This window comes from Nothobranchius furzeri, chromosome 6 (assembly GCF_043380555.1).
Source record: "Nothobranchius furzeri strain GRZ-AD chromosome 6, NfurGRZ-RIMD1, whole genome shotgun sequence".
NCBI classification, from domain to species: domain Eukaryota; kingdom Metazoa; phylum Chordata; class Actinopteri; order Cyprinodontiformes; family Nothobranchiidae; genus Nothobranchius; species Nothobranchius furzeri.
In genome coordinates, this window is record NC_091746.1 from 64,414,075 (window position 1) to 64,558,253 (window position 144,179).

The window sequence follows — 144,179 nt, forward strand, 5'->3', positions numbered from 1 at the left end:
TTATAAACTCAAAATTACAATTTTTTTTTATTGAAATCCTTTTTTTCTGCAATAATTTCATAATTTACTGTGATAATCTCCTTTAAGTGTACCCAAACCAGCAACAAGCCCTTCAATCGTGCTCTTCACACGTACTCATCGCAGCGTGTTCTCTAATTTTTGGCAATAGTTAATCCCACGAAAAGAAAAATAAACAAACGTACCACCAGTTAGCTACCGTGGATGCATCTCTGTGCCAAAGGCAACATCAGCTAAAGTTTGTATCTGTACAGAAAAAAAACAGCATTTGGCAAAAGAAACAAAACGGTTCTCTGCACATCCGACCACTTCGCTCAGGAAAATTGCCATTTTCCAAAACTTAAAACGCGTACCGCACGATAAGAAAAAAAATCAAGTCAAAACACGTAAATCAAGATATTTTGCTTTTGAACAACTTTTTTTTCATAACTTCTGTAATAAATAAACAAAAAGAATTAAAGGAGTCACACTTCAAAACATCTGACTCACACACACTAATGAGTGCACTAGGAAGTTTTTTCTCCTAAAAAAACAAGAGTTTGCTGAGTTAAATCCCGCCTCGGCGGTTTGATCCACTTAGCGGGAGCTCTTCGATACCTGAGAGCGAGACTGGAAAGTGTTTAGAAACCATCCTTGTATTGCTCATTGATTGTAAAAGATCAAATATGCTGGCGTCCTCGTGTGGCAGCTCCTCTTTTACCTCAAAACACACACACACCTACCTGTCTCATAGGGGAGGGGTTAGTTTGGCTGATTACGGTGGTTTTAATGAACCGTGTAAAAAAAGAAACGGGTTAAAGTGTAACGATCGTCTTTAGTGTTTTCACGATGAAAAGAAAAAGAGAAGAGACGGTTTTCCAGACTGGAGCGGGGAGGAGGAAGGCTTCACTTGGCTGTTTGTAAACAATCCGAGTGTTGACGAAGCAAAGTTCGTGTTCCGCTGATGCTTGAAGTCGAGTGTAAACTCAAGTGGTGATGATGTGAGTGCCGTCGTCTCTCGAGCAGCCCTGTGAGTGCCGGCTGCTGATGCAGGAGGTGGTGATGGGGAGGCGAGGGTGCCTTTGGTCCCTCTAGCTTCCCTCGATCAGCTTGGCCAGCGTGTCACGCAGCTCGGTCAGCTCAAAGATCTTGCTGTCCAGCAGCTCCAGGAGAGAGCGCAGGCTCTTCTGATAGGCCTCCCTCTCCAGCTGGGTGCTCTTCAGACGCTGCTGCAGGTCGCTCAGCTGCGCCTCCAGAGTCTGGTTCTTTGATTCTGTGTCCTGAAGGAAACAGAAACACATTAAAGGTCTAGGTTTCCCTTAAAGGAATGAGTTTTAGGATCATCTAACGTTGGGAAACGGGAGTTAAAGCAGGTTTTTTCCCCCCACAGTGTACATGTGTCCAAAACCAGGGGCTGCATCCCTCCAGGTCTGCATTTTAAGGTCGATTACGTCACAGGGAAGCAACAAGGCAGTCAAAAATTGAAGGATCCTCAAAATGCATCCTGATTGCCTCAAATTTCAGGGACATGTCTGGTCATCACTGGCTAGCTCTATCCCAGGATTCACTGTAGGGAGGAATACAGTTTTGAAAGGTAGGAGATGCTTTTCTGGAACATTTTTCACCGTATTGCTTGAAATGCTCTTCACACACCGATGGAAACCAATAAGATGTTTGGTCAAAAACGTACAATTGTTAATGACTGGATCCTGATCCATCCATCAAACTGCCCTCTGACCGTCCCTCCCCCCATCGGCACACATCCCTTTGTGTGCACCAACCACAGGAAGCAAAGCCAGAGCTGGGCTGCCTTAGACTAAAAATCCAGAAGGAGCCTAGCAAAAGCAAAATGATTTTACTTTACAGGTCAGTCTAGTCACACTTTATTGGAGCTTCAGCAGGTCTACCACTGGCCTCAGCACTTTTGTTTCTTGCCAATCACATGACTATGTCATGTTGTCCATTGTCCAAAAGCATGTGGAGGCAGTTTGTTGCATTGGCGCGCACGTGTGTGTGTGTGTGTGTGTGCGTGCGTGCGTGTGTGAGTGAGTGGATCCAGCAGATGGGAGACAGTTTGGGTCGGATTCTGGAAGTTAAGCTAATTATCTGTGAAATGGATTTTTGCTTGCTAATGCTAGTTAGCTGTGATAGCGTCTTGAATCGGGTTGAATCAGTGGCCGACGTACATCCAGTGATGACATCTCAGTAAATGTTAAATCCTTCTACATAAACTTTGTTGGAGGTGGCATCAAAATTACACAGGCCACGCCTTCTTATGAACAATGGATCTGATTGGCTCTCACTAGTTGGAGCCCCTCTATGTTTTTCCAGCATTTCAGATTTCAGATTTATTGGCAAGTAAAAGTACATTTACAAGGAATTTAGCTTCGGTAGATGTTTGCTCTCTAAAACATACAACTACAATAAATGAGAATAAAAATACATAAAAAACACATAAGAACATGTACACACACATATACACATGTATACACACATATTCATACACACACACTCATATCCATAAGCATACTGAATAAGTATAAAAACTATAATAAAAATATGGTAAAAGAATCTACAGATTCAGGAGAGAAATGGCTGAAGGAAGGAAACTGTTCTTGTGTCTGGTAGTTTTTGTGTACAGTGATCTATAGCGCCTGCCAGATGGGAGGAGATGGAAGAGAGTAGATGCAGGATGTGTGGCATCTTGGACAATATTCACTGCCTTTTTCCTGGTCCTGCTGATGTACAGTTCCTGGACAGAGGGCAGCTGGGCACCAATGATTTTTCCTGCCATTTTTGTGGCTGACCCAAACCAGACAGTGATGGATGAGCAAAGTATGGATTCGACTGCAGCAGTGTAGAAGATGATCAGCAGCTCTTGTGATAGGCCGTACTTCCTTAGTTGCCGTAAGAAATACATCCTCTGCTGAGCCTTTTTGAGGATGGAGTTGATGTTTGTTTCCCACTTCAGATCCCTGGAAATGATAGTTCCCAAGAACTTGAATGAGTCCACCATTGACACTGGGCTGTTGGATATTGTGAGGGGGGGCAGCACCGTGGGAAGCTTCCTAAAATCCACAACCATCTCCACAGTCTTAAGGGTGTTAAGCTCAAGATTGTGCTGACTACACCAGACCACCAGCCTCTCAACTTCTCATTAAGCAGACTCATCACCATTCCGGGTGAGCCCAATGACAGTGGTGTCATCTGCAAATTTCAGGATTTTAACAGCCGTGTCTTTAGAGGTGCAGTCATTGGTTTACAAAGAAAAGAGCAGTGGAGAAAGGACGCGCCCCTGTGGTGCACCGGTGCTGGTCAACCTTGTGCCAGACGTAACATTGTTCAACCGCACATGCTGGCTCCTATTTGTCAGGAAGCTGGAAATCCACTGACACATGGCAGGGGAAACAGTGAGCTGAGAAAGCTTTGAGGTGAGGATTTCTGGTATAACGGTGTTAAAAACAGAGCTAAAATCCACAAACAATATCCTTGCGTAGGTCCTTGGTTGATCAAGATGTTCCAGGATGGAAGTGCAGCCCCATGTTAAATGCATCATCCACTGACCTGTTTGCCCTATAGGCAAACTGCAGGGGATCCAGCTGGTGGCCTGTGGTGCTTTCAAGATGGGACAGCACCAAGCGCTCAAAGGACTTCATGACTACTGATGTCAAAGCCACGGGTCTGTGGTCATTCAATTCGGTAGGGGAGGATTTCTTAGGTACTGGAATGATAGTGGAACTTTTGAAGCATGATGGAACCTCACACAGCTCCAGCGATCTGTTGAAAGACAAGTGCTAGTTGGACAGCACAGGTCCTGAGGCAGGAAGGAGTTACTCCATCTGGGCCTGGTACCTTCCATAGGTTCTGTCTCCTAAAGATGTTGCAGACATCCTCTTCATTCACAAGGAACGCAGCTTGTGATTTAGAGGGAAGAGGAGTAAGAGTTTCCAGGTGAGCGGTGGCGGCTGCAGCTATGCTGGAGTGGAGGAGGGGTGTGACTTTCCTTTCCTCAAAGCGACAGTAAAAGCCATTTAGCTCCTCAGCAAGGCCAAGATTAGCATCAGAAATGAAAGATGGTCTCGTGTAATTGGTAATGTGCTGAATGTTTCTCCACAATAATGTGGGGTTGTTGGCTGAAAACTGGTTTTTCAGCTTTGCTGCATACTTAATCTTAGCAGCTCTGGTCTTCTTAAGCCGGGCGGACACTGTGCAACTTTTTCACTCGTAGCACTCAGCTTCAGCTCAAACTGTACGACTTCCTCGCCGGGCAGATCTCACGAGCCATGTGGTCACACTGTACGTCTGGTAGCAACACGTCGGACCTAAAAATATGCTAAAAATAGCAGTTTTTACACAACACGTCAGACTTTTTTGTCTTGTTTTGCCTGTTGTCCTTCGGGAGTGCTGCAGGAGGACACACAGGGATTTATGGGGGTTGGACGAGGAAAACGAAATAAAGAAAGTAAATCTGTGTTTTGTGATCAGTTTAATTTGACATGAACACGACAAACACGCTTTCTTGACAATCTTTGTGAGTAAAAAAACGTGTAGAAACAAAAACGAACAACGTGTGTTATTAGGGAAATAGCGGGCGAGCGGTGTTGATGCATGCGCCGTGAGCGGTTCTGATACATTTTGGGTCGCAGCTGCTCGCAGGGCCGCTTCAACAGTGCGATACCCTCACGAGGGACGAGCAAAATATTAAACACGCCAGAAGTCCGTGCGAGCTCACGATTGCTGATCGGTAGCTGGTCACGTGGTGTTAACCGCCTCTCGTAACCCCCCGTACACTACACGACGCTCGGCGCAAAACTCGCCTCGACATTGTGGATTCTCGCACGAGTGGAAAATCTGCTCAAAAAAGTGAAAAAGTCACACAGTGTACGCCCGGCTTTAGTCAAAGTGTTCCTGAGTGATTTGTACAGAGGCCTGTCTCCTGCCCTATAAGCTGCTCCTTTGCCCGTCTCAACTGGCTCAGTGTCGCTGTAAGCCATGGCTTGTTGTTATTAAAGATGCAAAAAGTCTTTGTTTGCACACACGCTTCCTCACAGAAGATGATGTAGGATGTCACAGTGCCCGTTAGCTCGTTCAGTTCGTCTCCGCAAATACTCTCCAGTCTGTACAATCAAAACAGTCCTGCAACTCCTCTTTTGCTCCATTTGTCCATTTCCTCAGTCCCGATGGCTGGCTTTACAGATTTTAGTTTTTGTTTATAAGTGGGGATAAGATGAATCAAATTATGGTCAGAGAGGCCGAGCGCTGCACGAGGGACAGAGTGGTATGCCCCTTTAAGAACTGTATAGCAATGATCCAATATGTTTTTGCCTCTAGTCGGACATCTGATGTGCTGTCTGTATTTCGGTAGTTCGATTTTAAGTTTAGCCTGATTGAAATCACCCAAAATAATGAGCACTGAGTCTGGGTATTTGTTCTCTGTGGACGTAACTTGATCGGCGAGAGTCTGCAATGCAACACTCACATCTGCTTGAGGATGTATGTATACTCCAATTAAAATGAATGAAGATATTTCCCGCGGGGAGAAAATATTGTCTCCAAGTTTGAGCTACAATGTTTACTGAGAGCTGTAGCGTCTGTACACCAACATTCATTAATGTAGAAGCAGATTCCACCTCCTTTCGTCTTCCCTGATAGCTCTTTTTCCCGGTCTGCGCGATGTAGACAAAACCCGGGCAGATATAATCCATTATCAGGAGTCAAGTCACTGAGCCACGTTTCCGTAGGGCAGCAGAGTGTGCAACGTCTCTATTAGTCCTGTTCAGAAGGAGCAGTTCGTCTGTTTTACTAGGTCGGGATCGAACGTTCGCTAGGCGTATTGCTGGGAGAGGCACACGAAATCCCCGCTGGCGGAGTCCCACCAGCGCCCCTGCTCGTTTACCCCTCCTGCGCTTCCTTCTCCAACAAACAGTAGCAGTTCCTCCGATCAAAACTTCCAATAAACTTCCTGGGTCCTCAAATTTTTGAAAATCCATCTCTGTGATTTGTTGCTTGATACACAGTAGTTCTTCCCTACTGAAAGTAATCGTTTTGTGTCGCTGATTTCCAAAAAAACAGACAAAAACAACACAAACAAATCTCCGGAAAGACCTACGCGGTTTCTCGTTACAGCTCGTTACTCGCCTTTAGTCTGTGTGTGAGGGTGTCTTTCTGAAACCTGAGCTCATCGGCGTTCTCCACCTCCAGTTTAAGACTCTCCAGCTCCTGGAAGCAATTCATGAATTCTATTCATAAATTTCTCTTTATATTTGAAGGTCTATCTTACTGTTTTAGTTGAGCTGCTCTGTCTTACCACTTCTTTGGCCTTTAAAGCCATCTCCAGCTCTTCTATTGTTCTGTTGAGTTCTGTTTTCTGAGATTTGATCACCGTCGCCTGGCCGCTCACACACTCCAGCTCCGTCACCTGCAGAACAAAGAACATCCGTCTGTCCAGAGCTGGTGGAGCTACAGGAGCTGATCCTGGACTGTGAGGCGTACCCGTTTGTGTAGCCTCTCTGCCTCTTCCTGGTAGGCTGCCAGCTGCTGCTTCCACTGTTTAACGTTGGCCGTGGACTCGAGCAGAGCTGCCGTCAGTTTGGCGTTGTTCCCCTTCAGCGCCGCCAGCTCAGCCTCCCAGTGCTTGCTGATGCTGGAAGAACTGGAGACACGAAGAGTCCAAACAACTCAAAAAGTCAGATGGTTTTGTACACGCTAGGGTTCCTGAACTAACGGGATTATCGCGGTCATCAACAGGTCATCTGCTTACTGGGGGACAGTGGCTGGGGAATTCAGATGCTGATAAAATAAGTTGCCTAAAAATAACAACCACCAGAAATAAGTATGTTAATTCAGCAGAAAACAGTTACCATGGAAACTTGATTGAACCATCGACAAAAAGGTGAGGTTACAAATACAAGAGACTGCTGAATAAATATAAACCTGCCTTATGTGAAACATTCAGTGTTATTGTGGCCTAAATTTGGACCAAATTTTAATTTGCAATGAATCTAACCAAAAGCTGTTCAGATTTTCAAAATAAAATAAAACCATGATTCCGGGCACTTGCTGAGGTCTGGTTCATTTACATTCAGGGGAGGGGCTTAATAGGAGTACTGCAGCCAGCCACCAGGAGGAGTTTTGGTTCTTTTTGATTTACCTTCTACACGCTGGCTGTGACTTACCTGTGAGAGAGGGGCAAAGCATTCTGGGAAGGCTCTGCTCTGGCCTCGGTGTGCTGAGGCGTTCCTGGGGGGACTCTGTTCTCGTCTGTACCATTGATGCTCTCAGAGGTCAAAGGTGACTGCAGATCACCTGGAGCAGACTCCTGTTGTGACAAATTAGTGAAAAAGGATCGGAATCAAAAAAACATTTTTTATGACGTTTTCAAAATTTCAGCAAATCCAGAGAAGCAGTTACATCACTGGAGGTTTAATGTGGAAGCGGGTCATCAGGCTTGTGGTTATGCTAAGCTAACATCTAAACAGATTGTTCTAAATCAGCTGAAAAACAAAACCAAGAGCATCCTTTATGTTCTATGGTTTGATGATTAAATACAAGATTAAATAAATTATGTTATCGGGTCATTTGAGGGCACGACAAAGGAACTGGGGGGTCGGATTGATCAGCTTCTCTTGGTGGGTAATCTCATTACCAACAAGGAAGATAGAACTTAAACACAGACAGGAAGTGATCAAACCCAGTAGGGTTAAAGGATGGAGGAGAAGTGTTGGATTATGGGTAATTGCATCTGCTTTTACCTTTCTTTTCACAGGCTTGTTGACTGACAACACATTCCTTCTTACAGCGCCACCCTGAAGAGGAAATGTTAGGAAGAGCAAAGGAACCAAACACGGGCCACAAATGGTTACAGTCTGTGTGACAACGTAACGTAGGCGTGAAGCAACTAAAAACAAAACTCACTTCCATTCTGATAAGGGATGTTCCGATATAAGTTTCTCACTTCCGATATGATACCGATATTGCAGCCTTCAGTATCGACCGATATCAATCTGATACGATATCAGCACAAAAACATACTAGCTTTGCTCCTGTTTCTTTGCCTGAGTTAACCAAACTAGTTAACTCTATGAAGACCTCTGCATGCCCCCTCCACATCTTAACCTCATCTTTGTTTAAAAGTGCTTTTCAGTCCATCAGTTCCAGCGTGCTCTCTATAATTAATGCTTCTCTGGTTTCTGGTCAGGTCCCTGCTTACTTTAAGAACGCTGTAATCCACCCGCTTCTTAAAAACCGAGTCTCGACCCCTCTCTCCATAGCAGCTTCAGACCCATCTCTAAACTTCCGTTCATCTCCAAGATCTTGGAAAAGGTTGTGGCTAAACAACTCACAGCTGCTCTTGATGAACATAACATCTATGATAGCTTACAGGCAGGTTTTCGTCAAGCTCATTCTACTGAAACAGCTCTTCTTAGGGTCTCTAATGACCTTCTGACTCACAGTGATGCAGGGGACTGTTCTGTTCTGGTCCTGCTGGACCTGACTGCAGCCTTTGACACTGTTGGCCATCACCTGCTACTGGAGAGGCTGAGAGACTGGGTAGGCCTATCAGGAACTGCTCTGGAGTGGTTCTCCTCTTATCTCTCTGAGCGCTCCTTTTCTGTGGCCATCTCCAAGTTTAGGTCCTCCACCACCTCTCTTACCCATGGTGTCCCACAAGGTTCTGTGCTGGCGCCTCTACTCTTCCTCCTCTATCTGCTTCCTCTTCAGCACATCCTGAGCTCCTTCAAAGGAATCTCCTACCATCTTTATGCAGATGACATCAAACTGTACATCTCCTTTAAGCCCCATGAGATGTCTAAGCTGCAGCTGTTACACACCTGCTTAGACTCTATCAAAACCTGGATGGCTGGGAGCTTTCTTCAGCTGAATGAAGATAAGACTGAGATCCTCATCTGTGCCCCAGACAAGCTGGTTCCCAAAGTCAGAGACTCTCTTGGTCAGCTTGCTTCTCACACCAAACCTTCCGTCAGGAATCTTGGTGTGACCTTTGACCCAGCTCTCACCCTGGATTCTCATGTCAGTTCTCTTGTTCGCTCTTCCTTCTTCCATCTCAGGAACATTGCTAAGCTGAGTCCCATTCTGTCCCGCTCTGAACTTGAGACAGTTCTCCACACCTTCATCTCCTCACACTTAGACTACTGAAACTCTCTTTTCACGTGTCTGAGCAGAACCTCCCTGAATCGTCTACAGGTGGTTCAGAATGCCTGTGCTCGGCTTCTGACCAAGTCCTCCAAACACACCCACATCACCCCGCTTCTCCTCCAGCTTCACTGGCTGCCAGTCAACTTCAGGGTTCATTTCAAGATCCTGGTTCTGGTCTTTAGAGCCTTACATGGACAAGCACCATCTTACATTGGTGATCTTCTTAGTCCCTACACCCCCAGCAGGCCCCTGAGGTCCAGTGATCAAAGCCTACTGGTTGTGCAGCACCAGGCTAAAGACCAAAGGTGACAGATCATTTGCTGCTGTGGCCCCCAGACTCTGGAACTCTCTCCCCCTGAGCCTGAGATCAGTGGACTCAGTGGTCTCCTTTAAAAAGCAGCTGAAGACTCAGTTGTTCAAGCTGGCTTTTGTATGACCTTCTTCACCACTCTCTCTTTATTCTGCTCTCCCCACCTATTCCACCTTCCTCAGGATCCACTGATTTCCCTCTTTCCTATTCACTCTCTCTCATTCTTAACATTTTGTTTTTAATCACAATTGTCTATTTTTTGCTCATTTTGAATATATTTTTAACAATTTTCTAAATTCTTTTTTATATTTTTACATTTTTTGTTTTTGTGAAGCGCCTCATTATTTTTATCTTGAGAGACGCTATAGAAATGAAACTTTCTTCTTCTACTTTCACCTGCTTTCTCGTGTGGAATGTATGAAAGGCTTGATCAAGCAATATTACTCCATTGGGGAACAAGAGCCAATAACAGTAGATATGAAAAAAATAAAAAAGACAATTTTTTTAACCACTGGTTGCAAAAAATGTGAACCTACACTTATATTGGAGATTTTCGACGCAGTCCGATATTATTCCGATACAGTTTTTGGGCCGATATAGAATTACTTCGGATATCGCTATCCGAACGGGACGTCCCTAATTTTGACCCTATATCTCAGATTGTGTTAGCACTTAAGCTACAATGGCCCTGAAGGGTTAATGAAATACTAAAGCAACAAAGCAATGACCAAAGCTTCAACACGACAAAAAGCCTCAACAGGAAAAACGTTCAAAACACAACACCAAAAGACCACCATGCAACAAAAGGTTGCAACCAGATTATTACACGTCTATGGTTGCAGCACAACCTGAAAAATGACAAAAGGTCAGAACACAACCACAAAAAAGCCAAAACAAGGTGGCAAAAAAGTCGCAACCAAATGACAAAAGCAGAAACGCAACAAGAAATCCACAACAGAACAACAAAAAGTTGCACCACAACAACAAAACTACAACAGAAGTTTACAGTACTACAATGAAATAGCAGCCCCACGGTAGTGGGCCCTGTGGTCCGAACACTGTCATTTTCGTTTTTGGCCTAGCTAAATAATTACCTTATGAACAACGCTCCTGGAAACACAACGACCCTAACAGGGCTAGACCGAGCTGCCCCGCGTGTAAATGCGGCTTCTGTGAAACTTGGACATTTTGGTGTTTGCCTAAATTGTTTAGCTGCCATCTTGAATCAGGTCAACTTGAAAATTGAAAGATTTATTTTTGCCCAGCGAATATTTGGTGGACAAAATATACTCAACAAAAAGGTATAATCGAGTCTGAAGTATATCCGGCACTGCTGTTGAATAAAGCTAATGCAACTAGTCATTTTGGCGGGTTGAATACATTTTTGTAACCATTTCTGGCATCACACAAAAAGCCAGAGCCTTTGAATCTGAACATCTGGATTCTGTTACCTGAGAGGGGGTGCTGGTGAGCTCCATCTTCTCCTGAGACTTCTCTTTTGCTAACCGTGCAGCTTCCTTGAACTCGGCGAATTTCTCTGCAAACTGAAACCACAGAAGGTGACTCAGAGGCTTATGCTTCATTTAAGTCGTTGGCGTGTTCTCACCTTGGCCAGGTGGCTCTCGGACGAGAAGCCGAGCCCGTAGACGGTGTTGGCTCGGCTGTCGGCCCACTGGCCAAACTTCTGTGACGTCTTGGTGAACGTCATGTTGGGGGTGATGGTGCTGTTTATAATGGCCTGTGGAGGACAGAGTACCGTGTGAACTCTGGTCCTCTAAACAGATTAGATCGGTATAATTAACACACTTTAAATGGCTGAAATATTCCTTTAAAGTGAATTCAGTTCACCGCCATGGACGTCCATCAGACTGCTTTGGTTACCTCTGTCTTTAAAGTGACAAAAATTAATTACAAAAAAAACCCTACAAGAATAACTTCTTTACTACATTTCTTTAATATAAAGCATCAAAACTAGTTTTTTGATTTGTTCCTAAGAACAGAAACTTCAGCAGCTAGGTTTTTGGACCACTAGAGGGCAGCAGAAACTCTAAATATGAAGTATGACATGAATGATTCTGCAAACTTCAGTATTTTTTACACACGTTGTGAGCACCACATGTGAGCACCTGCCTCCTGTTTGCTGGACGTGGAGCTGTGAGAAAAAGCCAGCTCTGAAAAGCTGAACCAACGTCCAAATGCCATCTCACCATCACCGTTTCTATCAGACCATCAACTGGGAAACGCGCTTCCTCGACGGCATTCACATCAAAGTTCACAGAGCAGCCTGCTGACTCATCGTGTGTGACATTTGTCTTTGGGTTTCTCTCCAGACGTCGTCTGGATGATGATGTCCTCCAGCTTCGGCCCACGCGCTCGCTGCGCTTTCCAGCAGAACACAGCTAACCCGCTGGTTCAACAGCAGCGCCAGTCAGCCACAGAAGCTCTTACATAACTCCAGCACCTCTCATGAGACTAAAATAATCTCTGCCACGTCCATATGAGAGGCCCGACTGAGCTAAAGATAAAAAGTCCATCATGAATACTGAGTGAGGAAGTATTGCAGAAGACCTCCGGACCCATCAGGTCACCCAACAAACTTTCGTCCGTTCTACTGATTTGTTTTTACTGCTGATGCAATGTTTAGGATTGAGACACTTCTCTCATTCTTTGATAATCCGTATTTCTTTGGGGGGGGGGGGGGGGGGGGGTGCACACGAAAACTGTTTATTATTTCGTATGAGCTGCATGGTAGCACAGCTGCCTCTCAGGTTGCAGGTTTGAATCCCAACTGCAGCCTTCCTGTGAGGAGTTCTCCCCATGCCTGTGTGGGTTTCCTTCACAGACTAAAAACATGCCTGTCAGGTTAATTAGAGAGGGATGGCTCGCTCGTCTCTGCTTGACTCATTTTTAATACGTTGGCACCGTCTATTTTCTACCAGACGCTTAGGCAGGAGAGAGGTGTAGGAGACGATGTTCATGTTCAGCCTGCATGAAAAGCTCAGATTATGAACTCAGTGAAGTTGACCTTCAGGGAATTTACTAAGATGTCAGCACATCACGACTGTTTCAGTGGTGAGTGATATCACTGATCACCATCAAAAGGAGATCAAAGCAACAAAGTTTTTAGTATTTTCTTTTCCTTCAGTTCTGTTTCACTGACAACTCTTCTAAATGTCCAAAAGCTGGTTGTTTCACGACGTCGGCCAATAAATCTTCCTACTGAGGCCTAGTCCACACGTAGCCGGGGTTTTTTAAAAACGAATATTCGCCCCTCCAAAAACTTGCATCCGTTTAAAAAAAAACTGTCCACACGTACCCGGATAAATATGTTGTTAAGGACATGCCAGACCTGTAGGCGGCAGTACTTCCCCCGTGCTTAACCTCGTCCTTCGTCTGTGGTCTTCCGCAAGGAGCAGTAATTCCGCTTGCAAACACAAACAAGCAGAAAGCGCTTGGACAATTGATAAAGCGAGCGCAGCTCTGAGGGCATCCATGCTGTCGGCTAGTGTAAACACAGGTCGCACACGTGATGTCAGCATTTTTTGTCGCGGAAAGTGACGTTGCGGACCTTAAAACTCCGGTTCTGTCTGTCCACACGCAGACACCCAAAACGGAGAAAATGCAGATCTTCACTTTGGCCGGAGTTTTTAAAAAGATCCGTTTTCATGTGAAAAAACTCCGTTTTCGTGTGGATGACAGGCCAAAACGTAGAAAAATATCTACGTTTTGGCAGATCCCCGGCTACGTGTGAACAGGGCCTGAGTTACAACCAATCAGCATGAGTTAAACACTAGTCCTGCCTACTGGGAAATTTCAGAGGACACATCGAGAGGCAGGTGGTTGTAGGGCATAAATCACTGGTTTGATCCTGACACCATATTATACCGATGCGGTGGAAATCTCAAATTCAGTCACAACAGCATTTTAATTTGACGTCACCAACATGTTTGATGTCCAGGAACAGGTGGAAAACAACATGTCAGCAGAACTTCTAAATGAAGCTATTTTAAAAGTAAAAGTGCATTTGATAAATAGTTTTTCTATCAACTCTTGCATTTTGGATCGATGTCCATATAATCGACGTAGATGGATGTATTGTTACACTCCTACTTGGCCGGGTCCTAAAATGGCCCAGTGAAACGGAGACATGCACGTACAGCGAAGGACCGGAAAAGTTACCAAGAAGTTCCGACAGTGGAAATGGGCCTATTCACTGCTGGAGTTAGGCACCAGCCCCCACAACTCCACTGACGAATAAACGGTTAAGATAGACTATCGCATTATATCTGCTGCTGTGACAACACAATTTCCACCTGGGGGTAATCACAAACATCCTCAAACGTTTCCCATAAGTCTCCGTCACACTGAACCCCTGTGATTTTAAAAAATCAGCCACAATCCAGCAGGTATTTGCAGGGTCTTGATGGGGTCCTGAGAAGGCGATAGGCTTTTTATTACATACCTTAGACCCATCCAGACTGATGATCCGATACACATTCCTGGTGCTGTCGAAGAAGTAGGAGACGGTGACGGCGTGCTTACTCGTGGGAACCCAGTTCTTCTTGGTGCTTGGGTCGATCTGGAAGACGTGGGCACGCGTGCTAAAGATGGGCTGCTCACTGCACACACACACACGCACACACGCACGCACACACGCACGCACAGAGAGAGAGGAACAAACTGAGAAGGAGGGAGAAAAGATCCAGGATCTTAATAAAAGACATTAGCTCTGACATTCCTGACCTTCACCAAGGATGGAAAACATGCTTTGATTACTCAAACATATAAATCAACATTTCAAAATACTGCTGGACAATAACTGTTAATCTCTTCAACCTCTCCTTCGCTGTTCTTGAACATAAATGATCAGAATAAATATTCTCACACGTCTGGCTCACGAGACAAGCCAGACGTGTGATAAAAAATGTATCTAAAAACAACTAGTTAGTTACATCTTAGCACATTAATCCTTTAAGCCTCCACACACACACACACACACACACACACACGCACGCGCGCACACACACACACACGCACACGCACACGCACACGCACACACACACACACACACACACACACACAGTTCAGCTACAGGCTGTGTTAAAGGCACAATACTGCTTGAGAGTTTGCAGCCATGCTAGCAGCTAGCAGTGCCTTGAGTCAAAGTAATGCAGTGAAATAGACCATGTATGAACACACACACACACACTAGACTTATTTTTATTTTTTTAAACACTTGCGAAAGGCGAGGGCCATAACTGTCACTGTGGTCATCAAAGGATTGTCGTCTAGCCGTGCCTACACCTCGCTCGAGACGATCCAGACTTTCCTGTATTTCCATGATGGAATGGCCCACCCAGCGGCAAACCCTAACTGAACAGGGGCATTCCATCTATCTCCAATAAAAAGACCCAGCTCGTTGGAAAGCATCTCCTACTCTAGAGCCTGCAGTCCCCGAACCCTACTGTACTCTCTTTGTGCACTTCCCCAAGCTTGCCCTTTATTTCGCCAAGACAAGTCAAGTAATGGTATGGGAATTTTGTCGGTCAGCCTCTAGTCACATCTACTAGTGCACAATAAAATAATAATAAAACCTTAGAAGTGGTGTTTTAACGCAAACACTTCATCAATGGCAGGGTATTCAATTTATAGATCACATGATTAAAGGTAGAACAGCAAATTTTTAAAAAAAAGCTAGCTTATACATTATTTTTATGCCTCTTAACAACATTCTTACACAGTATAGCTATAAATGGATTGTGGAGATTAAAAAAAATGATAAACTAAAAAAAATATGATGTGGTTCGCTCACATTTGCCTAAAAATAACACAGCTTGAACCAAAAGCTACAACTGGATCATCTGGTTGTCGGTCTCATCGAACCATTACCATTACACTCATTACTCGCTTACGTATTCAGCAGCAGAACACCACTGGTCTGATGTTTACCACTCAATCATATCAGAGCTGGAGAAATAGCTAGCTGCTACCACAAAACACCAGAAATTATATTTCTCGGTACCAAATGTGAGAGCAAGTGCTCACCAGGCCTGACCACCAATGTGTGTGCTCACGTGAAGGGAAGCAGTGATGCCTAAGATGACCCGGAGGCAACCTTTGCCAACATACAGAGATCAGCAGCCACTGGATGGCTTCCAAGCACTGCTATGGATGAAGAGCTCACAAGGCCTTGGATTAAAAGCAAATCGCTATATAAGCGTTGGCACTGTAACTGGTCATAACCAACAACAATGCAAAAGAGATGATTTCTGTTAGAGATTCTGAAAGGGGAAGTAGCATATAGTCTGGACTTCTCCGTTTGGCCTGCTTTCCCTGCAACCCCGACCCGGATAACCAGACTAGATTAGGACTTTTCAAATTAATCCATAGATTCACACTGGTCTGACGATGTTAATGAAAAAAATAAAGCAGGCAAATGAGGTGGAAAGTTACTGTCCTTGATTAGGCCGTTTAAATTGTGTCAGTTTAAAACAGAGTCCAGATGTGGGGACAGAAAACAGAAACTTCAATGAAAAGAAGTGATGAGCCACTTTGGTCTCACCTTAAACTCAATCCTTTCATGGTATTAATGAACAACGGTGGCCCACCTTCTTCAGATCAACCAGAAGAAATGACACATTAGCTACAGCAACAGCACAATGGTATAAAGTTATTAAAGCCAGAACATGTTTTCACATTTATGTGCTAAATATGCTATTTACCATCACGTTTCCACCATAAACAAGCTAAAAAAAAAAAAAAAAAAAGAGCAGACAAACATGTAGCTGGATGACTTTTCTGAATGATTATGTTTGACAGCAAACATCTGCACATGAAGATCCTGACCGGGCTGACTATACATAAATTAATGCAAAGTGCACTTGCAGGACATGTTCTATAAATACTCAATGAAGTCTGAACTGGAAGGTTGTCCACACACAGGCTGGGTTTCAAAATTTGATGCTATAACATCCATGTCACCCAAAGCCTTTCATAAGGTTACAAACAAACAAAAGCATTGGTACAGTCGTGTTTATATTTCCAATAGACTGTTTTAAACATTTCTATGATGGCTGTAAAATGGAAGGGTTACCAGGAGAGGCATCTTTATACGTTTTGGTTACTGTAGATATCTGTATCCTATGTAGATCATATTAGACAGATGTCACAGCAACATGCAAATAAGTCTCCACCTTCCAGCTTGTGTTAGATGTAGAGATGGATACCGCTGAGATCCTTTGACTCAGAAATACTAAATGCTAAACACTATTTGACTCAGGAGGGAAAAAGGCCTTAATGGTTTTGATTTTTAAAAGTCCATGCCAATCGACTAACCAATCGTGATGGTGGTACAGGTCGCTTCAGTGAATAGTGGCTGTAGTTGCACTAATAAAAGAGAAAAAAGGGAAAAACGGCAAAACGCTTATAGTATTTATGCGGCCTTGGCCCCAAATCGGGATAGATAGTGGGTGGCAAAATTGAAAAAATAAATAGTCCAAATGCTAAAAGTAAATGGTCTGTATTGATATATTGCCTTCTAGAGTCCTACAACCCCGCAAAGAGCTTTACAACAAACAGTCATTCACACTAACACATCGGTGGTGATGAGCTACATTGTAGCCATAGTCGCTCAGGGGCACGCTGACAGAAGGAAGGCTGCTGTACACTGGCGTCACCGATCCCTCTGATCACCATCAGCAAGCTAGGCTGGTTAAGTTTCATGCCCAAGGACATAACAGCAGACCGGACACAAACCTACAACTCTTCAGTTACAGGGCGGGCACTTATATCCTCTGCCACTGTTCCACATAAAAGTAAAGACATTCATGCATGAGATGTGTTTTCATAGACTTTAACAAAGTCTAAATTGTAGTCTAAAAAGCATCAAAACACACCATTTAACATATAACACCTCACTGCTAGAGTTGGGCGATAAAACCTTAGCGATATGTATTTCAAACCTTGATAGATACATGAGAATGGGTCAGAGAAAACATTTGATATAACAACCAGATGAATAGCCAGTCACATTATGTGTTTCTTTGTGCTGGACCAATTGTGACTGGGATAGATCAACATGGCACAGTAGCAGCAGGAAGAGCTAACAGCTAAAGTTTGTGTGGCTTTAGCCTACTTTAGGTATCACTTAGGAAAGACATTGCTAGAAAAAACAGAAAAATAAGAACCGGGAAAGGAAAAGACGTAGGACACAGCAAAATGAATTTGTTGACAATAAGGTAGGGGTGGGCGATTTGGTGAAAAATCCTATTACAATAGTATTTTTCATTTCTATCCATCCATCCATCCATTTTCATCCGCTTATCCGGAGTCAGGTCATGGGGGCAGTAGCCTAAGGCGAGAGGCCCAGACTTCCCACTCCCCAGCCACTTGGGCCAGCTCTTCCAGGGGAATCCCAAGGCATTCCCTGGCCAGGTGAGAGACGTAGTCCCTCCAACGTGTCCTGGGTCTTCCTTTAGGTCTCCTCCCAGTTGGACGTGCCCGCAAAACCTCACCAGGGAGGCGTCCAGGAGGCATCCTGACCAGATGCCCGAGCCACCTCAACTGGCTCCTTTCGATGTGTTGGAGCAGCGGGTCTACTCCGAGCCCCTCCTGGATGACCGAGCTTCTCACCCTATCTCTAAGGGAGAGCCCAGCCACTCTTGGGAGAAAACTAATTTCGGCTGCTTGTATCCACGATCTCGTTCTTTCGGTCACTACCCAAAGCTCATGACCATAGGTGAGGGTAGGAACATAGATCGACCGGTAAATCGAGAACTTCACCTTCTGACTCAGCTTTCTCTTCACCACGACAGACCGGTACAACGCCCGCACCACTGCAGATGCAGCACCAATCCGCCTATCGATCTCATGCTCCCAGTTTTCCCTCACTCGTGAACAAGACCCTGAGATACTTTAAACTCCTCCACTTGGGGCAGGACCTCATCCCTGACCCGGAGAAGGCATTCTACCCTTTTCCGAATCAAGACCATGGTCTCAGATTTAGAGGAGCTGATTCTCATCCCAGCTGCTTCACACTCGGCTGCGAACCGCTCCAGCGAAAGCTGAAGGTAACGTTCTGATGAAGCCAACAGGACCACATCATCTGCAAAAAGCAGAGACCTGATCCTCCGGCCACCAAAACGGATGCCCTCCACACCTTGGCTGTGCCTAGAAATCCTGTCCATAAAGGTTATGAACAGAATCGGTGACAAAGTGCAGCCTTGGTGGAGTCCAACTCTCACTGGGAACGAGCCCGACTTACTGCCGGCAATGCGGACCAAGCTCTGACACCGGTCATACAGGGACCTAACAGCCCGTATCAGAGGGCCTGGTACCCCATACTCCTGGAGTCAAACGCCTTCTCCAAATCCACAAAACACATGTAGACTGGTTGGGCAAATTCCCACGCACCCTCCAGGATCTCCCTAAGGGTATAGAGCTGGTCCAGTGTTCCACGGCCAGGACGAAAACCACATTGCTCCTTCTGAATCTGAGATTCAACAATCAAAATCCCAGCTAGGCACCAGAACATCACTGTGTCGATGCTCAGACGTAAGTAACACTGAGCAGCTCTAACGTATACATTTTCTTTCTTTACATCCAACAGCAAACTATTACGTGAACCTATAGAAGAAAACACATGCAAAAATAAGTGCTCTTGTTTGGAAACATTTGGTATTGTTAAATGGCTTAAAGTGATTATCATCAAAAAACATTGTGAAAAGAAAAAAACATGTAAACATATATTTTGTGTGTACCTAAATATCTAAATGAGGCAAACACTTGTGCATACAGAGTTTTATTCAAACCACTCAAAGATAAAGTTACCAAGCTGCAGATTGTACTTGCTGTGTACAGGATAAACAACCCAGCATCAAAAACTGCTGCTACGTTGTCATGGCAACGGCCCACGTGACAGAGGGCTGGTCATGAACCGTGAACATTCTCCAGCTCCACGGCCTCTCCGTCCCACGTGCTCTCTCGTCCAATCTGATCCCAGTGTTCCCGTCAGTTAACCCACTCAGAGAAGGAGGAGGCTGAGCCCATAATGCTGTTCAGCAGGCTTGGCTCCGTCAGGAAACACACACAGCATGCTCAGTACTAACTGGGTCCAGCTTGGGTCAATGCAGACACCACAGAAAAGTCTAGTTTGACCTTAAAAGGGATGGACCAACTTCAGATATTATTGGTGTAGCATCATGAAGGTCCTCTAATTTGTGGCAAAGGTCACATTTTCCCAGCTGGGTCAAGCTGGGTCAGACTGTAACTTTCAGTTCCACAGATTAACCCAGGAGCCCTGATGTCTAAAGAATCATCCTTTATCTGCTGCTGTTCCATCCCAGAAGAAAGACACTTCCAAGTTCACAATAATAATTAAATAATAATATTAATAAACTCTGTGACTTTATTACTGTTTATGATAATCATCATAAATAATCACTTGGTTCAGTATAAATGTATTTTAATCACTGAAATGAATTATTATGCTTTGGGTATAATTATGATTATGGTTGATGACAGTAATGTGTGTTCAGAAAATCAGAAGGTCAACTTCCACTTATCCATCTAACACAAAGTTTATCCAGAGTAAAGGGTAACTGCCATCACATGTTTTTTTGACTCATGACCAAAGTTTTCTTGCTCTGAGAGGGCGTGTTCTGAGGACTTTGTAAAACTAACTTCCAGCAGCTTTCACACCAGTTCGTGAATCAGAGGATCAGGAACGGCCGTCCCTGATGCCTCCACCTGCTGTTCTGTCACGCCGATGAGAATAGCTACGAATAAACTTAAGCTGTAGCCAGCTGACGCAAAACTTCTCAGAGTTATTGATTTTTGAGTTAAGTTAAGACGAGAAACTCCTTCAGAGTTAAGCCAAACGCTTGACACTGTGCACCCGGCGACATCTCTGGACCAGAGGATCGGTTCACTAGCGTCTTCTCTACCGGACCGAGTACCCTGAGGTGAACAACATCCTCCTTGATCTCCGGATCCACACAGAGGGTCGTCTGTTGGGCGAGGTAGCACACAGAATGTGTTTGATGCTGTTTTCTCTAAGTAAACAACAGTTAGCTGCAAACCATCATTTCCAACCCAGAATGCGTTCCTCTCTCTGAAAGAAACCTTCTGAGAAATCCATTCACGCATCCAAACTCGTATTTTCAATTTAGCTTTCATTCAGTCACAGGTTTGCTTTTAAAACAAGTTTAATATCAAAACTGTTAAAATTGTCATTAAATTGTCATCCATGAATTGTCATTTCTAATTGTCATTCAAATCGTCAAGTTTTAAATTGTTAGTAATAAATTCTTCATTTATAAACTTGCCTCATTCTTTGAAATGAAACACAGAAAGGTATAAATATTTCTGGTTATTGCAAAAGCAACGATTCCTAACTTCTGATTCAAAAATAAACTTTTGCTATTAAATTTAATTATCTTAAATTAAACATTAATCTTTGGATTAAAAATAGACCAAACAGGTTGGTGTATGAACTTTATAAGTATCCTGGATATTTATAAATGATATAAGCTTCATAGATTAATCTGCTTGGTCATTCTCAGAATTAACAAGTGATAACAAACGGTGTTGATTCTAGTATGTAGTATAACCCTACATTGGTTTCTGGAAAAGGTTACAAACTCTCAGCTCTTATATATCAAGAGTTCATACCAGGAAGTTCCCACTGAGATTTTAAAAAACCTCTTTTTTATAGACCTGACCAAGATGCACAGCAGCAAGCATCAAAATACAGATACAAAGATTCAACAGGCCAAACAAAGGAATAAAAAAACCTACACATATCTCCTGCATTAGCTTCTGATAAAAAATAGATGGTGAAATGCTAGGATTTGAAAACCCTCACACTGTGATGTCACACTAAATTTGTATACATGGCCTCACCCATCTTAGCTCGTGCCCGCCCACAGGAAGGTTTTTTTTCCTGCAGCAGGGAGAGAAACAGAGGCGAATGGGTGTTTCCTAATTTCAAGGAAACTCGCCTTGATGCCTTGGTCCTGCCCCGGTTCCCCAAGACATCCGTTCTCTTCTCTAAGTTGTTAGGTTTGCACCATCTACAGATATTTGTTGTTCATAACCGTTCCACAGAAACCCCACTTGAAAATTTAAAGGTGTTGTTCACTTGTCTAATCAAACATTTGCAGTGGTCTCAAGTAGGAGTGAATGCCTTGTAAGTCGTACTCTGGGTACAAAATCTAGATTTAGAAGATTGCCAGATCAGAGGACAGCTTCAGACGGCAGGATTTGAAGTCTGACTTCCTGATATTTGGACATCTTACCTCTGATTGGATAACAGAATCTCAACTCTACCACTGAATCAGTTCACTCTGGAAAATTGATGTTTTATCTCCACAAATAACACAAGCCTGAAGGAGCTTCTGCCATGCTGTGGAGTAGGGCTGTCGCGGTTGAGGAATTCCTCCTGCGGTGATTCAGGGTGGCTTAATATTGCGGTGTGCGATATTATTGCAGCCCTTTTTTATTGCAGTACTATCTAAACATAATGTTTACACATTTAAAAAAGGTTAAAAATTGCCGTGCCTTCTTCAATAACGCTTTACTGAATGCAGATCAAAGGGCAGTAACAACACAAATCGCAGTAACGTTTGTTTCTCCGACAGTCGGAGTCCGACTGAACTTAAAAACAACAAAATTCAGGAGGTTAAACGTTTAAATGCAAATTTGGCTGCAGCATCTAACAAATAAGAAACAAGTCCCCATTTTGTTTAGTTGTTTAAAATCAAGCATAAAAAATTACATGTAACGGGCGCGCGCGCGCCAGGGGGCGGGCGCACTATCATTTCACTTTCACACACACGAATGACGGTGCTTTATAGCTCGGTCACGTCCTTGTTACCCACAAGGAAAACCAGCATGTTAACCAGATACGGTTTGAGAGAGGATCTGAGAGGGGTGGCAACATTTCCAGCAACACTGAAAACCCTCTCGGATGGTGCGTTCGTTGCACTAACGCACACGTACTTGCGTGCGACTCTGCCGAGCAAAGGGAATCTCTCCCGGTTGTTGCTCCACCATGTCAGGGGGGTTTCTTTAGGGTGGGTGCATTCCTCCTGCAGGTAGCGAGTGAGCTCCAGCTCGGCTCAAACTCTCTTCGGGACGGTGGCAGAAGCAGTGCTTGTCCGGGACTTCAGCAGGTCTCCGAGCGTTTATTATTATTATTTTGCCGCTGGTGGCAGCTCTGTCTCGGCCAAGGACTCTGGCTGCGCAGCAGCTGACGTACTGAAAACCAAAGTGCTCCCACAGGAGCGAAGTAACGTTTCGTTTTGATACCAGTGCAGCCATCCTTCTCAACATGCATCATTGAGTTGAACCAAGTTCAGTAATCGCGGTGGCCCATGATGCAGCGCGGTGGGCTTCTTCATATTGCGAAATTTCATTTTTGCGGTTCCCGCGACAGCCCTACTGTGGAGTTGCTAATGCTAACAGTTAACTTCCACCAACCGAGATGGTCTCTGCTGTTTCCTGGACGCTAAACCAACAACAGCCTTTCCTGTCATGAGTCAAGATGGGTGAGTCCATAAATGTTAAGTGACAGTGTGACATAGATCTGTCAGGCTTTTCAAACCCTAAAGTTTCACCATCTATTTTCTATCAGAAGCTAATGCAGGAGATAGGTGTAGGAGACTATTTTCATGTTTAGGCTGCATGAAAAACTTGGTGATCGATTATAATCAGAAATAATCATAAACATTTTTTTGGGTGTTCCAAACCTTTAAGAATTATCTCTCTTATGGTGAATGACATAACTTCTACAAAAAAACATAAGCCTGAACTTGTTCCGCCATGTCGTGGAGTTTTTCTTTAAACATCTTTGGTGTGTTCTTGCTGTGTTGAAATTCTAATTCCATCTGCGGCTGCAAACGGAACTCTGCAGGTAAATAAAACCTTTCTGTGTTTTAAAAAGAACTAAAAGATGGAATGTCGTGGAGTTGCTAATGCTAACTATCAGCTTCTACAAGCTGACGGTCTCTGCTCTCTCCTGGCTGCTAAATCAAAAATAGCCTTTTCCGATGAGAAACAAAGGTGGGCGGGGCCACGAATACAAAGCTTCAGAGAATTAGAAGAGACTGGATTTTTCTGAGCTGAACATTTTACCATTTATGTCCTTTTTCTGACTCGTTCACATTAGAAAAAGATAAAGTATTACGTTTTTTCAATGAACGAGATATTCTTTTAAAATTGCATTACAACTAAATTCCCTTCAGGCACTTTGTTTTAATTATTTCATTCATGTTTGGAATAAAATTTTTAAAAAATCACTGAGATCTGACAAAACCAACAAACAGGACATGACATTTAGCGATATGAACAAATAAAGTCAGATATTAGATAGAAAACTATAAATAAATTAATTATGTGTTTTATGTAAACAGTTTCTCTTTAGTTTATCCTTGATATAATATAAACACTAGTCCATCTTGAAACCTGCTTTTACTCACGTAACCTGGACTCAGACACAGGTGAAAACATTAATGAAGAAGAACAACAAGAACAAAAACAACAACAAGAAGAACAAGAACAAGAGAGTGTACACTTGGAATTTATTGCAGACTGGATTATGAGCCTTGAGAATTACTGAGGATGAGGAGGTTAGCGATTCACTCGGCTCCTCCTCCAACAACAATATGAGAACAAATCACAGGCTGCATCATCTGCTTTCATCTGGAGTTAAGAACTGGGTCGCTCTCCATACATCTGCAGCTACAGCTGCAAAGCAACAGCCACTTTAAAATGATCCATCTATCTTTGGTGGGAGCAAATTGAATAAAACAGATATTTTTGTCCCTGAAGCACCGGAGCTAAATGTGTGCTGCTCTGCCGTCAGAAGCCCACTTAATTACAGACTAATCTTTTAGTTGCTGTGGTTTAAAACGCTCCTATATGGGCTCCATGATGGGGATTTATGATGAGCAGCTAATGCCACCAGCAGCAACAGGCTGTGGCTAATGAGGATTAGCTCATGAAATAAGAAAATTTAGATGTATAAATATTTTACTTTAAACCAGTGACCATGAAGGTAAGGTTGAATTGTCATATAGAAAATTAAATCTGGACTTTCTCAGCAGTTGCACTTCACACACGCAAACGCACGCATGTACGTACACACCCACGCACACACCTGATCTGTGTGTTTTCCATAGAGGTGTGAGAGGACAAAAGTGAAAAGCCAAACATTTCCATCATAAATTACGGTTTACAAAACATCAGGAACAACAAATGAGGATATCAGATGGCACTTTTTGTGATCTGTTTGCCTTCTGTGGGAAAGCAGTAGCTCAGGAAGGTTGCAGGTTTGATTCCCACTCAGAACAGAGAATGCTGCTGTTGTGTCCTTGGGCACACTTAACCCACCTTGCTATTGGTGGTGGTCGGAGTGATCGGTGGTGCCAGTGGTCGGCAGGCCTCACCTCTATCAGTGAGCAAGTGTGTGTGAATGGGCTGCTGACTGATTGTGCTGTGAAGCGCCTTGGGGGTTGTAGAACCTTAAGAAGGTGCAATTTTTATTTTATTTTACAGTAAACAAAAGCATAATTTATGATTATTTAAACTGGGGGCGTCCAATCCTAGTCCTGGAGGGCCGGTATACATCATGTTTTAGTGGTTTCTCAACTCCAACACGCTTGATTCAGTGTCTGAATCACCTGTGCAGCAGCTCATCCGGCTCTGCAGAAGTCTGTTCATCACCTGCTGATTGAAAGCAGGTGTGTTGAAACAGGGTTAAAACTAAAATATGCTGGATAGCAGCCCTCCAGGACCAGCATTGGGTGCCCCTTATGTAAACAATAAAGGTTTAACCAACGCTCATGACCTCAGAAAGTACATTTATACTTCTGTTGTTCGTATGATTGGTGTCAAAGTCATAATTATTAAACAAAAAACGATCCCAAGTTCACATTTTAAAGACAAGGTGTACCCCAGAGCAGCTGTGGCTACATTGAAGCTCATCCCTATCAGCATGTGAATGTGAGTGTTTGTGAGAATTGATTCACTGTAGTGTAAATTGCGTTGGAGTCCTTTGACTCTGAAAGGCACTATATTTCCAGACTATAAGTCGCACTTTTTTTTTCATAGTCTGGCCGGTCCTGCGATTTATATACCAAATTATGTAGGCTATACCGCGCTGCTGTGGGCCGGCTCCAGACCAGGAATGAGCTCCCCTGCCCCGCTGGGAATAAATAACACACAGCCATCACCTGCTGGAGCCTGCTGTGCGCCGTTGCGTACTGGATCCGGCCTTCAGCTCCTCTGTCCCGCCATCACCTGCTGCAGCCTGTGGCGCGCTGCTGCAGGCCGGCTCCGGCCAGGAATGAGCTCTCCCCACCCGCCGGGAGGGTTTGAAACACCGCCATCCTCTGCTGGAGACCGTGGTGCGCTGCTGCGCCCGCGTTGTTTATTCAGTTATTGTTACCGGTACTTGTCTTGCAATGTGAAATGCTTGGTCTCAGATTTAGTAAGAAAAATAAAATTTCCCCCCAAAATGCGACTTATAGTCCAGTGCGACTTATATATGTTTTTTTCTTCTTCATTATACATTTTATGGCTGGTGCGACTTATACTCCGGAGCAACTTATACTCCGGAAAATACAGTACAAATGCGGGTCATTTATCATTATCACATTTAAAAAATAACAAGAACTGTTTCTCAGTTAACTTGGCCTTTAAAATAAATCCTATTTATTCCCATTTTAAATGTGTGCAATAAGTAAACGCTACAATTAATAAATACAATAATTATGTGTCCCAGAAATTCCACAAATGTAATGTGTCTATTTTTAGTCAGATGAGCTTTAATGTAGAGTTGATTGATTTAAAGTGGATTACATAAAGTAGTTAAAGTACTTAAAATAAAACTTGGATTGGTGCTGCGTCTGCAGTGATGCGGGCGTTGTACCGGTCTGTCAGGGCGAAGTGAGAGCTGAGCCGGAAGTCGAAGCTCTTGATTTACCGGTCAATCAAAGTTCCTACCCTCACCTATGGTCACGAGTTTTGGGTAGTGACCGAAAGAACGAAATCGCAGATACAAGCGACCAAAATGAGTTTTCTCCGCAGGGGGACTGGAGAAGCTTGGTCATCCGGGAGGAGCTCTGAGTAGATCCGCTGCTCCTCCACATCGAGACGCCTGGACGCCTCCTTGGTGAGGTTTTCCGGGCACGACCAACCAGGAGGAGACCCAAAGGAAGACCACTGAAGAGACTATGTTTCTCAACTGGCGAGAGAACGCCTTGGGATTTCCCCAGAGGAGCTCACCCAAGTGGCTGGGGAGAGGGAAGTCTGGGCCTTTGTATTCAGATCATTTGTAGATGAATCCCCAAGAACAAAAACACTCACAATACACCAGGGAGAGATGAAAATGAAGGACCTCCAGCCTCTGCCCATAGTGGAGGATTTTCAGCTCTTGGCCTAAAATATAAACGTCTAGGAAGAATGAAACTGACAAAGACTCAGAAGAAGAAAAAAAATCGGTATCTCCAATACTGACCCTAATTTAACTTGGTATCAGATCAGAAAGTACATCAGTGGTATCGCACGTCACTAATTTGCATCATGTGCCTCTGGTTTGTCTTTGTTGTGCCATCTTCACTTGAGCAGACTTTTTAAAACTTTAGAATTATTTTCTGTTTTTTAAAATATCCCAACAGTTTCAGCTAGAAGGGGCGGAGCTAGTCACTTGTAAACTTAAAAAAAATGTTTGTTCTTGTGAAGCACCTAGTGATTCTTATCTTGAGGTGCTATACAAAATATCATTATTTCTTCTTCAACTGCTTACCATTCAGACATAAATGTGACACGTGATAAATAGATTTTAATCATTTCTGTCAGATTTGTTACTGGATTGTATTGTAGCAGCTGCTTGGAGATGAACTACGCGGTCTCCGTTTTATGGCAACAAATTACTTCTCACAACTTAATTGTTATAGAAGCCTTCCATTAAAAAAGCTCATGAGACAGAGACAGACAGACAGAAAGGCTGGCACAGACATCAGCTCTTCATTAGTTAGCTGAGCAGCTAGCCAGCCCAGCTGTGTTTGCTGGATTGGCAGCTGATCGCAGCTCTACTCGGTCTCCTTCACATACCTAAACACACAGTCACCCCAAACGCTCACATGCCGAGTTAATGCTTCACACTTCGTCCAGTGTAGTTCTAGTCAATGACTTACCCCATTTCTGCTGAGTTCCGATGCCAAGTTGACTCGAAAACGATCCCGTTGGTGGTGCCTTGTATGCGGTTAGCTGCTGTCGATCCGCTCTCTCTCTAAATAAAGCCGCTCTGATCGCTGTTGATTCACAACAGTGGAGCCACTCAGCTGTTTTCAGTCCGACATGACTCGGTGTGTTGTTATGCCCTTGGGTACATCCCGCTGACTGGATTCGTGGGAGCACAACCTGTCGGTGCAAGCATGATGACCGACAACAGCACAGCACCCCCGGTGCTAGTCGCGGCTACCGTTAGCTCTATGAAAACCAATCACCTCGCTCACCCAGGATTACCGCGTTAGACTGACAGCAGAGGGAGCCTGATTTATAACACAATTAGGTTCGAGTCGAACCTATTAAACCAACAAAAACAAATATCAAAAGGCAGAATGCGTTTTCCCGCTGCTGGCTGTTTAATAATAAACAGGGTTTAGCCATTTAGCGTTAGCTTACAAACTAGTGATAGCTGGTGTCTTTTTTAACTAAACATCCGCTTCTCGAATTCAACAAACTATCGTTAATGAATCCCACTTTTTCATGTCTGGTAATTGACTGAAGACGTCCAGCGAGCCATTAAACGACAACTATTACAAAGATTTATCGCCGAGAGTGGGACAATTTCTGCTCCGTGGTGACAGGCATCTTCAGACGGAGCTTCATCATCACCACCGTTGCTTCAGGAGACATAAGAAAACAGAGCAAAACATCTGACTTGGTACACTCTCCGGGTTTTACCATCACGTCCCTGTCCTCTCCTGAGATTACGGCTGCTAAGCTTCAACGGTGGTAATTCATAGGCTTATCGCCGACGTGAGCTCCGACGCCTGAAATGAGGAATTTCTCGTTTTACTTCCAACGTTACTTCTCATAAACATGGACTGAGACGTTGTGAAACTACGGTGCGGATGTTTCTTTGGCTGGCTCATCCTCCTTCATCACTCGCGCTCGCGCTACCTTGTTTCGGTCCCTCATCTCTTTCAATGCATCTTCATTCGATGGGGCGGGGGTGGGGGCGTAAAGGGTAGTTTAGACTGTGACGTAATGACGTTGATTCACTGTTCCGCCCAATCAGCGAGGTAGTGAGTAGCGCGCGCTTTTACCGCTGCTACTTTGGGCTTGTTCGAGTTGAGCAGTGTGGAGTCAATTTTATGTCAATAAGGTCTTGCGAGTGCACGCACAATCACGAGAGGATAATTAAACGTCCGTGAGAGGATAAGTTCCCATCCACTAGCGCTCAAAAGTGTGTGTGTGTGTGTGTGTGCGCGCGCGCGTGCGTGCGTGCGTGGGTGTTTGTCTTATGTGTCTTTCTGTTGCCCTGCCAAGATCTGGCAACCTGTCCAGGGTGTACCCCGCCTGTATGCCCCTACTGCTTTAGATAAGCACCATCCCCTTGCAACCCTGCATGAACAAGCGGGTACAGATGATGGATGGATGGATGGGTGAGGGCAAAAATAAATGGGGAGAACGCTAACTCCACACAGGAATTCTGTAGCCAAGATTTGTACCTGCAACCTCCTTGCTGCAAGACATTAGTGCTACCAGCTGTTAGCGAACTAGACCAAATTCTTGCTTTGCAAAGACATCCCATATGGCTTGTCAGGCAATCCAACTGTGCCACCGTGCAGCTAAATCAGTTTTGTTGAATGAAATAAACAAATTTGAGTGTTTGACTTTCATCTGGGATAATAGATTCAAAGTAAGCAATTCTGAAGGGATGTTGTAAATACCAATTTCACTTTTCCCCTTTTTTCTCTGAGGGAGGAAGTAAAAACTCCAGTCACAGAAAAAACTATGAAAAAAATTATAATAATAGTCTGTTACTCTGGACTTTATGATCTCCTCTTTATAAAAAAAATAATGCAAATCCATAAAAGCTGAACTAGAAAAAAACAGAATAACAATATTCTTTTGCAGACTATTCAAATTCAATTCAAATTCAAAGATACTTTATTAATCACAGAGGGAAATTAGAGTTTCTGTACACACAATTCTGAGATCAGACATGCATACAGGCAAAGACACATGACAAGAATTGGTGACTGTGGTCATTTGCAACCAGAGTTGTGCTACCTTAAGATCAGAGGGGTTACATGAGGATTGGTTCAGGTGGAGGGAAAAAAAAGGCACTTCAGAGTTACCCTCCACAGGGAGGGCAGCTTTGCTGTGCAAAAAAAACACCTCAGAAAGAAATGCAACAGACTTCAGACATCACACAACTTAAGTGTCCACTAGGTGGGGTGGTGGGTTTGGGACTCTCCACACGTCAGTGCCTGCAGCCACGATAAGCAGCGCCCGTCACCTCAGTTTGGACAGGGGAGGGAGGTCATTGGGGTTTGGAGAGCACAGTGACTCCTGGAACGATTCGGCGGCCTTCACAGCCCGCAGTCCTGCCCAGGCTGGGATAGGGAGACAGAGTTAACATAGCGACGGCAGCATTCCACATTTCTTCTGAGGGGGGAGTATTCGTTGCAGCCTCATAGGCTCAAGGGCACCAGATTCAGATTAGAAATTGTTTTGGGGCCAGACAGAGATATATGTCCTTTGCTTTTCAGAGGCTGTGCACAGCGGTGGATTGTTGTACTGTAGACTCAAGTCTAAACCAGCTCGTGTGATTCCTTCGTCTTACTCAATATTTTCATTTTCAGTCAAAACTATTTTTGAGGTCAAGAAAAATTTGGACCATGATTGAGTTATTTTCATGACTTTTTCAGAATGTTACACAGACTCAAATTACACACATGCTTTCAGGGTGGTGCCACGACAATTCCATGGGCGTAGGGGGGGCAACGTCCATCTGATCGCCTCCATTAAAACTCTATGGGTGGTGGTGGCGGTTACTGGCCTGGCTCCCCCAGTTGTGACAGTTGAGGGCTTCCAGGGGAGCTCATCATACTTTCAAGGGAGTTGGGCTCCCCCTAGCTCCCCCATATTTGGAACCCTGGGCGTTACCAGTCGCTTACATTATTAACGCTGAGCAAAGGCAAATGGAAATAAGGAGAATGCCTGAGCTGGTTACAAAAGTCCCATAGTCATCATCACACCCTGGTAAAATTACATCTTTGCATTTGTGGCTGCACCTGGCAACTATTTGGTGGTTAAACCCCCAAATCCAACCCCTTAAAGCTGAGCATCTAGCAGGGAGGCACTGGTCCCATTTTTTAGGGCTTGGTGTGACCCGACCGGGTTTGAACCCTGATTTCCCAGTCCCAGGGCAGATGCTCTACCACTAGGCCTTTTCTCCCCACTTAACAGACAAAATTTCATTCATGGGTGGAATGTCCCTTTAAAGGAAAAGATTTAGACAGGATGAACAGTTACACACTTTAGCCCCCCCCCCCCCCCCCCCCCCATGATGAGTCATGTCGGTTTACATGACTGATATGAACAGGTGTGAGGCCGGTGTTTTCATGTCAGAAACAAACCATTTCTATATTTTATCTTGTGAGGAGTTCTACAGCAATTAACAGATTTAAGGCAGAACAGTGACAAGATTGTGACATGATGTTTTAATTTATTGTTTATTTATTTGTTCACTGAATTTATCATTATTAAAGGGCTAAAAATCAAACAGAACCCATTCAACTTCCATGTTTGTGACAGACTTACAGGCCAACTCATGACATCGGATACGGGCCAGCAGCACTAAAGTAAATATAGACCTGGCAAAACAATAATGAAACAGACATTTATTTAACATTTTTAAATGATTCAAAATCTAATTATGACAGGATAACCAAAATCTCATAAACCCTTATCAACCTGTCCGCTGTATAAATGTAGAGCCCCATTCTGTTTGAACAGGTGACAAATTACCTTCCCCACATGTTAGAAATGCTTCAGATGAAACACAGGAAGACTCGTTTTCTATTTCAAGATTACGCTGAGCACGACAGCCCAACTCGAGCATGCTTGCTCTCAATGTCGTCAACAGAGCAGCGATAAGCTGTGCTGAGAGGCTGAAGCAAATTCATCACGAAAGGACAAAACAATGGAAACGTCAATGGAGGACTTTGCACGCTCGGATGTCGACGCTGAAATGACAATATTGACATCGGATGATGTTACAGGACAAAACACTGATCATGCAGACGAGGTGGAGAACCTCCGGAAAAGGTATTCAGGATTTAGCGCTGCCCTTCTAAAGTTTCGTGACTGATTTATTATGCTATTGGAGCTGATTAGTACCTACACTGTGTATTTAGTAGCCGCTTCTCTAATTATTGCCACGTTATAATAATAATTTAAACATGAGTTTATTATTACTTCATATATTTGCTTATCTCTTATTTTTATCTTCTTTTGCACCTAGGACTGCAGCAATTTCCTAATGTTGTAATTTCTCGCACATTTGGCAATCAAACCTTCTGATTCTGAAACTACAAAGAGTTTTAGTAGAAACTGTTTAAAGGCATCAAATTAAACATATTCCATATAAAACTGGTATTAATGGAGATCGCATCAGCTTTTGTGAGTAAGATAGCAGCTCTGCAGTGAGATAAGTCCTTATTTTTCCTGTTTGGCATCAAAACAACTCATTTAAAGATCAAAAGTTTTTTAATAATTTGTGCTTCTTCAGTTTACGAGAGGCCGTCCACGATGACAGCATCCAGCCTAAGATGCAGTGCCTCATGATGGACTCCTCCTTCTCCATGGTAACAATGCAAAGCGAGAACAGCGGTATAGCCTGGGAGACGACCCCAAGTCCCTGTGCAACACCTTGGACACCTGAGGCCGGATCTATAGATGCTGGCTCTCCAGCTCTAGTACAGGCAGCAACAGCTGGATCTCGTCCAGCTGGAAAGATTATATTTGTCATGGATGAGGAGATGATTTCCAGGCAAAGAAAAACAAAAGAAAACATTAATAGTCAGAAGAGCAAAACTGAAAAAACAGAAGTCCTGGACGATGGCTTCGAGATGATTTTAGGACGGCCAGAACTGGTTGAAGTCTCTCAACCGAATGTAAAAGTTGAAGGAGAAACTGACCAAGAAGAAGCCACTGATCCTCTTGTCGATAAAGAGCAGTGCTTGTTCAGCATTGTGTCTGAAGGCTCTGAAATCCTTAACATCGTTGTTCCTCCTAAACTGGCCACAGTGGATGAAGAGGAGAGCAACGAATTGGTGGACAATCTGTCTTATCTAGAGGAGAGCCCTGTTCCAAAAGGCAGCGAGGAGACCCAAGACAGTGAGCCACTGAACTCTGAAGTGGAAACAGGCATGCCTCCATCTCCTAGAGGTGTGATGGATCCACCAGGGGCTCCAGTAGCCAGACCTGCTAGCAGAATACCTGCTAGAAATTTGGACTATTTTGATGCCTTCTCCTTGATAGATGCCCAAGCGCCAGGGAGTCCTGCAGTGGTCGCACATCAGCAAGAGGAACCGCAGGCAGAGCCTACCACTGAGAGCCAGGTGATTGAGAAACCGGTACGTTTGGAAGACCACGCCATCTCCAAACGGGTGGATATGGATCAATCAGACACAATCAGTTTAGAGGAACTCACCAGTGAGCTTTTAGATGAGGTCTTCTACGGCAGCTCAGACAGCTACCCTGTAAAAAGTCTGGACTCTGCAGATGAAGGTGAAGCTGAACGGGGAGCATTCAGACTCCCTTCCAAACCCAGTGGTTCAACTTTGTTCGGTAGCCAAGAGGACATCCTCACTCCAGTCTTTCTACCCGAAGGACCGCCAAAAATCATCGACCTCATTTTGCTGGAGGAGCCGAAGGCCATGGCCTTTCTTTACACAGACCTGTACGAGGAAGCACTGGGCAGCAGAAAGAAAGAAGAAGACACAGAAAGCATGACCTCTGAGAAATCCTTCCACAGCAGGAACTCAGACCGAGAGGCCAGAGGATATCTGGAGAAATTTGTCCTCATCGACGAGACTCCTGCTGTAGAGGTGGAACAACAAGATATGGAGGCATGCCCCGAGGAAGAAGAACAACGAACGTTGCCCCAAGAGTTGCTCGACTTTGAAGATTTAATGGCCTTGTCTGAAAAAGAGATGCAACACTCAGAGGAGGTCACAGACTTCTTTAGGTCCAGTGGCAATTCTTCTCCTTGTGATATAGAACCGTTCCCTCGATCATTAGAAGGCGAAGAAACAGCAACAACAAAGAGAGAAGTCAAGACACAAAAAAGTGTCTCTATAGCTGTAGAGCAGGTTCCAGAAACCACAGGAGATCAGTTTGACTCCTCCGGATTTGAGTTCACCTCAGACGAACTAGACTGGGAAATAACAGATGATGATCCTACGGCCATGCATGCTGGAGGTCAAAAAGATGAGGACGTGTGCAAACAAGATTTAGAGACAAATAAACCCGTTGCACCCCCCAGAAAGAAGATAGCCTCCTCTACTAAAGCATCCTTGGATCTGACTCCTCTGACTCCTGTTTATGTGACTGCACAAGAGAAAGAGGAGGCTGTAGGAAAGGAGCAAAGAGTGGAGGAGAAAGAGACAGCTTCACCAGTAGAGACTGCAGATGAGGGTGATGGAGACGGGGAAGAAGTCGTGCAGGCTGCCTCAGGCGTATCGGAGGCCACGCTGGTCGAAGTGAACACCGAGTCTGTAGAAAGTGAGATTGTAAAAGACAACGATGCAACACCTGCTCAGGAGAACGAAGCTAAAACAGATGGAGGACAGAGTGACACCATAACTGCTACAGAACAAATTGGACTGAAGGAGACAGATGTTAAGTCAGATGTTAAAACAGATATTATTCCAGAGTCTCAGGACAGTTCTTCTGCTGAGCCAGCTAAAACCAAAGGGCAGTGTATCATACTTTAGTTTGGCCACAGTTTTTAAAGGGGGCATATAGTAACTTTTAAAACTTGCAACAGGTCTACGGTTGATACAAAACATGTTCACGAAGTTCGTTGCCCCAAATCCCTCCCACATAAACCAATCTCACCAGCTTTATTCTTGGTAGTTTCATTACCTTCCAGAATGAGCAGTTTCAGGACGTTGTCACTTTTATGCACATAAGCGGTTGCTGGCCACGCCTACCCACTCCCTGACTGGCTGCTATGAGGTGAGGAGATCAGATATGTGGAGGGGCCTGGAGTAGACCTGCTGCTCCTCCAGCCTGGAGAGGTGAGAGGTTGAATATCTGTGAAGCACTTTGTGATTTCTATCAGTGAAAAAGTGCTATATAAATAAACACTTTCTCTTATGCTAATGTTCCTTTGTTGTGATGTCACAATAAGGGATATTTTTAAACTGTTTAAATTTAAAATAGAATGATGGGTTTAATTGGTGTTTGAGGTGTTCATGGAGGCAGTAGAGACTCACATGACTGCACAAGAAGATACAAAATGTGAGTTTTGCACAATATGTCCTCTTTAAAGCAAGTTCAAATTTTCAAATGAGGCATCAACTTGCTAGCTGACAAACCGTAGCAGTAGCAAAAAGATTTAGCTCTGAAGGTTGATCTAGCCGTGCTCCACTGTAGCATCAGCAGGTCTACCATTGGCTTGACTAAGTGTAATGGGCTCGACACACGGGAGGCGACTAACGACCGGGATCAGCGAAATGTGTCGCTGTCGCTTTTATTACCTGACACACGGGAGGCGATCCGCGGCAGCGACCAGTGGCAAAGCCGTCTACGCGTTCTGTTCCATGGCGAAATCGAATCTTCCGTTGTTTTGCTTGGCTGTGTCAGGTTGGAGGGAATTAAGGTTATTTAAGCGGTTCAGAGTTAATAAAGCGGTAGATATGATGTTTCACAAGGTGCTGCTAGAGTTATGTGAAATCTTACTTCTGATTTTACTACATAAAACATAATAATAATCAACTTCTCCTTCATGTTTGCTCGGAGATGTACGGAGCATCCTGCCCGCTCATTGGTCAGTGAATGAAACCTCCGTTGATTGGTCCTCGTCCGAGCGACAGCGATGAAAAGTTGAAAATATTTCAACTTTCTGGGATCGCGTCGCTGGGTCGCCTGTGCACGACACGTGCACAAGCGCAAAATTTCACACACACGTTTTTCGCGTTTTGCTTGGTAGGAGGGAGACCCGCGATTATCGCTTTGTCGCACATGTCTCATTGAAAATGAATGGAGGAGAGGCGATGTCGCCTCCCGTGTGTCGAGCCCATAAGCCCGGACAATCACAGAGCTCAGTGTTTGTAGAGCGACTTTGGGTGGACTTAGTACCATTACAGCTGATTTGTTTTTTTTTTTACAACGCTGGCAGAGCAAAACTACAAATACGGTGGTGCTCAGGAATGGATTTGAAATGGCTTTAGCATCAGTTTTGTACCACTTAGACTTGGGCTTTTGTTTGAGACATGAGCAGATAGAGGCACTTAAGTAATTTAATAAAAAATTTTGTAATTTCTGCTTCTGCATCTTCTTCTCGGACAGTGGCGGACTGCCTAATTGACTGGTTTCCACAGTGATGACATGTCATTGCTCTGATTGGTCAATTGCTCTGTGCAGAGACAGTTGGAAAGACAACCATAGATTACTCTCCTTAGATTGAGCTCTCTATGGGTCATGGCCAGATTAAATATTTATAGGATCGCTAGCCAGGCTATCAAACTGCTGTTCTCCACAACATTGCATACGAACACGGGATAGGCCTAATGTTTAGTCAAAAACAACAGTTGTCGTTTCGGCGATCAAGTTGTTCCAGGTGAACCCTTCACACCAACAGCAGCAGTTTGGGTCATGGGTGCAGATGGAAAGGGCGAGAGCACATATGTGACGTCAAGGTGAATCTTCAGCTATAAATAAGCCCTTCTGGCTGTTAACCTGACCCGTCGCTTCCATTAGGGGTCTGTACTGAATAGTCGCTTGTAAACAGTCAAAAAAATTAAATAAAACAAATTAAACTTGTGCATACAAGTCTTTTTGTCCAGGAATACTGTAATATCACTATAATATTACTACTAATAATATACTAGTGTAATTTTAATAAATCAACTATGTGTGTCTGCTGAATAAACCCATTCTCAGTCAGATTTAACAGTGGTCCGTTTTTTGCCACATATAAATGTTTCAGATCAGCAAACCTTCTTCAACTAAGGGGGAAAAACACCATACAAGCTGCCCCATGTTTAGCATCTTGTGGTTGTTTCCTAATGTATCATCTGGAGCCTAGGAGTGATCCCTTGCAAAGGGATCGAGCTAAAGCACACACGCATGAAGAAACAAGGTGTAAATCTGCAGGACAAAGAGAAAACACAGTAGTGAAATTAAACCTGGAGTAAAGGTTTTAGGGATGTGAAATCTACTGTAAAGGCTGGTGTTTGGAAACCATTTATTCCTCTTCTCCAAACCAGCAGGTGATCTGTGCTGGATTTTGATCTTTTGACCCACAAGCTTAAATCAGAAAAAAAAGGTCTCCAATAATTGTACATTAAAAACGTTTTTTTAAACCAAGGAAGTAGACATTTGAGAACAAACTAGCCAAGGTAAATAGTGAAGATTTAAATTCAAGGAATAGAGAGCCTAAGTCACTTCCGGGGACCCATGATGCGGAAGTGCGGAGTCTGGCCAAGATGGCGGTCCGAGCAGGCAACTCTTTCTCTCTCACGCTGTCCCAAAATACAAGCCAAGACCTCAACTTTTCAAAATCATAGAGATTTACGTTGTATTTACTATATCTCGAAACGCCGATACAAACAAATATTGGGACAAGCTCAGAATTTACCTAAAAGCAGAAAAATGTCACGAGAAAGGCCTGATCCTTCTGCTAAGCTAGCTTTAGCAACCAAGGTCTCTGCTACTGGTGCTCATGGATACTCGATGGATTTTTCAACCACATCAACCAAAAGAAAAACCCCACCTACTCCAACTAAATCTCAAACACATCCCAGCGAGGTAACTGTGCCCCTGAATGCTGAAGAAAAAAAATCCTATAGTAGAAGCTATTAACAAGCTCTCAAACAAGACTGATGACTTTGGAGCAAAGCTAACTGATATAATGGTGGCTAACATTTCTAAGCTGGCAGAAATGAATGCAGCCGACATTAAGGACTGTAAATCTAAACTGATAACCTTGGAAAAGAATATTCCGGTTCTTGTCAAGGAGAACATCGAGCTGAAAGAAAGAGTCCTGGAAAAAGAACGATATAAGCGCCGCTGGAATCTAAAACTCCATGGCTTGAAGAAAAAAATGGTGAAGATGCTCGCAAAGAAGTTATTGACATCTTAGCTAAGATTGCTCCTCACTTGGCTTCTTCGCTGGACAGCTCCGTGGACATCGTACATCGCCAGGGGAAAAAGGTTGGGGACAAGCCTCGCCAAATGATAATCCAATTCACCCTGAGACATCTCCGAGACGTCTTCTGGAAGCTGACCAAAGATTCCAGAATCTGCAAAGAGCTCGGAATCTACTTCAAGCAAGACTTCTGCAAGCTAGACAGGGAAGCAAGAGCTGCAGCCTGGCCCAAGATGGAGCAAGCCAAGGCGGAGGGGAAAAACGTCTACTACTGAGGGAACATCGGATACATCAATGGAGTTTAGGTATTACCTGGTTAACTGTAGCTGTCTGAGAGTTCTATTTGTGAACATCGTTCCACCAATGCAACCTATTTGTAACATAACGTTACATGTTGTACTTCTATGCTGACCTTGTTTATCTATGAAGGTTCAGTGGTTTGTTTGTATAACCTTTTTAGTACTTTATTTTACATTCTTAGAGGTCGTTACTCTAAAAGCGGTTAAGGGATTTAGTGTTCTACATCTTTCTAGTATATACTTTATACTAAGTTTACTAGTTCATTTACATATCATTATTATTTTCCTAATTTTTGTCTTCTCCTTTCATGTCCTGTCTTCATTTTAAATGTGCATCTTTAATTACTAGGGGTTTGAGAGGCAGCGTTAAAAGAAAATCAATTTTACTCTTTTGTACAAGTGTTAAAGCTGACTACATAGTCTTACAAGAAACGTACTCCGTTGAAGCAGATGAAAATTTTTGGGCTAACCAATGGGGAGGAAGGTTGATTTTCGGCCATGAAACCAATAAGTCAGCTGGTGTAGCCATTTTGTTTAGGAACTCACGTGTCAAAATTGAAACTCAAAGGAGAGAAGATTATGGCCATTGGCTAATCTGTGTACTCATACTGGAAAATTGCCCCTGATTCTTTGCAATGTTTATGGTTACAACAATACTAGAATAAACTTCTGTTAACTGACATTACCAATCACCTGAAATAACTATTTCACAAATATGGTACAAGGAATATTATTCTGGGTGGAAATTTCAATATGGTTCATGATGAATGGTTTCATTTCTCAGCATCTAAATTCAACTCTACAGAGCCTCTGTTTAGATCTTATCCTCACTGATCCACGGAGAATGGCAAATCCACTTTCTCAATCGTTTTCTTGGTTTAAACCTGATGGCTCGGCTAAGTCTCGGATCGATTTCTGGTTGATCTCTGATGATTTAATGCTGCATAATGTGGATGCTGGTATATCAGCTTAACTGATCACTGTTTGATACTACTTAATATTAAACTGCAAAATAAAAAATTTTGTAATAAAGGCTACTGGAAATTTAACTCAACCTTACTCTACAATGAAAATTATAATAAGATGATCAACTAAAAGGCACTCTTACTGATGAAAGTATTAAATCTTATACAGAAAAATGGGAATTCTTCAAGTTCAAAGTTCACCAAATTTTAATTAAACACAGTAAGCTAAAAGCCATCCATAATAACCTAAAGGAGACCAAAATTATAAGCAAACTTCATCGGATCTGTCCCAAACCTGTATATAATGAGGATGACAAATGCTGGAAAAAGATTGTACAAACCTCTCTGGATTACGTTTATGTTAAAAAAGCCAAAGGAGACTATCTTAGATCTCGAGCCAAATGGGTAGAAGAGGGTGAGAAAAGCACCACATATTTCTGCAGATTAGAAAAAATAAGACAAGAAAAAAAGCTATAAGTACTTTAACAAATTAATGGTCAAATAAATAAATTTCGAGAGAAATGTTTAATTTTTGCAGCAAATTATATGTCTCATCTTTCTGCAAAACTTCAAATGAGACTTTTTTCAATCCATTCAACACTTGATCCCTACAACTGATGAAAACTTCAAGCGGACATGTGAGGCAGATCTTACCATAAGAGCCAGGTAATGCATTAGCCTGTTTCCATGCTTTCGTTCTTTTTAAACACAGAAACAGTTTTGTTTACCTGTTTTGTAGCTACAGTTTCGCCGACGGCTGCCGGCTTCTTCAGGCTGACACTGAAGAAGCCGGCAGCCGTCGGCGAAACTGTAGCTACAAAACAGGTAAACAAAACTGTTTCTGTGTTTTAAAAGAACGAAAGCATGGAATTAGAACCATGACACAGCAAGAACACACCTAAGATTAGCCTGTTTGCCAAATGATAAAGCCCCAGGCTGTGAAGGCCTTACAAGTAATTTCTACAAACACTTCTGGATTCATATTAGATCCTTAATCTTTGAAATGTTTAAGGAAATTAAAGAGAATGGCTCTCTCACACATACTATAAAACAAGGGGTAATTACTCTTATTCTTAAACCAGGTAAAGATTCAACTATTCTTGACTCTTGACCTTCTATAACACTGTTAAACAACGATCATAAGCTCCTTAACCACATTTTTGCAATTAGATTAAAAAGGTATAACTCAAATGATCTCTTGATACACAATCTGGTTTTCTCAAAAGCCGCTCCATTCACAATAATAATCGTCTTGTGTCTAATTGACTATAACTACCTAATTCAGAATGAAGGTTTTATATTATTTTTAGACTTTTACAATGCCTTTGATATGATAGAACAATTTATGTTTCAAACACTTAAACTCTGGTTTTGACAATAACTTCATTAATGTAATCAAACTTTTATACAAAGTTACAACCAGTTCAGTATCTCTTCCTTGCGGTTCGTCTCAAAGATTCCGTATTAATAAAGGCAAAAAACAAGGATGTCCAATTTCCCCTTTACTTTTTATTGCTGCAACAGAAAAGCTTGCCATTCTTATTAAATCTGCAGATTTTGGTAAATTAACAGTTTTGGGCAAGGAACTCTGTGTCAGTCAGCTTGCAGATGACAAGACCATTTTCTTAAAGAGCAAGTCACCCCCAAATCAACTTTTTTTCTGATAAACTATACAGTATAAACGCGTGTCTAATCGTGCTGCAGACACGTGTTGTCAATAGTTTTGCACTTTAGTGCATTTTAGTTCAAATTGTAATTTTCTGCCTGAAACTGTCACCCCTTCTTTCCACCGGAGCCGTCAGCAGCACGTTACTGCAGCAGCACGTCTTGCTCCCGTAAGCTGCTGCTTGGCCCTTCCCATGAGACGCGAAGCAGCAGGGGAGCAGCTGTCACCGACAGAGCACGAAGTCACACGAGTGACTTCGTCAGTAAACACAACAACAAGCAGGAGAAAACTACAACATAGCTCCAGAAGGTTTGTGTTTTACTTTCTGTCCGTTTTATAATCGCCAATACGGACCTGAAAAACAAAGGAGACTGCTAGCTAGGTGATAACTTCTCACGGGGCCGCACAGTTAGTTACTTTTTTTTAAAGCAAAGCAACCGGAAGGCAGTACGTTTCTTTATTCTGAAAATCTCGGGAGCTTCACTCCGTTTCCGCATCCGATTTCCTGTCTTTCCTTCCCCAAAAATGTCGAACTTGACCCGTTTCAGAGGCGTTGCGCACAGAAAATAGAACCGGCGCCTAAAGGCCGCGACATGCTGCTTCTGAGACGCGGCCGACTCGCGCTGCTGACGACTCCGGTGGAAAAGGTTCTGTTGACCACAGCGGTTCCTATCAGCAGCTATGACGTGCTGCTGCAGTAACGTGCTGCTGACGGCTCCTGTGGAAAGAAGGGGTCAGTGTTTTGCCGTTGTCAGGTAAAAACTCTGCACCGCATTTGAATTTAAATCTGCCTTCGCTATTGGCTAAGAGGTACCCTAGAATGTTAGCTGGTACCATATGATATCACAATGTTATTGTGAGCCTGTGTGTATTTGTTAGCGACTCCGCCCTCTCAGTCTGCTAGGCAACACCATTTGTTGCATTTTTCAAACAGGATGTAGGAGTGGAGTTAGACTCTGGTAGGGGGGTGACTTGCTCTTTAAACAACCTGAATGAAATTCATAAAATTCTCTAAATCATTTAGCTCTTCTCCAAAGCTTCAGGATTGAAACTAAATTTTAAAAGTGAGAAATTCTGCCCCTGAAAGATTGCTCTAAGTCTTCAACATTTAATATCCCTATAAAATCTGCTGTCAAATATCTGGGCATGTATTTCTCCAAAAAAGACGCCGACTTAATTAATATTAACATTAGGAAGAAGTTGCAAAAATGCAATCCTCATCTAAATAACTGGTTACAGAGACATTTCTCTATTCTGGGAAGAATATTCCTCACCAAAACGGAAGCTGTTTCCAGACTTGTATACCGGCATATTCATTAGGAATTCCTAAATCAGAAATTAAAGCTATTAACCAATTAAGTTTGAACTTTATCTGGAAAAGGAAAATACACTTCATCAGACAAAGAAATTTAATTAAAAACTTTGAAGAGGGTGGTTTGAAAGCTATTGAATTTGACAGTTTAAATGGCACCCTAAAAGTGAACTGGCTACGACTGTTTTTGAAGAATCAAGACAACCTATGGTTCCATATCCCGAACCAAATCTTCCCCAAAGTGGGTGGCATCAATTTTTTACTTAAATGTGATTTTGATATTAACAAATTACCCTTGAAACTTTTTTCTTTCCATCAGCAATTCCTATTGTATTGGAGACTAATTTATAAACATAACTTCAGTACACACAATACGCCTCTGTGGAATTGTTGTTACAGAAATACAGAAATAAATACAGAAATAAATCCTTTTTCACGCAAAGTTGGTATGACAAGGGCATTTGGCCGGTTATGCACTTACTAAATGATAATGGCTTCCTTTCACTTAGAGAATTTAATTGTAAATATAACCTGCAAATAGATGACAAAGAATTTCAGAAAATCATCAGAGCTATCCCCCCAAATATAATGTCTTCCTGCATCATTTATCAAAATCCTACTTTACAAACTCCTGTTCTTCCTGAGCTTTTAACCCTCCCACTGTCCTATTGGGTGTGACCCCACGAGGAAAGTTGACCATTGAGCAGGATTGATGGTTTATCCCTTGGGTCCACGTGGCAGGGGTGAGGTGGTGCTCACTCCTCACCCCTGCCACATGGACCCAAGAGACAAACCATCAATCCTGCTCAATGGTCAATTTTCCTCGTGGGGTCACCCATAAAGACAGTGGGAGGGTAAATTGATGATCACGACATCACTGCAAATAGATTTAAAAACCCGATAATCAGGAAACTATTCACTAATTCTGTGTTGAACATATCGAATCAACTGTTCATTGATTCTATGACTGTAAATAGCCTACAGCAAGGCCCTCTGGGATGATGTACACTACTGGCTTTTCTCTAAGATACCAAATTTAAAAGAACTTTCCAACAATTAGATAATTTTTGGGACTTTTATTGACAATTAAAAAAATAGCAATCGTCTTGAATGTAATAATCATTATGAGTAAATTTTTTGTTCATAAATGTAGATTTTTGAAAACCTAACCTTACCTTTCACAAAGAACTCTGGCACTTCTTTGCTTCCATGGGGTTTATGGGAAAAAACAAGCTGTGTATCTGCTTTATGTAGTAGATTTGAATCTACTTGACATCCCCTTAATTGTATTAGTCTATTCTGTTTAACCCCCCCCCCCCCCCTCCATTATTTTATTATTATTTATGTCTATTCCTATGTTTGTCATCTTTGTGTATGACAGCCTGCTTTGGTACTCTTTCATGTTGGAAAATGTTTCTGTTGATACGTTTGTTGTATGTGTCTTGTTCTTCAATAAAAATGTTTTAAAAAAATCGTTGGTTTCTGCTTCTGCTAGTCAGGTGTCGCCATCTTGTGACGATTTGCTAACACAACATAGACAAATTTTCCTTACGTGTGAAGGATATTTGAATTAATTATGAATAGATACAAAAACAGTAAAATAAATAAATAAACTATACAAGAAAGCAAAAGGTTTATGTATTGTTGCTGATAAACCTTTTAGACACCAGGCACTCATATGTGGCGCTGCGTTTGAGGTCTTGTGCCGTATCCGGTGACAACAGCTTTATTGAACAATTTAGATGAAAGAAAATCAAAGCAGGCCTAATAAATGCCAAGTTTGAACCAACTTATCCTGTAGCGTACAAAAGTAACAAGTACATTTAATTGAAATATATTTGCACGAACAATGTGAACCTTTTTTATTTAAGTAAAAAGCTACTATTTCCGAGTCACGCGAATACAACACTAACGACCTAGCTTCTTGCTAACGCCACAATGGAAAATGCTTCTTCTTTGTGCTCTGTTGTTTCTCCCGAAGAATACGAACTGAAGAATTGTGACAGCTGTCCCACAAACGATGGGTTAGTCGACGTTTTTGGAGATCTGGCTGCTCTTCCGGTGGAAGTTGAAGAAAGAAGGCCAACGTGTTTACGGTGCCGGTAAGCTAAATACAGTTAAGCTAATGCTAGATAGCCGAATATTGGACCATGAAGAGAAAGCAACGCACCCCCATCCCACTTTCTTTTACGTAATCGACATGCTTTAATTGCGGAACATATTAATGTCGTTACAGAAAATTAGAGACCAACTAAAACAGTGATGTAGAGCGGGCTCTAGGCTGGGGAATATCTGAAAAATCACAGCTTCACCTTTCCCCCTTGCAGCCGCCCTCAGAAGGTGTGTCTCTGTCCTTTTCTTCCACCACAGCCCTTGGAGGTGTCAACGTGTTTGTACGTAGTGCAGCATCCTGCAGAGGTGAGCAATGAAGTAAAAACAATGAAGATTAGCTTTTAACATGAAAGCAGAATATACAAAGATGGGTAAAAGTTAAAGGATTGTAATGGATTGGTTGCAATTAAACGAATGGAAATGAAGTTTTAAGTTTGAATATTAATTTCTAATTAAATCTGTTGTGCTTTTAGGAAAGTCGAGTGCTTCGGACCGTGCCTCTTCTTGCTGCTTGTTTGCCACAAGGAAAATGCAATGTCATTGTAGGAAGAAGATTCAATGAGGAAAAGTAATATTCTGTATTTTTATTTACACCAAAATTGCCCACATGTCCTTTAAAAAGCTTGATTTCTCAAAACATTTTCACCCCAGGCATCCAGAGTTAGCTGCTGTGTGTCGAGACGAGAGAACGCTCATCCTGTACCCCGGTCCGAAATCCCAGAACCTGGAGGAGTTGGTGCGACACAGAGAGATCGACACTGTTAAACACAATGTGATCATCATAGATGGCACCTGGAGCCAGGCTAAAAACATGTTCCTGAAAAACAGCATGTTTCACCTGCCGAGTCAGGTGCGTACAACTGAAGTGATCCCATTGAAAAGTGGAGCAGATGGAGTGTGAAATGGTCTCTGAAAAGGCCGGTCATTGATCAAATGTTTAAATCACAGATGAGCAATAAAGAAGACTCCTGTTTCCATGACAAAAAAAAAATTTGTGCAATAGTGAACGTATTAATGTGATGCCACAGACAAACACAAGAGTTTAAAGAGCAAGTCACCCCCTACCAGAGTCTTGCTCACTCCCACTTCCTACTTGAAAAAGGCAACAAATGCTGCTGCCTGATAGATCGAGAGGGCAGAGCCGCTAATAAATACATGCATACACAGGCTCACAACAATATTGTGACATCATAATGTACCAGCTAGAGCTGGGCAATAAATAGAAAATGTATCGTTATTGAAATTTCTGACTTTTATCGAGAATTTTTACCATGTCAATAAATTTGATAATAAAAAATGAAAAGATGTGTGTAGGTTGGCAACGTTCGTGTTCCTTTAAAGAGCAAGTCACCCCCAATTCAACTATTTTTTCCCTGATAAACTATATAAATGCGTATCTAATCGTGCTGCAGACACGTGTAGTCATTAGTTTTGCACTTTAGTGCATTTTATTTAAAATTTAAAATCTCTGCCTAAAACTCAGTGTTATGCCATTGTCAGGTAAAAACTCTGCACTGCATTTGAATTTAAATCTGCCATCGCTAATGGCTAAGAGGTACCCTAGAATGTTAGCTGGTACCATATGATGTCACAATGTCGTTGTGAGTCTGTGTGTGTGTATTTGTTAGCTGCTCCACCCTCTCAGTCTGCTAGGCAACAGCATTTGTTGCATTTTTCAAACAGGAAGTGGGAGTTGAGTAAGAATCTGGTAGGGGGTCTCAGCTAGTAAAAGCTATGTTTATGTTTATGTTTATTCATTTCGCAGACACTTTTATCCAAAGCGACGTACAATTTTTATAACCTATAGGGCATGTTGTGATCTGTGGGGGAAACCGGAGTACCCGGAGGAAACCCACGCATGCATGGGGAGAACACGCAACTCCACGCAGAAAGGCGAGTTTTGAACCTGCAACCTTCGTGTTGCGAGGCAACAGTGCTAACCACTGCGTCACCATGCAGCTAACCGTTAGCATTAGCAACTCCACAACATGGCGAAACATATTCAGGTTTTTGTTATTTGTGGAGATAAAACATCAATGTTGCATTTTTTTTACCCAAGAAACAAGTGAATGGAGGCAGCAGAAGAGTCGTGTTGCTGTTAACCAATTAGAGACTACAGCAGATTTACTGAAAAAACAAGCGTGTGAATGGGAGCTTTATAAGAGTTCAGTTGAAACAGTTAGATTAAATTTCTCATCCATGTCCAGAGGGTCATATAACTGATTCTCTTTGCTTTATTTGTCAAGGTGCAGCTCAATAGGACTCTGTCGAGCCAGTATGTGATCCGAACCCAACCTTCCAACATTTGCCTGTCCACGTTGGAATGTGCTGCTGTCGCCTTATCAGTGCTGGAGAAGAATGACCAGATCCTAGAGGTGATTTAGAAACCCACCAGTGGCTTGTGACTTTTTATCTAAGAGGATGGACGCCATCTGAGTTCCTGTTTTAGCTAAATATAAGTTCTTTAAACACATTAAGATCAGGAAATGTATACATTTTCAAACAACTTTAAAGATTTCACTGATTTCATCAGATTGCTTGATAACATAGCTAGTGCTGTCATGAGATTTAAAGAAATTGAAAGATAAATTTTGATTTGTGAATTCCCATCCATACGACTGACAACTCTCTTGTAATTCTCCATTTTTACATCTCGTCTCTGCATCTCACCTGTCTTCACCTCACCTGCCAACGGAAGCCTGCATGCAGAAACAATAAATGTAAACATTAAAAATGAGGTTAACGCACAAATTATGACCATAATTAATTAATTATAATTAACATGACAATTTCATACCCCTAAATAATTTTTTTTTTGCTAAGCACGCCCTCTGCCCCGCAGAGCTCTGTGCAATAGGAAACTGAGCGCCGACCAGGACTAACCAATAGCGTTAGACTACCGCTTATGTGCTTCAAATTTAAGGAATACCAAGGCTGATGCAGAGTTGATGAACTTTTCACGGACAAGAAAGTCTCTAAAATATAAATATATGAGAACACAACATGACATGAGAATAATACTCGTAAAACAACGTGTTTTAGCTGTTTGTCGGCTACAGAAGCACATTTATAAACAGAAATGTGAAGTCGCCATCTTAAAAAAAAACAGAGGAACAGATTTTTTGTGTGATGCTTGTCAGCCACTAGATGGTGCCATCAGATAAAAGAAATACTCCGGAAAGAAGCTTTAAAGAGCAAGTCACCCCCAAATCAACTTTTTTTTCTGATAAACTATATAAATGCGTGTCTAATCGTGCTGCAGACACATGTAGTGAATAGTTTAGCACTTTAGTGCATTTTAGTTCAAACTTAAAATTTCTGCCTGTAACTGTCAGTGTTGTGTCGTTGTCAGGTAAAAACTCTGCACTGCAGTTGAAAAATCTGCCATCGCTATTGGCTAAGAGGTACCCTAGAATGTTAGCTGGTACCATATGATGTCACAATGTCGTTGTGAGCCTGTGTGTGTGTGTGTGTGTGTGTGTGTGTGTGTGTGTGTGTGTGTGTGTGTGTGTGTGTGTGTGTGTGTGTGTGTGTGTGTGTGTGTGTGGGGGTGGGGGTGTGTGTGTGTGGGTGTGGGTGTGTGTGTGTGTGTGTGTGTGTTAGCGGCTTCGCCCTCGGTCTGCTAGGCAACAGCATTTGTTGCGTTTTTCAAACAGGAAGTGGGAGTGGAGTAATACTCTGGTAGGGGGTGACTTGCTCTTTAAGCCACAGATGACCATGTTGAGATATTTTCACAGAAAATTTTCTTTGTTAACTTATATTTAAATGCATTTGGTAACATCCACAAATATGTACAATAAATGCTCTTTTTTTCTGACCAGTGCCCGTGATGCGTTAACGAGAAGCCGTTTTTTTACTTGTTGTTTTTTAAATATGATCAGTCACTCTGAGTTTAACATGTAGGCTGAATGTGACAATAGTCTTCTACCCCCATTTTCCACATTAGCTGCCAAAACAAAATAGACAGGGAAACGCTCAGGTAAGAAAAAGCCACACAGATAGACATTGTGCAGATTATTACCATTCGTGGACTCTCCCATCTTGACTTGTGACGGGGAAGGCTGTTATTTAGCATCCAGGGGAGAGTAGCGCACGTCTCAGTTAGTAGAAGCTAACCGGTAGGATTAGCAACTTCACCACACAGGAGAACTCCTTCAAGCTTGTGTTATTTGTGGATATAAAACATCAACGTTGCAGAACAAACAGCGTCAGTCATAGAGTTGCGTTGCTGTTAGCTAATCAGAGGCGAGATGTTAGAATATCAGGAAATAAGACTCCAAATCATGTCATTCTGAGCTCCAGCTAACTTCTACTGCCTCAAACATAAGCGCTGTAGCCTTTTCCCCACAGAGATCCACTCACAAGGCATTAATTTGTCATAGAGACCACTGTTGATGCGTTGAAATAAAAACAAGTGAACTTCGTCTTTAAAAAAATTTAAAGGGACTTTACGGAGTTTTGAATTTTTATGCTCGCGATTGCCCCCTCTGGCCAAAAGCGTAACGGCAGCTTCAATAGGAGGCTCGTGCGCATGCTGTACGTGCACACTCCTTAACGAAAATAACAGCTGAGACGAAGCTCTGTGAAGCTGACAGAGGTCGCGGGGGGGGGGGGGGGGGGGGGAGGACAGAGGACAGGAGAACGAGCAGCTAATTATTTAAATAATTTGGTTCTGTACTTTTCTCTTCAGGACAGCCGACAAAGGTTTATGATGGGTCAGTCCTCCTGCATGCTCAGATCATTCCCTTCCCTTACTTGAAAAATTGTTCCAAAATGAAAGTTGAACCCACATCTTTTTTATCTGTGAATTGAACGCCGTTCGGCGAGTCTCAAATAAAAATTTGGGCATCTTACTGTAAAAAAATATATCATTAATGTAAAAACAAACTTCTGAAACAACCATGCTCACATCCAGAATCGAACCCGGGTCTTCGGCACAAAAGCCTGAATTCTTACTAGGCGAGCTAAATCGCCAGTAGCGTCTTCTGTATCTGTTACATTTATATCCTTCATGACAGCTGAAACAACGTTCAAAAACGGTTCGGAGGGCGATGCCTGAGCGTGAACACGCATGAAGCAGCCTGCTCGACCCGATCAACTCTCTTTTTCTGTGATTTTACAGAAAAACAGGTAATCACATTAAAAATGCCAGTGCTCATTCTACAGGATCAGGGCGTTGCAGGAGAATGTATGAAGAAGAAATGTATTATTTCTATACATGTTTTGGCTGTCAAACTTCCATAATGCCCCTTTAAACCAGTATAGTAGCCTGCTGGGAAAAGTCGCTATCTTCACATTTTTCCTGTACACTAAAACCCCCAAAGTTGTCTTTGTCAGCATTACTTCATCCCCCCCCCCCCCCCCAACATTCCTGTCAGTTTCAGTCTTGCCCCAAAGTTCGTGAAAATCTATAAATTTGCCACATTGTTCAAAACAAAAAAAGTAGTGCCCTACATTTGGACTGGACCGAGCCCTGCACATAAATAGCTTGTCTAGTTTTGTGTTGACTGCAAAATCCAAATACTCAGTCTGATTTTCATCACTTGCAGGTTTTGTTGAGGCCACTAAAAGCCCTGTGCTCCTTCCAGCTGCAGCATGGTGCTCAGATTCATCACAGCAAAGAGCACCTGCTCAGGAACGGCATGTACGACAAACCCATGCCCAAGAACAAACGCAAGATAAAGAGGATGGAGAAACTCATCACAGACCACAACATCTGCCCAAGATGAGGAATGAACGGACTAAAGAGAGGAGTTAGATTTGTTTGGGAGTCAGCTGACTTGGACTGAAACACCGGGTACACACGTGCAAACAACCAAACTTTTTAACTTTTGAAACGTTTGAATTATGTTGTTCTATTGAATATTTATTATGAATTCTAAACTATTTCAAAACTGGGAGTATTTTAGTATTTATTGAGCCAGACATCTCACTGCTGATGTGAAACTAGCTTATAAAGTTTCATGTTAGATAAAAAAAAAGAGAAAACAGCCCTTCTACAGCCCACCTGCAGAAGGGCTGATTCAGTTCATGTTGATGAGCAGGCTTCAAAAAAAAAAAAAAAAACAACAGTAAAATTACCAAAGATTAAAACTTGTGTCAGTTACAAATGTATATTATTCATGTTTATTTTCACGATCACCATAACTTAAAAATGTGTCATTATAAAAGCATTTTGATGCTTTATTAGACCTAGAATGGCCAAAGATAGGATTTACACGTCTAATAAAAAATGTGTTTCCTTCACTAAAAACACAACTGGTAAATTTCAGATTCATAAATATTAGGTCGACGCACAAAAATGAACTTTTGAATGATTAAGATCACAGATGATGAAATCATGTTGAAGGGCTTTGTGTAAGTTGGTGTCACGTTTTGATAAATAACATAATTTGAAATTTTGAGGATAAACTACAGTTTGTACATTAATGACAGACACTTTTTAAATTTCGGTTATGTTTGTAAAGATCAGTTTAAGGTTAGTGGTGTACCTGTAAACAATCCCCCATTTACAATTATCACATTTAACTTATAGAACCGTTCATGGAGTAGAAATGTTTTTATTTATCTTTGTAAATGTACAAACAAATGTCAAAATCTAGTCATTGACATATAAATCTAATAAACTAAAAGCTCTTTTCCTGGGGTGTTTGTTGAAATGTTAAAATGCAACTTAATGCTGGTTTTTCATGTACCGTGTTTTCACAAGATGTATTCATTAGCTTTTATTGGCTAAAGGAAGCCGGAACTTTTTTAGATGTGAGCCTTTAAAATGAACAAAATTTTCTGCAAGAAAAACAATGTAATGTTTTGTACAAGAAAAGATACAATTATTGCACCAAGCATCTAGAAAGGGGTAAAAATTGAAGTCACATTTATCACCAGTCTTAAAAAAACATATTCTGAATCTTAAAGAGCAAGTCACCCCCAAATCAACTTTTTTTCTGATAAACTATATAAATGCGTGTCTAATCGTGCTGCAGACACGTGTAGTCAATAGTTTAGCACTTTAATGCATTTTAGTTCAAATTAAAAATTTCTGCCTGTAACTGTCAGCGTTGTGTCGTGTCAGGTAAAAACTCTGCACTGCATTTGAATTTAAATCTGCCATTGCTATTGGCTAAGAGGTAGCCTGGAATGTTAGCTGGTACCATATGATGTCACAATGTCGTTGTGAGCCTGTGGCTGTGTCTCAATTCAGGGTCTGCATCCTTCGTCGGCCGGTTACGTCACAGCGCCGCGACCAGGCCTGTCCCAATTCGAAGACTCCTTCAAATGTGGTCGACGGCCTTCTTTTCGCCTGCAAGCAGGATGGGTCCGGTGTATCCTTCAATGGTTCACATTTCCCAAGATGCCTTGCGGGCTGGACGGTAGAACTTTTAAAAACAATGGCGGACAGTGAAGCGGGAGCTGTCGGAGAGGATTGCGCATATAAATGTCAGTATAAACTTGAAAACTGTTAGGTTAAGGACTTTTTGTGATACATGAACGCTATTTTAGTTAGAAATGTTACAGTAAAAGTGCTTGTATTGCGGTCTCGGCTCGTATGTTCGGCCGCTCGGTGTCGCACTTCTCCCGCTACGTTTTCCCCCTGATTTTAATAGAAGTTTGTATTTTAGAGACAAAAGAGAAAACCAGGGAATTTATTAAGCATAGGGCGGAGATGGACCACATGTTCAACGGAGCTAAGCATTCGGCGGCTGTGGCTTGGAGGTACAATAACAACATCTCATATTTTAAAAACTTTCGTTTGAGTTTAGTTTTGTCTGCGAAAACATGAAAGGAATAACCCGTTGTCCTCTTCTATCTTTTCTCTTCCTGTTTCTGTTCTTACATGTTAGGACTATTGTGGAGAAAATGGCCATCCAGGGAAAGGTGACCCCCATCCAGGCAAAAATAAATAAATAAAATGGGATAATTTAAAGAAAAAATATAAAGTATGTAGATGTGTGTGGAAAAATATAACATGTATACATGCTAAATCTAAAAAGGTTAAAGAGGTTTGTAGTTATTTGTGTAAACTGACTTTTTTTAAATCTAGGATTGCAAGTATCCAGGGTCAGGAGAGGGGGTTAGTGGGAAGCCCACTGCTGCTACTTGGCCCTGGTTTGACCTCATGGATGAGGTATTAGGACAGAGACCCTCAACCAGTCCGCCTGTCCTAATTGCCTCTATCAGTGAGGACACTCCAGGGCCAAGCACAGCAGTGGAGGAAAGGGAGGAGAGTGAGTATGAAGATGGTCAGCCAGGAGGAAGTCAGCCAGGTGGAAGAAAAAGGAAAAGGGACAGCGATGACCAGCTTCTGGAGCTGATCGGGGAGGACATGAGGCTGCAGAGGGCACAGGAGAGAATTTTGGCAGGCTTTTTAGTTTGCTCGAAAAAATGATTAATAAAGATTAAACATGTATATATAATAAAAATATCTATATAAAATCAGTTCTGTATTAAACCGTTGAATTTTATTTTTGTTTACAAATGTGAATTGTGTAATATTACAGGGTATCCGCTGGGTCTTAAAGTCTTAAAAGGTGATAAATCGGTTTTGGTCAAATTAAGACCCTTAGAAATTATTAAAAACTATTATCCCATCTTTGCTCAGGCTCAGCTTTGCAAACTATTTTCTCTGAACTCCAGCAGTCCCAAAAACATTATTTAAGTGTGTGATTTTGATCATTTTAATAAAAAAAAAACATAAAATTTTGCCTATTGTGGGTGCATTTGAATTGCCTCTAAAAGCACCACAGTGGACTGTTGGTCAACTATTTAAGTTAAAAGCACCAGTATCGCTCATGTAAATGTTGACAACAGGAAGCTGCAGTGACATATTAAAAATATTGAGAATGTCTTGAAACAGTATTAACATGAACTTCAAGATTCTTTTCTGTAACCTGTAATGTTTTAAAGTATTAAACAAAAAATGTAATTGAGAAAATAATGGAGAAATGGATCAAACTTAATACTTTTATTTACAACAATTTAGTTTGAACATGGTTGAACGTATATAAACAAAATCATGAAGGGAAACATACAAAATAAGACAAATATCTGACATAGAAAAATAAAATGCATATTTGGTGCAGGATTAACCTGAGTGTCCTGTTCCAAGACCGTTTCAACAACTTTGAAGCAGGAAGTCCCTAACAGGGCTGCTGGATCTGCTGAACAGATGAATGTCATGGATGGAGCTGAGACCCGTGGCTGCTCTTTTCTGGTTGACAAGTGGAGCATCCTACTGGGTGGTCTGCAGAAAGAGCTTCAAGATGCGCCTTGGCTGTCCACTGCATCGTCCATCGGTTTGCAGGGCTGGCTGTCGACGGCTGCTACATGACCAAGACTGAAACATAAATAGACAAATAGGAGATAATAAATACAAAATCTACATACTATTGGTGAAATGTTAGACTATTAAAAAAAATGTAAATTCATTCATTTGATACCTGTTAATAGTAGTCATGATCCAGTGGAACCTCCTCCAGGGCAGACACCTCACAGCACAGCTGGTCCCGCCAGCGTGCACCGCTGGCATCCTCCAAACCAGCCTCCCCCTCATCATCTCCACCATCCTCCTCAGGCTCATCCTCCGCCACCACAAAGTCCCCAGCACTGAGGCAGATGTTGTGGAGGATGGCACAAGCGGTAACAACCTGTAATACATAAATTAATTAATTGAAATATATTTCAAAGAAATGAGAATAGCCACATTTCGAACACTTACGTGAGGCACAAAGGTGGGGTGGACCTCCAGCGCTTGCAGGAAGATGGCTCTGAACCTGGTTTTCATCATTCCAAAAGCACGCTCTATCACAGAGCGTGCCTTGGAATGATGGCTGTTAAAGCGCTGGGCAGCCACACCTTGATTCCCACGTTTGTAGGGAGAGATGAGTGGGAGTGGGCTTTGCAGGCATGGGTACCCACCATCTGCGAGGATGAAGTGCCCTGGAGGAGGGTAGACTGACTGACTGCCTGTACAGCGGGCTGTGGCGGAGCACCCTGGAGTCGTGCACCGACCCCGGCCAGCCCACGTAGGTGTCAATGAAGTGGCCCTGATGGTCACACACAGCCTGCAGGATGATAGAGGGGAACAGTTTCCTGTTCCTGTAACAGTGACCATCAGGGCCGCTTGGAGGCTTGATCCTGATGTGGCAGCCGTCGATGGCACCTGCAGCTTTGAAAAAAGCCCTGCAAACACCTGGGACACCACCTCCAGGTCTTCAGGGGTTTTTGGAAGGTGGATGACCTGGTGGCGAATGGCCACAACCTCCTCCGTGACTCTGTGGACGATGCGGTGGACAGTCGAACGAGGTATCCCGAACGCTCTGGAGACCACCCTGTAAGATGCTCCGCTTGCCAACCAGAAAAGAAACACCAGGGTCTCAATTGTGGCACCCCAACCACGACTCCGATCTTGGTTCAGCAGATTCAGCAGCACTGAAAGGGACTCCCTGCTCAAACGAATGTCTGGTCTCGGATCTTGCTGGTTGAAGGAACGGTCCAGGACTGGGACACTCAGGTTAATCCTGCAGTATCTGGGTCTAGTCTGGTTAAAGAGAAATACAGAAAAAATAAAGTTTTATTTCAAAGCTGTAATTTCAAGTTTTTATAAAACATAACATTATTCTCAATGTAAATGTGATAATATTGTGCATTTTTATGCTATTCTTTCAAATTTCTAAAAACTTAACTTTTGAAGAATGTATGCAATGAAGGCCAAAAGATCAATTTTCTGTAATTAAGTTTTGTAAGTCATGTAACAAGTTCTTATTTTTGTCCACTAGATGTCCCTCTACAGGTAATTGATGGTTCCATGTAATGTGCTCTTTCTGCTAACAGTTATTTGTTATTTAGTGACATCAATATTTAAAAAAAATAATTATTTAAGCCATTTTCACGTTTTTTTCTTCTTACTTGAGTAACTCTTTTGGTGGGGAGCTTTTTTAGTTGAGTAAGTATAAAAGATTTGAAGTTGTAGTTTATATTTGAGTATAGGTTTTGAATTTAATACGGAGTCTGTTTACAACCTGTAAAAAGTTGCTAAAACTATCCATTAAACTAGCTATAGCCGATAGGTAAATCCTACTTAATAGAAATTACTTTACCTGTTCATTGTTGCGTCTCAGCCTGAGCAATAGAAAATGCCTTTGCCAGCGATACATGTCTTCTAACTCCTCCAGAACCAAGGAAATTATTAAAAAAGCTCAACAAAACTTCCAGCTCCATCATTTGAAGTTCCTTCTCCCTTCTGCTCAGCGGTTCCACGGTTGCGAGGCGACGGAACGTTCGCCGAGGGAGAGGCGGGAATTCATGAAGGCTAGGCCTGTCCAAATTCACAGCCGTTAACATCCGGTCTACTCGGCCGACGGAGGACCCAGCCCACGTCGGGCGAGTAGGCTGGATCCTTCAAAGGATGCAGACCCTGAATTGAGACACAGCCTGTGTGTGTGTGTGTGTGTGTGTGTGTGTGTGTGTGTGTGTGTGTGTGTGTGTGTGTGTGTGTGTGTGTGTGTGTGTGTGTGTGTGTGTTAGCGGCTCTGCCCTCTCAGTTTGCTAGGCAACAGCATTTGTTGCATTTTTCAAACAGGAAGTGGGAGTTGAGTAAGAATCTGGTAGGGGGTGACTTGCTCTTTAACTAAATATACTATAAGAAGTACTCTCAAAATAAACTTTAAAGTTGAAGATCCTTCACAAAATAAGAATTCAGAGATCATAATAAAGATATACTTGACCCAGGGTGGTCTGGCATACTGGACACTTCCCGATAGGCCGTTGCCCAAGTTGGGCAGTCCCCCACCCCCCGTCTTTCTTAGTGTCTACAGGAGTGATTCCTCACAAAATAAACACATCAGCTGTCTTCATGATCTAAAACATGCTGGAATCTTGCGGGAACCAGACTGCAGCACCAGGTATGTCAGCTCGGTTTTCTCCAAGTCCCAACTGAGCAGCTTACCTGTCTGAAGTTGCAAGTGGAATATTCTGGCAACAGGGGATGATGGGGGCTGGGTGCCCTTTCATTAACCTTGTAAAGGGTCATTTTAGCACATACTGACTCAATAAAATAAATGTAAAATATGAAGAAGTTGCAAAGTATCCCTTCCCTCCCTGACATCGGAACTGCGCTGCTCTGGGTGGCTGCATGTAGCTCTGTTGACTATATGTAAGTTTTGCCTTTTCTTGGACATTTTTTCTTCTAGTTTCTCAAGAAAAACTGTATTTTTTGGACACTTTACTTTTCTGTTTCTGGTGCTGTGAAGCTTGGAGGATTTGTACTGCTATTTTTTAGCTTTTTTCCCTTTCTGAGCATTTGTTATGATGCGTAACCATGGCAACAAGCTGGTTTACAATCGAGAGCAGCTGATTAACATTGGAAAGGCTGAAATAATACCTCAACTGAAGCCACAAATCCCAAATGAGCTAAACGCAAGAAGCGTGGATGCAGAGCGGGAGCAAAACGGAGACAGAGAAAGAGGAAATTCAAACCATCTCTTCCACCGATCATAATGGGCAATGTGAGATCACTGGCCAACAAGATGGAGGAACTCCAAGCCTTTTCAAGGACTCAGCCAGAGTTTCGGCAGTTTTGGAGCCGCTGGAGGAGATAATGCAAAGAAGGATTCTCCAGAGAATCAAGAAAATGATGGACAACCCTGAGCATTCTCTTCACAAGACTGTCCGACAACGGAAGAGTGTCTTCAGTCAGAGGCTTCTTCAGTTTCGCTGCAACACTGACCGCTACTGGAGATCCTTCCTGCCAACAGCCATTGTAATATCCAACAACTCTTTGATGACTTGATTATTATTGTTATTCTGAGCCACTACAGCAATCAATTTCCCTCTGGGATTAATAAAGTATTTTAGAATTGAATTTGAATTGAATTCAAGACTGAATTTTGTTGCAAAAACTAGGTTCTGCAAGACACATCCAGTGTTTTCGCAAGATCTTGTTTTCCCATCAGAATTAAGGTGGTAAAAACTGCTGCCACCTAGCAGTTTGAATTGCATCACACAAAAGAAAATGTTTCTCATCAAAACCAATACCCTGCTTTTTGATATCAACATAGTATCATTCCACAATCTTGCAATATTTCAGTGTACTGACATTTTGATTTAACCCTAATGATCAAAACCAAATAACAAACTAAGATGCTATTTGTGAAATAGTTTGTACAACATTCTACATTCAATAAATAAAACAATACCCAGGGTTTGATGAAACCAGGCATAAATGCTTTCAATACAAGCCATTTCTGATCAGGAAACTTAATGACCTAAAATGTGCTTTTAGATTTTTTGGAGCAGGTTAACAGCGTAGAATAAATCTTCTAATAAATGTATAGGCAAGTTTTTAGTGAACATTAATCATATAAATGTTAAAGTATTTAAATTATAAAAAAGGCTAAAATCCGCTGTGCTCCATGAAGCTGACCCCCCAGCTTCAACATCTCGTTTGGCTGAATTTCTGCGCATGCGTGTTTTCAGTCGGCCTCCGGTCGCTTCGCCTTCTTTTTGGCAGCCCATTGTTCACTCCGAAGCTACCAGCGGTGTCCAACCCCTTCACACTTCGCATTAAAACAGCTGGACGGTGCCACCGAGAGTTGCCCGCCACCGTCGTGGATTTGCTCACAAGGTCGCGACTTGTTTTCGGCCAGAAAGTGAGACAGAATGGACGACGAGCAGCCCAAAACCCTGTAAGTGTGACTGCGTTACTGTTAGCACAGCATTTAGCGGCAGTTGGAGCCCACCGGGGACAAAAAGGGCCCTTTTATTCATAAATGTCGACATTTGTCTGTTTATTCACAGCAAACGTTGGCCAACGTTCTTCCAATTAAAAATAAAATGCAATCTAATTATTTGTGATGTTGAAATGAACGTGTTACCCGATGCTAACGAGATAACAAGCTAGCTAGTTCTAGAAAAATCTATTCGTGGGTTCACAAATCTCAGATCAAACATCTGTGGAAAAAGAAATGTTAAAATTAAAGTTTTCTGGGACGTTTGAGCACCGAGAGCTGTTGAACCCGTTGGAGGTTGATGTGCGACGGACTGAAGTGTTTCTGTGAGCAGAAAAACACGAAACAAGCAGCCGTTTCTCTGCCATTAACCCCCTGTTATTGTAGGCCTTACAGCGGCTCTCCGTGCTGTAAAATAGGTTTCTTCCCGTTTGTTATTTAAACTTAGATTGTTGTTTACAATCTGCTGGTGTCGTTCTTGAGATGGAGTGAAGTAATTACCTAAACCAGTAAATAAAAGGAGAATTGCAATACAGTGGATAAGTACATTTACTTGATTAGAAATCTGGCTTTCATTGTAGTTTTTACGTTCTGTCCCAGCCATCCAAGGTTGAAACCGTCTTTCATACATTTTCTATTACTGGTGCCCATATCTAATGGTTAAAATGAGCCACCGACCAATACTTGCTGTTGATGTCTCGACATTTTCTACCTTATTTTCATGATAAAATGTCCCTAACAATTGTGGTGGGTGCACAACATTTCTGAAGCTTAACCGCTGAATTTAACAAACTACAGTTTTAAAATCAAAGATTTAATCAGGTAAACCCAATAACATGACTAAAACATGACAAAACGGGTGATTAAAAAAAGAGAATTTAATAAGCCAACGTTTATCAGGAATGTAAATATAAATTAAAATAAATAAAAATACAAATTTTGTGTGTAAATGCAAAATGTAGAAAAACATCAGAAAAAATGCTCATGAAAATGAAAAAATAAATGCATTGAAAACACAAAAACAACATGCTCAAATTCACCAGCAACATTTAAAATGCATTCAATGTTTTTTCTTGTTGACTTCATGTAAAATAAATTGGGTCTACAACAAAGGTATATCAGCCAATACCAGTAAATATCAGCTTAGTGTATGTATATGTATGTATTTGTGTGTGTATGAATATTGTAGTGTTATCTATCTATCTATCTATCTATCTATCTATCTATCTATCTATCTATCTATCTATCATGATTGTTTTATTAAAGTAGGTAGATTTACAGATTCTACTGTTTATCTCATTTGCCCCACAAAATACTGATTTGTTGTGATTCCAACTAAATATTTGTATAATTTCCAGCATTTTTGTGTACAACTAGTCATCAGCAGTCATGGCCCAGTGAGCTATTGGATTAACACGTGTCATATTCATTTTTGTGTTCTTGTATTTAGGTATGTGGGGAATCTCTCCCGGGACGTGACAGAGGCCTTGATTTTGGAGTTGTTTAGCCAGATTGGACCCTGTAAAAGCTGTAAAATGATAGTAGATGTAAGTTTAGTCTTTTTTTCTCAATTATTCTCGCTACTTTCTTGTCGAGTAACATTTCTGTAAAAATTAGCGCACATACTGATGTGGTTTAGCTTGACCCATCTGGCCTTAACGTTTCTCTGTTGCACAGTAATTCTGTGGTCTTCCATGTATTGCTGAATGATGGTGTCGTCAAGGCCACGTGGACTTAAAATTGTGTTTCTTTTCCACTCCAGACAGCAGGTCATGATCCGTACTGCTTTGTGGAGTTCTATGAACATAGACATGCCACTGCCACAATTGCAGCTATGAATGGTCGGAAAATACTGGGTAAGGTAAGCTATCATATCTCCTGGGTGAGTCACCAAAGGCAGGGCTGGGTGGGCGCTGGTCAGGATGACATCATGAAGCCTCTGGAGAACTGTTTCCTGTTCAAATTTGTCTTGCTTCCCCCTTCCTCCTCCACTTAATGTGTTTATTCTCTTGTGCACATCATTCTCCTGTGCACAGCGCAAATAATCCAGAATGGTATTCCACATTTCTTATTTCTCGGCTGTGTAGTTTCAGAATATTAGAGCCTTCATATCTTTTTTTTGTTAGAGCTTTTAGTTTTTATAATTGTTCCTGCTTTCTTGGTTTTTGTGCTTTTAACACATTTAAGTCATCAGCTGACTTCTTGTTTTTTAAACCAAATCTACTGAAGCAAAAAAAAGCTTTTTTGTTTTCCACATTGCTCAGAACTATAAAAGCTAATTAATATTCATACTATCTAACCTGATGTGGTCGTGAAAAAATAACTTGTCCTTTTAGACCGAACTTTGATTGAAAACTAATAGTTGTGAAGTCATTTTCCTATCATTTTAACAGTGTCACTATTGTCTCTGAGCTATAAGAATCACATTAGACCATTAAATTTAGTCTGGGAGTGATTATCTACTTACATGTATGGACCAGAATAGACTAGACAAATAAGATAACTGCCTTTTAAGACGCCAGTGAGATAATGGTTGCTGGTTTTTAACAGGTCACATGGTTACAGTTATTACTGTTTAAAAGTTACTAGATTTGGTTACTGAGCTTTTTAAAAGCTACAGCTTTAGATTTCCCAACAGAAATTGCATCCCAGACATGAAAAGCAAACCATATCTGTAACATAGCCAGTTTTCTTTTTAATATTTTAGTTACATTTAATCCATAATTACATGAAATGTGCTCCTTTGTTGTAGCTGGAGGTTATGAGTGCACATATACTCCATAGAACAGCTAAAAGAAGCTTTTTGATTCGGTGAGTTTGACCTTTTCTATTAACCCGACAGGAAACGGCGACGTAACTTTCTATAAAAACCCTCAACTACAAGAGCCATGGTCCGATTCACACGTCTCATTAAAAACCCACATGCTGCACCCTCAGCATGTGAGAACGCGGCAGGCTTAAAGCGTGTGCGTCGTGTTTTCACCCTGCTGATTATTCCGCAGCAGGTGCAGAAAATATTGTTACATATTCAAACGGAGAGTGAGGGATTGAATGTGTAATGGAATAAAATAATGAATAACTACTACTAAATCATATAAATACATCTGTTATAAGAGTAGCTATAATGGCAGTTATAGTACTTATACAAAACCTAGTAAGTCTGAACACAAGCTGTTTTTAAAATCACACATTAAACCGATCATTTTCCTCAAGTTTCATCTATCAGTAAAATACTTTTACTGCAAGAACAAACTGTGTAAAATATTAATCAAACTAATAAATCAGCTGTCATAAAATTCTACAAAGATTATTTAAATAAAAAAGCTTTAACTTTCATGGCCCTCTGTGCTGTGATAGTGATGTAGTTCATGTAGTTATTTATTGTATTATAGTGTTTTTAACGTGGTCCAGGAAGTGATCAGTAGCTGGTTAATTACGTTTTACAAACAGTTTGTTTTTGTCCCTTCATGCTCCATGCTGTGTGAGTGAGCTTCTGTGTGTGTGTGTGTGTGTGTGTGTGTGTGTGTGTGTGTCGGTTTAACGTAGCTGTGCTCATGCAACGTATAACATCCTCTGATCTACTTTAATTAATGCTCTTCTATCCCCTCACATCTTTACTGCTGTGTGTTCTTTTGCAAAGTTATTTCCACATAGAATCCACTTAAGAGCAAGTTTAAGAAAAATACATTCAGTTGAAAATATTTTATCCTCAACAGGTATTGAAGGACCATTTGAGGAGTATAACAAGTTCGTAAAATTCACTTGTTTGTAAGTCCCTTGTTATTTGGACCTTACTTCCTACAGTTTTGCTCCAAATTATTACTAGCCTCAGAATAAAGTGACCCTGATTATAAAGGAGAGGCCTTGATAGCCATAACTGTACGCCACTGTTTGTAACTGTTTTGATTTATGAAAAGGTTTGTAAAATTAAATATAAATCAGTTTGTGTTGGTGCTGTAAGAATCCAAAGTGTGGCTTAAAGAGGCCATCTTTTAAAAAATATCTCAATCAACAAAATGTGACCTAAGTGAAGCTGGTGTGAGAAGCCCTCCAATCAGAGAAAAAGAAGCCCCCCCCCTTCACCCTTAAGCTTCACATCTGATTTATTTTCTTTCTTTCTTGCCTTCCTCGTCTGTCTTTACAGGAAGTGAAGGTCAACTGGGCCACAACACCAACAAGCCAAAAGAAAGACACAAGCAGTGAGTAGTTGGTCTGTGTATCTCATTGCAGTTGGATGCAAAATTACTGAAAGACTATTTTTCATTCTACATTAGCTGTGGTTTTTATCTAGGTTTGTAAATGAATCTGATATTTGAGCTCCTTTTAAGATGGCAGCCAATTCTTTGGTCTCAGCCCCTTTCTGACTAGCTGTTAGCTTGTTGATCTTATCTGAATTAACCAAATGGAGCTTGTTGAAAGAGCCATGTTTGATATTAGTTGTTCATAAATGTTTCACACAGCAGAACATCAGAAATGTCTCTGAGGGGCTTTCTCACATTAAGAAATGTGGTCTGGGGTGCACAGGAAGCAGAACATGGAGTCAAAATGTTTTTCTTGTCGAGGAGTCTAGAGGTTTCCGCCATAGGTCAATCATGATGTTAAATGTCAGCATCCATGTCATGAAGTTAGCAAAGTCAGTACTGGGGTGTTTTGGCAACAATCTAATCATAGTGGTGCACTGTAAACCCAAGTCTGCATCACATGCTTCATTTCCTACTCAAAGATCATCTTCAGTGATTGGACCTATTATTGCAGGGGTGGGCAATCCTGGTCCTCGAGGGCCGCTATCCAGCATGTTTTAGTTTCTTTCTGCTCCAACACACCTGATTCCTGGATAAATCACCTGTTCAGCAGCTCATCAGGCTCTGCAACATCCTGTTAATCACCAGCAGATTCAAACCAGGTGTGTTTATGCAGAGAAACAACTAAAACCTGCTAGATAGCGGCCCTCGAGGACCAGGATTGCTCACCCCTGTATTATTGGGAAGCTGGTTCTGTTGGTAAACTCCTGAGATTTCTGTGACATCTGTGTCTGGAAACCTTCAGAGCTGCGGTGGATTAATAATTTTAGAAAAATACAATATCTTTATTTTCATTAAGCTTTTAAATAGGGCTGTCGCGGTTGAGGAATTCCCCCTGTGGTGATTCAGGGTGGCTTAATATTGCGATGTGCGATATTATTGCAGCCCTTTTTTTATTGCAGTACTATCTAAACATAATGCTTACACATTTAAAAAAGGTTAAAAATTGCCGTGCCTTCTTTTATAACACTTTACTGAATGCAGATCAAAGGGCGCACTATCATTTCACTTTCACACACACGAATGACGGTGATTTATAGCTCGGTCACGTCCTTGTTACCTACAAGGAAAACCAGCATGTTAACCATATACGGTTTGAGAGAGGATCTGAGAGGGGTGGCAACATTTCCAGCAACACTGAAAACCCTCTCGGATGGTGCGTTCGTTGCACTAACGCACACGTACTTGCGTGCGACTCTGGCGAGCAAAGGGAATCTCTCCCGGGTTGTTGCTCCACCATGTCAGGGGGGTTTCTTTAGGGTGGATGCATTCCTCCTGCAGGTAGCGAGTGAGCTCCAGCTCGGCTCAAACTCTCTTCGGGACGGTGGCAGAAGCAGTGCTTGTCCGGAACTTCAGCAGGTCTCCGAGCGTTTATTATTATTATTTTGCCGCTGGTGGCAGCTCTGTCTCGGCCAAGGACTCTGGCTGCGCAGCAGCTGACATACTGAAAACCAAAGTGCTCCCACAGGAGCGAAGTAACGTTTCGTTTTGATACCAGTGCAGCCATCCTTCTCAGCATGCATCACTGAGTTGAACCAAGCTCAGTAATCGCGGTGGCCCATGATGCAGCGCGGTGGGCTTCTTCATATTGCGATATTTCATTTTTGCGGTTACCGCGACAGCCCTACTTTTAAAAATACCAATGATCTTAATGTTAGTTTGTTTGTTTGTTTGTTTGTTTAGGTCATTTCCATGTTTTTGTTGGAGATCTAAGTCCTGAAATCACCACAGATGACATTAAGGCTGCTTTCGCCCCTTTTGGGAAAATATCGTAAGTTTATTCCCATCACCCTTATTACTAATGATCATCAGAACATAGACTCTGCATGTGCCAGCTAAAGTTTGTTTAAAGAGCAAGTCACCCCCTACCAGAGTATTACTCTGTTCCCACTTCCTGTTTGAAGAATGCAACAAATGCTGTTGCCTAGCAGACTGAGAGGGCGGAGCCGCTAACAAATACATACACACAGGCTTACAACGACATTGTGACATCATATGGTACCAGCTAACGCTCTAGGGTACCTCTTAGCCAATAGCGAAGGCAGATTTAAATTCAAATGCAGTGCAGAGTTTTTACCTGACAACGGCACAACACTGACAGTTTTAGGCAGAAAATTAAAATTTGAACTAAAGTGCAAAACTATTGACTACACGTGTCTCCAGCACGATTAGACACACATTTATATAGTTTATCAGAAAAAAAACAGTTGATTTGGGGGTGACTTGCTCTTTAAACATCAGTTAAGTGTTCATACTTTCTATTATATTATGCTTGAATAAAAGCTTGTATGTTTTATTGTTTATCCAGTAACTCGATCCTTTTTGGTATTAAGGTCACATCTAAATCTGCCTCCATGTTAACCCTCTCAGACCAAATACCGTTTTGTATTCAGCATCTGACCTGGATCACATTCAGTAGTAAACTTGGACAGTCGATACTTCTAATTAAAGCACTGGACTCTACTCCTCCAGATGTATTTTTAAATGCTTTGGACTGCAATTGTGATTTCAAACGACGCGATCAGATGATACGAAAAATGGATACAATGAATTAATTTGAGTTTTTTGTTTTAGGTGATCTAAAAAATAAGTAAATTGAGTTTTTATGTAATGCAATGTAATGTAAAGTAATGGTGCCTTTTTGGCTCCCAAGAGCTTCTGTAGAGTTAGTTTAACACAGCAGTATGGCAAGCGACAACAACGTCATAGCACACACGCAACAGCAAACAACAACATGGCTACTGGTGAGAGTGGGACGTTTGAAACTGGTTTGCTGCGACAGACGTGGAGCAAGAGATCCCACGCTCCATCATCTGCCTAAAACCCATCGCAGTCAAAGGCAGCAATTTGTTCATTTTTCTTCTCAGAAATGAGGGTTACATTTGTCTTGCTTTTGATTATCCATCCATTGTTTGAACCTGCTTTGTCCACGTAGGATCGCGGGGGGGCTGGTGCCTATCTCCAGCGGTCAACGGGCAATCAGGCAGGGTACACCCAGGACAGAGAGCCAGTCCGTCGCAGGGCAACACAGAGACACACAGGACAAACAATCATGCACACACACTCACACCCAAGGACAATTTAGACAGACCAATTAACCTAACAGTCATGTTTTTGGACTGTGGGAGGAAGCCGGAGCACCCGGAGGGAACCCACACATGCACAGGAAGCGAACCCAGGACCTTCTTGCTGCAAGGCAACAGCTCTAACCACTGAGCAGCTGCTCCTGCACCTGCTTTTGTTTAAATAAAAACAAAATTGGCTTTAAGCTGTCTTCCATTTGTGATTGCGTTTCCTAACAATTAAAGGGGGAAATCTGAAAGAAAAAAACCCGTAAACCGAATCGAAATAAATTAAATCGGATTTTAATTTTAGGCCGTATCGCCCAGCCCTAGGTTATAAATATAATTATTGAACATTTATGTCCATATTGCCCAGGCCTATAAGATGCTCCTCTTTTTCTCCTTTTCTTTGTTCAGTGACTTGAATATTTTTTATGTTTTCTCCCATATCTGGTGTCAGCACTAGCTTTGATGCACTTAAAAGAAAAATCTGTAAGTGGTTGAACTTAACAGTTGTGCGACTTAACTGTCTGTCGGCAGGGATTGTCGAGTGGTGAAAGACATGGCCACGGGTAAATCTAAAGGCTATGGCTTTGTTTCCTTCTTCAACAAATGGGTAAGTGTGCTGTGAGTGAACAAATGTTAAAATAATATAAAACCTTTAATCTTTGTTCATCTTCTTTGTTCAGGATGCAGAGAATGCCATTCAGCAAATGGGAGGACAGTGGTTGGGAGGAAGACAGATCAGGACCAACTGGGCCACGAGGAAACCTGCTCCTAAAACCACCACTGAAAGTAAGATCACAAATATTGGGACCCAGTTCACTGAGAAATCATTTTTTTTTTACTTGTTCTTCTTGTAATATGATCAGTTGCTATGCGTTTAACATGCAGCCTGAATATGAAATTAGTCTCCTGTTCCTATTTTCTGCATTGGTATCTAATATAAATGTGTTTGGGGAGAAATTATGACACGTCTCTAAATAAAGTAAAATTTTCTAGTGCAGAGAGGAGACAACCCATAGAAGCACTGATTTGATCTCATTTCAGAGAAGAATAGAACAGGTTAGATGCACCTAATAAATAAAATAACTAACTCAGGAATCTGTTTCTTTGCTTCACTGTTCTGGTGCTGAGAATATCACTAATGCGGATCAAAGGAGATACACAGATGAATGCACCTCTTATTTATTATTTGGAAACTACATTTACTGCAGCTGGCAGAGGCAGAGATTTTTTCTATTGATACACAAATTTACAGAATCATTTTAAATGTTAATAGGGGAAGACTGCAGGAGGGAGCGGTAAAATAGAGGGGGTCCCCAGCAAAAACGAGAAACTTAACGAGTCTGATGAAACCCGCTGGTTGTCCATCAGGCAGTCACGGGGCAGCTCCAACGATCCAGTGGCTGTGCTGGGTCAATGTTATCGAGCTCAGTCCGGCTCGGCAGAGGGTGAACGAGCCGAGGCGACGTCGTGCTCTGCCTAAGAAGAGGTGTTGTTTTCCCGCTTCAGAAGAAGCGTCCAACGTGTTTTTACGCTTTCTCCGAGACATGTCACGTCGCTAAGTTGCTAGCGCTGCGCGCTAACACGTCAATAGTGCAGCGTAGTCTGCTGGAGGTTTTAAGGGTTCAGATGAAACACCTGACCTCTCAGGCTGCTCACACATCGATCTTAAGTTGTCGCTGTTGCGCTCACGCAGTAATACAGTATTAGATGCGGTTAAAGTCAGACACGAAAAAATAAATAAATTTTACATGAATAAGTGATGCTTATCCTGGTGGGGGGAGGAAACCCTGTCAAGATCGTCAACGCTCGTTTATTTTAATGCTACTGAAACATGTAAATATAAATGCATTATATCCACTGCTACCTTTCTAATTTTAAACTCAGTAACTTCACCTTGCCCTGCCTACTCCTCCTTGCTGCCCGCCGGCTGTTATCACAAGCGACAACATAGTAGTTCCCGCTGCTTCTTCGGGAAACAGCGCAAAAATAAATGAATAAAACTTGTGATTTTGTAGGCGTGGCGGTGAGATTTCAGCCGTGGCGGCCTGCCACGGCTACGCCTATGTAAGGGAAACCCTGAACTCTACAACATGGCAGAACTCCTTCAATCTTGTGTTATTTTTGGAGATACAATTAGAAAGCTGACAGAAAACTGTGGAGAGGCATCAACGTTGCAGAGCAAATGGAGTCGGTGGTAAAGGCGTGTTGCTGTTAGCCAATCAGAGTTGTTGCATGGTGGCGCAGTGGTTAGCGCTGTTGCCTCGCAGCACGAAGGTCTCAGGTTCGAAACTCGGCTGCGGCCTTTCTGCGTGGAGTTGCGTGTTCTCCCCATGCATGCGTGGGTTTCCTCCGGGTACTCCGGTTTCCCCCACAGATCACAACATGCCCTATAGGTTATAAATTGTAAGTCGCTTTGGATAAAAGCGTCTGCTAAATAAATAAACATAAATAAATATCAGGAAATAAGACTCCAAATCCTGCTGATTTCTGTTCAACTCTCCTCTAGCCAACTTCTAGTTCCTGAAACAGCAGGGCCAGAGCATTTTTCCACAGCGATGGACTCTAAAAGCATTCTTTTATACTAGAATCCACTGCAAATGTGTTGAAAAAGTGAGTGAACTTGGTATTTAAGGCTGTATCTATATAATCTAAATGCAACTCAAAACAGAATTAACTGTTTCATTTTGTTTACTTTAGGATGTGTAATTTCAGAATGTCTCACAATCTAGAACAGATTTATTAAAATGATGCCGTGTTTACAGAATCCCATTGCCACTCTCGTTTCAGCAACCAGTACCAAGCAGCTATCATTTGATGAGGTGCTGAACCAGTCCAGCCCCAGCAACTGTACTGTCTACTGCGGAGGAGTCACAACCGGTCTCACAGGTGAGGCAACGTTTAACTTCTTTCAGGAATTTTAAGTCATGCCTCATCAAATTAAACCTTATTTTTGTGTTAACAGAACAAATCATGAGACAGACCTTCTCTCCTTTTGGCCAAATAATGGAAATTCGTGTTTTCCCAGAGAAGGGCTACTCGTTTGTGAGGTAAACATTCATATACACCTGACGGATATTTTACCTTAAAGATTCACTTGAAATCGTTCAAAGAAAACTTTGAAGTAGTCTGTTTTAGCTTTGGTTTTTACCTGATTCAGGTTTAACTCCCACGAGGCAGCAGCCCACGCCATAGTTTCTGTTAACGGCACTTCCATAGAGGGCAATGTGGTCAAGTGTTACTGGGGCAAGGAAACGACAGACATGGTCCAGGGCCCCATACAGCAGGTACAGATGGCACAGGTATGAAGACTCCCAACCTGCAGTTTTTAACACAGACCAGTCTGCTACAGCGGAAGTTCGTTTAGTAAAACGCTCTTCTCATCATCAGCAGAACACACTGAGCTTTGCAGCACAGCCCTACAACCAGTGGGGTCAGTGGTACAGCAACACCCAACAGATCGGTCAGTATGTCCCTAATGGATGGCAGGTGCCGAGCTACAGCGTCTATGGGCAGACCTGGGATCAGCAGGGCTACAAGTAAGTAAACGCAGCAAGATGTCAGTACGAAAACTCCCTTTAGATGGAGTAGCTTTAGCAGTTGTCTGTTGTCTTAAACCTATGTTAGTCTTGGGTGCAGCTGTACACCTAGGCCTGTGCGGTAACCAGGTCGTACCATAAACAGGTGTTTATTTGTGTTATGATGTGAATTTTTCATATACCGGTTTACTGCTAGTGCGCGTGCTCCGTGATGAACATCTGTATGTAAGCAGATGTCTAACACTATTGGCTAATGCTGAGCGGCACTCAATTCAAATTGCATTTGCCTCTATGAATAGGGGCGGGCTTTGCAAAAAAAAAAAAAAACGACGGACATTTCTTACATTATATCAGAGTACAGGGTCAGACTATCACTTTGCAAGATTCCTAGAATAATTTACCTAATTCCTGAAAGGGTAAAACTCTGGATTTTAGCTGTAAGACAACAGGAAAGAAAAATGTAAATGTGTAGTGCCCCTTAAAGACTCTTCCATCCACACAAATTATTAAATGTTCAGTCACACTGAAACTTTATTTCCTCTTGTATCTATGGGTTCATTGCTGCAGTTGAAGCATATGAAAGATGGCCGATTAATCGATTTTTCTGTTTCCGCTGTGCAGCATTTGAATCCAAACGGTCTTTTCTGTTTCTTTGAAGTCATTTACATGCTGGAGCTGGATGGACAGGCGTGGGCGCCGTCAGCAACGGGGGCATGGTAGAGCCCGGACAGGGCGTCAACGGGACGATGCTAACCAACCAAGCAGGCATGAGCGCTACTGGCTACCACACCCACTGATCACAGTAACGCCGTCTAGACGTCTGAGGCCACAAGGGTCGTACTCCGCTGGGGAAGGAGTGCGCCAGATGTGCTCCGTTTGTCACGTGACTAAAATTACTGTTACTGAAGCTGGTACATCATTTTACCAGCTCCACGCCTCACCCACTGCCCCAATCTGGAAGATTAGTCACCCTTTAACACTGTTAAAGCTACCGCTAATGCACCTTGCATTCCTGGGCCCGTTTCCATTGTTCAGTGTTACTGGCCAAATGTAAATTATACAGTGTGTCAGAAAGTTCTTGTTCCAAACAAATGTTCAGTGAATTAAATGTACCGTAAAACTTCAGCTTATTGTTTGTTTTCAGCCCCTGGAAGCCAAAGAGCAAGGGCAGGATTTTATATCAACATTTAACGATCATCCAGGGCAAAGAGGCAGTTCGCTTCGCCACAGGAAGCACTCAGTCCACAGTTTTGGAACACAGCCACAAGATATGTAACAAAAGAGAGCTCTTCCTGTTGCTTTCCACTGGTTACTATGGTGACACATGAGTTTGAGTGAGTCCTCAGGGTGTTGAGTCATTCTGTGAAACATACATGTAAGCAGGTTGATGGGAATTTGGGTGCAACAAAACTCAGACGCCAGTGCTCCTTCATCCCCTTGACCGGACTGAACAGACGGAAGAATCCCATCTGTGGATAAGAAGTGTGTGTGTATGTGTGTGTGTGTGTGCATGAACTGATGATTTTATTCACCAAGACAAGGTCCTGATCATCTTCCCGCTGAATCCAGAAGGACTATGCCATTATTATTTTGTTTTTGCTACAAAATGATAGAGAAAATGTGTGTTTTTATTTTTTTGGAGCAATTTAAAGAAAAAATGCTGATGTTGTACAAAGAGCTTTTGCCTTTTGTGTTTTATGTCAGGACTGAAGAAGAGTTTGTGACACCATCAAGAGACATGCAAAGACCTCTTTTGTTTGTTTAGAACAACAGGAAGTGGCTGTCAACTTTATTTTTTAAATTAGTTCTATCTGAAATAAAACAATTGCAGGGATTACTGCCACTCTTATCTTATCTTACAGGCAGATGGATATTGCACAAAGTCTTAGTTGTCCTCACAAAATTTGAAATAACAAATTGTTTTGTTTCTGCATTCCACTTTGTGATTTTATTTGGAAGCCTGTTTTATGTAAATAGCCAATTTTTCTGTTAAATTGTACTAAATCTGTATAAAGACATGTTCATTAAGAAAAGCGTGCTTGCTCCTGGGTGGGGAAAGTGGATTTCAGACCGAAGCGTGGTGGTCTGTGAAGAGAAGCATCGTTTCGTTCTTCCAGCCAATCAGAGGACAAGCAGCATTGCTATGCAATGCAAAAGTCTTTAGATGGATAAGAACTTCTAACTTATTGGTTTACACAGACAGTGATTTTTTGAAATAGATTTAGACTTCTAGAGTTGGTGTAGTTTCAGATGAATCCATTGTGTTGCCTTAAGAGTTTTAAGTTGACCAAAAACCATCTGAGAGTAGGCAGTGCCTATGAATGTTTTTCAGCCTACATTTTAGCACGATAAGTTCTGTGGACGCATCAGTAACATGATTTGTGTTTTTGCTTTTTCCCATTAAAATGCTGATGTATATTACAGCTCACATTTACACTGTTTGCATCTCATCTTTGAAACCGGCTACTGCTGGAAGGGTCCGTAAATGTCCTTTACAAAGTCACAAGAGTCGTCTCAAAGTAGTTTCCATAGAAGTAGAATGTGCTGGTCAGTAATGAGGGCTTGTGTTACCAAGTTCTTGCATCACAGGATTCTTTCATAAGTTTGGATCCCAGTGAGGACAGGAAATTGGGTCTTCTCTCAATAACAGTGATGTGAATTCAAGAGAAGAGGGCTTTGTTGCCCAGCTGGTGCTAAAACGGAAACCTTCATGAAACAAGGTGTTTCAGTGACTTCAGCTGGTCTAATGGGCCATCTGTACATGTCATGATTAATCTGATACTAAAGACATGGAAGAGAAGAATGAAGTAAGGATTTCTGTGGGTGTCATTGGACAACAACCATGGGCTGTTCAAGAACAGTTCTTTGATGCAGTGAAGAAGCATTCTGTTTTTTAGTATTGAACCTAACCAGAAACATGAAGTCACACCTAGTTGAAAGGAGTTGGCTGAAGCTGTTCGTCTTCATTTGGAGGTTTGGTGAGCATGTCCAGGAGGGAGGAGATCCCAAGGCAGGCCCAGAACTGGACCTAGAAATCTTTCCTTCCCGGTTTGGGGACACCAATTGGGATCCCCCATGAAGATGTGTAAATAACGCACTTGTTAAATAATTTTGTCATTTCAAATTGGTATTTGAATTGCTAATTAACCTCGTATTCTTTTATTTTATCAAAATTCTCTGATTTTTCCATCATCCGTGGTTACCATTAGAATAAATACTATATATACGAACAGTTGAATGATTATTTTTTTGCATAGATAATGAATTTTGTCAAATCAAATAATACAAGTATGTATCATTATTATTACACAAAAACATTAAATATAAAGTGTTGCATAGAAAACTAAAACACTTGATTCCATTGTGGCCGTATAAAACAGTTATATGATACATAATATAGAACATCAGTGCCTTTTAACAGTAATTTTAGGCTAAAAGCAAAAACTTAAAATAATCTCACCTCGGGCCAGAGTAAATAAATAAGGTCTAATAATTTGCTCTATCCAGAAATAGTATTTTAACATGAAGAATGAAGCCACTCTTTGTCACCCTCGTCAGTGTAAATTCATTCAAATAAACCATCTCGTTCAAACAACAAACCTTGATGTCGAGTAACATAAAAACCAACACATTTCAATGTTTTATTTCTTTAATACTAACGATAAATACAAAGGTTTTTCCCATCGTTTACATTAAAAGCTACTATAATGTTGGAAATTAGATTTTCGTTGACAGCCCTGCCTAACATTTTTACATTTTTAAATCAACTATACTTCCCATAATGCAATGCTCAAAAAGTGCCCGCCCCTCCAATTTTTCCAACGTGATCTGTCCTGTCCAACCAGGAGAGCCGTTACAGGCGCAATGCGGGTTTCTGGATGTAAGGAGCAATGGCGACGGTCGAGACGATGTAGGAGGTGAGAGTGAAGCTCGATTCGACCAAACAGAGGCGGACTATTGGTAGTTAGAACATTTGTTTTTAAAATATTCATAGACGTATGCAGAAAAGAGTTGTCAGTGAAATGTTTGTTTCATTTACGGCCCGAACACGTAAACTGTTACACAGCTTATGGGGTTGTTGTGTACTTTTATTTTAAGTTTAACTTGTCAAAATAAAACATGAAGCACACTTTTAGATTGATATTAAAACGTAGTGGATATATTTTCCAGTATTCTCAACAAACACTTAAGCACGTGCTCTCTCTCTCTATCAAGGCCCCAAGATGGACAGAGAGGCCTCAGTATCCTCTTCCACCACCTCCTCCTCTGGCATTATCTCCTCTTCTCCTCCTCTTCAGACTTCTGTCAGTCAGTCCAATGTGTCTGCAAAAAAGCGAGAGTCCAGAAAGTCCACACCCACAACTCCTGCCTTCCTATCCAACCTGGGAAGGGCCACCCTGCGGGGCATTCGCAAGTGCCCTCAGTGTGGCGTGTATAATGGCACCCGTGGGCTCAGCTGCAAGAACAAGGCCTGTGGGGTGTCCCTCAGAAGTGTGTCATCAGTGAGTAGAAGCAGCAAGAAAGCTGCTGTGACAGTGGTGAAGGTGATAACGGACAGCGAGGAAAGGTCTGTGAAAGATCAGGAGGGAGGTGGAGGAGTTTTGGATGAGGGCCTGAGTGGTGGAGCGCACGTGTTTTCAGTGTGCCACAGAGGAAGAGGGGCCACGGCGACTCAATGGGGCTTTGTTGAGCTTGTTCCCACAGATACAGCGATAGCAACAGGGGACGGGACCACCTTGCTGACTCGCATCAACCTTGGTCGCTGCTTTTTACTGTCTTGCAGGCAGGGTCAAAGGTCAAGTCAGTCAGATTTGGCGACAGACAAACAATCGTCGTCTGACAGCCTTTGTGTCCACATCAAGCAAGCTGTAGAGTGTCAGAAATGTGCAACACCACTGACTTTAAAAAGCTCTGTTCTGGAGAGTTTACAGGTTTCCATTCAAGTCAGAGAGGAGCTGTGGAAGCTGGCTACAGAGTCTCCTGGGCCTCTGGTGCAACGCGTGTCTAAAAACACGCTGGTAGTGAAGTGCCACACGGACTCTCACCACCCTCTGGGCCTGCTGCATCTCTCTGTGGGAGCACCCAGGCTATCGGTGAATCAGATGAACGAGAGAAGCGTGTTCCACTGTGCCTGCCAGGTTAATGCTGCAAGGAACAAACCTGATGTGGATGGAGCTGGTGGATCAGCCATTTCTCCGTCTCCGCCCAGCTGTGGCACATTCCAGCCATGCCTTCACTTCTACGCCTGCGTCTGCGCCTTCGCGAGCAATGAAAAGCTGGCTTCAGAGTTTGCAGCTTTCATCAAATACTCTTCCAGTGGTACAGTAACCCGTCTTCTTGTCTTAGAATATGTTTAAAAACTGCAAACTTACTTTTTATCTAGTGGAAGTATTAAATACACTTCAGTCTTTATCTAGGAAAAAATCAGTCGGGATCCTTTGATGTTTAATTACATAAGAATCTTAGACTAAATAAATGACATAATTAGTAAACAAAGTACTACCAAGAATTGGTCATATTAGGGCAGCAGTAGCTCAGGAGGTTGAGCGGGTTGTCCAGTAATCAGAAGGTTGAAGTCCCGGCTCTGCCAGAGAATGCTGCTGTTGTGTCCTTGGGCAAGACACCCACCTTGCCCGCTGGTGGTGGTTGGAACGGACTGATGGTGCCTGTGCTTGGAGCCTTGCCTCTGTTAGTGTTCCCCAGGGCAGCTGTGGCTACTTGGTAGCTCATTATCACCAGGGTGTGAATGTGTGTGTGTGAAAGAATGAATGATACACTGTCGTGTAAAGCGCTTTGGAGTCCTCTGACTCAGAAAGGTGCTATACAGTTTAATGTCTCAATCAGCTGGCTGGGGGGTTGCCAATTTTCACTTTTTTGTTTTCAAATATAGACTGCAGTACCCATATGTGACCACCAGATGTCATTGTTACTTCACGCACCATTCAGTAATGTCCACTCCAGTTTATTACAGGTGTTAACAAAAGAAGAAATGATGATTGATTGAATAAAATAATGAATGAATTACGTGGATTTTATTTAAAAATGAAGTCAAAAATACAACAAATTAGAAGTGACTGAAAGAATAAAATCAACAAAAAGAATAGATCAACATTCCCAGAGTAATACTTTTTTGTTTCTGTATATTTTCTGTTGTTTTCTTTATTCTCACGTTTGCTTTTCTTCTCCCAGGTGTGCAGCAGAATATGTTGAGTGGAGTAACTGTCAGTGAGAAACCCCTGCAGCAGACTGAACCCAATAACTCTCACCATAAAGCCAAGAAGCTTCACCTGGATGTGTCTGCAGGTGTCTTCCCCGTGCCTTAAACCTTTCTGCTCTGAGCATTTATCACGTAAAAGTTGTTCTGAATCTTCTGTTGTCCTGCTTTTTCGTTCTGTCTTCTATCTTTTCCAACCGGTGTTTCTGTCGCTCTGCCAAGCCCCTTCAGTGGCCTTCTCTGCTGGGAGGAAAGAAGGAGTGTTGGCTTCTGGTCCGAGGAAAACCAGCCAGAGGAAAGCTGCTGGTGCTGGTGGGCTGAAGGCTGCAGGTGCTGCTTATCACATATTTTTTTCAGCATTTTGATTGTCTTAGACATCTTTGTTCTTTATAAATCCTCATCTGGCAGCAGTAATCCTGATGCATGTTCAAACTGACTCACTGCAAAAATGCTTTTAATTAACAGACAAAAACATCCAACAGGCCAATTTAGAGACTAAATAACTGAGTTAGACTTTTTAAAATCTGTGTTTTTTCTTGTTTCAGGAAGCGTTCAGTTTGTGGATGAGCATACGATGGTGATGGGCTTCCATCAGTGGCTGGCCAGCGTGACAGAGAGGATCCATCAGACAATGCACTACCAGTTTGATGGTAAGACCAGTGAAACCGAAGTCCTCTGAGAAAGAATGGAACAGAAATGCTCTTTATAAACCCGCAGAGAGGAAATCAAAATCAGGAAGCCTTTATTGTCTCTGTAGGTGAACACAGTGAAACTAGATGGCATTCAAGTGGTGGTTTTGACATAGATATAAGAAAAAGAGTAAAAATATAAACCTGTAAATAAAGTTTTACTGGATGCACTGATGTGCAAATAGCTTGATAGCTGGAGTAAGTACAGGGGACTGCCTTAGATTGGTTTAGGTCCTATTTCTGTGACCGCAGCTTTAATGTTATGATGGGTAGTGCTGCCTCCCCCTCTGCAGCTTTGACTTGTGGTGTTCCTCAGGGCTCTATTCTCGGACCCCTTTTATTTAATTTATATATTTTGCCCCTGGGTGACATTTTTAAAAAACACCACATTGACTACCATTTATATGCAGACGATTGCCAATTATATGCCTCTGTGAAGCCTAATGACTCCTTACAGCCCCTTGTTGAATGCTGCAATGATGTGAAGAGCTGTCTGTCTGAAAGCTTTCATTTGCTGAACGATGCCAAGACAGAGGCCATCATTTTCAGCCCTAAGACTTCTCAAAGTCCCCAACTGACCCTTCCTTTTATCACAAGTAGGTTGAAAACCCGTGTCACAAACTTAGGGGTTGTGATGGATGCTAAACTAAAAATGGACATTCATGTCAACCAGGTAGTTAAGACCTGTTTTTACCACCTGAGGCGTCCCTCTAAAGTGAAGCCCATTTTAAAAAGGCGTCATCTCCATTCAGTTGTCCATGCCTTCATTACTTCCCGTCTCGACTACTCTAATTCAGTGCTCTTTGGTATCTCCTCCTCCACTCTCACTCGACTTCAGCTTGTGCAGAACACAGCAGCTTGATTCTTGACTGGCACCAGGCAGCGAGAACACATCACACCGGTTTTAGCAAATCTCCATTGGCTCCCCTTCCATCTCCAGATAGAGTTTAAGATCCTGGTTTTTGTGTTTAAATCCCTCAATAACTTAGCACCTGGCTACTTGTCTGAGCTCATTCACCCTCATGTCCCTACAAGATCCCCCCGATCAGTCGACCAGCACCTCCTACATGTCCCTAGCTCCCGCTGTAAATCCCGCGGGGAGCGCGCCTTTTCGGTTTGTGCACCGAAGCTCTGGCACCACTTGCCCCTCCTGATCAGACTCTCTTCCTCTCTTTCCCTTTTTAAGTCTCGTTTAAAAACTCACTTTTATTCGTTGGCTTTTAATTCAGTCTAACTTATTCTCTTCTTTTCTTTTCGATTTCAATTACTCGATTTTAATGGATTTAGTTTTCATTTTTGATTGTTTTTATTGTGTGTTTTTGTTCAGCACTTTGGTCGCCTCTCATGCCGTGTTTAAATGTGCTATACAAATAAACTTGGTATGGTATGGTATCTATCTACCTGAGTAAGTAGTCTGAGTTAAAAGTGGATTTATTGTACTGATGATTGGCATTTTAGCTCTGATCACTGTTGAAACAGTTTTAGTTTATTTACTGGGCCAGGTTAAAATTCAGGTGTACCAGTAGCAGGTTACGGAGATGTGCAAATGTGCGTTTCACACAAATAGACAAAAACAAGAATGAAAGCCTGCACAGTAAGGATTTGTGCTTTTAAAATACAACCAACAGACGAGTATCTGTTGGAGAACATTTGGTTTAAATGCACGACCAACCTAGAACCGAGCTCATGCTGCAGTTTTCTGACTGTAAAACTGAGAAAATGAAGGTTGAACTTCTCTGTAAATGAGAGGGAAAAGCCGATGGAATCATAAAATCTGAGTCTGAGCTGCAGCTTTTCCGATCGAATGTCAGAGTTCCCGTTTTACCTCAACCCCTACGCGAGAGCGACTTTTTCTTCTATGGTAAAAATATATCAATATTTATGATAATCTCAAACACCGTCTTCTCCAAACAGCGTTTTCTGACCCACTGACGCTTGTTCTGGTTTGAGTTTGCTGTAGTTGAACGTTAAAACCACCAGAAGGTTCTGAAAACAACAATTAACAAGATCTACAGATTATTAAACATATATTTTTTCCTCTTATAGTTTAAAAGCGTCAGGGGAAGCATGGTGGAGCAGTTGGCATTGTTAACGTGCAGCAAGAAGGTTGCAGGTTTGAATCCCAGCTGCAGCTTGTGGAGTTGTCATGTTCTCCTCCTCCCACAGATGAAAAACACGCGTGCCAGCTTAATTGGAAAACTAAATTGTTCCTTGGTGTGAGTGAGCGTGTGACTGGTGGTTTGTCTCGTGTCCCTGTAACTGACGGGAGACCTGTCCAGGGTGTTCCTCGTCTCTTGCTCGATGCCTGCTGGAGTTGGACACTATCTGGACCTTACTGAGCAAAAAGCGGAAATGAATGAAAACTAGTTGAAAAGCTTTTAAATAAAAGTACATTAATGAAAGATCCACAAAAATCATGGAAAGTTTAATGAAGTGCTGTGAGACATAAAAAGGTAATTTCCCCCTCGTTAGGAAAGCCAGATCCTCTGGTCTACCACATTCCTCAGGAATTCTTCAACGCCCTGCAGCAGCGTTTGTCTCTGGGATCCAAGAAGAGAAGACTACCAAACCTTACCACAGGTGAAAACCTATTTATTCGTCACATCATTTTATTATTTATTATTGTTAGTACACCAGTTCAGCTGGAGAACTGAAGGGATGGGGTTAGGGGTGTATTTATTTTTGGAAGTGTTTTGGATTTGGAAACATACAAAAACCGTATTTCTGATTGTACAAAGATTATGTAAATTCAAAGAAAATTGAAAGTTGAGTAAAAAGATGGTTGGCTTGTTACCCGTCCCTTGCCACTTTGGCGCTCTATGCAGAAACCATATTTTGAGCCCCCCCCATCATGAACCATCATGGTTCCATGACAGAATGTGTCCAACTCTGCATTCAACTGCCCTCCATGTCTGAGAGATGGTAACTTTTATATAGCTCAAAAACAGACATTCAGTCAGATCTCTTACTCCAAGCTTGCCTTTATGAAAAGGCAAAGACGCATGTGGGGAGATTCGGTTCTGAAGGTTATGCCCTTCCTTCTGACAGCTGCAACCCAGTCATCTCTTTGTTAGTTTTCCTACTTTCTGTCCAGTACCTCTTATCCAAACAGGGAATAAAAACAAATATTACGTCGTTATGAAGTTTTTGCTTTGTGTAATTGTGTGGCCTGACATGTCGGCCCTTCATTCAACACTAGTGTACCATATTCTGCAGGTTTATAAGCTCACAACACACAAAGCGACCAAAGCTTCTGCTGTTTTTACACTCAGCTATCCCATCATGCAACGCGCTACAGCACCCGACACGTCATCTGACAATGCCCGATACTTGCATGTCCACCCTTGCGCCCTTCAGTTGCGCATTCCTGGCCAGGGATGCGAGTATGTAGGGTGTCCCAATTCCAATCCCGAAGTGTGGAATGTGACCACACCTCTTTTGCATTCTTGATCCGCACTTCACCGAAGTCCGCATTGATGTGGACTTCGGCCAAGATTATTACACACCATCGATTGTTGCATGGGAATTTTGAGAAGAAGGTGGAGCAATGGCTCAAATTCCTTTTCTGAAAATATGTATTTTTAAACTAAAGTAGTTAATTTTAAGAAGAAAAATTGTTTTCATGTTCAATTCAAGTTTCTTTATATAGCGCCAAATCACGACAAGAGTCGTCTCAAGGCACTTCACACAGTATACATTCCAATAAAGGTCAGTTCATTAAGCCAATCAGAAAAAGTTTCCTATATAAGGAACCCAGCAGATTGCATCGAGTAACTGACTAGTGTTAGTGTCTTTATAGCAATCCTCATACTAAGCAAGCATTTAGCGACAGTGGAGAGGAAAACTCCCTTTTAAAAGGAAGAAACCTCCAGAGGATCCTGGCTCAGTATAAGCAGCCATCCACCACGACTCACTGGGGATCGAGAAGACAGAGTAGACACACACGCACGCACGCACGCACGCACGCACGCACGCACGCACGCACGCACGCACACACACACACACACACACACACACACACACACACACACACACACACACACACACACACACACACACACACATTATAATCACACAGTGTGTGATTATAGAACAAAGTAATCCAGTGTGGAAAGTGGTCAGTGTGTCCTCCAGCAGTCTAAGCCTATAGCAGCATAACTACAGAGATAACTCTGGATAACCTAGCCTTTTAGATGGAAGCATGTTGGAGGCAGGGCAAAGGAGAGCCGTCTTTACCGACTGTATTCTCCAACTCCCTCTACTCCCCCACTTGTCCAGATCTGGGCTAATATCAGATTTAAACCATAGGCCCTATCAAATAAACATGTTTTAAGCCTAGTCTTAAAAGTAGACAAGGTGTCTGCCTCATGGACTAAAACTGGGAGCTGGTTTCATAAGAGAGGAGCCTGATGGCTAAAAGATCAGCCTCCCATCCTATTTTTAGATATTCTGGGAACCACCTGAATGTTTTAGACGTAAGATTTAATGTGGCCATCAATGAACTTAAATTGAATCAAATAATATATTTTTTGAAAGTTGTTAATAAAGATTTTTTTAAAATGTAGCACAACCAGTGACTGACCGGCATGTCGGCATGCATCAAGAACACAATGCTCCCTGTCCCAATTGGACCCACTTGTGTTCTATGCACCTGAAGCCGTAAGGCACACCTTTGTCAAAGTACACTTCCCAGAAGGGCGCAGGGCACAGTGTGAGTATTGGGATTGGGCCTCTATCAGTGCTCATCATGAGGAGCGCCTCAAGGAAGAGAATGCGCCCTCTTGCGTAGGATGACCCCCCCCCCCCCCCCAATGGGCCCAATGCACAGCACACATTCTGCATATAGGTAGGGGCTGCGCTGGTTAATGATTTGAAACATTTCACTTTTTAATAAAATGTTTTTCACTATAAAACCAGTCTCAGAAGGTCCACATCATCTTTTAGTCATTAGTTAAACACCCCTGCTTTAGATTGAAAAAATTACAAATCTTTTCCATATTTTATAAAACGTTTGAGCTTCAACTAATGTTTAAAATACAGGTAAAATAATTGTATGAATTAAAATATGTGAATGGATATTCTCTTTTCCTTTTTGTGGAGTTCAGCATTCGTAAAAAACGATGGGCTTCCTCTTGGATCCTTCACCAAGTATACCTGGCATGTCACCAACCTGCTGCACGTCAAACACATTTTCGACACCCCAGAGGTAATTTGCTCCTGCTTGGGATGGGGTGGGGTGTCCTTCATGGAGACCTGAAATGAAGGTGTTATTTTTGAGGCATGGCAGCCCGCCTTGTAACTGGAGGGTTGGAGGTTCACTTTCCACTCAGTCTGTTGCAGTTGTGTCCTTGGGCAATGCACTTCACCCACTTTGCTGCAGGTGGTGGTTGGAGGGACCTGGCGGCACTCAGCCAGTTAGCCTCAGGACTGCTGTAGCAACATTGTTGTTCATTACCAACAGTTGTGATGTAAAGTGCTTTGGGTGGTTCAAGGATTAATACCTTATAAACAGGGCTTGAATTACACACAGGCTTCTGGGGGATCCCAGAGTTACTGGGGGTTGAGTGTCATTCGTCCCATCCCCTCTGAGAGTGGGATCTTAAAATCTGGCCAAAGCTGACATACAATAGCATTTTAGCTACTTAGCTACAGCGAGGTATTAAACAATCTTAAAAGTTTCTCATCAGTAGCTACATAGTAAGGTTGGTTGTGTTTTGTTGAAAGAGGTGGGACTTAATCTCATTTATTAAAAGCAGACATACAGCTGAGCCAGAGTCTTAAATTTCTCATCTAGCCTGACTTTTAGCTTTAGTTTCTACTTCAAACGGTAGGATGGCACTTTTAGGTTAATAACGGTAGTCTATTACCACTTACACACTAGCATCGGCTCCACTCCGCTTGGCCCGTCCCAGCCTGACCGTGTTCGTTCCACACCGTCTAAGGAATGCGGACATGAGTGAACACATGGGTGGTCTTCACAATTGGCGTGAAAAATAGATATCAGTGATGTCATGAGCGCATCTCTGAACACATGGGCGGGGCAAAGGAGTGTGAAGAAGTCCGCGGTGTCTCCATTAATAAACAACGGCGGCCGGAGCAGTCTTGCTTTTGGAGATCTGACTCTAGTATTGCATCCTGCTTTGCTGTGTCTGGCAGCACTGTGTGTGTGTGTTTGTGTGTTTGCGCATGCTCCTCACGGCAGTGAGAGAAAAACAGTTTCAGTCAGAGGCTCGTTGACTCCACAGCATCCAGAACGATAATGAGTCGTGCATGGGGGTAGCCTCTGCGGGCTGATTCTATTTGCAATTGGAGGGACCTCCTTACAGTAGGCATGGTTTTTAGCCGGTCAACCAGTCAGCAGTAAGTGTCTTGGACCAATAGGGCTCCAGGGAGCTTGTCTTGGGAAGAGAGCTGAAAAGTTTGCGCGCGGGAAAGTCCAAGGCTCCATGCTACCTGCATCAGTGTCTTGAGTTCTGTGGCTCCACTGAAGCCTAGACTTCCCAGAGCGAGATCAGAGCCGTGGCTGAACTAGTATACATGCTTATTAAGGCGGAAATGTCAATTAGCAGAAAAGATACATCCATGTATACTGACCGACCAGTATATATGGATGTTCTCCTCATAAAATTCATATAAACACAAATAATAATACTAGGCGTTTAAAGGCTATGAACCAAAGACAAAATAAGCCAGAGGTGAAGGTTTATGCATTTAACAAAAAATGTCATAGATCAGTGGTTCCCAAACTTATTTAGCTGCGCACCCCCTCCTATGTCCCGACCATGTCGACGCACCCCCCAGCCCCCACATCAGGGCATGTGTGTGTATATATATATATATATATATATATATATATATATATATATATATATATATATCAGGCGTCAAGCTAAACAGACAGGGTTAAAAAAATATGATCAAACTTTTTCCCCATCACTTTCATTTTTTAAATAGTAATTAATAAGCATTCGATACCATTACAATTTCCTTTGATTTAATTTTAAATAAATATTTAGAGTAGCACATAAACAATACAATTTAACGGTTTTCTTAAAATAGGAACGTTTAACCTGTGCGGCCAGAGCGCTCTCCTTCCTTCTGCTCTGCGTAAACCTGAGCTGATCACCTACTTGTGCGTAATCAAATGTCTATAGGGGAAAAGATGGAAAAGATATTTTGGCTCAGACCGACTTATTGCTGTTTTATGGTGTGGCTGAATCTGCGATCCGCTGCCATGCGGACTGGAATAACAAATGCTGCAGTAACATGAGTTGTAGTCAGGTTCGGAGTCACTGGCTGGAGCTGACCGGACTTTAATACGTCATCCCAAAATAGAAGATAATATCTTAATTTGACCTTGAATGAAAAATGTTATAAAACCTCTTAAAAGTTTTTATCACGGAGGAGGCAGCGCTGATTTCTGTCTTCAGTCTGAAGGCGTGCCGGAGTTTGCGCAGCGTGCGCGCTTATTGAATCTGTGTGTGTGTGCGCGTGCGCGGCACAGCTCCATGAGCCGCTCAAGTCACCGCGTCTCGTTATCGGCGCTATTTAAACCAGTGTTACTTCTGCCCAGCCCTGATGTGCTCACTTGTGCACCCGTGAGCCATGGTTCCGCTGGAACGCGTCTGATCTCTGACAGACGCACTCTGAACTTCAGATCTTCAGTGCGCAGTTAATAGCCTGAATGGGAATCATTTCTTGATTTATTTAGTTACATCCACAATGTTCTGTGTGTGAGGTTTACAATGTCAGAACACCTGCATGAGACAGGGTGTTAATGACATCTGCCAGAATGACTCGCCACCTTCAGATTCCTCCAACACCGTTAAAAATGATCAAATACGGAACATATCGGCGAGCGCAGGCCAGAGTGCTGAAGCTTGGCGCATTGTTATTATGAAGCTAGGGCACATGCGGAGGACACACGCGCAAAAATATACTTGTTTTCAATTACATTTATTGGGCCCACTTACGTTTTCTTAGGCCCACCCACAAATGAGTTTCTGGATATGCAAATGGTGATATATGACAGACTTCTCTGAGCTCCGCAGCCATTACACTTTTCACCTCGTGCACCCCCTAGCGGCAGCTTGCGCACCCCTGGGGGTGCGCGCACTACACTTATGATCATTAGGGCTGATGTGAAATCTAATCCAGATTAGTCCAGGTCAGAATTATCATCTCATCTCTCTCATGATCAGCAGCAGCTGGATGTTTATGGCCACAAAATTTCAAGTGCAGCACACTCCTTTTATGTCTTGTGTTTGCTCACGATCCATATTTCCATTTAGAAGCCGTCTCCTCCATGGATGTACCTACCTGTCAGAGCATTTAACCACTGGTTGGTCAGCTGATGCTGCTGATGGTGACGCATGGTGCATCTCGCGGCAGTGATGCGCCTTTTGTGTAAAATGCGGCCCTTCGTGGAGCTCGTGCCAGACTGTGGATGACTGATGTTTGAGGACACACAGATATCTTTTCAAAAATCTCTGAGATTTCGACTAATGAATACCTGGAAAATTTACCAGTATGCACTGTACCCTAGAAAAAGTACTGGCATGCTGAAAGGTTATTTTTAGAAGTGGCGGCGGTGCTGGTACCGGTCCAATGCACTGCTCTCTGTTCCTAAAGGATGAGTCTGATGATCTTATCATCAGACCCTGATCATCGTGATCCGTTACTGACAGCCACTGTTTCTCCCTCCCCAACCCACCCTACGTGCCCAGCATTGCGCGCTGCGCGATAATTAAACTGGCCCAAAAACTCCACCTCAAACTGGTTCTCCCAACATGACCACATATTGGCCAGCCTGGACATGCATCTGTGGCCAGAGCTTTCTTCTTTTTCAATCCCTCCTTTTCTGCTTCACCTTTCCTGGTCCGTCTAGGTCCATTTTGCCTCTGGGGCCAAAGGTGCGGCAATCACTGAGTGAGCCAATTTTAACGGCCAGGCCACCAGGAAATCCCCCGTTTCTCTGACACTGAAGAGATGTGTGCAATTTTACACCCCCCCCCCCCCCCCTCCCGTCAAAAGCAGCACTGAGATCTAACAAGACTAGAACAGACACAAGATTCTTATCTGAGGCCATGAGAATATCATTTGTAACTTTCACTAATGCGGTTTCAGTGCTGTGATACTCTCTAAAACCGGACAGAAATTCCTCAAACAGATCATTAGTGTTTAGATGCTCACATACTTGGATGGCCACTTTTTTCTCAAGGAGTTTGGATAAAAATGGAAGGTTAGATATTGGTCTATAATTCATTGGGTCATCTGGATCCAGAGAAGATTTCTTAAGTAAAGGTTTGATTACAGCAACCTTAAAATCCTGAGGTACATACCCATTTACTAAGGATAGATTGATTATATTTAGAATGGGATCAGTAACCAAAAGAAATGCATCTTTAAATAATTTGGTTGGAATTGGATCTAAAATGCAAGTTGAAGGTTTAGATGAAGCTAATATTTTTGATAACTCTGAAAGTTCAACTAGATCAAAACAATTCAAACTCAGATGAGGTTCTACAGTTACCTCTGATGCTGCCTCACTTACTGAGGAAGAAGAAATCACATTAGGGAGGATGATAATGATTTAGTTTCTAATAGAATTAATTTTAATTAACTGAGGCTCCCTATTGTGTTTCATTTTTAATAAAGTTTCAATTAAATCTTGGATACTGGAAATAGCATCCTCTCAGAAAGTAATTGCGCCATTCTCATGATTGTGCCCAGTACCCGTGCTACGATGATGATGATGATGATTGATGATCAACATATAATGTATATGCATGCTACAAGCTGCAGCCAAGTGTACTTGGCGATAAGCAAACTGCAGTGGGTCCTGATATGTCCTAGTTTGCTTATTCAAGTGGACCAACAGGAGTCTTTCCAGGACCTTCATGATGTGGGATGTCAGGGCAACGGGTCTGTAGTCGTCATTGACTGATGGGCAAGTTTTCTTTGGAACTGGAACAAGGCAGGATAACTTCCACAGGACTGGGACCTTCTCCTGGGCCAGGCTGAGGTTGAAGAGGTGCTGCAGAATCCCACAGAGATGCTCTGCACAGGCCTTCAGTACTCTGGGGCTGACACCATCTGGACCTGCAGCCTTGTTCCTGTTCAGTCTCTCCAGCCGCCTCTTCACCTGACTTCTAGAGACATATAGGTGGGAGGGGGAGGTAAATGGGGCAGCAGCATCTCCTGACTTGGTTGAAGACAGATTTATAGAACCAGAAGAGTCTATGACTGCGTTAGAGGACAAAAGAGCTGGCGTGTGACAGGAAAATGTTGGATTAGAGGTGGATGGGATGTCTGATTGGCTGGGGACAGGCGAGGAGGATGCTGGGTTTGTTCCTGAACTGAACCTACAGAAGCAGCCCCACCTCCATTTACAGCCGTTTTCAACATCCATCGATGAAAGACAAGTTGGTAAGGGGGATCAAGCATAAGGAGGGGGCCCCACTATTTTATTAAGAGGGGCAGCACTTATGTCTGCAGCAATCACTTCATGGCTGATGATTACGTGCTGGGACGTGTTAGCTGCCTTAACTCGGATACGGTACCAGGTCTGTTCTTCTGGAACAACTTCAGGTACTAATAGGGAGTCTGTGTTCAGTGTCACAATCAGCAGTTTGTGAAGCAGAGCATACAGAAACTGGAAAACCAGAAGCTGGAGAGGGCACAGAAGGCGACAAGGCTGGACCATGATTATGCCACGTCACCCCCCCACAGGTAAGTTGTTTGACGCAAACTGCTAAAAAGTGAGCTTTTGTATGTGTTCATGTTGCGCTTAGTGGGCTGCCACCAAGGCAAAAAAAAATTAGAGTGATGCCACGTTAACAGTTTATTGTTCAAGCAAGGGGGGCGTTCACTGTTTCGCCCTTTTCACTTGGAGGTGTGGCGTGAGAGCATGTAAGGAGGGACAAATGTGTGTGTCTCATGCTCAATGCGTGAGAGTTGGCAGCCATGCTTCATGTAAACTAGTGTTTGTAGTTGAAGCAAATCAATTATTACAGGTTGTTCCAAATCAAAGAAATTAGGTTGAATTTTTTACTTAATGTAAATATTTTTACTAAATCTAAGCAGAAAAATTTAAGTTGATGTCTTTGAATGGTTAAGCAAATTTATATTTTTTTAACTTGCCTTAAACAAATAATTGTAGTTGTCATAATGTAAATGTTAGGGGTGTAACGGTTCACGGAGGGGTGTTGATTCGGTTCGGTCCACTTGCGTACTGTTTCGGTTTATTTTTTCCGTTAAATAATTAATTTTTATTTCCATGATTTAAGTGCAGCGGATAAAAGTTTCTAGGCGAGATTTCGCACGGACGCTGCATTGAGTGATGCATGATGGCAGATGGCCCAATCTCCTTTTAAAAAATGTGATCTGCAAATTCTGATGAACACAGTTCAGAGCGGATCAAACCAGCCAGCTGTCGCTGCTACTGTGGAGCCTGTAGAGACGCTGAACGGAACGTCGCGTCACCCCTCCCTCCCTTTTCTCACACTGTGCAGGCACGCAGCAGCAAAAATGTAAACAAACGTGTCTGCTGAACTTTCCGCCTGGGACAGTTGATGTAAAGAAGAAACTGGGCGGTGTAAGGTGAGTTTTTAAGGCTCGCTGCAGAAATAAAAACACGAGCATCAACAAACGCAACACATATCTGCATGAGCGTGACACTCATAGCTGCTCAAATAACCTGTGAAATAATTAAAGGCATCATGCTAGATCAGCAGCCTGTGATGATACCTGGTTCTGCTCACTATAGCAACCACTTTAGATATTAAATAAATATAATAATAATATACCGAAAATTAATTGAACCGAACTCCTCAAAACACTGAGCCAAGCCGAATACGATTTTAGCGTGCCGTTACACCCCTAGAAAATATTGTGGCATCTGTCGTGCTACGACAGTCAATGGGTGGAACAGGAAGCTAACAGCTAGCAGCAAGATTGAACAACACCAGCTAACTGCCTCTTACACCACGTTACTGCAAACAGTCAGTGAGAGGGAAACACAAGGAGCTGATTACAGAGCTTTTAGTTGCAGCGAAACGGCACAGCGGTCCTATGCCTGATCTCCTCACTTACGGTACCAACTAGACACAAGTAACACCACATTTGCAACAGTGATTGAAGTAATCACTAAGAACCCCACCCCCCACAACAAACATGCACAAACACCCCAAAATAGAACAAAATAACTAAGAACACGAATACCTACAATGTACCTTAACCACTGCAGCTCATGCAGGTCATTACAATATAGTATGACATATAAACTTACATTTTAAAATGACAATGTGTAGTTTTTACCCTTAGTCTCTGGAAATATCCATCAAAATGTTGTTGAAAAAGAATTAAATGATGCCCAGTTGTTGAAAAACATTGGCGGCTTTATAACATACAATCATAAAAATTTGGTATAAAATACATGGGCACAGGTCTAAGTCTCCGGGCAGCACCATATTAGACTGATGTTTCCCTCTACACGAGCCCGTGAGGACAAAATGCATTTACTGACTTAAACGGTTACAAAACTTTCACCATTCATGAATGTTGTTTTACACATTTACGTCTTCACTCGTTGCCAGTGATGAAAGGGAGTCTGATGACTTGTCATTTTGCTGCAGGCTGCATGAGTTAACGAAGTACTTTGTAAGGTCACAACACAAAAAAAATGTTTTCTTGCAATGATTTAGGTATGTATTCCCCTATCAACAGGGAAAATACACCTCACCACTTTAAATTTCACTCATAACACATTTGTTTTTATGAACATTTATTGTTCAATGAACATATTTTCACCCAGAATGATAACACTACATTTATTTAAAGTCCAACAACAGTATTGTTCTTTCAAACGCAGAGGGGGGAACTTTTTACTTTTGTCCTGATTACATATTTTGTTCATTTTTCTTGTTTGTTCTTGCCCATCGCTTTAAAATGGAAGCTCTGGTTTGAGGCTAAAAAAAAGAAAAATGAAACCACCATAACTAAGTTTTGAGGAGTGCGCATGCAAATCACACTCAACCTAATAAAAGTGCTTTGCTAAAATCAAAAATGTCACTTTGTACATTAGAGTCATGTAAAATAAAAAATGTATCCATAGGCATAAATTAGTTTAAAATAGCAAACTAATATTTTTAACTAATGGAATTTAAAAATAACACATTAAATGAATGACATACGTGTTTTCTTTTTTCAGTGTACCATACATCTAATTAAATATTCAGTATTATCATATATATGTTGTTAGAACATTATATATTGTTTCAAAGTGATTTTTATTGTAAGCACTTAAAAATTATATTATTAGAAGATGATCATGTTGTAATGTGGTTTCACTGTAATTTTATTTTTCATGGGTGGCAGCTCTACATTCCTGTATCATATTGCTTTGTCTTCCGTGGTCTTCAGTGATCAATTTTAAATGTTATTATTTTATTTTTTTTAACTCGTCCTGTCCAGCATCATAGAAGTAGGATGGTGGACTGCTGCTTTGCGCCGAGCAAGTTTGCCTAGCTAAGAGGAACTGTGTGGTCCATAATAACTTTATTTGAATATTACTGTATCTAGATGTTATTGCTACACATGACAAAGGAGATCAGAGCAGTAGAGAGAAGTAAACAGGAGAGTAAAACAAACCCAATAGCCTTGGGGGCTGTTCCAGAGAGCGAGCTAATCCCAAAATCCCGGTTTAAGAGCCCCATCATCGTTTTGACGAACGTGGCTAGACTGAAACCCCACTCATTCACCATGGTAACACTTGTTGGAGAACAAACCTGCTCCGTGGCAGGCTAGCAGCTAGGCTTGCTGAAGTTTAGTGAATATAATTGGATGAGGTGTGTTACTGCCCATTTTTCTTGTCGGTGGCTTGCAGCAATGAGGTGGTGAATTAGCGCCACCACTGGCCCACAGCGGTAACCGCTTTGTTCTTGATGGCAAAATAATTAATAAATGTGGAGTTTAAACTTTTAAAATTGGGTTCTAATTAGATTTACATCTTAACATTTTTGGATTTAATCTTCATTTGCAGCCAAGAGCATTTGAGTGTACTGATGTTGTTCCTGATGTCAGCATCATTAATACATATAATGATATTTCAACTTTTGTCTAGATGGACCCATATAATTAACGTGCTGTCCTCTTTATGAATATGTTAAAAGAGCCTTAAACTATTTTACAGCTGCTAACATTGAAGCAAGCGTCCACTTAGTGGTTCTATTAGAATACGCTGCTTTTTCAGGGAAGTTGAGGCCGCGGTGAGTTTTATTGTACAGACCCTGGTTTGGACTCCCTATTAGAACGTGTTTTCTATTTTATGGTGGGATGGAATTGCCGTACTTGTTTTCCTGTGACAACACACTCTCCTTGTAGGTTCCCGTTATTCAGTGGTTTTGAATACTAGGGCGAGAGTTACTGGAGGCCAACGCAGCTGACCATTATTTGGGTCCTATCAGGATTAATTTGCGCCTCTGTCAGCAATGTGGGCGGTGGTAACTAGAAAATGATTCCTGTTAGGTGATCAGGCTAACATGGATTTATCAATTAATCTAATTGATCCACCCTTTGAAATGGTTCCATCCCATGCTAAACAGAGACTTTTTCACACGTGCAGAACAGAGCCTGTTTGAACCAACTAACCATTATGGTTTATTACCCCTTAGGATGTCCCACTGCAATAGGGAGGAGGAGAGACTAAGCTCTCATTACCTAAGGTATCTTTTCTTATCTGTCACAACCTGAAACAAGTCCTGAAGTACAGGTACAAGCAATAAGGTGGCTTACCTTTGCTACCAGGTCTGGTCGGGGCTCCCACTCAAAGGCTAAAAGAGTCCTTTAAGAATCGAGAACGAGGATTCTTTTTCCAAAAATTTTATTTCAAAATCAAAAAATACAAAAAGCGTAAAGCTAAGACTAAATATCCCCTTACGAGGATGCTGCTTCTAAATCTCTCTCTGAGAACAACTGCTCTCATCAACTCTCCTCCAGTACACACACACACTTCTGACTACTTCTAACTGCTCATGTATATCATTCTCACCCCCAAATTCCACTACCTCCGCTCCGCTGCGCTCCGCTCCGACACGAACGCCGGAGCAAAATCGGTCCCTTTGTAGTCAGTCAGAGCAATTCCACTACTGCGGCCGTGCTCCGGCAGTGCGGCGCCGTGCGCCGCCCTCTGTTCCGGCGTCCGGCAAAAATAGAATCGATCCTATTTTTGCCGGACGCCGGAGCACCTCCACAGTCAATGGACAGAAATTACAAATGCCCAACAGGAAAAGGAGCGAGCACAACTTCCGTTTTTCACAATACATCGATAAACAAAAGGCGTTTTTTGTTTCATATGCACAGGTTTAACAACTTTTAACAACTATCAGTGGCGGCTGAAGTTTAAATGCACAAAAATAAGCCATAAATACAGTTTCCACTATCAAAGTAGTCACACTTTGTTGATCCAAACACTGCTGATCTCTCAACACAAATGATGGGCAGATTAAACAGTTCATTTCGATGCTTCTCCCGCACAACGGGTGTTTGGATCTAACTTCCGCGTTTATTGCTCGGACTGTATCGCAAGATCTTGAAAATCCCGCGCATGCTTGTTTGCCCACCTCAGGTCTCCGCACCGGAGCAGAGCCGTTGTAAAGCGGGTAGCAGTAAAAATTGAGTTCGGAAGCGAGCGGCTGCGGAGGGCGGGGGCGGAGCGGAGGTAGTGGAATTTTGGGGTAAAAACTGCAAAGCAATGCATTTTCCATTGTATAGCATTTTCATGTTACAAGCACTTTTTCAGAGTGAAGCAATTTGCATTACATATATCAGTCAATCACAAGACAGCCAAACAATGTGATCATTGTATTTTGTAAGATGGTTTCAGGTTCACCCAACGTTCAAACTCCCCCTCGGAGGGCTTCACATATTGTGATGTTTCCTTCAGTTGGCCCACTTCTCGTTTTCACCTGCCTGATTCCACTCGCATCAGCAGGCTCCCGCTTATCTTTGCTTTCCTTGTGACCTCTCCCATTGTGACCTCTTCCTTTGTGACCTCCTTTATTACCTTCTGTGGTTCTGGCATGCGGGAGCTTGCAACAACATAATACATGTGTAAAAGGAAATACTTAATTGATGTGACTGTAAATGTTATCAGCATGTACTCTGGTCACACGTGTCAATAGGGTTGGGCATCGTTTCATTTTGAACAATTCCAATTCCGATTCCAATTCCTCGTTTCGATTCCGGTTCCAATCAATTCCCGATTCTGATTCTTTCAAGACATGACATGCTTTACATGAGCCAGCTAACCACAGGTCGTACTTGATGAAGTAATCTTAACTTCAACATGAATTTTAAATCTATGAACAACAACATCATCTTCATTTAGACAAAAACATGTTCTAGAGAAAAAAAAGAAAAAGACTTGCAGCACAACCAGTGTGTTTGTTTCTGACCACAACCAAAGTCTGGAAGAAGCCTCTGGGATGAGAGGCTAAATGTCTCCAACATATCCAGAAACGTCCAGCTGTTTTCAGCTAAAACTCTCAGGATGATCATGTCCAGGATGACTGAGAACTACACCTCCACGCTGCAGCAGCATTCAGTCAGAACAGAAAGTGAAACTTAAATGTAGCTGCTGTCAGTAACAGTCTAACAGATTTTAAACATTAAAACTCTCAACAGAAATAGTTCAGAAAGGAAATTAAAATGTTCACAACTTTGTGTGTGATTTATTATTATTATAATTATTTATTGTGGCAGAAGCTGGTGTGGTCCACCACAGAGAAGCTGCTCTAGCATGATGACTTTATTCTACAGGTTATTGATCAGCCCTCTGACACACACACACACACACACACACACACACACACACACACACACACACACACACACACACACACACACACACACACACACACACACACACACACACACACACACACACACACACATATGTTGGTGAGCGGCTGCGTCTGACTGCTGACGCTCCATGTGTGTTGTTATTTCTGCAGTGAGACAAACTCATCTCACACCGTCCAGAGTTTGTTCTTTAAAGCTTTTATTAAATCCACCGTGTTGATGTATTTTAACAAGTTTCCTGTACGCTCCAGGAGCAAAAGTTTACTTTACGGAGTAAAAGTTCGGTTAACGCGTTTGTTTATATTTGGCCGCTGCGCGCCGGGTGGGGGGAGGGGGGACTCGGTGCTGCACACAGACAGCTGGTGTGATCAGCTCTGCATAGCGTTGATCACAATTTGCAGATTACATTTATTTTTCACGGAGATCGGCTGTGGATTCCTCTTCCGTCAGCATTCTAGGAATCGAAACTAGGAATCAAAATAAAAAACTTTGAACGATTCTGGGAAAAACTAACAGTTGGAACCGGTTCCAATCGATGCTCGATGCCCAACCCAAATTCTAAATGACATATGTGATGTTTTTACGTTGGTGTGTAACATAAGAGCTAAATATTTGTGACAAACAGTTTACAGCGTTACCTTTAGGGTCACATGACCACTACAAACATATGTTCTTAAAACTCACAGCTGCTCAGCAAAAACAAAGTCCTCGAGTCTCTAAACATTCAGACTCTGGAGCAGAACATGAGAACGACACATACATGATGAAAACTTGAATAAAATGCGTGGAGAAAAAAAGAGCTAAAGTGAACTTCTCACGTTGCTATGGAAACTTGTAAATCCTTAGCGTTCTAACTAAATAACTAGCTACACAGCTTTAATCAAGTAACTAGCTGTCTCTATTTGAGTTCTAATATCTTTGTAGTCCTCTTAGGCATGAATGAATAATTATTCCTCCATCTGGATGAAGAATGAGGCTGTCCTTTACTTCCATTCTCATTTATCAAGCATCGATTAACGGGGGCTGCCTATGAACGCACGTGTGCCTCGCTTGCCGCTCCTCGCTTGAATTATAGGGGATTGAATCCCCCTGAGAACTGTTCATGGAGCCGGCGAAGCCTGTAGGAATGGGGAGCGTTTTGTCAAGCAGGGATTTATCAAGAAAGCCCCGATGTTCTAAACTCGCTTTCTGTAAACCCCCCCCCCCCCCGAAAAGTGAGACCAAAAATAAATAAATAACTACGTAATGAATCACAACAGCAATAACAGATACTATTTACATGTAAGTGTGTATTCTATCATCGTATGCGGATAAAAGCTAAATGTTTGTCAACACGGGGTCTATATTTTCAATAGATTTCTATACATTTGGTGAATTTCAGTGAGTTTTATTGATGACTGAATTAATTCTGCCTCTTTAATTGTTTTTACCAAAGGTGCTTTAGATGAGACAGCGGAGATCATTCAAGACTTGGAGGCCAAACAGGAGAGTGTGGCCATACCGCCGCTAATCGTCGTCAGTCAATGCTGTGCTTCTGATACTCAAATAAGATTCTACACAAAACTGCCATCGGTGTGTGTGTGTTCAGGATCTTGTGGGAACACATTGCTCCTTCTGCTTCTCGGCTGATTTACTGGAGCAAAGCAAGGAGGATGGGTGAGGAAGCCAAGGGAGACACAGAACCCAGCCCCTCTAGCAGCATGCTGTTAATGAATGAATTCCTCATGTACTGTATGCGAATCACTGCTGGCGTGAAGGAGCAGCTCCTAGCTGACATGTTCCAATGTAGTGTTGCCACAGTTAGCAGAGTGACCTTCACTTGGACCAATTACCTCTTCTTAATTCTGGGGACACTTTCTATTTGGATGTCTAGGGAAAAAATAAGATCAGACATGCCAGAGACGTTCAAAAAGCACTGTCCCAACGTCCGTGTGATCCTGGACTGAGATTGCTGTGACCACACCCTCCTCACTCATTGTGCAATCTAAAAAGTTTTCCCACCACAAGACCAAAAAAAAAAAGTGAATGCCCTTATTGGAGTCAGCCCCCATGGTTTTGTGTCCTTCTATTCCCAGCTGCACTCTGGATGCATCTCTGGCAAGACGATAACACGACTCTGGAATCCTTCAGCTGCTGGAGCCACGTGATGAGGTGATGGCCAACAAGGGCTTTGTCATTGATGATCTCCTTTCTGATGTTAGAGCAAAACGTATAATCCCCGCCTTCAAGCACTCTGCTCCATGTATTTCAGAAGACACAGAGAAGACACAAGCCATTGCTCTCAGGAAAGTCGCCAGGGCAATAATGGGACAGATTAAATCCAATCAGATCTGGGACTCACCCATTCCGCTCACTCTGATCGGCACAGTCAGCCAGATGTGGCCCAAATGCTGCGTGATGGTCAGTTTTCAAGGACCTCAATCCTGTGAAGAGCATTTTGCTCACACTGTCGGAAATGGTTACAAAATATCTGTAAAGTACTTTCTTAACATTTCTGATTTAATTCTGTGGGACTTGCATTCATTTTTTACTGTTTACATTTAACTCCCTCTTGGTCAATGATCCGTTTTTGGGGTATGAATGACAATTTGCCGTCACTACTACGGAAGTTAAAGCAGAAGATTTCAAGGTGATTTTTTTTCACACTAGGTGTATTTATTTATTTTTTTAATGAATAGTTTAGGCATTTCTTACTCATGTGCATTGTATGTTTTTTATTTATTTGTTCAATGGACATTCTTTTATTTTTCTTTGTACTGCTCCTGTAATGAAGATGATTGCTCCTCTGACACGATTTATCCACTGAGACAATAAAAGGATTTTATTTTCTATTCTCTTCTCTTTTGTTCCAAAACACATCCGCACCATGCCAAAGCACCAAATAAAGGTTGGTGTCAAAACATGAACTTGAAATGGTTCTCCATGCCTGTATCTCCTCTCGTCTAGATTACTGTAACACACTCTTCACATGTTTTAACAAAAATGCCCTTGACCGCCTTCAGTTGGTTCAGAACTCTGCAGCGAGGCTCCTAACTGGAGCAAACAGAAGAGCTCACATCACTCCTATTCTAATGTCTCTGCACTGGTTACCCATTAACTTTAGAGTTCATTTTAGAATCCTGACTATAACTTTCAATGCTCTACATGGTCAATCAAACAATAAATATTTGTTTAGCACCATCCACTGCCTTTGCAGGCGCCCAAGGTGCTGAACATAAAATACAGTAAAAACACAGATAGCAATTAAAAGGAGGTAAAAGCAACATACAGACATAAAAGCACCATACAAAATGTAAACAAGGAGCATAAAAACATACAACCAGGTCACATAAAAGCCAAACGATAAAAATGAGTCTTCAAACGACTCTTAAAAACCTGCAGTGAAGGTCACAGTTTATTATCGAGTGAAAGCTCATTCCAGAGAGAAGGAGCCAAGACCGAGAAAGCCCAATCACCTCTAGACCGGACCTAGTTTGTGGGACAGTCAGTAGCTCCAGATCAGCTGAATGTAGAGTCCGTGATGGGGTATGCCTTTTTATTAATGCTGCCAAGTATGGTGGGGCACCACCATAAAGAAACCTGGAAGACTTGGCACATAATTTTAAACTTTGCCCAAAAACCTATAGGGAGCCATTGTAATGAGGCCAGCACAGGAGTGATATGTGCCGACCTCCTTGTCCCTGTCAGAAATCTGGCCACAGAGTTCTGAACCAACTGTAGACGACAGTGCTGCCTGACTTAGACCAACATATAAAGCATTGCAATAGTCGAGCGAGCCTGGATAAAACAAATGTGTGGTCAAGCTCCTCCCTATATTACTGAACTTGGGGCAGCAGTAGCTCAACAGGTTGAGCGGGTTGTCCAGTAATCGGAAGGTTGCAGGTTCAATCCCAGCTCCGGACAGTTGTGTCCTTGGGCAAGACACTTAACCCACCTTGCCTGCTGATGGTGGTCGGAGGGACCGGTGGCGCCTGTGCTCGGCAGCCTCCCCTCTGTCAGTGCGCCCCAGGGCAGCTGTGGCTACATCGTAGCTCATCACATCAGTGTGTGAATGAGTGTGTGAATGGATGAATGATACACTGTAGTGTAAAGGGCTTTGGAGTCCTTACTCTGAGAGGCGCTATACAAGTGCGGGTCATTTATCATTTATCATTAACTGTTAAAGCCTTATGCTCCAACCCGAGCCCTCAGGTCCACACACCAGAACCTTCTAGAAGTTCCAAAGACCAGATATAAAAGTCGAGGTGATCGCTCTTTGCAGGCTGTTGCACCCCGACTTTGGAATTACTTTGTGATTCTATGTCTATGATAAGTAAGTAAATTTTATTTACATAGCACTTATCACAGACATATAATCCCAAAGTGCTTCACATAGATCAAAACAAAATAAAACATGAAATAGATCAACATCAGAAAAAAATGGCCATAAAATTATAAAAGAAAACAAAAGATTTATGTAAAATCAGCTTTAAATAAAAGGGTCTTTAGCTGTTTTTTTAAAGTGTCCAGACTGTTAATGCTACGTAAGGCTAAAGGAAGATCATTCCAAGTGCTATATAAAAATTTACTTATTTACTTCACTTTGTTATTTCTATTAAATGTAATCCTTTTTTTTATTTTAGTTCCCCTTTTGTTAGAAATTTCTTTTAAACAAAGAATTATTGGGCAATTGTAAAAGGCTTGTAGTGTAGACGACCCATGCTGACTGAAGTCTGATCAAGTGAGAAACGTGTTGGCGTAGAAGAAGAAGAAAGTATCATTTCTATAGCACCTCTCAAGATAAAAATCACTAGGCGCTCCAGCTTGTTTTCTCTAAGTGACAGCGCCCTGAAACGGCTCATTCTGGAAGGTTCTGAAACTGTCTAGGATAAAAGTGCTAAAATAGCTTCATTAAATGAATGACATGAGACTGATTTATGCAACAACCTTTATAACTTTATTACTTTTGATGTCATACATTCATGATTTTATCATCACACCCATGGACTTGGACTGATGAGTATTTGAATTTGTTTGTATAAAACCTGACAAGAGTCAATATGAAGACGATGATTAGCATAAAAGGCAGCAAAGCTGAGACACATTTAAGAATTCAGAAACTGGTTTAACACAAAATTTTACCTCTTATCGTCACCAGCTGCCACTGGAGTTCTCTCAGAGCTTTGTGAAGAACGTAGACGGTTCCTACTCACGTTTTCAACGCCCCGATCCGCCGCCTGAGCCAGAATCGCAGGACAAGACAGATCGACCGCAGCCGATACGACCGATGGAGCTCTGCACCTTCCTTAAAGTTGGTGGGTGTTTTTTTTTTTCATTCGTTAGGAAGTTTTGACAATGCTGGAGTTTCGGGTTTGCTCTTAATTCACATTTTATGCCTCTGCCAGGACCGAGCTCAGCAGATCAGGAGGCCGGCCCATTTGTGATCGAGTGGATCCCCGATGTTTTGCCCCGCTGTCAGATGGGAGAGCTCAGGATCAGCTTTGAGTTTGGCCACCGGCAGAGCGGCCAGCCGGAGAACTCCGAGAAAGCTACGGAAAAAAAGGCTCACAGCAAGTCAGACTGTCCTCAAACCAAAGCAGAAGATCCTGTTGAAGTTCATCAGATGGTTCTTTAATGTTCCTGTTACTTCCACTTTAATCAGATTTGGTTGATGTTTGGGCTGGGTCTGCACAAGCCTGATGTCAAGAGGTCAATCCTAACAATAAATCTAAACATTTTTGACTTTTTCCCCAACACTGACCTTCTGAGACTTTTAAAACTAGTAAAATCAAATGAATTACACTGAGAATCAGCGTTGTTTGTTTTACGATGTAAAAATAAATAAATAATAAAACTCATGGTTCAAAATGTCTTTACTGGGAGAATAGAAAAGCCACTTTACAACATGGCTTGCCTTATAAATGTCTGATCATTAATTTTTTTCCTCCAAGTAATTATTAAGTGTTTACTAGAAAATTCCTGAAGAAATTATAAAAGGGGACTTGCCCGCTGGCACAAGATGGTGGCCATGTGTCATAGAGGCCCGAAGTCGTGGTATTAGGGTGACGTTGGGGTGATCACCCCCAATCATGATGTTGCTTCCCACGGACAAGCTGGTCATTTTGATTTAACATTCGCGGGGGTGCATGTTGCAGGGCTGCGTGCACCCCCACAAATGTTGGCCTAATAAACAGTTAATTAACCCAAACGTACTGACCACACCCAAAATGAACAAAAGAAAGAAAGAAAAGAAAATGATCTTTTCTATAACGCCTCTCAAGATAAAAATCATGAGGCGTTTAACATAAACAAAAAACAAAGAGTTCAAAAAATGATTAAAAACATGTTTAAAATGAGAAAAATAATAATGTAAGGAAAGGGAGAGAGAAAATGAATAGGAACGAGGGAGATCAGTGGATCACGGGGAAAGGCGGAACACACACATGTGAAAATGAACACACCCGAAATGAAATATTTTTCATTGTTTTATGCTAATAATTTCTCCATGGTAAATCCAAAAGTTTAGAAAAGTAAAAGCACACCTCACGGCCGAGTCGGTTGTTTTGATGTGAAATTTGTGAGGGTGCACGCTGCCGTTCGAGCCGCATTAACGTCTGCAGAAGAAGAATAAAGATAACAAATCCTCCAGTAAAGAACAACAAGATACCTGCCAGGATGTTTATGCATTATTAAAGTGATTACCATTAATCTCTTGGAAATATCCATTGAAATGTTGTAAATGAATTAAAAGATACCCAGTTGTTAAAAAAATTGGCAAAAAATTGGGTCTAAAATACATGGGTGTTTCGTAATGTCAAGGAACCTCTCCTTGATGCCGCCAAGGCGTGTTCCAATGTTCATGTTCTACCGAGGTGTGTGCTCTCCATTTGTCAGCCGTTTAGCTAGCTGAGCAAGGGCACACAGGAGGTGTCTTGTAGCCTAGCCTTGTTCAAAAATTACCCAGAATACAGCGCTGTATTTTCAAAATGATGGCGGATCAGAAGCCGGCAGCTACTTCACGGGCAAATTTCAAGTTTAAAAGTAAATCAACTAATTTAAAATGTTTTTTTAGATGCAAAGAAATGATCTGTGGTTGGTTAGTTGCTTAGTAGTTGCAGTTTCTGTGACTATCCATCCATCCATCTTCTGAACCTACTTTGTCCACGCAGGGTCGCGGGGGGCGCTGGTGCCTATCTCCAGCAGTCAACGGGCAAGCAGGCGGGGTACACCCTGGACAGAGAGCCAGTCCATCGCTGGGCAGCTTCTGTGGCTAGCAGGTGGTAACTCACTTATATATTGAATTTAACAAACATATACACAATTTTAAAAGTAAATGGCTCATTATATATTTATGTAGAAACTAATATGTATAAGATATAACGTTATCTCCCGTGTCACGTGTTGTTAGGTGACCACCGAGGAAGCCGCGGTCATGTGATGCAAGTCTGTTCCATTTAATCATTTTCTTTGATCAAGGAAGGACAGTGTCCTCGTAAGCAAGGCTCCTGGGCTCGGAAGGCCAGGAGCCTTTGACATTGAGAAACACCCTTTGTCTCTGGGCAACGCCATATTGGATGCCATGTTTCCTTTTACGGAAGCCCGTGAGGACAGAATGTATTTACTGATTTGTAACAAATGGTTACAAAACTTTCAGCATTGATAAACGTTCTTTACACATTTATGTTTATGTGCTTAGCAGACGCTTTTACCCAAAGCGACTTACAATTTTTTTTTAACCTATAGGGCATGTTGTGATCTTTGGGGGAAACCGGAGTACCCGGAGGAAACCCACGCATGCATGGGGAGAACACGCAACTCCACGCAGAAAGGCCGCAGCCGAGTTTCGAACCTGCGACCTTCGTGTTGCGAGGCAACAGTGCTAACAACTGCGCCACCATGCAAGTGATAAATGGGAATCTGATGTTCTTGTTATTTTGCTGGAGGTTGCACTCCCAGGAATTTTTGACCCTAATGGCCATCCGTTGGTGAGATCTTACGTGAACAAAAAATAATGCTTGCTTGCAATGATTTATGTATCTACTGCCCCCTACTGCCAGGGAAACTACACACTGTCACTTTAAAGGTAATAAACGGACAAAACCTTGCTGTGAAGCGCATCACTTTTTATTATGCCTAATAAACATTTATAGATGCTAAATGAAGTCTTTAGTTTTTAGTGGTGACGTTTAGTTTTAGTTAAAAGATGTTCTGTTTATATTAAGGTTCGGTCCTACTGTTCGAAAAATGTTTATTGATCATAAATAAATGGTGACGTGTTTCACAATGACTCCCCTTTGGCATTATCAGTGTTCATTAGGAGTAATAAATGTTCATGTTTTACACTTTGGAGCAGGCCAATTGTAAAACTCAGAGATGTATGAGTTTCCCCCAGCAGATGGTAGCAGATGCCTGCTCTTACATCAACAGGCCATCACATAGAGGGGATGAGCCAGTGAATAAGTATATGTGTTGTTTTTGGACCGAGTTACAAGAGAGAAACTTTAGCTGTTTCCCTGTTTCGCTCTAATTTGGCCCAGTCTGGTTTCTCTTCCTTCTGCAGATCTCAAAGCCAGAGCGATAAATCACCAGAAACATCACACATGCGTCCAAAATGCTCCCCAACGTTCACAAATTAATTAAGATTACAAGTTAATACCATGAGAGCAAAACAGAAAATATATGCAGCGCTTGGAATAGCAGCTGGCGTTCCGTGCTTTTTATCATCAGGGGTGTAGGCGTTTTAAACCAGAGCCAGCCCGCGGCCTCATCTTCCCTCGCAGGCCCGCGGGACATCAGTCTGATCATCAGGGGACTTGGCTCCGAGACAGATCCCAGTTAGATGCTTATGTTAGTCTGTCAGTCACAGAGATGGGATCAACGTTCTCCTGGAAGGAAAAGCCAGACGTACTCCATCAAGGACGGATTTTACAAACAGAGAAAGATTTCTGTCAACGTGTTCTGACAAAACTGCACCACTACATAAAAAGAACCAGAAAACTGGTACATATGACAACATGGTGGATTAGTTTAGTGGGGAATCACTAACACAGCAAAAGCAGACTTCTGATATATGGTCTCTTATTATTCAGGGAATGTAGCTGGATCAGTTCTCACTTTAGCAGCATGTTGTGGCAGCCTCCATGTGGCTCTCATCGTGTGACTCATCATGTCACTGACACCTGCATATTTGCACATCCAACAATCAGATGTGTTAGACAAGAACCTGCAGCCAACAGGAGACGGTCCAGGGGCATGCTCATTCATCTGGACTACACTTTTGGGATGACTAGTAACAAACATCACAGGGAAATATCCCCACAAGCAGTCTGGACACAGACTCCGTCCCGCTCTCCTTGCCTGAAAGACATCACCCAGACAGAGACGTCACTGTCCACCTGAGATCGTCTGCTCGATGACATCCGAGTCCTGTCTCTCAATCCGTGAGTAGAATGAACAAAGCTGCCGGCGCCGTCGATATCCCGATGAACTGAATCTCAACCTTTTTTCTGCTCCTCCTGACTTCACAGCAGCACTATTGACTCATGTTAGGAGGGTCAAGTCAGTCCTTAAAGACTGATGGACCTGTGGAATGAGTCGAGAACGTCCAACGACAACCGGACTTCTTTCGTCAATAATTGAACCAGATCACTAACTACCATTGGAGGCTATTTAAATGTATTTATGGTCCTGTTATACACAATGCACCTTCTGCCTGGTAATCCAGGTCTTTTGTATTGTATCACTGCAAAACTTCTGGAAGCTCCACCTCTTTATTTGTGTAACTGACCTTTGTATGATGGTTTCTAGAGTCCTACAACCCCCATGATGCTTTACAACACATCAGTCATTCACACACATTCACAAGTTGGTAGTGATGTTTTAACACATTTTAGCGACAGCTGCACTGGGACAAACTGACAGAAGATAGACTGCAGTACACAAGCACCCATCAGTCCTTTCGACTAGCCAGGGGCGGGGCCAGACAGTTGGAATGGGTTGCTATAACATCGCAACGATTTGGCCAAGCAATGGCTTAGCAACCCCAAGTTTTGACCCCCCCTCCCACCCCAACGGTAAGTCCTTCTGATCAGACCAAAGCACTCTTAACAGCACACATGGTAGGAGTATTCGATAAGATTATCTTTAGAGCAATTATTGTGATTGGGTGTGTCCTCAAGATTCTCAGGAGGTAAGAATCTCAGAGAACGTTCATGTTTTTAGAAACGGGCTCAAGACCCATCTTTTTAGCTTAGCTTTTAACTGATTACTATCACTTTTTAAATAAATTAATTAATTAGGTTATTTATCGATGTATTTATTTATTTTATGTATTCTTTCTTTATACATGCTATTTTTAAACCTTTTTTTTACCATAGATTTATGATCAACATTATTTTAATATCTATATAACTTTTTACATTATAATTCTCATTTTAACTCTCATGATTATATATTTTAACCTTAATTTAACCTTTTTCCAGTGTTTCCTCTGTGGGTGCCCTCCGCCCCGGGGACGGTGGTCGGCTGTGGCGGCCTGGGTGCTTTCCGGGTGTGCCTGGGTAGAGGTGGGGGTGTCCGGAGGTGGGGGTGTCCGCCCTCCCTGCCCTGGGCGCCCTGTGTCAGTGCCTCGGCTGCTGCTGTGGATCTGCTGCTGTCGGGGCGGATGGCTCCCCTGATGGCGTTTCCTTATCCTTATCTTTGCTGGTTTGGCTCATCTGATCTCAGCCCATCGTGTTTTTTCCATGGGGGGAGGGCATGTGTGTGTGTGTGTGTGTGTGTGTGTGTGTGTGTCGGAGGATGAGTGTTGTGAAGGGGTTTTTATTGTCAGACTGTTTTTAAAATTCTGGGAATGGGAGGGAATGTGGGTATGTGGGGCCTTTTGAATTTGTTAAGCACTTTGAGTTACATGCATTGCATGATTAAGTGCTATATAAATAAAGTTTGATTGATTGATTGATAAAAAGCAGCGTAATGATCTTGCCGTGTGGACCGGGTCTTAGGCAGATAAAAATATGTTTTGTTCTGTTTTGCTTGGAGTACCAAACCCATAGCAACAACGTTTAAACACAGGAGTGCGTAAAAGACCTTTGAGAAGAATATTTGGGCTACATTTGGAAATGCACGTGACCGTGGCACATGAATCACTGAACTCGTAGAAACAGGTTGAGTCAGCAAAGTGACGTGTGTAGTTCTCATCAGTTTTTCTCATTTTGTGCAGCTCAGCCGCTTCTCTGCATCATTTGACATGGCCCTTTTCCCCTTTGGTTATTAATGATACACACATCTCCCCCTTTCATGTGCAGCTTTCTCTCCTCTCTCCCTTTTCCCGTCTGCCGTCAGACCGCTTCCTAATGGTCGGCCGAGCAGAGTCATCATCACATCCATCAGGGCACAGTCATTGCCTGAGGAAACATGGACCAATTATGGCCATAAATAATAATGGGAGAGCACATCTGGCGTTATGACGGATGGCCTCTCTCACAGCTCATTTACATGGCTTTTGTGTGGCCTTCAGCAGCTTTGCTTCAATGTAACACTCAGAAAATGAGCCTTTCAAAGAATATAGTGACTCAGTAGGGGGAGAAATGGCACCAGGGTTGCAAATTTACCCCGAAAAGAACAGGAAGCAGTGAACAAGAGGGGATGAAGAGCTCTTAATTGTTCCTTTTTGTGTTGCCGTACATTCTTCCTGTATGCCTGTCACTTGGTGGCCTGTTTATGCTTGTGTTGGACAAAGGTAGTCTATCCATCAGCATCTATTACCGTGACATAAAAGGAGATTGATTGTGTCTGTGCGGTCAGGTAACAAACCAGCCACGTCCGACACTCAAACACACACATTACAGATTCCTTACATGTGTCTGTGCCCTTCTCCTGCTTCCTCACTGCCTCCTGGGCCATCTTCTCAAGCGCAGTGAAAGGTGAGAGAGGAACTTCACAGCACAAAGTAGCGGTCGGTTTTTGATTTCTCCACACAGACGGCACTCAGAAGATCCATCTTTTGGGTCGGGAGTGGATTGGAGCCAGAGAACAAAAGCCTGCAGCGTGCTGACGTGTGTCCCAGGAGCTGATAAGCCCTGTTGTTAATGGTGTTAGGGTAGATTTCATTACCCTCTCCAGACTGCTCTCATTAAATAAACATCCTCCTGTCACATCCCTCACCCTCAGAGCGGAGGAGGCCCGAGGAGTGAGGGGAAGGAGCTATGACAGAGGCAGACAATAAAGTGGAATGTTAATGAAAAACTTGTCAGTCAAAATCGCATCGGTTGTAAAATCTTTGCTAGCAGAAAAGCTTGCAGTGTAGGTTTTTATAGCCTAGCTAGCAGTTTAGCCACAGGAGTGAAAGCGTTGGCCGGTCCGTCACATCGATTCAGCGTATTTCAGCTGGAGAGTTTTACAGCACGTCTTCACAATCGCTGGAGTTTGGGGGCTTTCTTTGCTTTTCATTTAGTCACCCTGGGGTGGTTTTTTGTGACTCTTCTGGTCTTTTTTATGGCTAAGTTAAAGCAACAGTCTGGACACTTTGATGCAGGTTTCTGTGGAAAGGTTATGAACAATATCTGTTGAAGAAATCTCTTGGAACAGCCTTGGTTTGGAGAAACAAAGATGTGCTTGGATTCATTAATTAGAGCAATGCAAAGATCAGAGTGTGTTGTCATCAAAACGACCCCAGTCCTGAAAATTTCACAGCAGATCGCACACATTCTGCCACCGTTAAACCTGTACAGCAGGGGCATTCACTTCCGGACCTGGAGGGCCGGTTTCCAGCACGTTTTAGTTTTAAACCTGCTTCAACGCACCTGAATTCAATCAGCAGGCGATTAACAGGCTTCTGCAGAGCCTGATGAGCTGCTGCTCAGGGGATTCAACCACTGAATCAAGTGTGTTAGAGCAGAGAAACCACTAAAACATGCTGCAAACCAGCCATAAGACCAGAACTGAATACCCTGGCTATACTCGCCCACCCCAACGCAGGTTGGCAGCAACCAGGTGGTCCCTGCAAGCCGAAGCTGCCATCCCAGACCCACCCACACCAACCAGGAGCTCCAGCAGGTCTGCAGGCTCTGTCCCAGTAACCCAACCAGAAGGCAGGAATTGTTTAAACTTCCGAATAAATTAAATTGTCAAAAATCCTTTTACAAAGAGAGAGAAAGAGGATTTGGATCATGAAATTAAACTTCTAGACACAGCTAAGACAGAAATAAAAAAAATAAAAAAATTGAAGAAGTTAAAACATCAAATCAGGATTTTCTGGAAGATTTGATTATGAAAAAAATCTAAAACAAAAAAATTTTGGAAATCGCTGCAAGACAGCAAAGCAAACGCGATTGAAGAAATAAACCAGATGAAAAGAGATCTGGAGAAAGAGAAATTCAATTTTGATGAATCAAAGAAATTATCAGAAACAAACTTGAAGAACTGAGACAAGCTTTGCAGGCTGAGAGAGACGAGTCCGAACAGCAGAAGTCTAGCTCAGAGCTGGAGAATGAAAATGCTCGACAGATTCTGCAAGAAGAGAAAGAAAATCTACAACTTCTTTGGCAAACTCTGGAGGAAGAGAAGATGGATTTTACAAATAAGCTTCAAAGAGAAAACCTAAAATTAACTGAAAGTCAAAATAATTTACAGAAAGGCTTTCAAGATGTAATTCTCCAGACAAAAGCCCTGCAGGAAGATCAGTTGAACTTTGAAAAAGCAAAGGCTGAAACAGAAAAGGAGCATGAAGAAATATACAGCTTTCTCCAGGAAAGCCTCGAAATGGTAGCCTTGGGGAAACAAAGCCTGGAGCAGCAGAAATTCCAATTTGTGGAAGTTCAGAACAAATTGGATCAGAAAAATAAGGAACTCCTGCAAAAGGAGAGAGAACGGATGAATCAGGAGCAAAAGATTCAGTTTGATGAACTGATAAAAGCAGAAAGACTTTGTTTAAAAAACTGTCAGAAAAATTTGCAGGAGGGATTAGAAGACCTGAATCTCGACAGGAACATTTTTCAGAAGGACACGATTCACTTTGAAACACAGAAGACAGAATCTGAAGAGAAGAAATGAAATTTACAATAACTCAGAGAGGGGTTCGAGATTTTAGAAGTAGGGAAACAAAGCCTGAAAAGCCAGAGGAAAAAATTTGAGGAAAATATCAGGTTATTCAGATAATCTATCAGACTGAGGAGGGGAACAATTTAGAGCTGATGAAAAAGTCTGCAGGATGAAAAATTTGAGTTTGAACAAACAGAAACAGAAAAGCTTCATTTAAATGAGAGATCAATGGATCCGGAGAAGGGATTAGAAGACCTGTTTCCAGATAGGAAGAGTCTGAGTGAAGATAGGATTCACTTTCAGGAGAAAAAGGAAATTCAGATCGTGAAATGAATTCAATCCTACAGACTCTGAAAGATGATGCTGATGAGGCAGGCTCTGCAACAGGAAACAGGGTTTGATGAAGCAAGAACCTGAAGGACCAGCGGCCTTTAATGAGAGCAAGTCGAGTCGCAAACTGAACCCCAACAACTTGATGAAGATGGTTTTGCAAGAAGGGACAGAAAAACTGGAGAAACAGAAATTAAATTAGGATCATGTCTCTCCTCAACATCAAGTATAATTAACCCAAAACTTATAATGAACCCAACTGTACATCAAAACAACCCACTCGGCCGTGAGAAGGGTTCTTCTACTTTTCTAAGCATCTGGATTTACCATGGTGACGTAAAAAGCAAAAAACAAAGCAAAAATACCTCTTAGAGGGGCACGTCTCTTATTTATTTATTTATTTATTTATTTGGGGCGTGAACCCCCACAAATGATCAGCTGGTATATCATGATAATGGGGCGATCACACCACTTGCACTTTAAGGGGAGCCGGGATATAATACAGGGTCACCTCTTCACCCCTAAAAATGGACTAGAAAAGCCTTCTTCTTCTTCTTCTTCTTCTTCTTCTTCTTCTTCTTCTTCTTCTTGCATTAGCTTCTTTTGCAGCTTGCTGACCTGTAAACTCCTCAAATGACCCTGCTCAGACTAATCCATGGCATCATCCTCTCTGCATCTATCTGGGTGCTCTCATTGTTAATTCTCGGCATGTGTTTCATCAAATTCTTATTACCGCTTGCTGAAAGCCTCGTTCGTTGTCCTGATGTATGGTAATGTTAGTCCCATAAGGCCACAAAGCCTCTCATTTTTTACACTCTGCCTGTTTTTGTCATTAATGCCGCAGTTCTTTGCAAACTGTTCCAATTCTGGCTTGACCTTGCAGTCATCTCAGCAAAGACATCATCATGTCCTATGAAAATAATTATTCCCATGAAAAACAAACAAAATAAAAAATAGAATAGAAAATAAAAGAAATATCAAGGAATTAAATGGTTTAAAACTCTTGTGTCGTTATTCAGATTTCTCCCTTTCCGGGTTATGGTTGTACAGTTCAAGCTCTACCTGGGCAGCTATGAGTGTGTGTTCCCAGGTGAGTTCCCAGCAGATTCTTGTATCAGCTGGCCAGTCTACTAACAGGAATCTACAAAATGAGGAATCTATCACGAAAAATAAAAAGCAATCTACACATAACGTGCAGAACACAAACAAATAACGTAATCACCACACATATCAAATCACTTTCAAGTGTAGCATAAAGTTTACAAGTTTTAAACAACCTCTTTAAACTTTCTATGAGCCTATTTTACTGCTGAGACATGGATTTTTTTAAAGTAAATCTTCAATCAATATGAAATTTGAACCCAAATTTAAATCCTTTAGGAACATCACGTATCCATTAACCACCGCTGCAGATGTCAATCAACGGGGCTGTCCACCAAACACTGTTGAAGAAGACACACATTTCAGAGTAACTACCAGTCAAAAGCTAATCCAGAGAAGTGGGACTCGAGGCTAGAGCTAAAACGAGCGAGTCGGCCAAACGCACAGGAGAGGGAAGCATTCCACATCTTAGGAGCGGCAAAAACAAAAGGATGCTCACCAAAGCAGTTTCACACAAACTGCCGCCATTTTAGTTTTGCTCATTCACAGTAAATCCCACCCACCAAACTGATAGAGCGCTGTGATTGGCCAGCCACCAGAGCATCTGCAGCTGCGGAGACTCCAATGGAGCATGGCTAGACCAACATACAGAGCAAAATCTGTTAGCTTCGTCAACTGACGGTCTACATGTCTAAGCTGGTAAACAACAATAATATGTTTTTTTTACTTTTGCAATAAAACTTATATATATATATATATATATATATATATATATATATATATATATATATATATATATATATATATATATATATATTGTAACGTGATGAAGGAGCCATTTCTCTGGGTTATTATCCTCTAACCATTGTTCCACTTTGACACAGTGCCAGAGTGCATGAAACAGCCTCAAGGTCATGCATTCACTTCTAAACTGTTTACATTCCAGCAATGAAGACAGAAGATGAAGACTCTATTCTTTTCTTTTATTAAAAGACAAAGGACTCTATTTTCAATAAAGCTAATCAAAACAACTGTTAGTCAACAATAACCATGTGACCGATCTGTGAAATCACAATATTATGATTAATATGTTTTAATAAGTAAATGACTTATTCTAGTCACTAGACACGCTGATACACTAAGGTAAATAATCAGGTGACACATTGCTGTTGTTGATCCAATCAGAATCTTCCCCGTCTGAAGCGTGGCGAGTCTCTGTGGTGTTTATTTAATCTGTCAGCTTTGATTCGTCCAGAATCATAAACATCCAGATTAATAAAACAGTTCCAACGCCATTTTCAAGTTCAGTATTCACCAAGATCTCGAGATCCCCTGAAGTTCACTGCATGCTAAGTGGAGTATGGAAAGGCCATCCATACTCTTCTTTTTAAGCTAAGAACTACCAAGCTGGGAAACCTGTCGTTGTTATCAACCAACAACGGTGCCTTCAGAATAAAAGCTGAACTCGCTAACCAAAGGAGGGTCCCCTTTTGACGCTGTGAAACACCTGTCGCTTTTTACCTGGAGATTATCCAAAGACTGGTTTGTCGTGCTGTTGACGCTGTTTCATCGGCTCCGGTACCAGAGGAGGGTCCGTGGACCTGGCATCCTGATCTGTACGGAAGTCTCACTGAAGGGTATGTGGATGCGACACAAACGGCGTCTCATGCGTTTATGACCACGGTTCAAACTCTATCAGTTAGGAGCAAAACATCATATCCCACTCAGACTCGCTTCTCCGGAAACGGAGGTTCTGAACGGACACCCACACACACACTCCACCTCACACTTCATTCCAACAACATCCATCATTAGAGAGTTAGTCTTGTTAAATTGTTTAAAATAAATTTTAGTAATAACATTTCTTAAACATTTGAAAGTCTCTCTCTTCTCTCGTCTCTCAGTTCATGCAAAGTGTTTATTTAAATCTTCTGATTTAAATAACCTAGGGTCCATAAGATGGGATCCATACTAGAGATGGATCTTTAATGTCTTATGGTCTTTAATTAAATTGTAATTCTATTCCATTACAATATGTATGCATATATATATATATGTATGCATGTATGTTTATATATATGTATGTATACACACACACACACACACACACACACACACACACACACACACACACACACACACACACACACACACACACACACACACACACATGAATCTTGTTAGCAAAAAAGGTAAAAACAATTCTTTATTTCACTGTGTACCAAAAAGAACCAAATGATGAAATGCTCTTGATGTTCTTTGCACTAAATCTCTCCCATAAAGCTACCTCATCAGCTATAGTATTACCTGTTTCAGTACCTTCCAGAATGAGCCATTTCAGGGATCTGTCACTTGAATGCACATAAGCTGTTTATGACCATGCCCACTCATCCCCTGATTGGCTGCTATGAGGTAAGGAGCTTGGGTATCAAGGAGGGGCTTGGAGTGGAGCTGCTGTTCTTCCACTTCTGCAGCAGAAGTCTTCCTGGATCTTGACAAGTAAGGCGAGATTTAATGCAAATTTTCCTTATTGTGACATCACAATAATGGACATTTAGAATTGGCTCGTCTCAGGCATATGGTTCCTGAAACCAAACACTGACTGAAAACAGATGGATGGTTTTAATTCTCATTTGGACTGTTTATTGAGGTAGTAGAGACTTATATGGCAACATATAAAGATGCAAAACACGAGTATAGCATGACATGTCATCTTTAAAAGCTAATCTAGATCCGGGTTAGGTTTAAAACGTCACCTTTATAACATGTAACATATAACATCTTATTCAGATTTGAGTTTAGATAGAAGCTAATTATTCCTGTTAATGTTTAAAAGAGCAAAAGTAAGCTTTAGTTTCCTTCCCAGGTTAAAGTATGTCCCTACTTCTTCATAGTGCCATTCCTTCCTCCATTCATGTTTCTTTTCTGTCTCTCTTCATGTCCACATTTTGTCTTCACCCACAGTGAAGGACACACACGGGAGTGGAGGAGGTCAAGCATTAGCACAACTATTTAATCACTGGCTCTGCTCTTCTTTCGTCCTCTCGTCTCTTTCTCCCCCTCTTCACTGACAAGTCATCTGTCAGTGGGCTGGCGGCTCTGGCCACTCCATTAGAACTGTGCCACCTCAGTATTTCTCAGCCCTAGACACACACACACACACACACACACACACACACACACACACACACACACACACACACACACACACACACACACACACACACACACACACACCCTCCTTGTAAGCAGGGAGATCAATGCCGCATCCCCGAGCATCATTTGTCACGCCGCTGCCCTTTCTTTGACGAGCTTTTCCTTCATTAGCTTCTCCTCTTTATTCATCCTCCCTTTCCCCTCTGCTCCTCTCATCCCTTGTTTAGTTTGTTTGCGTCTTTTGGCTCACACGTGTCACTCTTATCCAAACATGTGTCACTGTCAGCCACACTTTGCTTCCATGCTCTTCCAGCGATGACAATAGCAGTGTTTTTACCACAGGGTGGCCTGGTCAACAAAGAACCCGGCGTCTCCAACTGACACCAACCTGAGAGCACCAGGTTTCCAGATTTTGGACACAGCCGCTTGTGTTACTGACAGTTACACGTCTCTGTGGGAACTCGATACATCTCTGTCCCATTCTGAACGTTCGGTGCCGCAGTTTTCACTGACGTCCTTGATCCAAATCACCAAAACAGGGCTGCTGCTGGAGGGAGAGAGAAAAAAGAAACCATAAAGGAAATTGTCAGTAGAAACTTCTGGACATATGCTGGTGAAGGTTCTCCTTCATCCAGGCCACGGTAATCTAAATGGGTTTGAATGAAGAAACTGGACTTCTTTGGTTTCTTGAAGACGTTTCGCTTCTCTTCCGATTAGCATGGATGTTTTTATTCTGTGGGAGGAAAGTGGAGTGATGACTCCTCAGTAGGTAGGGAGGAGAGGTATTTATAGGTAGTTTCAGCTCGTTAAGCAGCAACAGACTGTAACTGATGCTAGAAAAGTCCGGTTATGTAACACATTTGAACTTGGAAACATAACCGGACTTTAGTTTATATGTTTGATCCTCCCATATTCCAGTCAGAATCAACAAAACGAAACATCTTCAAAAAATTCAAAAGTCAAATTTTCTTCATTTGAACTCCAATTGGATAATTCTGGAGCATCTATCTATCTATCTATCTATCTATCTATCTATCTATCTATCTATCTATCTATCTATCTATCTATCTATCTATCTATCTATCTATCTATCTATCTATCTATCTATCTATCTATCTATCTATCTATCTATCTATCTATCTATCTATCTATCTATCTATCTATCTATCTATCTATCTATCTATCTATCTATCTATCTATCTATCTATCTATCTATCATCTATCTATCTATCATCTATCTATCTATCTATCTATCTATCTATCTATCTATCTATCTATCTATCTATCTATCTATCTATCTATCTATCTATCTATCTATCTATCTATCTATCTATCTATCTATCCATCCATCCATCCATCCATCCATCCATCCCTGATTTAAAGTCTCCTAACATGGACGTTTTTAGTCCAGAGAACATCCAATCATTATGGGGAGAAGGTGCTGTTTCCAAGCAGAAAAGCTGCAGCTGGGATTCAAACCTACAACTTTGTTGCTGCTAAGATTCCATTTGACGTTTTTTAAATGGATCAAATTTTCAGTTGAGATTCAGAAATGCATTTCTTGTTTTTGTTCTTGCTGATTTCCCAACATCACCTAAAGCCATGACTGATATACTGTATGTGTTTTGGCAATCTTAAACTACTCTCCCAAAACACACACACACACACACACACACACACACACACACACACACACACACACACACACACACACACACACACACACACACACACACACACACACACACACAACCACACACACACACACACACACACACACACACACACACACACACACACACACACACACACATGGTCTCAGACTAACCTGTATAGCACAGACTGTTTGCGCTGTCTTTGTGATCACCGTGTATCTTTGTATAAATTAGCGGTGACGGGATAATTATTCTCAAAGGCTTTTGTGCTCACCATATTGACTGTGACTTGTGTTTGGAGCGCGGTTCAGGTTCTGTTTGCACTCTGCAGCTGTGTAAAGTCTCCTGCATAAAGAACAACATTATAAAGGAAATGCAGACACCCAGTTGGTCTGCTCTGAGGAACACAAAGGAAATATTTAACAGTATTTCAGCTTGATCACCGTGACAAACGCACAACATGCTTGAAGCAGATTGTTTTGACTTTAATTTAGTTGTTTATTAGATCGAGCCCTTTTTAGTTTAGGCAACTTCCTCACATATCTTGTGATTTCACTTCAATTATCCTACTTGCACTTAGCTGTTTAAAAATACTGGCTGTGTTGCTGATCGCTGGGAATTCGCAAAATTTTAAAGACCAAGTTCACTCGTTTTTTCAACACATTTGCAGTGGTCTCTAAAAACAAATGCCTCGTCGATATCGGAGGGAAAAAAGCCCTCATGCTCCTGTTTCAGGAAGTCAGCCAGAGGCAGAAAACAGCTGGTCTTAGTTCCTGGTATTACTAAGAACGCTTGCATCTGACTGGCTAACAGCAACACGACTAACCCCGGCTTTCCACGGGAGCCGTCAGCAGCACGTTACTGCAGCAGCACGTCATAGCTGCTGATAGGAACCGCTGTGGTCAACAGAACCTTTTCCACTGGAGCCGTCAGCAGCCGTCAGCAGCGCGAGTCGGCCGCGTCTCAGAAGCAGCATCTCGCGGCCTTTACGCGCCGGTTCTATTTTCTACGCGCGACGCCTCTGAAACGGGTCAAGTTCGACATTTTTGGGGAAGGAAAGACAGGAAATCGGACGCGGAAATGGAGAGAAGCTCCCGAGATTTTCAGAATAAAGAACGTACTGCCTTCCGGTTGCTTTACTTTTAAAAAAGGTTACTAACTGTGCGGCCCCGTGAGAAGTTATCACCTAGCTAGCGGTCTCCTTTGTTTTTCAGGTCCGTGTTGGCGATTATAAAACGGACAGAACATAAAACACAAACCATGTTGTAGTTTTCTCCTGCTTGTTGTTGTGTTTACTGACGAAGTCACTTGTGTGACTTCGTGCTCGGTCGGTGACAGCTGCTCCCCTGCTGCTTCGCGTCTCGTGGGAAGGGCCAAGCAGCAGTTTACGCGAGCAAGACGTGCTGCTGCAGTAACGTGCTGCTGACGGCTCCCGTGGAAACCCGGGGTAACTCTATTTCCTTTGCAACATGGATGTTTCATGTCAGAAATAACACAAGCCTGGAGGAGTTCTGCTGTGTGGTGGAGTTGTTTATGCTAACGGTTAGCCTCTACTAGCCAAAACATGCTCTGCTGTTTCCTGGAGGCTAAACCAACAACAGCCTCCCCTGTCATGAGTCAAGATGGGCAGGACCATGAATGTTAAAGGGATACTTAGCAACTTTTTCATATTTTTAAATCATGTTCTTAAGCAGTATGTGCTAAAATGACCTTTTACAGAGTTAATGAAAGGCCACCCAGGCCCCTCTGTGTCTAGAATATTCCACTTGCAACTTCAGAGTTGCTGGTCTGCTCTGTTGAGATGACATACCTGGCGCTGCAGTCTGCTTCCAGCATGTTTCTTGTATGTTTTATCGCATCATGAACACATCTGATTTGTTTAATTTAGTGGTGAATCACTCCTGTAGACACTAATGAAGGCTGGGAGACATTTCAGCTGTTAGATTGAGGTGCTAAAAAGACAAAACACAGCGAGGAGCTGTTGTTGCTTTCAGTTCTACAAATGGACACTAGGGGGTGCAAAAAGTAAGCCAAAACTGCCTAATCGCCATTAATTCACAAAATTTGACGTAGAATTGACTGGCTTTTCTAATCCAAGCATTTCCCTGTTTATTTTCTGAGTTTCACAGGCAGGCTAAACGTGAAACTAGTCTTCCATCCCTATTTCCTGTATTACAGGACGTGCATGTGAAGCTCAGAGTGAGTGATCATATTAAAAACTTAAAAAGATAAAACTGTTTAATTACAACTTAAAAAGATAAAACTGTTTAATTACATCTAGTAACTTATATTTTATGACAATGAAAAAAAAAACATTTATAACTAGTGCCAGGGATTAAAAGCATACTTTAGAAGTATTTTTGTCCCAACTTTAGTATTCATGAGTACCGCAGCAGCAGCAAATACAGAAACCTTTGTGTCAAATTCAGTCAAACATTTATTGTACTTTTCTCATGTTCTGACTATTCTGATTAAATACGCTAGTTTGTGATTTTATTCATATTTCCTGGAATAATTTTTATATTGATTGAGGCATTTATCACCTCTGCAGTCAGCTATTAATATTAAAACATGTTTTAAATGATTTTATTTCACTTTCTGCATCATACATTCTTTCTTTGCGAGGGTTAAATGCAGGTAGAAGGTACACTCAGCTCTTTCTATCTTTGAAGTCCTCACCAGATCAAGTGTGGGACTCTGAAGTTTTTATCTTCAGGTTTCTTTAATCACTCTACATGTCTTTCATCTTCTGCTGAATTCACTCCTCTGATTCTCTTTCAGTAAATTGCCAGGAGCCTCAGTCTTGTGCCAAGCTAGGAGCTCTTTTGTTGCCAGCGCGGGTCACGTAGCGTTGGAAGTGATCAGGACTCTGTCACCGCTTGGCAGCGTGAGGACAAGCTGTCATGTTTTATTGATTTCTCCGTTAGATTGAAGGTTCACCAGAAGCCTGGTGCAGAAATTCTGCTCGCGCTGCACTTTTTTTTAACCCCTAGTTTGTTTATTAAAGGCAATATTCAAATTTTTATCTTCACTTCTTGGTAAGTGCTGCATGGTGACACAGGTTAGAGACTTGAGTCTGAGACTTGGACACGAGTGACAAAAGATTCAAGACTGGAGTCTGGACTTGGACTTGAAATTGGGGTCTTAAAGATAAACTTAATTCAATTTTCAACACATCTGCAGTATTCTTCAGTATAAATCAATGCTTTGTGAGCCAAGAAGAAAGCTCTGGTGCTCCTGTTTCAGGACCCAGAAGTGGGCCGCTTTTGCTGCTCAGGCCTAATAAGTTTGATACCAGCAGTTGCTGCCCAATGAGACTCAGGCTGTTTAGGCTTCCAAAACACATATAACAGCACATAATCTGGCTTGTTTACACAGTTTAAACACACACACACACACACACACACACACACACACACACACACACACACACACATATATATATATATATATATATATATATATATATATATATATATATATATATATATATATGTATGTGTGTATATATATGTGTGTGTGTATGTAATATACAATTTAAGATTTAAAACTATCTGTTACTTTTATCCAAACCAGCAATGTGACATACTCCTTTTGCTGAATTTTTCATTCAGTGAGATACTTTGATACATAAGCTCCCCAAAACACATTTAATTGTATTTTTTCTTTCACAAAGAAAGTTTTAGTAAAAATAAATCAAAATCAAGAAAAAGCTTTTTACCTACAGGTCAGAGTGACTCAAGTGCGAAAATGCAGGAACTAAAGAAGACAAACATCTAGACCAAACTGCCAATATATTATGATGATAAATATTTCTTTTTTTTTTTTGTATTTTTTTTTACCGTGTCCTGTCTGGCTGTGAAGCAAACAGAATTGATGTCTGAATGCTGGTGACAAGCCTTTAATGTCACGCCTGGTACTTAAAACTTTATTGTTGTTGTTTTTGAATGCTTTGCAATTCCGACAAGACACAGAGTCAGAGGTGAAAGAGAAAGGAAAAGACAAATGGTGGGGAGGGGGGGGGGTTCCACAAAATAAACAATAATGAACAAGAGTCTGCTTCTAGACCTGCAGAAAGAGAAAAACATGGGACACACAACAATACATCAGGAGCAAGCTATCACTGCGTTAACCTGATGATGAAATATAAAATCAACATTGTTTAACTGAGCAATCACACGATAATAAATCATAGTGCATGTAGTGGCAACGACAGCCTTAAGACATGTGTTGAACATGCCCAAGCCCGTACTTTTACGCGCTTGTTTATGTAAGGTTTCTCTATAGGAGCGTCCAATAGAGAGTGTGAGGGGCCACAGATCCGCCCCCCAAAGATGCGTAGGAGACGGGGGGAGCTCCAAGTCCCAGAGATCCAGGCGCTGCCCCAGAACACAGGAACCCCAAGGAGACTGCAACCAGAAAGGCCCCCGCCCCCCTCGAGAGGCACAGAGGATCGCCCCGGGGGGCCACAAACAGCAGCCAGCAGAATCCCTGGAGATATCAGCGGCAAGCCCACAGGCCCGCCCGCAGCCTCCCACCCCCTAACCGGCCGAGCCCGGGACCCAGCGACCCAGGACCCAGGGGCGACCACCCCCGCCGGGGACCCAGCAGAGCCCAGGGACCCAGACCCCACCAGGTAGCCACCGGGATAGACCAGGCAGGCGCCAAAGATTTTAAACCCCCTGACCCGGGAGCCACGAACACTCAGGCAGACCAAGGCACCACACCCCCACACCAGGTGTGGCAGGGGGAGGGGAGACGAAGATCTGTATCATAAATGTATCATTAGTAGGGTTGTCACGGTAACCGGTATAGCGGTAAACCCCGGTAAAAAAGTTGACAATAAAAATAACCGTCCAGTTTTTAAAAAACTAAATTATCTCGGTGGGTTTACCGTGGCCGCGGTTTCGGCGCGGTGACCCTTACCAGCCACCGTCGCTTCAGCCGAAGTTCCCGCGGCGCGCACATGCACTTTTTAGTTTGCAACGGCACCAAAACGTTGAAGCTGAAATAATGGCCGAAGGAGGAGACGGCAGCGCCCAGGACATCCATCAGCCCTCAAAGAAGACTAAATCGGAAGTATGGGCATATTTTGCATTTCTGAAAAATGCTGAGGGACAGTTAATAGAAGACTGCTATCCCGTTTGCAGAACGTGCAGGAAACAAGTGTCTGCAAAAGGCAGCAACACTTCGAATCTCATGGCACATCTGCGTGACCATCACCCACGTCTCTACAGCCAGTGCAAGGTAAGTTAACATTAGCATTTTAGCTTAAATGCATGACGTGAGGACTTTCGGTTGAGGGAGAATGCAACGAGTCACTATATACTGCAGCCGCAGCGTCCTATGCCAGCATTTAAACCGTGTCACGGACACCCTGTTGCTGGATGAAGCATCTTATTTGTTGATGATGAAGAGAAATATACAATTAGTTCCTTGTCATTGATTTGTTTACTTATTCAATGCCATTTATACTTGAACATTTGGATTTGATTACATAGTGTAGTAGTTATTTTAGTAATTTGTTTAAAGTGGCTATTTATTTTAAATACATATTTTTTAAGGTTGACTTGTACAGTGCTCAAGTCAAGTGTGGACTGGAGTTTTAGATTTTCATTTTGATAATGAAGAAAACAAGTATATGAGAAAACAAGTGGTGTTTCTTTGATTTGTTTACATTTTGTTTATGGTTTGAATGTTTGGATTTGTATAATTTAAACCTGCACTGACTACTGTAACAAGTTCCAGACAAATAAGCTATTTGTTCCTTTACTTGTGAAAAGTTGCACTTTTGCTAAGGCTTTGTGTTATTTTAGGTTTAATAAACACTGTCAAACCTTTTCAAAACTATTTCAGTTTGTGTAGAACAGGACTATCAATGCTTTCTGAACATATGCAACACCGTTTAAAAAATACCACGATAATACCGAAAACCGTGATAATTTTGGTCACAATAACCGTGAGGTTAAATTTTCATACCGTGACAACCCTAATCATTAGGCAGGCACCATCCCTTCAAGTCTTTAAGTCTCATTTAAAGACTCATTTTTATTTGATTGCGTTTTAGCGCTAGGGTCATTTGAATTGCCCTAACATTATGGTTTTAACTATTCTTCTTTTTAACCCAGATGCTTGATTTTATTTTGTCCGACATTTGTTTTTTTATCGATTAGTCTTATTCCGAGATCTCTATCTGTAATAGTGTTTGCTTGATATTTTATGATTTTATGTTTTTATCCTGCTTTTATGCCCATGTACTGGGAATGTTTTTCTTTTAATGATGTTTTTCCAGCACCTTGGGCTTCCGATAATGTTGTAGAAGGTGCTATACAAATAAAATTTGATTGATTGATTGATTGAAATGATAATGATAAATATTTGTAAGGATCATAAAGAATATCAGACACTTGCTTTTGTGATCATTCGGTTTTGAATGGCTGTTTACCTTTGCCCTCGAGAAGAGTCAGTTGAGGTGGCTTGGCCATCTGGTTAGGATGCCTCCTGGACACCTCCCTATTGAGGTTTTCCGGGCACGTCCAACTGGGAAGACCCCCAAAGGAAAACCTAGGACACAATGGAGGGACTATGTTTCTCAGCTGGCCTGGGAACGCCTTGGGATTTCTCTGGAGAAGCTGGTTGAAGTGGTTGGGGAGAGGGTAGTCTGGGCCTCTCTGCTTAGGCTACTGACCCTGTGACCCAAAAATTAATGTATGGATGGTTGGTCGGTTGAATTGATGGATGGTTGGTTGGTTGGATGGATGGATGGATGGATGGATGGATGGATGGATGGTTGATTGAATGGATGGATGGATGGATGGATGGTTGAATGGATGGATGGTTGAATGTATGTATGTATGTATGGATGGATGAATGGATGGATGGATGTTGGATGGATAATTGTCTTTGAATGTTCATATTTATTCATTTTTGTCTGTTTCTTAGATAAAACATTTTACTCATGTTACATCTTGTAAAATTTAAATATAAGCTGCAGGAGATTCAAACTAAAAATCGAAGCATTAAAAAGCAGATGTTTCAAAACCACGTGGAAAGATTAGAAAATGTTTTTAGTATTAAGTTAATAATTCAAAAACCTTTAAATGACTCAAAATGCTCTAAAAGTTAAACAATAAAAAAAGGTTTGATCTTAGAGGCTGTTTTGTTGTAGATAAGAACACCTAGCTCCTCTGCTAACAGCTAGCATGATGCTAAACAAGCTTTAACTACATCATGAAGCTAATAGCTCTGAGCAGCGTCAGAGTAGCTCCTATAAACCTCCTGACGTGGAGACCTGGATGATTTTCTGTCTCTGTGGCGAGTCTCTGCTGCCCACCAGGTCTCCCTGTACCCGGGCCCTTCCGTCCACCAGCTGGCCCATCCTCATTCCTCAGTGTTATTATTGGATTTCAGAAAGCCAGGAGGGAGCATACATCACAGATCCCTTCATCACTCCCCCCCCCCCCCCATTCACACTCATTCTTTCATTCATCTTTTTCCTTTTTAATAACTCCCTCTCTGCTCTTTGTCCATTAATAAAGATGAACTCGCTCTGCTGTCACCTCTTGCTCTCATCTCCCCCCTTCTCCTCTTTATTGACCTTCTTCTGAAAGCCTCATCCCCCCATCTCACACACCTGTTTCCCTGCACATTCTCCCCCATCTTCCCCCTCACGCCTCGGGTTCACTCTCTTCCTCCTGGTCTGCCCTCTGCAAAAAGCTCTTGTCTTCCCTCCATTCCCCTCACCTCTCCTTTCTTCTTCAATTTCTCTCCTCCTGACACAGCAGTCCATCATGCGCTGGCCCCTGGATGCCGGCCTTCCTCTGACGCTCTCATTCATCAGGACTTTGAAAAGCTGAAATCACTCTCCTCTCCTCCGCTGGCCGCTGCCACTTATTGCGCTATCCATCACACCTGGCAGGTGATCAATACGAGCCCTTCCCCTCTGCTCCTCCTCTCTCCCCCCTCTCACCACATCCTCCCCTCATCTCCTGACTCCATCTTCTTTACTCTACAGTGTGTTTCTTTCATGTGTGGCTCGGTGCAGATCAGGTTTGTGTGTGTGTGTGCGGGGGGTGTGGGGGTGGGTGGGGGGGGTGGGGGGTGGGGGGCTGTCAGGCACTTTAGGCACCTGGAACAGGACAGGAGTTAAATGTCAATAACAATCTTCTCTGACGTGCAGTTCAGGTGGCTTGACAAGACGATTGGGATGAAGATTTGTTTGAGGATGCGGCTACATCTCAGTTTACTTCATTTATCATCAGTAATGTGTCAGGTCTTGTAGTTTGTTGAATATCTAGGGCGACGGTGGCACAGGAGTTAAGTGCTCGCCCCGTAATCGGAAGGTTGCTGGTTCGAGCCCCGCTCAGTCTGCCGCTGTCGTTGTGTCCTTGGGCAAGACACTTAACCCACGTTGCCTGCTGGTGGTGGTCGGAGGGACCGGTGGCGCCAGTGCTCGGCAGCCTCGCCTCTGTCAGTGCGCCCCAGGGCAGCTGTGGCTACATCGTAGCTCATCCCCACCAGTGTGTGAATGTGTGTGTGAATGGGTGAATGACTGATTTGTGTTGTAAAGCGCCTTGGGGGGTTCCAGGACTCTAGAAGGTGCTATATCAAATACAGGCCATTTACCATTTATCTTTTTATGGCTGATCTCCAGGGTCTCAGGAGGTTTAAAGCAGACCCTAAATGTTCGTTTTCACTTCAAATACAAATAAGGGAATGTATTTATTTTTTCTCTAAGTGTTTTGCTCTCCAGAGAAGCTACACCAGACCTGGTTCACCGTTCTGCTGAGCTGTGTTACCTTCGGCTGGTAAACCACTGCCAACCACTGAACATTCAACGGAAGATGATTAGGGCCACAGAAAAAAAATAGATGAGAAAAATAATTCTGAGTTTTTTCTCATGTAACAAGGTGGAGAAACGATTATAAAACTATTTCATTGTGTTAGCGCAACACTCAGAATTCCAATTTTTGACGTCCTGTTAGTCCTGTTGGCTTCACCAGGATGTGATCTCCAGATGAGTGTGAAACGGCTGGGATGAGAATCACGTCCTCTAAATCCCAGACCATGGTCTTGAATTGGAAAAGGGTAAAATGGCTTCTCCGGGTCAAGGATGAGGTCCTGTCTGAAGTGAGATCAACAGGTGGATTGGCGCAGCGTCTGCAGTACTGTGAGCGTTGTTCCGGTTTGTCGTGGTGAAGAGAGAGCTGAGCCAGAAGGCGAAGGTCTCGATTTACCGGTCGATCTTCGTTCCTACTCTCATCTATGGTCACAAGCTTTGGTTAGGATGCCTTCTTGATGCCTTCCTGGTGAGGTTTTCCAGACATGTCCAACAGGAAGGAGACCTAAAGGAAGACCCAGGACATGCTGGCGCCTGGCTTTGCGAGGCGATGTCTTGCTAGGCCAGGCGCCTTGCTTACGAGGACACTGTCCTTCCTTGGTCAAAGAAAACGGTAAATGGAACACTTACATCATGACCACAACTTCCATGGCGGTCACGTCACGTCATGTGACACGGGAGATAACGTTTTATTTTCTACAGATGAGTTTCAATAGAAATGTATAGTGAGCCTTTTAATTGTGTATATATTGGATAAGGTAAATATGTTAGTGAGTTAACACCTGCTAGCCACCGAAGCTGCACCTACAAAGCAACTAACCAACCACAGCAAACTGCTTTAGATAAAAAAAAAACATTTCATATATCAACCTGATAGCTACAATTAGTTGACTTACATTTAAACTTGAAATTTGCTGCTGGCTTCTGATTCGCCATTTTTTTGAAAATACCCCACTGTATTCTGGGAAATTTTTTACCAAGGCAAAACTTCAAGGCAGCTCCCATGTATTTTTGCTCCGCTAGCTAACTAACGGCTAACAAACGAAGAACAGATGCCTCCGTAGAACATGAACATTGGCAGTTCCTGATGACGTATCTCCTAGGCAACTAGGGCGAGACCAAGACAACAAGGCAAAGTTCCTTGACATTGAGAAACACTTGGGATTTCCCCGGAGGAGCTGGCCCAAGTGGCTGGGGCGAGGGAAGTCTGCATGGGCCTCCCTACTTAGGCTGCTGCCCCCGCGACCTGACACCGGATAAGTGGAGCAGAACCAACAGACGAACTTCTGAGAAGAAAAGTCAAAAATATATTTCTTTTCTTTTTTTCTTTTCTGTGGCCCTAATCATCGTCCGTAGCATCGTCTCTATCCTGATATTACTTTTCACCTTCTTTAAAATAAGAAGTACTCCTAATAGTTCATCAGTTTGTGTGTGTGTGTGTGTGTGTGTGTGTGTGTGTGTGTGTGTGTGTGTGTGTGTGCTTGTCAAACCCCCTGTGGGTCCTGACAGAAGCTGCTCATACTGATCCAGGATCTGTCGGAAGTTCCTCTTCCTGTTACAGGGGAGTTTTCCTCTCCACTGTCGCTGAATGCTAACTTAAGCTGTGAAGCCTCAACAGCCCTAAACACCTGTAGTGACCTTAGAGCACTTCATGCTGATCATTTCAAAATGGCAAAATAAACAAATTCAACCCCTTAAATTTCCAGGTTTAATGAACGTAATGGGGTTTTGTCCCATGGGCGGGACGTTGGAATGCTAAGGGGTTTTAAAACAGTGTACACAGTTGCATCAGCGACTCCAGTTAAAGCCACAACCTGATTATTGAGTTCAACACACAAATAAAAACCCACAAATGCCATCATTCAGTGGCATAAAGGGCTAACTTGTTAGACTGGCCTGAATTGATGGTGTTATTCCAGTGATCCCTCCTCAAGTAGGGCTGAGTTAATGAGGGCAGGCAATAAGAGAAGCTACCAGTGGCTATAATTCTGCTGAGAGCAGCCTTGCTTAGTAAAACTGATTTTCTCAGGACAGAGGAGTCGTTATGCACTGCACCCGAGCCTCCCCTATCCTAATGCCTCTCTAATCTTCTTTGGGATCACTAATTCCTTTCGTTCTATACCACCATTAAACTTTTTCACAGGCTCTTGGCGACGAATTAAATTAGTCTGAATATATTGAGCAAACTAACCATAAATTGGCTTTAGTTGCCCTCACTGGTGGAGGTGGAAAGCTGAATGGGTTACTGGCTTTACAGCAAATGCAAGCTGAGTTTCTCCTTCTGTTTTTAGTTATGTTTTTATAACTATGTCATTATCTGGATAGATGATCATTCATTTTCTGTGTGGTTGGCAGTCGTCTCACACCAGGAAGATCTCTGGTTTGAATTTTGGCCATGGCCCTACTACATGCTGTCTCAGACAATGTCCTCCAAGTACTCCGGTTAATTGCATGTTGACTGATTCAAAATCTATCTAAGGTGTGGATGCAGTTGATTTTATTGTGTGGAACCCCTATGATGACATAACAATGGGCAGGATAACCCCTTCTTTCCACCGGACGAGTAAGCGTTGCGCAACCTCCTTGAAACATGCTACCTAGCAATTAGCCACCATTTTAATGTATGGGTGCCTTCCCACAGGTCATGAAGCATCACATTGTGAACACGTCCCAGTAGCGAGTCGTTTGTTTATGCGCTAATCAAAGATGAAAGCAGTGTAAAACTTCAGGAAACTTTAAAATTAAAAGTCAGACGCAAATTTCCAGTTGCTTAGCTAGTAAAAACAGTACGCAATTTCCTGTGAAACCTCCTTAACCGTGGTGTACGAAACAGAAAATAAACCCCCAAACGTTCTGGACACATGCTGCCATTTGTCTTCTTGCTTGTTATTGTGTGAACGTCTGAAATCATGAGTGGTGATTTTGTGATGTGGACTGTGAAGGAGATCTGTGCAAGGTATCCCCCGCTTCTAGTATGGTGACTATCACTGAAGATAGGCACTAGTTCCCTGCGACCATGAGGAGGAAGTTAAAGTTAGTCCCATTAGTCATCTTCAGTGGTGAAATTACATCTCTGCATTTGACACATCCCCATGGGTAGTGTGGAGTCGTAGTGGTGGCTGTGCTCGGGAACTATTTGGTAGTTTAACCCCCTAAATCTAACCCCTTAAAGTTGATGCAGGGAGCCATTGGGTCCCATTTTTAAGGCCTTTGGTATGACCCGACTGGATTTGAAGCCCAAGCTCCCAGGAAGGACACTCTACCACTAGGCCACTGAAAAGAGGCAAAGGGACCACAGTCAGTGTTGCCAACTCAGCGACATAGTCGCTGTTCCACAAGATTTTTTGACCCCCCTCAATTACTTTTTATCCAAAAAGCGCCTAGCGACAAACCTAGCGACATTTCTCAGTACCCTTTGCTACTTTCTGTAGAACTTTCTTGTAGATATTCCCTACAGATTATAAACAAAGAAACCATTTGCACTCTGAACCGTTCTTCCGGGAGTAAGGGAAGAGAACGATAATCTGCACATGTGCACGAGGACTGACCAATCATAAACCATTTTCGGCTGCAGAGCTGGAGACCACCAATTTACACCTGCTGCTGCTGCAGGCTCACACTTCTGCTAGAGATGGTGCAGGAGTCAACCTGCGATCTCTGGTTCTGCAGCCATCAGACACTTTGGCTTTTCCTGCATTTGGCAAATAAAGTCAATGGGAGTTTAAACCATTGTCCCGTTTACACACGCAGCTCTGTGGCTCATCTGAATCTCCTTCAGTGACACAGGGATGGTTATACCATGAGACACCCGCACCCTTTTGCTCGGTGCGCCGCTATTATCACGATGGAGAGAATACACAATTGAGAAACTATGAGGTGTAAAAAAACAGCTTTTTAGGAAAATGTCTGTGAGAATGAGGAGAGCAGGAGGTCTGAGTTATATCCAACAACAGAACTGGATCACTGCACCGTATCTGTCTCAATGTCACTTTATTGATACTTTTGGAATTTATTTTACATATCCAAGCAATTTGGGCCATTTTAATCATACTAATTAATAACATTAACACATAAAATAGCTTTTGATTTTACTCCCTTTTAATCCTAAAAAAGACCAACATGTTTTAAAAATCTTCATTTTATATATATATATAACGCCAGTCTGGTGTGATGACATCATAAATATCCAAATTAGCATCTGGCGACATCTGGGTGACTATGGGTCAACGTCAGATACTTTCTATTGGGGGGAGTTGGCAACACTGATCATAGTACAGGTGTGATAAGGTCATGCTTTCAGAAGTATAGATCCTTCCATTCTAAACAAGTCATTGGGACAGATTAAATCAACACTTAATAACTTTCCTGCCTCCTAGTTGAAAGCATAACTACAACACTCATAAAAAACCTTGTTGCAGCCAGCATCAACAACAAGCTAACACTAACATTAGCCATGCTAAATAAGCTACAAAATGAACTTTTGTGAAAAAAACCCAATTTTTTCCAAGTTCAGTGACAACAAAGCCCGGTCACCATCTGTCTGTGATTTCTTAGCTTACTTTAGCTGTCTCAAAGGAGTGTAGGCCACGCCGATGTTCACTCTGGTTTGCTTCACCTACAAACACAATTATCTCTTCTTTTACTTCTAGGTGCTGCCAAGATGTCAAAAAAAATTCTTCTTGTGCTTTTTATTCACGGGTGGCAAACTGCAAAAGCTCACTGATAGCCATCATGAGTTATGCTTTTATAGCCAAAGTTAGTTCAATTTAGCACGTGTCAAACACCCAATAAGTCATGAAACAAAAGTGATGCAATTTAGACAAAGCTTTTCTGTGTATTTTTTGAAAGATGAGCTTGGGATCATAGTATTGTCTGAGTTCAATACATATTGGTCCTTTAACAAAATCAGAATGGCCCTCTGATGAAATGCTGTAGCTTTAGCTGTAGCTCCAATCAGCTAGCGCAGCCCCACTGACACACATTTAAAGAAAACCCTGGTGATCCAAAATAAGATCTCGACTTTAAACAAAGCCGGCGAACCTGCAGCAGCTCAATTACCAGTCGTTAGCAGGCAAAGCAGCAGAGGCATTGGGGTAATTTGACAAGCTAAACCGATGCCCATCAGCGCGGGACTGCTCCACCGGACCTGAGTAAATATATTCCCAGGCTAATGCATATAAATAGGAGTGCCATGTTTGAACAGCTGAGAGAGTGTGAAGGGCTGTGGAGACAGAAATAAGAGGTTTTATAAAAGTCAGGGAATTATCTGTTCTGAAAGCAAAGTGTGTGCTGTCCAAACAGTGTAAATGCTGATATTCAGCAGTGAGGAGGGGGAAATCTCCTCTTGAGCCTTTTAACTCACAAAAATGTTTTTTCACTCTGATTAGGAGCTTTTGAGACTAAAATAATCAGAAGGTTGCAGGCTCTTTCAGTTTCAGCGGCTTCACTTCTAGATAAACCCGTCATGGTACGACTGGAGAACAGTGAGCAAATGTTTTGTTTTTCTGCTTTTCTAAAGAAAAGTGAGTCAAAACAAATGTAAACACATACAGCTGGATTACAACCCTTCACCACACATGTAAATATGTTTATTTTAATGTAGAATAAATGGTAAAAACTTGGATTTTTCTGTAAATCATTCACACTTTCTTCTATTCAAAGTTCTGATTCATCACACCACACATTCTTTACGTGACACATTCAGGGATGTTTACGAGACAAGTTATCAAGCATCAAACGTTGAACCCGCTCACAGAGAGAGAGAGCTGACAGCGTCTGCGGGTGTTTTCGCTCCTATGAAGGAGAAGAAAGGAAGAAAGAGTGATGTGGATAAACAGAGAGAGGCATCAGCTGTGTCAGCTGCCTGCCCTCGGCCTCTGCTGTCTGTCGGCTGTCAGGACGCCGAGTGACTACGGAGTCTCACGTCTGACACCTGGGGATCAGGTGGTGGGAGACGCATCAACACCAGTGAAGATACTCAGTGACAGAGGAACAGGAAGTGACACGGGGTCGAGAGATGCTTCTTGTTTGAGAGCTGAAGTGTTGAACGTCTGAAGGTGGGAATGAAGACTGTCAGTCAGAGAGGAAGTGCAGCTCAGGGCTAGCTCACTACAATCCTCACAAGTTCAAATTTAATGTTTCCTGATTTTGGTTGCTGGACTATATCTGTTGAGTGAGTCTTCCTTCTCCTTTTTTCCTGTCTACAGAGGGAATTTAGGCTGTGAAAAAGGGCATATTTTAAATTGTATTTATTTGTTTTTCTTCTTAAAAATGTAACTATTGTTATTGACATTATACAGTGTCCTTATGAACGTTACATTTTGAAAGTCTGATAGGGAAAGACCTAGATTATAGACAGCAAAAGCCATTTTAGCTATTTTAAGTGTATTACTATGGAAGTGTAAGAAAGAAACGAAAACAATCTTTTATATAGCACCTCTCAAGATAAAAATCACAAGGTGCTCGTATTGAACGGTTGAAAAATTCCTGTAAATTGTAGAAAAAAGGCTCTAAAAAGGTCTAAATTCAAGTGGAACGTCTGTAGCACCATACAGCTGGAATCAGCCCAAGGACATAATTTAAAACCACATTTGCCTTTCTTGTTGAATAGAGGCAGCCTGGACAGTCAAATGAACCAAGAAGTCAGTGCTGTCTCCGACCTGCTTTTCTACGTAAATTAGTAATGTTGTAATGGCCGCAGAGAAATTAATCAGTGTGAGAAAAGCTGACTTAACCAGTCAGCAAGACACACCCTCTAACATTTGAATGTCCCAACTCAAAAAAACATTGGCAATTTTTAAATGTTGGTGCCAGCAATGCTAACTGCAAAACAATGCTAGCCAGTGCTACTGCTAAAGCTAGATCGTGTTACCGCTAAAGCTAGCCCGTGTTACTGGCAAAGCTAGCCTGTGCTTCTGCTAAAGCTAGCCTGTGTTACTACTAAAGGTAGCCCGTGCTTCTGCTAAAGCTAGCCCGTGTTACTGCTAAAGCTAGCCCGTGCTTCTGCTAAAGCTAGCCCGTGCTTCTGCTAAAGCTAGCTCAAGAGGAAATCAAAAAAGAATAATTTCTGAGCTCATAGTTAACGCTCCAGGATGTGCTGGGAATATCCAGACTTTGAATGAATGCCAGATAGATCCAAGGTTCTTTCTGTCATTCTTTTTTTCATGTGTTTCACACAGATGCACACAAATAGCTCCTCTGCAAGACAGAACAGTTATGGGTGGGGTGGGGGGTGGGGGGTGGGGGGCACCCAGTAGGGATGTGACGTTCACAAACTAATCGTCTTCCGGTAACAAACCTCCCCGGATGTCGGTAAAACGCACCCGCTCAAACCCCACCCACCGCTGTGACGGACGTAGGAGGAACGCTACTCAACACCGTGCGCCCTCACGAACACCAGAGGAACGCATTGCTCTTAATTACCCCCCTACTGGGCCATTTTGAGCCCCAACAATGTTTCTCTCACACACACACACACACACACACACACACACACACACACACACACACACTGTGTGTGTTTGTGTGTGTATAAATATATATATATATATATAGACACACACACACTGTGTGTATATATATATATATATATATATATATATATATATATATATATATATATATATATATATATATATATATATATATATATATATATATATATATATATATATTTATATAGACGCTCAAAGAGTAGTTTCCAATTGTCCAGGACCTTTAAGGAATGAGAGCTTGTGTGGTGATGGATTGACAATTTATGGGTCCTTTTCCGTCCTGATATGCCAAACATCATCAGTGACGTTGCTCTCAGGTTGACCTGTTGATCCTCCATCCATAATCTCAACACATCACACAGACATTCCTCGACACTGAGAAGTAGCCTATGTGTTGTAAAGTTCTTTATTTTTTATTTGTTGACCATTTTTGACCCTTTAAAAACATGTGGCATCAATTGTATTTTTTGGCTTGATTCGGTGTAGCCCCCCCCCCCCCCCCACCCCCCTTCTTCTGTGAGATGGCGTACAAAGGGAGAGAAAGAAAGATGGGAGTGTCAGTGAGGAAGCACGCGGCAGCTGAGGGTCATTAATCACTGTCATGACTGAGAGATGGAGGATGAAAGACATGAGAGCTAGAGCACAGCAGACAGGACTCTCTGGCAGGAATCTGTCTCCAGAGATCAGATGAATCAGCCCATTCAGCGCCCTTCGCTTTGTTGTTGATACGAGGCTCTGACATCACATCCTGCTCCAGGACTGAAACGCTAAAAGTCAGCGAAGCAGGAGGGGAAGTGAATGCATCACGCTCGGACCGACAAAAGCATATGGATTGTGCATTGAATTACTGCCAGTGTAGCAGCTCCCAGAGGCTCAGAATATCTCATGAAGACAGCTGAGTTATGGATCATGAAAATATTCAGAGTCCAGTGGGAAGCAGGCTTCTCATCCAGCCTGGCGTTGACATGTATATACTGCCCTCCAAGGCCGGACTGCAGCAACACTATGCCTCTCAAAATGAGCCACCATCATATTCTAACTTTTAGAGATGTTACTGGTCCTTTAAAAGCTAACTCCAGAGTAAAACAGTTCCAACATCTGAGAAAATACGGTATTATTGTTAGACTTAGCTTGAGCAACTTCAAACTGTACTTACTTCAAATGGACAAGGAACCTGTTCTAATTCAAAAGAAGTAAAAACACAAGTCTTTGGGTAAAAAAGGATATTTAAATCAACTAAAATACAAAAATGTTTGTTTAAAGAGACAATGTGTTGTTTTTACCATTAATCTCTGGAAATACCCATCGAAGTGTTGTTGCAGATGGATTAACCCTTTGATGCATAATGGTCACTACAGTGGACAGGTATTCAAAATTGTTATTTATTTATTTTTGCTATTAAACACAGCTGTTGAAGACTTTATTGCATTTGAGTCCCTCCATTTGGACTTCAGTAAGTCAAGCTGACATATTTCATGTTCTTAATGCATGCTGTCCACTGAGGTGGACATGTAATAAACTATGTGTAAATTAAATGTTACAAAAAATATGTAAATATGAAATTTGTTTCATTCCCACCTAAAGATGAATGAAAAAAATTGTTTAAAAAATCATGGTTGAAGATTTCATAATTCATGCATCAAAGGTTTAAATGATGTCCAGTTGTTGAGAAATATATGTGGCTTTGTAACATATAACCATTAAAAATAGGTCCAAGATACATGGGAGCAGACCTGAGTTTCTGGACAATGCCATATCAGACACCATGTTTCCTTCTATGGGAGCCCGTGAGGACAAAAAGCATTTACTGATTAGTAACAAGCAGTTACAAAACTCTCACCATTCATAAATGTTGTTTTTTTACACATTTACCTCTTCACTCGTTGCCAGTGATGAAAGGGAGTCTGATGTGGAAGTTTTGACCCTAACGGGCATCCGCTGGTAAGGTCTTACTTGAACACAAAACACTGCTTGCTTGCAATGATGAAAATATACACAATCACTTTAATTTAACTTTGACTGTTGTAGTTTTAAATTACAGCTATTATTTCTCAGTGATTAATTTAGTACATTTTCAAATGTCCAGATATTATTAAAATGTCACATATGAATTCATAACAAGCTCAACCCTCTTTCTACGTTTTTTCACTCTACGTTTTGCCATTTGTGCAAATTTGTGTTTTGTTGACCCGGTTATTGAGTTAATAAGGAAGACGATTAAGGTCACTAAAAAGAAAACAGAAAAGAAAAATAAGTCTGACTTTATTCTCATATATATGCATATGTAAGTATAAATATGAGTAAAAAGATTAAAGTTTTCTTTATTTTCTTTTTAGCGGCCCTAATCTTCTTCCATACTTGAATTCTTTTAGTTTTTTGTTAAAGAAAGGAATAAATGTTAATTCTCATTTTAACTTCATTTTATTCTGAATTCTGTGGCCAACTCCTCCCGGGGTTACCTCACACCTCCTGCAGAGTTAGAGACAGATTCCAGATATCTGAGTATTTCGAGAGAACTTCCAACAACACAGCAGTGAGACCCTGCAACCCAAACAGAGAACATTTGCAAATGTCTTGAGTAGGGATGGGTACCTTTGACATCTGAATCGATCCGGTACTAATTCCCGGTACCTAGAAATTGATACCGGTACTTAACGGTACCAATTTTCGATACTTTTGAGTGTTTATTATTTTAATTCTCTTTTATAATTAAATATATATTTTTCTCAATATATAACAATATTTGATAAATATCACGATAAATAACATACAACTGATTTTATTTTAACATCGTCCTTGTAGTTTTATAAGCTGATAATTAAACTGAAGCAAACATCTTTACTGTGAACTAAATTTACTGTGTATCTTCATTCCTTTTGCCGTCTTTTTTCATTTGATTGTTCCTACTGGGAAGCTAGAATTTCCGAGGAGAAAGCGAACGCACCATTAGCTGATAACAATGGTAGCATTGGAAGCTAACATACCAAGCTAACGTTATCTTTAACAGTTTATTTAACTGCTGGAGCAGATTAAAACGATGATGCCTCACACTTAGATCGTTGTCACTGGTTTCATCTTGACCCAATCACCCGTCGCATTTAGTAAAGTGAAGCCAAACTTTAGAGCGCGTTCATGTTCTAGTCGGAAATTAGGAGTTCAGAGGAGAGCGCGAACGCACCATTAGCGGAACGGAAGCTAACAGATCAAGGTAACGTTATCTTAAACATTTTATTTACCTACCGGAGCAGATTAAGATGAGGATGTCTCACTTAGATCATTGTCTGTTGCTGGTTTCATCATCACCCAGTTACCCATCACATTTAGTGAAGTGGACCCAAGCGTTAGCGTGCGTTCTTTCTACCATGCTGCTCTGTTTACAACTCGCTCGCAGCGACCGACGACATAACGCTCTTGCACATGCGCAGCTGTCTAGGCAAGTTCTCGTTATGAAGGACGGGTACCGAAACGAGGCACCGTTTGAAACTACGTGAATCGGTGCTCGGTCGGTACTATGGAATTCGGTCGGTACCTTAAAAAGTACCGAATTCGGTACCCATCCCTAGTCTTGAGACATTTTGAAAACTCAAATAACATTAAAAATGTTTTGCCAACAGTTGCAGTGCAAAGAGACTCTTGATTTATTTATTTGGCTGCAGTTTTCAGTTTGTGCCACAAGGTGTCTCTACATCCCACATGTTGAAATCAGTGTGGATGACTGGTGCTTTTAGTTCCCTGTATAAGTATGAGTACTGAGTAGGGACCCATTACTAACATCACTGAAATCCTAAATGAACAAATGTAGAACTCCTAATTTACTATTGATGGCCCTTTATTGCTTTAATTTGTTGCAGTTGTGGTTAATGCATTGGTGATCTTCTTAGTCCCTACACCCCCAGCAGGTCCGTGAGGTCCAGTGATCAAAGCCTACTGGTTGTGCAGCGCACCAGGCTAAAGACCAAAGGTGATAGATCATCTGCTGCTGTGGCCCCCAGACTCTGGAACTCTCTCCCCCTGAACCTGAGATCAGTGGACTCAGTGGTCTCCTTTAAAAAGCAGCTGAAGACTCACTTGTTCAAGCTGGTTTTGGTGTGACCTTCATCACCCTCTCCTTGTTCTGCTCTCCCTACCTCTTCCACCTTCCTCAGGATCCACCGATTTCCCTTTTTCCTATTCATTCTCTCTCTTTCTTTACATTTTTAATCACAATTGTCTATTTTTTGCTCATTTTAAATATGTTTTAATCATTTTCTAATTAATTTTTAAATATTTTTACATTATTTGTTTTTGTCAAGCGCCTCGTGATTTCTATCTCTAGAGGCGCTGTAGAAAAGATCTTTTCTTCTTCTTCTTAAAATATTCTAATTGGAATAACTTGTTTGTTTTATTTGATTTCTAGAGATCAGGTCAAAGCCCCATTTCAACCCACGGTTGAATCACAACCCTGACATTAGGAACCACAGCATTAAACAGTCTTCTGCACATCTTTGGTGTGTTCTTACTGTGTTGAAATTCAAATTCCGTCTTTTAGTTCTTTTTAAAACACAGAAAGGTTTTATTTACCTGCAACGTTTCTTTTGCAGCTGCAAACTTCGTCAGGCTGACACTGATGGTGGCGTTACTTCCTTCTGCGTTTATCCGCGGGCAGCAGAGGACGTTGTCGCCCTCTGCTGCCCGCTCTCCCCTCTCTGATGATGCAGTCCCATGCGCGATCCAACGAGTAAACTCCATCGTCCCTGTTCATGGTCCCACATCCACGTCTCCTTATCTCTATAGCTTCTTTTATCCATCTTTTGTATTTCTGTTGTTCGGTGTTTATGATCCTTGTGTTGTCCCAGTCCATTATATGGTTTTCTCTTGTGCAGTGATCTGTTACGGCTGACTCCTTTATTGTACTTTCTGCTTCTTCTTTTGCTGCTCTTGTGTGTTTTCGACTTGTTTCTTTCTCGCACTCCTTTCTATGTTCTATTGTTCGTGTGTTGAGTTGACGTCCGGTTTCTCCTATGTATGTTTTATTGCAGAGTTTGCATGGGATTTCATAAATGACTCCACATTTATGTCCAGCTTGTCTTTTGGGTGCACTAGTCTGTTTCTAACTGTTGTGTATGGTTTCGTTGGTGTGATTATGTTGTGTTTTTTCATTGTGTCTCTTAATTTTTCTGTTATGCCTCTGATGTATGGTAGGGTTATCACAGATAAATGGAGGTGGAAGTAACGCCACCATCAGCATCAGCCTGACGAAGTTTGCAGCCGCAAACAAAACGTTGCAGGTAAATAAAACCTTTCTGTGTTTTAAAAAGAACTAAAAGATGGAATTAGTCTTCTGCACACCAAGGAATGAGCTCTGCTACGTTGATGCCAGCTGTGTAGTACGTCTGGATTGCTTTTGTTTATAATTACTTCAAACCCTAAATTACATTTATTACACCTGACTGTCTGGGTGTGGCAGAAGCCTCCCCAGCGTTTGACTGACAGCATAATTATCTTTGTGTGTAGGAATGAAGAGCTTGTAAGTTGTGGTTTTGAAGCTGTTGGTGCTATTAAAGATGATCTTGCTTGACGCAGCATTTACAGGAACATGTTGCTTAATGCTGCCAGCTAACGTCAGTACCCGATATGGGTTTATTTGGGGTCTTGTTCTTGAATAAATCACAGGAAAATAACAGTTTTCAAGCCTGACTTTATGTGCTTCAGCAAATCCAAAAAGTTTAATTTGAAATGGACACCAAGAATAAATGAAAAATGAAAACATGAGCAAAGGGAAACGGGAAAAGTGAGCGTGATGGTAACTCCTTTTTCAAAGCCCACATTTCATCCCACAGCTCTGGCCTGGTGCACTGCGGTCAGCTTCTCAATGTGAACCAGATAGCTGAAACCATGATACACTATTATTTTGGCCTTTCTGCAAATGTATAACATCCCTTTCTCCAGAGGCATAATGTGCATATCCATGTCCATTTATATTTTTCTTGCCCCAGGGTAAAATGTTGGGGTTGGAAGAAAGAAAAAAAAAGTGAAGAGTTTGATGAATGTGTTGAGGCCAGAGGAAAGTGGGTGGTCCGTATCTGTCAGCGCTGCAATTACAGCAGACAGCGGAGTTACAGGCCAATAAGCTGCACTATCATCACCACCGTCAGCAGCAGCAGATTTCTTTACAACATCTCTCAGCTGTGCACATCACGGCCCTGACAACCCAAACATCTACTTATACTGAGACAGCAGCTCTGCACGGGAATGTTTTGCAGCAAAAGAGAAAAGAAGTGTGTTTTGGAGTGGTCCTGAAAGGTCGGTTAAACCGAATGAGTCTCACTGGTTTTCACTCATCTGCGCTTCACAGCCATGAGCACGTTTTTGGGACATTAAACAGTCTGAAGGAAATCATTTCAGTGCTTGGTTCATAATCAAGTAATAAGCAAGATATTTACTAACTCATTGTCCAAAACACCAGTGATTCAAATTGCACATCTTTTTTTGAAGTATGTAGTCAATGGGCTTCATTTACACAAGTTCTTCCTCATTTCAGTAAAAACTGTAGAAATCATAACAAGACCAAGACGTCCATATAAAAAAGGCACATATAGCAATGAACCAAATGATCCGGTGCAAAATTATCATGATCTGGTGTAATTACTGATTATAGGTTTTTATGTTATCTCACTTTTTTCACATTTATTTCTTCTAGCTAGTTTAAAAACTAGCTCAGTTATGGTCTGCCTCTGGTTTCTGCTGAGGAGATGTGTGAAACAAGGATGCTGGGGAAGATGACCTCCATCTTGGAAAACCCCTCCCTCCCTATTCCAGTGTGGAGACCATGGACAGCTCCTACAGAGGCAGACTGAGACATCCCAGACGTAAAACAGAACGCTACCGCAGGTCATTCGTCCCCTCTGCGGTAAGATGGTAAACGGCGTGTATTTGTATAGCGCGTTCTTAGGGTTCTGCAACCCCCCAAAGTGCTTCACAGCACAATCAGTCATTCACCCATTCACACACGCTGGTGGGTTAGGGCTAGGGTTAGGCCACAGCTGACCAGGGGCGCAACGACAGAGGCGAGGCCTGCCGAACACAGGCGCCTCCGGTCCCTCCGACCACCACCAGCAGGTGAGGCGGGTAAAGTGTCTTGCTCAAGGACACTACAGCAGCATTCTCTAGTCGGAGCCGGAATCAAACCTGCAACCTTCCGATTACTGGACAACCCGCTCTACCTCCCGAGCAACTGCTATCCACAAAAAGAAAAAGCGCTCTCCCCGATAGTTATTTGTTGAGCTTGTGGAGCTGTTGAAAGGCTCTTGCCCAGAGATCTCAGAGCTCATGATGGGACATACAAAAGCACAAGATGGGAGATGTACGTACGGCCAATCTATTTAAGGTCTTGTATTGGAATAATGTGCTCATATCTCCCAGTTTTTGTTAAAATACAAGCAGCGGCACCATTTACAAACCATTGAAACTTTTCTTTGGTATCCCTGAAAACAGGGAATGACAGTAGTCAGTGCATGGTGACACAAATACATGGATCTGAATCACTGCGTTTTCCAAAGATAAATATCCTCTGATTTCAGCTGTTCCTCAAATGATAAAAGGCAAACAATATCCCTTTAGCATTCCAGCGTCCCACCCATCAGACAAAACCCCGTTGAGTTCATTAAACCTGGAAATGTAAGGGGTTAAACGAGAGCGCCGTGTCCAACCACACACCCAAGTCCTTTACTTTAACCCTAAAGGTTATGACATGATTTTCCAGTCTCAAAGAAAATAACGGGAAAGATGAAGAATTTTTTGCAGCCCAATGAACATCAGATCTGTCTTACTACCTGTGTTAAGAAGCAATACGTTGTTAGACAGGCAGCCCTTGTGTGCAGTAAGACAGGCTTCTAGTTGGTTCAATTCACACTCATCAAAGAACTTCATGAACGTGTTTTTGTGTTGACCACAGAATTATTACAATATAAGAAAAGTTATAATCATCTAAAATCTTCATGCAGCTTCTTCTTGCTTAGCTGTTTTCCTGGACGTCTGACTCATGCTTGCTGCTATTTCCATCAGAGATTTCCTGGAGCAATATTAGCCTGGGTGTTATAATTACTGAGGCAACCAGGAGGGCTGCCATCAGAGCCGTGTGACGCTGGCTGATTCATGACTGTGCAAGTGAGGCACACACATGTGAATGGAAGGCAGGTGCGGATAATGCAACACTTTGTTATCTGTGAGACTGAAGGGGAAAGGAATGAGGTCACCTGTGAGCCAGCATGGCTGTGTTAGAGTAATGGGGCTTCTGTCTGACACACACACACACACAGACACACACACACACACTGGCTCACCTAGCATTACCTGTCCTCTGTCACTTGGCCTGGCACTCGTGCAGATCTGAAGAAAAGTGCAGCAGAGATTGTAGCACTGCTCCATTTCTCTCTCCAGCTCGTGTTAGCCACTCAGTGCAGCACTGATTTATGACTCCTGCAAACAGACACAGCCATAGACATGCACACGTCTGTGTCTGTGTGTGTGTGTGTGTGTGTGTGTGTGTGTGTGTGTGTGTGTGTGTGTGTGTGTGTGTTGAACTCATGTGATTGATTATCCTGTCTGTCTTGTCTGTGGCATTTTTTTCAATGTAATCTCTCCAAGCAGCATGAAAGGTGTGAGACCCCAGAGAAAACATCCCACCTACTCTCCCAAAACACACACACACACACACACACACACACACACACACACACACACACACACACACACACACACACACACACACACACACACACACACACACACACACACACACACACACACACACACACACACACACACACACACGCTGCTTCTGTGCGAGCTCTCGGTGCATCACAGCCTGTATGGGATTTGCATACCCTTGCTCGGGCTTGCTAAGAAATTGAATTCCTCCTCTCTTCCTGTAAAACTCTCCCAGGGATTAAAGCGTCACTGTGTGATTTACTGTAACCTTGCTACAAACAGCAGCACCATCCCCGCCGCCATCGTGCAACAATTGATGCTGCAGACAGAGCTTTGTGTTGCCACATTTTCGCACCATCAGACATTTCATTTGGCTTCCTGCACTCTTACAGCAACACTGAACATCACGAGGGGTGCGTTTTAGGCAGGGACGCTTCCGATTAAAACTTTGGGGTCATAGATGGCTGTTTTCAGCGTTCTAAGGGACATCCACGGATGGATTGGTAATAGTGGAAATCCTCATATACAGTAAAGTCAGACATTTTAAGCTAAACAACAAAAATTGGAGGTCCAGGTTGTGCAAACAGCGGTAGGCAGTGAATTAGTTTGTCATAATGCTACATAGTTATGTTGTGTTTCACCTGCAGGGCCCTCTATCCTCTTGTCCAAAGGCTGTCGGTCACTGGAAGTCTTGTGTAAGGAAACCACAGCCTAACATTTCTACCTACTCCCACTGTACAAAGTGAGGCTGTTTATCTTCTTTATTGGTGCTGCAATGTTTTATTATTCAATCAATCAATCAATCAATCAAAGCTTTATTTATAAAGCGCCTTCCGCAACCCTGTCAGGAAGCCCAAAGCGCTGAACATGGTTCAGTTGAAGGTAAATATATTGAATAAATCAACAATAAAAGCTATTCAAATTACTAAATAGATGAAACATTCTGGTACAGGACAAATGTGTAAAAGAATGGATTGAGTGAACCAGTGAAAACTGTGAAATAAATTCAACATAAAAGAGGGCCAAAATCAAACATGTTCTGGAAACGCCAAGCGGAGGAGATGTGTCTTTAGGTGACTCTTAAAGACTGGCAGAGATGGGGACAGCCTAACTGAGGGTGGCAACTGGTTCCAGAGTGACGGTGCTAGGACTGAGAAAGCCCGGTCCCCACGAGTATGACACCTAGAACACGAGGTTGGAGAACAACATTATTGGAGAGAGTTAGCTAGGATGAGCAGAGGATGGATAACAACCTTGTTCCAGAAGGTGACCTGTTGTGACTTAGTACCTGTACACAACTATTTGAGTTGAAGGGGACAATTTATACTTCTTTTAAACTAGTTGTAATCATTTTATGGTCGATATTAACATGTTCTTGCTCAAAATCCCTCTCACGTAAAGCAATCTGAGCGAGCCGATTCAGGGCTCCGACACATTAATGCAAATAAGCTGTTGCTGGCCACGACCACCACCTCCTGATTGGCTGCAATGAGGTGAGGAACTTGGATATCTGGATGGAGCTCAGAGTAGAGCTGCTTCTCTTCCACATCCAGAACAAACCCTTCCCTAAATGTCCACAGACGAAGGTGGGTTCTTTGCTCATTTTCCTTATTGTGACATCACAAAAGGGAACTTTTCGAAACTGCTCATAAAATTAAATGAATCCTGAAATCAAAATCTGACAGAAAACAGATGGATTGTCTTTTCATCCTTGTTTGTAGTGTTTTTAGATGGAGTAGAAAGACCCCTATGGAACCAGCCACCAGGGGTTTAGTTTGGTTTTTCTTCGGTGTCCAAGTTCCTTCGAGTCTCTAGTTACTTGAGACAATCCGGATTTGTCTTTGCTCCCAGCTTTCCCGCATCCCGTTGAATTATCTCCTCTGTCTCTGCTGTCCCGACTTGTCTTGAACTTCTGTGATGGTTGGCTCTCGTGTGCTTCCTGCCCTGCCGACCGACTCTGTGTTCTCACCTCTCAGCTCTAATCAGTCATAACCATGACGATGAGAAACCGCCACAGCAACACGAAAGTCACAATAAATTTAAACGATTCTTTAAAGCTTCTGGTTTGATGCAGACCGAGCAGCGAAAACTGCTCGTTTTTCTTTCTGCTTTTTTGTCTGTGCACACTGCTACGTTGCCGCGGTGATAAATGAGCTGAGCCGATCTTAAGAGAGCTTGCAGACGAAAGAATAATGGGTATTTAAGCACACTTGTAAATTACCAACACATTTGTCTTGGACTGTCCCCTTAGGGGTGTCTGACAGCGCAGCACACAAAGTATATAAAGCTCCCATACATCTGTTCCTCATAGCCTTATTGGATCTGCTGACATCACTTAAATACAAACTGTCACGCCATGTTCTATAATTCATCTCTCGACAAACAGCATAAAGCAGTCTCTGCTGTCCTTGCACCTGCATGCATGCATGTGTGTGTGCCTGCCTCAGCAGGTGTGCACCGGGTCACCTGGAGTGCACAATGATGTTTATCTCCAAGTACCACAGACAGGCATGTTGGATCGCCTGCTGGGGAAATGGGATTACAGCTATCTGTTCCTGAGCTCCGTGCCGAGCGCCAAGCTTGTGATTCTGCAGAGCGTGTTTCCATCAGCTGCACACATGTCGCGAAGTTATGCAAAGGTGTTTGACCCGGCGCAGCGGTGGGCCACGCGATGGAGAGAAGTGAACGAAGGACGGCTTTGATGAGTGACAGGACATGCACGTGAGTTTCATGTAACACAGTGGATGGGGGACTTTTATTAAAATAAAAAAAAGAAAGCCACAACTTCTTTGTGAACTTGATAACTTTGTTTTGACTTCTCGCTGGAATGCATCCTGCAAAGCTGGGTTGTTATGAGCTGCCTGCCAAAGGTGGAATCACGGCACAGATTTGTGTTTCTCCACCCGTGTCCTGCTGAAAGGCTTCCAGAACACTCTGATTCATCATCGTCATTCATAAACAGTCATTAATGTTTACGACAGGTGTTGTGACATGTTTATGACAGCATTATGTCTGCTTTACGAGACCCCTGTCAAGTCAGGTTTTATGACCGTGGCACTGGGAGGCAGCGGAGGGGACCGCTGGCAGAGCATCCAAGAGGTCCTGGGATGTTTAATCAGTTACTCGAGCACACTCACACATAAAACCGGAGCACAGGGTTTGGCAGCGAAGTAGGCCTGTTTGACAGGGCAGCCATCAAACCTCCTCATTAAACTCTACAGGCTCCAGGCTCTCCTGTTCTTCAGGGCTTTTATAGGAAAATCACTACTCTCAATTTGCTGGCCGTTGTAAAAGTGCGTCCCAGGCTCCGGTTGTGGGTTCTGCTGGGGTTTGAGCAACACCGGCACCCCCCACCCCCACCCCCACCCCCGCCCTGTTTTATGGCACGCTGTAAAGCTGTTGGCAGGCCGACAGCAGCAGTATCTTTTTATCCGACTGCTAATTTAAGGAAAGGGATTAAGGTTGTGAATTACATTCACGTCGTTGGTGTTTTTTCCGTTTGTTGATGATGACAAAAGGTTTGGTTTGAGGCGTGTTCAGCGTACCAAACACCAAGCACTGCTCTGGGTTTCACGCTCCTTTATGCAAGAGCAGAAGATAAATGATTTTTATTTCAGTGGAATGTTATTTAGCCATTTTTAATTTTTTAGCACTTTCTAAAGAAACCTTTCATAGACGTTGTTTCCTAATCACACGGATGCTTTTAAAGCTAAATTATGGAAAAGGTAAACGGCCTGTATTTGTATATTACCTTCTTAGGGCTCTACAACCCCCCAAGGCACTTTACAAACAATCAGCCATCCACACACACACACACACACACACACACACACACACACACGCACACGCACACGCACACGCACACGCACACTCACACACACACACACACACACACACACACACACACACACACACACACACACGTGATGAGTTACGATGTGGCCACAGCTGCTCTGGGGCGCACTGACAGAGGCAAGGCCTGCCGAGTAGTGGTGCCAGAGGTTCCTCCGACCACCACCAGCAGGAAATGTGGGTTCAGTCTCTTGCCCAAGGACACAACAGCAGCAGTCTGGAGCCGGGATGGTACTTACAACCTTCCGATTACTGGACAACCTGCTCCACCTCCTGAGCTACTGCTGCCCCAGCTTTTATCTGTGCAGTATTAAATCAACACATTCTCACACCCAAAGCGTCAATATATGACCATTCGGGATGCCCCAGTGCGTCAGGAGACGACGATCAGGGACACGCAGGGACACGTGGCTCCGCTGGCGTCAGTGTTTGACGCCCGCGGTCACATGGACATTATTCGACTATTTAACCTTCCCCTCACCCCAATCCTAACCTTAAGGTCAGTAACTGTGACCTTAAGGTTAGGACTGGGGTGAGGGGAAGGTTAAGTAGTTCACAAGTCGTTCTAAAGTCTGTCTCACCACCGGCGTCGGATACCGACGCTCTGGGATGGTACGTCATCAGTGTGTCCCTGATCGTCGTCTCCTGACGCACTGGGGCATCTCGAATCCTCATATATTGACGCTTGGTCACACGCGTCATATTTTGACGCTTTGGGTGTGAGAATGTATTGATTATATTTGTAGGATGCTGTTGATTTAGCATCCAGGAAACAGCAGAGAACATCCTGACCATTATAAGCTAACCGTTAGCATTAGCAAATCCATCACTCGGCAGAAGCTCCTCCAGGTTTGTGTTGTTTGTAGAGGTTAAAACATCAACGTTGCAAGTCAGAGGTAGAGTCATGTTGCTGTTATCCAATCCAAGGAGAGATGTCCAAATATCAGGAAATAAGACTCCAAAACCTTCAGTCTAAGGCTGTGTCTCAATTCAGGGTCTGCATCCTTCGCCGGCCGGATTCGTCGGCCGGTTACGTCACAGTGCCGCGACTAGGCCTGTCCCAATTCGAAGACTCCTTCAAATGCGGCCGACGAATTCGGCCTTCTTTTTGCCTGCAAGCAGGATGGGTCCAGTGTATCCTTCAATGGTTCGCATTTCCCAAGATGCCTTGCGGGTCGAACGGTAGAACTTTTAAAAACAATGGCGGACAGTGAAGCGGGAGCTGTCGGAGAGGATTGCGCATATAAATGTCAGTATAAACTTGAAAACTGTTAGGTCAAGGCCTTTTGGTGATACATGAACGTTATTTTAGTTAGAAATGTTACAGTAAAAGTGCTTGTATTGCGGTCTCGGCTCGTATGTTCGGCCGCTCGGTGTCGTACTTCTCCCGCTACGTTTCCCACTGATTTTAATAGAAGTTTGTATTTTAGGGACAAAAGAGAAAACCAGGGAATTTATTAAGCTTAGGGCGGAGATGGACCACATGATCACTCGAGCAAAGTATTCGGCGGCTGTGGCATGGAGGTACAATAACATCTCATATTTTAAAAACTTTCGTTTGAGTTTAGTTTTTTTCTGCAAAAACATGAAAGGAATAACCCGTTGTCCTCTTCTATCTTCCTGTTGTTTTTCTTACATGTTTGTCAAGATTATTCTGGAGAAAATGGGCATCCAGGGGAAGGTGACAGCGATGACCAGCTTCTGGAGCTGATCAGGGAGGACATGAGGCTGCAGAGGGAGGCAGAGCAGCAGAGGGCCCAGGAGAGAAGGAAGAACTTTGACAGCTTTTTACTTTGCTAGAAAAAATGGTTAAGAAAGATTAAACATGTACATATAAAATAAATATCTAAATAAAATCAGTTCTGTGTTAAACACTTGAATTTTATTTTTGTTTACAAATGAGAATTGTTTACTAGAGGCTGGGTCTTAAAGTCTTAAAAGGCGATAAATCGGTTTTGGTCAAATTAAGACCCTTAGAAAGTATTAAAAACTATTAATTGCTCAGGCTCAGCTTGTCGAAAGCATTTTCTCTGAATTAGCTCTCCAACGGTCAAGGAAATGATTAGAAAGCTAAATAAAACTTCGAGCTCCATCGTTTAAAGTTCGTTCTCCCGTCTGCTCAGCGGTTCCACAGTTGCTAGGCGACGGAACGTTCGCCGAGGGAGTGGTGGGAATTCATGAAGGCTAGGCCTGTCCAAATTCACAGCCGTTAACATCCAATCTACACAGCCGACGGAGGACCCAGCCCACGTTGGGCGAGTAGGCTGGGTCCTTCGAAGCATGCAGACCCTGAATTGAGACACAGCGTAAAGCTCAGCTGTGATGTGGGTCACCGCTAGTTCCTGGAAATGGTGCATCGGTAAATCTTCCCCCCCCCCGAGAACGACTTACAAGGCATTCATTCCGACTAGAGCCTAATGCAAATGTATTGATTACAC

At 42.4% G+C, this 144,179-nt stretch overlaps 6 protein-coding genes and 1 long non-coding RNA gene across 15 annotated transcripts; 5 read left to right on the forward strand and 2 right to left on the reverse strand.

The window, feature by feature from the left end:
• Positions 1–862: 862 nt before the first annotated feature.
• LOC107374851 (homer scaffold protein 1) lies at positions 863–27,892 on the reverse strand. Its single transcript, XM_015943134.3, has 9 exons — positions 27,661–27,892; positions 13,926–14,082; positions 11,070–11,201; positions 10,915–11,007; positions 7,173–7,315; positions 6,490–6,649; positions 6,305–6,415; positions 6,136–6,216; positions 863–1,277 (listed from the first exon to the last, which is right to left on the reverse strand). The coding sequence occupies exons 1-9, from the start codon at positions 27,663–27,665 to the stop codon at positions 1,089–1,091; spliced, it is 1,071 nt and encodes a 356-aa protein (XP_015798620.3). The 5' UTR covers positions 27,666–27,892; the 3' UTR covers positions 863–1,088.
• Positions 27,893–31,581: 3,689 nt separating this feature from the next.
• si:ch1073-398f15.1 (cardiomyopathy-associated protein 5) lies at positions 31,582–34,714 on the forward strand. Its single transcript, XM_015943135.3, has 2 exons — positions 31,582–31,810; positions 32,274–34,714. Exons 1-2 carry the CDS (start codon positions 31,686–31,688, stop codon positions 34,480–34,482), a joined length of 2,334 nt encoding a protein of 777 aa, XP_015798621.3. The 5' UTR covers positions 31,582–31,685; the 3' UTR covers positions 34,483–34,714.
• An 8,798-nt stretch (positions 34,715–43,512) lies between these two features.
• dtwd2 (DTW domain containing 2) lies at positions 43,513–50,854 on the forward strand. 3 transcript variants are annotated; one of them, XM_015943136.3, is made up of 6 exons: positions 43,513–44,206; positions 44,432–44,522; positions 44,690–44,784; positions 44,868–45,066; positions 46,463–46,591; positions 49,766–50,854. In XM_015943136.3, the coding sequence occupies exons 1-6, from the start codon at positions 44,043–44,045 to the stop codon at positions 49,943–49,945; spliced, it is 858 nt and encodes a 285-aa protein (XP_015798622.2). In that variant the 5' UTR covers positions 43,513–44,042; the 3' UTR covers positions 49,946–50,854. The 3 variants fall into 3 exon arrangements, with proteins under 3 accessions (XP_015798622.2, XP_054600509.1, XP_054600508.1); XM_054744534.2 differs by having other exon boundaries at positions 49,805–50,854; XM_054744533.2 differs by having other exon boundaries at positions 46,469–46,591.
• A 2,802-nt stretch (positions 50,855–53,656) lies between these two features.
• Positions 53,657–55,369, reverse strand: LOC129164200 (putative nuclease HARBI1). Its single transcript, XM_070551984.1, has 3 exons — positions 55,313–55,369; positions 53,932–54,753; positions 53,657–53,860 (listed from the first exon to the last, which is right to left on the reverse strand). The coding sequence occupies exons 1-3, from the start codon at positions 55,367–55,369 to the stop codon at positions 53,657–53,659; spliced, it is 1,083 nt and encodes a 360-aa protein (XP_070408085.1).
• A 2,334-nt stretch (positions 55,370–57,703) lies between these two features.
• On the forward strand, positions 57,704–69,973 carry LOC107374854 (cytotoxic granule associated RNA binding protein TIA1). Of its 2 annotated transcripts, none has more exons than XM_015943137.3 (12): positions 57,704–57,898; positions 59,391–59,487; positions 59,703–59,801; positions 62,085–62,139; positions 63,925–64,012; positions 65,844–65,919; positions 65,993–66,098; positions 68,100–68,198; positions 68,275–68,359; positions 68,470–68,611; positions 68,700–68,848; positions 69,507–69,973. In XM_015943137.3, exons 1-12 carry the CDS (start codon positions 57,873–57,875, stop codon positions 69,643–69,645), a joined length of 1,161 nt encoding a protein of 386 aa, XP_015798623.1. In that variant the 5' UTR covers positions 57,704–57,872; the 3' UTR covers positions 69,646–69,973. The 2 variants fall into 2 exon arrangements, with proteins under 2 accessions (XP_015798623.1, XP_015798624.1); XM_015943138.3 differs by having other exon boundaries at positions 68,703–68,848.
• A 2,641-nt stretch (positions 69,974–72,614) lies between these two features.
• c6h2orf42 (chromosome 6 C2orf42 homolog) lies at positions 72,615–98,448 on the forward strand. 6 transcript variants are annotated; one of them, XR_008564034.2, is made up of 10 exons: positions 72,615–72,765; positions 73,064–74,167; positions 75,038–75,151; positions 75,285–75,392; positions 75,608–75,712; positions 78,224–78,331; positions 80,857–80,957; positions 86,367–86,482; positions 97,749–97,905; positions 97,996–98,134. XR_008564034.2 is itself a non-coding variant. In XM_070552800.1 (10 exons), the coding sequence occupies exons 1-10, from the start codon at positions 72,630–72,632 to the stop codon at positions 94,057–94,059; spliced, it is 1,956 nt and encodes a 651-aa protein (XP_070408901.1). In that variant the 5' UTR covers positions 72,615–72,629; the 3' UTR covers positions 94,060–94,200. The 6 variants fall into 6 exon arrangements, 5 of the variants coding, with proteins under 5 accessions (XP_070408901.1, XP_015798625.3, XP_015798627.3 ...); XM_070552800.1 differs by lacking the exons at positions 97,749–97,905; positions 97,996–98,134 and adding exons at positions 90,424–90,474; positions 94,047–94,200; XM_015943139.3 differs by lacking the exon at positions 86,367–86,482 and having other exon boundaries at positions 97,996–98,448.
• Positions 98,449–140,315: 41,867 nt separating this feature from the next.
• LOC139070423 (uncharacterized) lies at positions 140,316–143,658 on the forward strand. Its single transcript, XR_011520939.1, has 3 exons — positions 140,316–140,610; positions 143,172–143,265; positions 143,390–143,658. It is a non-coding gene; the product is annotated as an uncharacterized lncRNA (long non-coding RNA).
• Positions 143,659–144,179: the final 521 nt, after the last annotated feature.

Coding starts and splice junctions, on each gene's coding strand:
- c6h2orf42 (XM_015943139.3), top strand. CDS start 72,630: ATGCAATGCTCAAAAAGTGCCCGCCCCTCCAATTTTTCCAACGTGATC. Junction 80,958..97,748: donor ACATTTTCGACACCCCAGAG/GTAATTTGCTCC, acceptor TATCGTCACCAG/CTGCCACTGGAGTTCTCTCA. Junction 97,906..97,995: donor CTGCACCTTCCTTAAAGTTG/GTGGGTGTTTTT, acceptor TGCCTCTGCCAG/GACCGAGCTCAGCAGATCAG.
- si:ch1073-398f15.1 (XM_015943135.3), top strand. CDS start 31,686: ATGGAAACGTCAATGGAGGACTTTGCACGCTCGGATGTCGACGCTGAA. Junction 31,811..32,273: donor GTGGAGAACCTCCGGAAAAG/GTATTCAGGATT, acceptor GTGCTTCTTCAG/TTTACGAGAGGCCGTCCACG.
- LOC107374854 (XM_015943137.3), top strand. CDS start 57,873: ATGGACGACGAGCAGCCCAAAACCCT. Junction 68,199..68,274: donor AGTCACAACCGGTCTCACAG/GTGAGGCAACGT, acceptor TTGTGTTAACAG/AACAAATCATGAGACAGACC. Junction 68,612..68,699: donor AGCAGGTACAGATGGCACAG/GTATGAAGACTC, acceptor TCTCATCATCAG/CAGAACACACTGAGCTTTGC.
- LOC107374851 (XM_015943134.3), bottom strand. Junction 7,316..10,914: donor TCACCAGCACCCCCTCTCAG/GTAACAGAATCC, acceptor TTGTCACAACAG/GAGTCTGCTCCAGGTGATCT. Junction 6,650..7,172: donor GCTTTGCCCCTCTCTCACAG/GTAAGTCACAGC, acceptor TCGTGTCTCCAG/TTCTTCCAGCATCAGCAAGC.
- LOC129164200 (XM_070551984.1), bottom strand. CDS start 55,369: ATGTATCGCTGGCAAAGGCATTTTCTATTGCTCAGGCTGAGACGCAAC. Junction 54,754..55,312: donor TGAGACGCAACAATGAACAG/GTAAAGTAATTT, acceptor CTCTTTAACCAG/ACTAGACCCAGATACTGCAG. Junction 53,861..53,931: donor ACCCCACCTTTGTGCCTCAC/GTAAGTGTTCGA, acceptor TATGTATTACAG/GTTGTTACCGCTTGTGCCAT.
- dtwd2 (XM_015943136.3), top strand. CDS start 44,043: ATGGAAAATGCTTCTTCTTTGTGCTCTGTTGTTTCTCCCGAAGAATAC. Junction 44,523..44,689: donor TAGTGCAGCATCCTGCAGAG/GTGAGCAATGAA, acceptor TTGTGCTTTTAG/GAAAGTCGAGTGCTTCGGAC. Junction 45,067..46,462: donor TGTTTCACCTGCCGAGTCAG/GTGCGTACAACT, acceptor TTATTTGTCAAG/GTGCAGCTCAATAGGACTCT.